Source organism: Cricetulus griseus, chromosome 8 (assembly GCF_003668045.3).
Source record: "Cricetulus griseus strain 17A/GY chromosome 8, alternate assembly CriGri-PICRH-1.0, whole genome shotgun sequence".
Lineage (NCBI taxonomy): Eukaryota > Metazoa > Chordata > Mammalia > Rodentia > Cricetidae > Cricetulus > Cricetulus griseus.
In genome coordinates this window covers 4,550,203-4,694,381 of record NC_048601.1, presented here as the reverse complement: position 1 = coordinate 4,694,381, position 144,179 = coordinate 4,550,203, and the positions used below count along the sequence as shown (strand labels likewise).

Genomic DNA, 144,179 nt, shown 5'->3' with positions numbered 1-144,179 from the left:
AGGAGATGGTCCTGTGCCACAACCCCCACCCCTTTCCTGGCTATACCTGTCTGAAATTTCCAGCTGAGTGGGACAAAAATGAATGCAGAAATTACTGAGTTTAGATAAAGATGTGCTTCTGTGGAAGGAAAACAGACCCAGACTCAGGGACCATTTGACAGCTTCCTTTCCCCTCACCACTGAAAGTCCTGGAAAACACTGAGAACCCAGAGCCAAGGGAAGACTCTTACCTCTTATTTTGTACTGTTTTTCTCCTTATGAACATTTTTTGAGACAGGGTCACACACTGTAGCCCTGGCTTACCTAGAACTCACTACATAGACCAGGCTGGCCTCAAACTCACAAGAATTGGCCTACCTCTGCCTTCCAAGTGCTAGGATTAAAGGTGTGTGTCCATACACTTCTTACTATTGCAGCAAACCTTAGGAGTGGGGGGAAAAAACTTGTTTAGTAGAAAGCTTGCCTATGATGCCAGAGCCCTGGATTTGACCCCTCGACATAAACCAGGCGTGGTGGTGCATGCCTGTGATCCAGCATCTGGGAGGAAAGGGCAGGAGAAGCAAAAGTTCGAGGTTCTCCTCAGCTACAGAGCAACTTGGAAACTGGTCTGCTCTACGTGAGACCTCGTGTCAAATAAATACGTGAAACAGAGAAAAGTAAAAGAAATGACAGTGACACAGATACGTGACGTCATTACATCTGGTTTTTACAAGAGTCTTTAAGAAGAAAATCCCGTCAGTAAACCAAAGGAAAAGGTTAGTAAACAGATCACTTCCATTTGGCCCGAATGATGGCCACACACACCCATGTACACATTTGCTTAAAACATAAAAGCAATAAACTTTAGGAAGGAAAAAGATTCATCACACTAAATTCAGTAACAGGAATTGAACATACCACAATTTAAGCTTGAGTGAGTATCTTTAAATACTTTTATTGCATTATTATTTTATCAAAAAATAATAGTCTCAGCACAAATTCCTCTTTTCCAAGCTTGCACGGCCCCTGCACGAAGGTTATGTTGCTTGGCAGGAGAATAGCTCATGTCTACATTAAAGCCGGGATCTTAGAAGTGACATAAACAGGCCTATTTCTATAAAGATAAAAGGCTAAGCTTTAAAGGGCTTTATATTTATAGATAAATGTTTCCATAGTAATCAGTAAGATAAAACTTGCTGGTGTCAGCACTCCTTTGCATACAAAAAAACTGGCTTATTAAAATGAGCCCAACTGAATGAGTCAAATTTAAATTCATCTACCTTAAAAAAATGTTTTGACTGTGAGAAAACCAGAAATCTTTGAGTTTTGTTAGAAAGTACAACACTTTTGGTCACAGGCACCACGTACTCCCAGGAGCAGCAATAGACAAACGGTCTGACCTTGGCAGGCTGTGAGGACCCTGGGGAAAACAGCAATATCAGCACAGTCTATAGCATGCCCTCTGCCCCTGAGACTAGACCTCTGGATGTCAGACAATCCTCCTTAAGTCAGCTTGGCTTTGGGAAGAAAGTTGAGTAAATGGAAAAAGAACATTCAGAAGAAACCAAGAATGAACAGAAAGCAGGGCACGTCTGTAGCTCTCATAACAGAGTCGCCCCATTTATTACAATAAACGAGTGAGAAATCTGTTTATACCCATGGCTATCTAGCACACACGGGTCTCCGCTAGAAGCAAGGGCAGAAATGTCTAGCAATCCCCACTGAAAGCCACATGGGAGTCCATCAGTAACAAAGGGGCCATCAGATGAGACCCATTTACGAGACAAAACATGACAAAATGAAAGCAAAGAAACTACAGTCCTCTGCAAACACACAGACATGGTGTTGAGACAAAGCAGACACACAAGTCAGACAGCTTGTGACTGGGTGCAAAGGCTGAAGCCAAGGGGATGATAACCTGGGGTACAGACAGCAATGAGGGGGTGAAGAGAGACATGTGAGAGTCCTGGGCCCTCCCGATGCTTCTTCATTCATCTGCTGGGTCCAGGAGTGTCTAAATTTTGTGGCAAGTTTTCAAGTTGACTCTCTATGCTTGTTGTAGGCTTCTGCATCTGTCGCACTTTAATAACCATGGAAAAGTACAATTCCGAAGCTGCGTGACCCCCCCTTCCCAGTCCACAGGCATAAATGTCCCCACTGGACGCAGTTCAGCTGTCTGTGACACCTCCTCCTCTCAGCCTGTTGGGTAGTGACCATCCGACATTTGTAAGAGACGCTGACATACCAGGAGGTGCGTTGGGGTGTGTATGCCCACTCCCAGCCCAGGTGCCCACACTTTTTATATTTCTGGAGACATCTGTTCAGTTGTTTGGCTGCCCAAAGTCTGCAGATTCTTCTGGGGGGGGGAAGCAATAAAAAGTGTGTGTGTGAGATGTGTGTGTGTGTGTGTGTGAGGTGTGATGTGTGTGACGTGTGTTTGATGTACATGTTCACGTGGGTGTGGGCATGTACTCGTGTGCACACACATGTGTGGAGGACCAAGGTTGACATCAGATGTCTTCCTTAATCACCTTCCATCTTGGCTTTTGAGACAGGGTCTCTCTCTCACTCAAACTGGAGCTCACTGATTCTGCAGACTGGCTGACCACTGAGCCCTGGTGATCCTGCTGTCTGCCTTCCCAGGGGTCCATCTGCAGACACAAGCTGCCACATCCAACTCTTACTGTAGGTGCCAGCGATCTGAAGTCAGGTCTTCAGGTTTGCACAGCATGACACCAACTGAACCACCTTCTCAGCCTGAAAACAACAGTTATTTTGTTGTTGTTTTGTTTTTTGTTTTTTGTTTGGTTTTTCAAGACGGGGTTTCTCTGTGGCTTTGGAGCCTGTCCTGGAACTAGCTCTTGTAGACCAGGCTGGTCTCGAACTCAGAGATCCACCTGCCTCTGCCTCCCGAGTGTTGGGATTAAAGGTGTGTGTCACCACCGCCTGACTATAACAGTTCTTAAATGAATAAGGGAACTTTCTAGACTCCATGGCGCTTCTGCTAACACTTTACAAGGGGTCAAGTACAGACAAGCGCGGTCACTACAGCTGCAAAACTAGAAACTCTCGCACAGGCTACGAAGGGGAACACGACAGGCTCTGAGGGGCCAGCAAGGAGAAATGTGCAGCACCCTTGCCCCGACCCCGCCTAGTCTTACTTAGTTTGACCTTCTCATGGCCTCCCATGTGACCCTTCAGTGTTTGATAAATGGAAAATTAAACAAAGTGTTCAAAACATTTAATTCCAGCCAGTTCTACTGCTCCGTCTGTTTGCTTGTTTGTTTTCGCATCCTTCAGAGTGAGAAGCAGCTGGGTGTGAGGAGGATGCGGGGAGGCTGCTAAGGCTCAGGAGCAAAGCTCCCCGAGAGCCCCCAGCGAGCCGAGCAAGCCTCTGGCGCAATCCTTCAGCTCCGCCTCCCAGACGCATCCTTAGCTCCCTCATGGTGAAGCAGGGACCACCCTGAGGTGTTCTCGAGGACCAGGGTGAGGGTTACCCGATGTGAGGGGACAGTGAGAGGGTCACTCCATGCACACACTGCCTCACTGCTCACCCAGTATAGGTCTGTTCAGCAGAAAGCAGGCTTGAAGTGGGGCTGCAATGGAGGGCGGTGACTGGCAAGAACCGGCTCACTCACAGAAGGCCTCTTGGCGGTCTCCAGAGGTGGGCTGCATGGCAATTTGCCGCCTGTATTCAAATCTATTCAATAGTTCTCGTTGTCTTCCTAATCACGCCGCTCATAAGGGAATTCCCATCCTGAGATGTGACGGAGGCTCAGCTCAGCAAACACGAGGAATAAAAAACAACCAAAAATCAGAGAGAAAGAGGCTTCACCCACAACACTTTTTACTAAAGTAAAAAGGGAAATGAAAGCCAGGACACAGCCAAGTGTTTCCTAAGGACCCAAGAAAATATTCTTCTGACTGGCGCTTGGTCTTGGATGTCTTTCCCCGTTTTCTTCCTCTTTCTTCCTCAAGCACACGAACAAAGAGCCCGCTGGACAGACAGTTGCTTCTTCATTCTGTTAGCTCCCTATGCATGGTCACTGGAACTCAAGGACCAGGTACATGGTACACTGACCAAGACCTGGGCTCTTCAGCTTTAAGTCATCAAGAATTCTGGGTAAGGGTAAGTTCCCGAAGAGCATCATGGGAGAAACAGAGTGGAATGAGTGGCAGTTTCCATGGCCCCTCTGCACCACACTCAGGCCAACCAAGGTGTCACACGGTAATAAATCATATTTTTCTTTACAGTCCTGGAGATTGTAGCCAGGACTTTGCACATGTGAGACACATTGCTCTGTGACTAACCTTGTAGCACCATAAGTTCTAATTGGTCTTAATAACGAAAACCTGGAGTCAGATACTGGGGGAGGGGTCAAAGCTGAAAGACCCGAGAGACAAAGGAGGAAGCCACAGCCACCTCTCACCTCGCCAACCTCTCAGCTGAAAAGAGAGTGAGCTCCTGTCCCCTCCCTCCCTATATTCCTCTCTCTGCCCAGCCATATCATTTCCTGTCTGTCTGTACAGACCTCCAGACCTCTATGATTAACTAGTGACTAGCCCCACCCTCTGATCTTCAGGCAAGCTTCATTTGTTAAAGTTCAAACAAGACCGACATATTTCCCCTTTTTTATATAAAATAGAAAATGTTGGGGCTGGAGAGATGGCTCAGAGGTTAAGAGCACGGACTGTTCTTCCAGAGGTCCTGAGTTCAATTCCCAGCAACCACATGGTGGCTCACAACCATCTATAATGAGACCTGGTGCCCTCTTCCGACCAGCAGGCATACATGTAGGCAGAACACTGGATACATAATAAATAAATAAATAAATAAAAAGAAAAGGTTATAACTGATAGAAGAAAAACTATATAAAATAAACACAATAACTATATACAATATATACAGGCATAAATATATCAACAGCACGCCTTTAATCCCAGCACTCAGGAGGTAGAGGCAGGCAGATCTCTGTGAGTTTGAGGCCAGCCTGGTCTCCAGAGCGAGTGCCAGGATAGGCTCCAAAGCTACACAGAGAAACCCTGTCTCGAAAAACCAAAATATGTTTGGTTTTCCAAACCAAAAACCAAACAATGTCTATCCCATTAGCAATTGACAAATTCAGAGAAAATACTCCATATCTATACTATCTTGGTGAGTCTGAAAGGTTGTACCTAATTTACTATTCTAACTAGCATTATCCAAACTATCTTTTTATGTCTCTCAACCTTATACACTTTATATTTCTTTGGTGAATTTCTTCAGATTTCTCTCATATGAGAATATAGATTTAATTATACATATAATTATATACATATATATGGTTACATACACACACATATATATGACATGTCAGCATAGGAGGAGTATGGAAGAAGCAAGGTGAACAGCAAGCAGAAAACAAGAGAGGGATATAAGGGTGAAAATATAAACAAAATATAATGATATACATGTAGGAACTTTTTCATAATGCAATCCATTATTTTGTAGACTAACTGAAAACTAATTCAAAAAACTTTAGGACTGGAGAGATGGCCCAGAGAATCCAATGCCCTCTTCTGGTTTCCATGGGGTCCTGCACATGAATGCACGCTTAGTCAGGATCCAACTAAGCACTGAATTGTTTAGCAAGCACAGCCGCCATGCCACAATGCTAGACATAACTTCCAAGTACATGTACCAAGTCCACGAGCCGTTGTGTTATGCATAATATAGTGTAGCAGGCTGGTTTTTACAAAGGGTGGAGAGGGAATTCTGCCATCCATGCCTCTTGAGGCAGGTCAACAGACATCCCACGCTCAAAAGGGAGAGCCAAGAGATTAAAAGGACACTGACATTTTCCTTTAAGCAACACTGTGGTTTGAATTACTTGCTCAGTAAAGACCTCTCCCTCCCTATAAGGTTATCCCCTCCTTCCCCCGTGATTTTAAGCACCTCACGGGTTGAAGTATTCCATTAAACATTGACCAATGCCCTCAGACTGGCTGAGATTCAAAGAGGAAAATGTATCAAGATGCTCGTCACCAGCTTTTCCATGAGTCATACCGTAAACCGCCTTGCAGGGCAACCATGTGGATTCCCACTCCAATTTCTCTTCTAGCTTGAGAATTACTGGTTGGGTTGGTGAAATAGTTCAGTGGGTGAAGGTTCCTGCCACTGAGCCTGACAACCTAAATTCCATCCCTGGAGCCCACCTCATGGGAAGATAGGACTGACTCCTGTGGGTTGTCCCATGACGGTCCCACATACACACATACACACACAGGCTGGGGCATGGATACACACACACACACACACACACACACACACACACACACACACACACACACACACACGTGTGTGTGTGTGTAAATAAATCTAAAAAAACTTAATAACAAACTTTTTGTTGAGGCCAAGTGTGATCGCACAATTAGTAAAAGTACTTGCCTTGTAAGATGAAGACCTGAGTTCAATCCCCAGAACCTAATTTAAAAAAAAAAAAAAAAATCAGGTATGGCAACTGGGTCCCTGGGGCTCACTGACTGGCCAGCTTGGCCTAGTGGATGATTTCCAGGACAGTGACAGGCCCTGTCTCAGAAAGCAAGGTAGGTAGTACCTAGGAATGACAGTTGCAGCTGTTCTCAGACTACACACACACACACTCCCTCTCTGTCTCACACACACACACACATACCACATACTCTTTCTGTCTCACACACACACACACACGCACACACACCAATGTCAGTTGCTGCTTTCTTATGCATCCAAACACAATGGTAGCAGAACTTGGTGTGTACTATTAAAAACAGTATCAATTCAGCTGTGGTGACATGTCTTTAATTCCAAAATTTGGGTGCCAGGGGCAAGCAAATCTCTGAGCTCAAGGCCAGCCTGATCTACATAACGAGTTTCAACCAGCGGGGAGTGCATAGTGAGGTCCTGGCACAAACAAAATCAAATCACAGATCTTCCCTACCATTACCCCCACATGTCTGCTATTCTTCGTACATGAATTGCTCCAGTGAAAACTATTCTTCGTGTATGAATTGATCCAGTGAAAACTTTTCTTCGTGTATGAATTGCTCCAGTGAAAACTATTCTTCATGTATGAATTGCTCCAATGAAAACTTTTCTTCATGTATGAATTGCTCCAGTGGAAACTTTGGGCACACTCCTCTCTGCTTTCTCACTTTCTGTTGGTGCACAGAGTTTCTGGCTTTGTTTATTTGTGTGGGATGTTCCACAAACATTTTAAACGTAAGGAATCTAAAGGGAAACACTGGGTCCACCCCTGGGACTTGTTCCCACATCCTAAGTAAGCCTTCTTTACAGCAGACATCCATCAACCTTCCGGTTGCTCAAGAGAGACATAGATGTCAGCCTCAGTTTTATACTTCCTTATGGCCCACATCTGCTCCATGGCAAGTCTTACCAAGGCTGTCGCCAAATAAATATTATTTAGATATGTTGGGTTGCATTGTATCTCTTTGTCTACCTCCTTAGACACTCCTCTCTTCCTCTCATGCCATGGACTGTCTTCACTTGAGTCCATCACCCCTGTTGTGACCCTGTACAAGCCATGTTCAGCCAGTGGTGTCATGACCTTATCCACGTATCACCTTTGTCTGACTGACATCATCCCACACTCACCGAACTGTCTTCTCGAAGACTGTTGAGAAAGACTCCGGAGTTCTTGTGGCCATTCCCAGGTCTCAAGTCATAGCACCCTGCCTTGTCTGTGTGGATACCTTGCAGTGTTCGCAGGGCACTGGAGGTCAGAAGATGGCATCAGATCCCTTGGAGCTGAAGCTGTGAGTGGTCCTAAGTTGCCCAATGTGGGTGCTAGGAACCAAATTTGGGTCCTCAGAAGAGCAGCGGGCACCCCTAAGTATGAGCTGTCTCTCCAGTGGTTTGATTTGTTTTGTTTTTAACGACCAAGTCCTGGTCCTAAGACACAAAGGGCTTCAGGTGGTTGTCTCCTCTGCCAGCATCCCTACTCTTAGGCTCTAAGGCTAAGTATCAACACTTCAGCAATTTCCTTTCTGAACTTTCTACTTAAAGTGTGACTCTGTGTTTTCTATCTTAAGCCCTTTGAGGCTACACAGAGAAACCCTGCCTCAAAGAGGGGGAGGGAAACAGAAGAAAACAAAAAATTACATATAAGATAAAGCATGACCGCTATGAAAGCTGTGATAGTCCTAGAAACCATCACAAAGCTTGGTACATAGAAACTATATTAAACACACACATTTACATATTATGTACATGTTTATATGTAGTGTGTGTGTGTGTGTGTAGGTGGGGATGGAGAGATAGCTCATGGATTAAGAGCAAGTTTGCTTCCCAGTACCCATGTTGGGTGGCTCACAACTACCTGTATCTCCAGCTCCAGGGGATCTGGGACCCAATTCTTGCATTGGAGGGCACTTGGCATCAACTGACACAGACAGGCACACAAACATGTAAATAAAAATACAACTAAGAACTATCTATTGATGGCGTCAGATCACACCCTTGTGCGTTCTATGCACATGTAAGGGAGAGAGAGAAAGTCATTGGCTGCAGCTAGTCTCACTCATGCCAAGTAAGACAGTGGCCATAGCCTCTGACTCTTCTCGTGTCTAAACTATCCAGAGGGAACTCACACACAGAGGGAACTCTCCACCTGTGGACTTGTGGAGAGGATAATCCCCACTTTTAGTTTCTGTCTATCCTACAAAGAAAGCATTCAAAACTCCACCCAGCTCACCAAGGGGAATAACTAACCGGGAGTGGTAATGGGCTCCATGGCAGTAGGAGCTAAATAGGTTTTGTTTGTTTGCTTGCTTGCTTGCTTGGGGGCTTTGAGTATTTTTGTTTTTTGAGATGAGTCTCACTTAGCCCAGGCTGGCATTGAACTTGCTATATGACCCAAGATGACCCCTAGGCCCCTGATCCTTCTAGCTCTACCTCCTGAGTGGTTGTAAACACTTTTATAAAGACCATATTTTGAGTGTTTATTTGAATTTTTCATGCAACTGGCCCCATTTGGAAATGGTTTACTTACTTCAAATGTTGAGCCAGTACTTGGTGGACTCATAGACATGTTTACATGCTATACAATAATAGATGGATGGACATCTCCTGATATAAATTTCCAGCCTGCCTGCCTTCTTCCCATGACATTGTTTTCTTTGGGGTACAAAATCTATTCTAAGTGGCTTTCAGACAACGTCTCATTACCAGTAAAAGGGGACAAGACGTGTTTCCCCAGATCCTGTGGCTGTTTGAGTGTCCCATCACTCAGCATCCCTGGGGAATCACCCACCCCAACTCTTACCCTGTTTTTAGTCACCACACAATGATTGTTTTAAGTTTTAATTTGACAGGACCACAGTGTCTAGATATTGGGTCAAACACCCTTCTAGAAGTTTCTATGAAGCGTTTTTAGTTAACTCACTAGATCCTAAAGAAAGCAATTCACAGTCAGGCGGTGGTGGCGCACACCTTTAATCCCAGCACTCAGGAGGCAGAGGCAGGAGGATCTCTGTGAGTTCGAGACCAGCCTGGTCTATAGAGTGAGTTCCAGGGCAGGCTTCAAAGTTACAGAGAAACCCTGTCTCAAAAAGAAAGAAAGAAAGAAAGAAAGAAAGAAAGAAAGAAAGAAAGAAAGAAGAGGGAGGGAGGGAGGGAGGGAGGGAGGGAGGAGGGAGGGAGGGAGGGAGGGAGGGAGGGAGGGAGGAAATAATTCACCATCCATTATGTGAGTAATTCATTTTTGTTCCATTGAAAGCACTGATCACAAAAAAAAAAAAAAAAAGGCGAAGGACGTCACTCAGCTGGTAAAGAGTTTGCTGTGCAAGCAGGAGAACATGGGTTTGGTCCCCAGGCACATTAAAAATCTGTTATGGAATGCTCTTGTAATTCCAGTGCTAGGGAGGTGGGGACAGGCAGATGGATTTCTGGGGTTCACTTTCCAGCCAGCATAGGCAAAGTGATGAGTTGAAGGCCACTGAGTGGTCCTGTCTCAAAAAGAAGGAAGATGTCAACTGAGGCAGCTGCTAAGCCAAGAAGGCAGAAAGCTGACTTCTAGCCTCACAGACACACTGATACAAACACCAGCACACGCACATGCACGTGCATACACACACACACACACACACACACACACACACACACACACACACACACGCACGCACGCACGCACGCACGCACGCACGCACGCACGCACACACGCACATACATATATGCTCCATACTATTGACCTCCCCTAAATAAGAAGGAATTGTGCCCACAGGCTTCCTGCTGGCTTATATAACATCATCTGCTAGTTGTTCCTGGGTCTCCAGCCTCATGCTCAACACTGTGGATTCAGGGATTATTAACTCGGGGTGGGGGGGGGGAGTGAGGGGAGAGAGGAAGAGAGGGCAAGGGAGAGGGGGAAAGAGACAGAGAACAAAACAAAGCCAGGTGGGAGAAGGCAGAAAGAGCAGGAGAGAGAGAGAGAGACAGAAAAGGGAAGAGAAAACAGAGGAAATGAGAGAAAGACAGGGAGAGAGAACCTAGTTTTCATTATTGACCTATTTTCAATCGAATTCCCCGTTTAGGGGAGGCATAGAGGGACTAGGGAGGTAGCTCAATGGTTGTGAGTACATCTCCACCCACAACACATGCCCACACACAGACACACAACTAGAAATAAAGCTAGATCTTTAACAGGAAAAGAGGGCAAGAACCCACAGAGAGACCGCTAGTAAGATGCAGTCTCCTTTCTGTTGGAAGCACTCACAGAACGTAAGAGCAGCTGCAATTCAGAGACATGGAGGGCTTCCTTCTCTGCAGAACATTCATGTCTGTAAGCACAAGACTCACCCTGACACCCTCCCCAGCAGGCAGCTCAATCCACAGGATCACTACTGTCACTGCAACAGACTGCATGGCAGTGCGAGCCCTCTGTTCTCTGCTCCTTGACCAGGCTGACAGACTTTGTCAAGCGTCAAGTACTGGTTGCTGAGAGTCCTCGCTTGTTTGTGTAGTGCTTATTTCCCTGATACTCTGAACACCAACTATAAGCAGGTGCCCCAGAAGAGCAAGCTATCAATCTGCCACTCACCCCCCAAGAAAGGCTCTGAGTGACATGCCTGAGCCCAGGACTCTGCTTTGGACGAGAAGGTGATGTAAGGATTCAGGCATTATGCTGGCCCGCCCCTGTCACCTGGCAGAATGCACTCAGGCAGTGCCCTGGTCAGCCCAGGGTTCCATGGGTACTAAGTCTGCAGACAGGTACAAAGGACCCCTTTAAAAGACAGACACCACCACCACCACCACCACCACCACCACCCTACCCAGCCACTTATGCTCTCTTACCTGCTATTTCCCTGAGGCAGACAGGATTTTTCCTGTCTCCCTCTTCTCTTCTGTCCTCTCTGTGTCTCTCTACCTTATTTTCTTACCTCCCCGTCAATAAAACGTTCAACATGAGTCATGTCTCTAGGTCTCTGTTTCCCCATCCACCCACTGCCCAACACCTGCCCTAGGATGGAGATCCTCACAGTCCCAGCTCCGACCTGCTACACGTGGTCCCAACCCATGCTGCATTATCCCTAACAGACACTCTATAGCCACAAATATTCATAAAACACCCTGGAGTCACAAAGGAGGGCCTTTGCGCTATAAATTGATCTTTACTGGCCCTGAAGAATGTGTTTTTCTCAAGCTCACAAAAGTAGGCTGGGTTTGTTCTGTTTCAGCAACAGATTAGGGGTTTCAAAGAAATACTGGCAATGTAGGTCATTGTTTTATTCCTTTTTAACAGGCTTTGAAGCCTTGCTGCAATCTTATCAGTGTGTCAAGATTTAAAGTCTCCCCCCCTGCGCCCCGCTCGTCCCTCTCCCTTTGGAACAGTTGCTGCTCCTCCTTAGATGAGCGAATCCGCACTGCTCTAGGCATCAGAAGCCTCTGCCAGCCATTTCTCCGTCCTTACTGCCTATCTGGTAGGCAGATTCAAAGCAAACGTGGATTCCCAGGGATCGATTAGAAGACATATTATGTGATTAAATTGTGCTGGTTCACCTGCAATACATTTGCACTCAGCCTCTCTCAGACCCTCTATTTTTCCGGCCGTAATCGTCCCAGAGGGAAGGTTTACTCACTGGGCTCTTTTTAAAAGGAGTGCAAAATCTCAACACTGCGACCATTGAGCGCCACAAATGTGATTGTAAAGAGAGCACAACAGAATGAAAATACCGTACTTTCACATTTGTCAACAGGAGGCTCCCAGGTAATGTACCCTCTGCAGGCAGGTTGGTGTGCCTGTTCCTCTGTTTGGAAAATGAACACATGAAGCCACCTCATGGGAGAAGCTGTACAAAGGTCAGCTGTACAAAAGCAGCTGAAAGTAAGTTCTGCATACTCCTAGTCTTGCCTTCCGGGTTCTTTTAACCACAACACTGTCCCCAGAAGATGATGGCTCTGTAAACCAACCCTAGTTCCTACAAGACAAGCGCCCAAGCTCTCATGACCACGGAGTAGGCTCTCCCAGCTAACTTCAGTCACTCTTCTGAAAGAATGGAGTTCCTCCTGTCTCAGATTGCACCCTCTCCAAACTTCAGCCTACCCTGGATGTCATCATGACACCACACCTACACCCAACGCTCCGACCCAGCAGGAGGTAGACGGCAGACAGAGGGCTGGTAGACAGAGTGCTCAAAGCATGCCTCTGGTCTAGCTCAACAGTTACATACACATATTTTCAAAAGAAAAGGCTCAGAGCAAGCAGGGTGTGGAATTTATATCCCAGGCCACATGGTAATATTTCCCTTTCACCCTCCTGGAAAGCTGGAGAAAACTTTTTATCAAATAACACCCAAGAAGAACTTGCCCCAGAAGTGTGATTTTCCCAGCTCAGTGTTGCAATTATTTAGCGTGTTGAGCACGATATGTCTTTGAATTTCCCATAATCCCTACTCTTGATATAATGTGGAATTCTATTAATTCTATTTTCATAGGGATGAAGTCATCCAGGGTGGAAACTATGACCTAATTGAGAAGATTGAAACACTGCTGTGTCTCAGCCTGGGCTCTGGCACACAGAAGTATGAACTAAAGTCTTCTGCAGGCATCGATCTCTCGCTATGAAAAGCAGATATTGTGTTTCCTCTGCCTAACAGTGTTCTCTGTCTACTGTGGAAAGATGTCTGCTTGGTTTAAAAACTGTGGCATGTTTTCCACTCCTGGTATCAGGGAAGATGAAATCAAGTTCTCATTGAGTGGAATTGCCATCACCTATGTGAACCATCCACCTATCAAAGAGGCCAAGATTGAAATTATGGACTCTAGATGTGAGATGTATGGATTAATAATAGGTGCTAAGACTAGCAGACTTTCCATTTGTAGGCAACCCTATACAGAGCCTTCCAATTCAGCTCCATCTTCCCGCCCTCAGAGGTGGCCAACATGCCAAGAGTCCTCTGATGACAGGGACTTATTCTGAAAGTCACATCCAGCTGTGAACCTTTCATGTGTGTCTAGCATGTGTTCCAGCACTGCATGGAACTGCCATCTTTGGGGGAAACGACTGCAAAGGTTTTTCTATATTGTTGGAGAATTTTGTACATTCATACAACACTGTGTTTTGGCTAAGTCCACCCCCCATTTAGGATAGTTTGCTGCTCTAGAGGCAGTGGGACCTGGGAGAATGGGCCCTAAACACAAGTGGCCTGAAGTCTCTTGGAATGGCCAACTTTATTCAGAACACCAAACGATTTATTCCCTGAGGGTTAAGAGAGGTCACCTGAGTAAAATCCTCATGTGTTCAAGCTGTATGTAATCACAAGGACAAGCTGCACATGGCCAAACAAGTTTTTCCACAGAGGCATATAAACAAATAACAGCCAGCTGTAATGACTAATCTAAAGTAAACTCACTGGTACCCACTACTCCTGGGAGGGGCAGGAAAGCGCATTCAAGAAACCGTTGACTCTTGTTTTCTTGGAGTTTCCTCACAAATGCTCAGAATTCCCTTCCTATGACTCGATTCTTAGACCGTGTTCTGACACAGGATCATTGCCCAGGCTAGCCAACTTGTTTATGCTCATTCTGTTTCTAGCAGTACCAAAGCACGGTCCCTCGGGTACAAGCTCTTTGGGATTCTGAGGTCTTGCCCTGGCATCTCCTATCCCGGGGAGGCTGGTAACTTAGGGGTCAGGAATCAGTACTAGTCAGAGCTTAGGAAACCCTCCTCCTCGTCCTCTTACCCCAGGACACATCTGCTTCTAACTGGGGCTTTCAGAGCTGGAACACAGCTCGGTAGTTAAGAGCATGTGTGGCTCTTGCAGAGGACGTAGGTTCAGTTCCCAGCACCCATATGGTGGCTCACAAACATCTGTAACTCCAGTTCCAGGAGATATGATGATCTCTCTGACCCCCAAGAGCACCGCACACATGTGGTGCACATGTGTGCTTTCAATCAAAATACCCATACAATAATAATAGTAATAGTAGTGATAAAAATAGGGCTTTAGGGAAGCCCAGTGAACTGCTGCTGCAAATTAGTACTAAAATCACTGATGGGAAATCATTTTTTAAAGATTCATGTTTAACTTTGTGTATGTGTCTGCATGGGTGGGTAGGTGTGTTCGCGTCAGTACTGGTGTCCTTTGAGAACAGAGTTTGGCATCTCCTGGAGCTGAAGTTACAGGCGGTTAGGAGTCTGCGATGGAGGAATTAAGAACGGAACTCTGCAAGAGCAGTGTACAGGCTCTCCACCACTGGGCCATCGCTCCGGCCCCAGAAAAACGTGTTTTTATACCTCACAGGAGTTTCAATTTTTAGTGTCTTATGTGGAAAAATGACATAGATCAGATTGCATGGCACATGCAACAAACCCAGATAATCACCTTCCTGCCACGAGCAAGGAATAAAGTATATTCGGAAGAAACAGTGGGTTTTTCTTCTGTTAAGAATTAAGGCCAGATTTATTTTACCTTATGAAAGGTAAATATTAGAACTAGCCCACAAGTTTTTCTACCACTACGTACGGCCAGTGCTTATGTTCACATGGGGATGTGGAGGGCAAATTCACAATTCCAGTGTGCCTACTCTTTAAAAATGTTTTTGGCTGAAAAAAAAAATCATGTATTTTCCTCATGTTTTCCCTTCCCACAATTCCTCCCAGATGTACCCCAGCTCCCTACCCACCCAACTTTCTGTTCTCTCTCTGTCTCCCGAAAAAAAAACAAAACAACAAGAAACACACACAAAACTGCCCACAGAAACAGAAAGCAAACACCTTTACCAGCTGAACCATCTTGCCAGCCCCTGGCTACTTTTTCTACTGTTCTTACTCCTCATGCTAAAGTGGCTTGGAAAATGTTAGAAAGTGTGAGTGCAAATGGTCCGTCATTTGTCAATGTGCAGTGGGTCACAGTGCTGTTTGTGTTTAATAATGAGCAGTGAGATGGAGAGAGCTATGTCCTCAGACTGTGTCAACACAGTTCAGAATGACCCAGGGTGCCTGAGGAGCAGAAACACTGGAACATTAGCACAAACAGGACAGGTTTCAGGGCCCCAAACAGACGCCATGACCAGGATCTCTAAGGGACATGGAGGTTCTCCAGCACTCACAGACACTTGGATGGCTCTTTTCCTCCTGGCTTTTTAAAAAGAAGGACAGAGACTAATTAATAAAGTTCAGGCTCACCGAATCTACCAGCTTCCCGCTCTACGCCACTGTGATTGTCCCACTGAATAGCCATCTGGCTGGAAAGCTGCAAGTGTGGGGTTAGAGGCACATTCTGGTTCTGCCGCACCCAGAGGCCAAGGAAAGGGGGTTGTGGGTTTGAAGGCCAGTGGAGATCTTGCCTCCAGAAATTAAAACAAAGCAAAAGATAGCTTGGAGTCCTGGAGAGCCAGCTACCAGACTAGAGGCTGCCACCAGTCTGAGGATCAGAAGTGACATGATCAGCTTTTCTGGCATGCGCAACTGTAAGAGCTCCTGCCTTGTGCGAATGTCTCCCTTGAGGTCACTCAGACGGGAGGCAGCCCAAGGAGGAGGCTGAAGCACTTACCTCATTTTGCAAACTCTCACTGTGTAACTTTTCACAGCGCCCACCAACCTTGGAGGATGTTCTTGGGTGTAAACTCCAAGGCCACTGTTCTCCAGATACCCAGGGGATGAGGCTGTCACATAAGTCACCCTTTGAAAACTCCTATGTTACAATTGGTTTGTGTCTGTGTAGATGACAAATGACTTCTCTCAACAAATGACACACTGAGCTTCCCAGAAAAGGTGAACTCTGGAGGGTATTTCTGCTGAATTCAAACAGAATGGCTGATAAACTGAGGAAAGGTTAAAGAAAAGTGTGTACTCAGAGACTTGCTCAGGGACTCTGAATGCAGAGCTGACCTGCCAGTCACTGGGCAGTGAGGTGTGTGTGCAGACTAGGTCCTGTTTAACTGACCTCCAGCCCCTCGGGTGCCTTCAAAGTTTACAGTTCAAGGATTACGGGGTGGAAAGCAAACGTTTAGCCTGGTACAGGAGCAGCACCAGGGAGGCAGCCGCTTCCTTCCTTCTTGTCTTATTTCAGCCCAAACCTACCCTAGCTGGCTCAAGGACTGGCACTTCCTGCAGGGGGTAGGAGTGGAGAAAAGGGGCTGTTTCCCAACTTTTTGTTTGTAGAATCACTGTGGCTGGAATTCCTGCCCCAGCCCCTGTCTTTGAAGAGTCAACTCAAGAATCATCTTCCCAAGAAACTGTCCTTTTTCCTCCTCCATGTGGCCACTGAAACCATCAATGCCCAGACAGCACCCAGCCTCTAAAGCACAAGCTGTTGGAGAGAGGGAGGTAGCTAGATCAGTAAAGACTTGCAAGTGTGAGGACCTGGGATAGGTCTTAGTTGTCTGGGGAGGAAAAGATTTATTTGGCTTAAGCTTTCACTGATCAACAAAGGAAGTCCAGACAGGAACTCACACGGAGTAGGAACCTGGAGACAGGAGCTGAGGCAGAGGCCATGGAGGGGAAGCTGCTCCCCGTGGCTTGCTCAGCCTGCTTTCTTATAGAACCCAGGACCTCCAGGTCAGGGATGGTGGCTCACCCACAATGGGTGGGGGTGGGGCCCTCCCACATCAGTTACTAATTACGAAAATGCCCTACAGGCTTGTCTACAACCTGACCTCATGGAGGCCTTTTCTCAACTAGGTTCGTTCCCTCCTCTCAAATAACTGTAGCTCCTGTCATGGTTGACACAAAAAAATTATCCAGAGCAGGTTCTGTATTCGGGGCCCACTTTTCTAAAAGCCGGGCAAGGCGGCACATAACTTGTGGTAGCACCAACAGATGATTGCTGGTGCTCACTGGCTGGCCGGCCTAGCCTGCTTGGCAAGCTCTGGGCTGGCGAGAGACTTTGTCTCCAAAAACAAACAAACAAACAAACAACAACAACAAAAAAGATGGATAGCCCCTGACAAATGACACCTGAGGCTGTCCCCTGGCCTCTACAGACACACAGACATGAATGTGCTCGAGCGCGCGCGCACACTCACACACACACACACACACACACACACACACACACACACTGGTTAATTATTGATTTTGAAATGTAAACTATAATAGTAACAAGTGGATTGTGGGACGTTCTGATGTCGGTGTCCCAGTGGAGGCCAGCCTATGAGGAATCTCAAAACAATGCTCATTGACTCAGAACACGGGCATCTAATCTGATGGGTGTTTGCAGAGAGTTAGGGTGATGAGACCAGACAATCCATGGCACGACGTTGCTTTCCTTTTGTCTGACATCCTTCAGAAATGACCACAGTCATTTTTCACTTGATCCCTGGAAAGAAGGCTGCAGTACCAAAAAAACCGTAGGTAGAACCCTACTCCTCGAGGTGTTGATGGAATATGTTTGGTGTGCAGTGAGATTTCGTGGGTGCCTGTTCCATGTACACTTTAAAAAAAAGATCTGCACCTTTCAGATGAAGGTGCTTGGTAACCATGGTGCTTTGGATACAAAGGCCCGCGGAGCAATGCCCAGTGCCCTGTGAATAGGGCCTTTGTTCTCAGCACTGTTTTGGTAGGAAATGGTTGCTATTTAGGTCTCCAAGAGGGAATATAAATTACGCTCACCTAATCAAACAGACCAGTAAATACAGCAGTTAATCTGACAGCCTCAAATTCCTGAGTTGCATTCTGAGGCACAATTTAACGCCAGCAGTCCTTTAGAGCCTGGGTGCACTGTGAGCCTCTGGTTACTACAAGCTCTGTTGTCTTCTATTTCATTTCATCTTATTAACTACCACAAATGCCCAGCTCTAAATCACAGTGCAACATGAAGACTTACTTGGTGGCAGAAAAGGAAAGAGATGGCCTTAGAAGACACCGGCATTCAACCTAAAAGTAAATAAATAAAGCATGCTCCTTGGATGTCAAAGAGAGGAAGGAAAGCCTGTGGTGACTATTTGAAAGCAGACCACCTCAGCAAGTGGGTTTGCTTAGGACTGCAAGGGTGTGTCTGTCATGTCCATTGTTCTGCTTCCAACAGTTTCTTCCAACTCATCAGCCCTGTGGCTGGGAATACAAAAGCAATGCCTGTTTATCCGGGTATTGGACACTCTTGCTATCCTACCTGAGACTCCATCCCCCCACTACAGGGATGAAGGTTCTGAAACATGGGCAAAAGAAAAAAAAAAAAAAAACTAAATTCAGCTTGCTCTGAAATGCAACATAGAAGGGCACTTTAAAGCCAAGCCACCCAAAATGTGTTTATTTAGTAACAGTGAATAAATACCTACTATCGGATTCCATTTGCTGGCAACTGCAAGACTCTTAAAACTTTTGTCCTTGGAGTGTTTTGGGGAAGCAGGGTCCAATGTACACACAGCAAGCACTAAAGGCGTTATCTGAACCATCCCTGCTCTTTTGAAGGGGTGGGGGGGGGCAGTTTCTGGTTTTGAAAGGAGCCACTGCCATTTGTGGTTGGATGTTTATTTTACTGTCTCCTGGGTGGTGGGGAGCAGTTCACCTATAAAGCCTGATTGCAGCTCGCTGGGACAACCTGAATACGCTAATCAATGCTACTTAAACCAGGAATAAATAAACTTATGGCACCAGAGTCCCTAGCCTCCATGGAAATTATTGTTAATTCATTTGATCAATAATCTCAAAACAATAAATTATGATGTCCTTTGTTTTACTAAGTCCTTCTCTCAGTGTGTTGAAAAGCAAGGGCTTTGTAACTATCACAACATGCTAGGAGGGGGGTTTTGAAGCTGACTTTCTTTTGTGGTCTGTTAAGAAAGAGGCTAGAGATATTTCTGAAAAGCGTACTGGGGAACGGTGAGCTTGAACATGGCAGGGGTGAGATTGGACATGGGCAGGGGTGAGCTTGGACATGGGCAGACACCAACAAAACAGTAACAGCTATACTTCCGTTTACTACTAAAAGTGGAGAGAGGGAGCTTGGAGTCTCCCCATTAACTGTCACTACTCATGACAACTTGGTTTTATCTGTTAATTGTTTGAGAATTACTATGTGTTCGTGTGTGGGGGGGGGTTCTCTCCTTCCAGCTTCCAGGGGTCAAAACTCAGATTGTTGGGCTATACCCAACAAGCCATCTAGATGTCCCAGCTGCCTTATGTTTTGAGACTGGATCTCACTCTGAACCTGGAGCCCACTAACCCTCTAGGTTGCTAGGACAGTGAGCTTCAAGCGTCTGCCTGTCCCTGCCTCCCAGCACTGTTATAGACATGTGTTCCCTGCTTTGTACAGGGGTGCTGGGGACCCACCGCCAGGTCCTCGTGCCGACGGACAAACACTTTACCCACTAAGCCATCGTCCAGGTCCCCACATTATTACTTATTGAGGGAGTATTTATTAAAAATCGGGATGAGATGGTTTTATCTGCTTGGCTGGCTAACATGCTTGCCCTTACTATTATTTCTCTGAGCTGCAGTCTCATGTTTAATCTGTTCTCCACCAAAATCCTTGGGGAAGATGAAACTCCCAGCCTTATTTTGGATGTTGGGCCTGCTACTGCCCTGACTTACTGAGGGTAAGATGAAGGAGTTAAAACAGTGTCTGGCCCCATGATTGGGGCTAAACAAAACATAACAGCCCCCTCTCTGGGGCCATCAGGCTGTTGCCTCTCCACCACACACAAGTTTAACAGGCCATGAGAATCATACCCTGGAAATCTTAAGCAGTTTTCTCATTATGTTTTTACCTTTCATGACTATCAAAGTATCTTTTGGGTGCCTATTCATCCTGTTGTAAAATCGTACCCAAATGCGAGCTTCCCCAGATATATATATATATATATATATATATATATATATATATATATATATGGGAAAAGCACTCATATGGGGTAATATCTGCAGATGAGACATTACTGTAGAAGTGGCATCCCAGAAGCCCCTAATATCCCAAGCTTTCTGTAGATGAAGCTGTCCTAACGGCCCTGCAGCTCCTCTACCCGCAATTATCTGCTCACTTACGGAGCCCTTAAAGCTGACGAGAGGGAGCTTCCAAGCCTAGATCTGCATACCTTAATTACGGAACCAATTTGGGACACTGTTCCAATGTTTTTTAAAGGCCTTCCCTAGATTATAAGAACACGTCTAATTCACGATTGTTTTCTTGTGTGCTTGGAGAGTCACAGACTTGAAAGTGGCCGCTGCAATGGTTCCCAGGAGTGCCCGGTCACCAGCATAGTCTGCTGGGGGCTTGTGGGGTTTGTCACAGACTGACCTAAAACCAGAAATATTAGTCCCCGGAGCTGAACTTGTGACAGTAGTGTGCCCTCTTTGAGTCCCCACTCTGATGATGGGACTGTAATGATTTAGCAGCGGGGAGCTGAAAAACCAATCCTTGGTGGAATACCCATCAATCAATCTCGGACACAGTGCCTTAAAGAGATGCAGGTGGGTTCCGAAAAACCACCTCGGGATTCCACGGGACTCAACCGACATCCCTGGGAAATTGAGGGGAGGGAGACTCACCTGTATAGATCATGCACTCCAGGTCACAGGTGACACAAAGATTATCGAGTCCCCCTGGGTTCCAGCCTTGGCAGAGGCCTTAGTCTGATTCAGTTGTAAAAGATTGTCCCAGGCAAGACAATATTGCTTTCCCGAGGAGGCCGTGGCTGAGTTAAGAATCTGCTCTGTGTCCTGGAACATCCCTGCGGCAGGTCTAGTGCCCTGGTGACCTGGCTGCAGATGAGGGAGAACACAGACCTGGCCGTCTTCTTAACGTAGCAACTGCTACGTGAGGCCCATCAGTGTTCTGGGAGTCAGTAGTGTCTGGCTGTATTATCTGTAAAAAGACTGGCTTCCGTGTACAGGGAGCCTTGCCAAACCCCGCCACGAGAGACAGGATTGTGCTTGATAGTCACAGCACTGCTTTGGGTAAAGTACCCTGTCTCGACTTCACGAGCAAAGGATGCAGATTCACAGTGGGTGAGGGACTTGCCTAAGGCCACAGGGTGATGGAGCCACGAAGTGACAGACATCACAAAGGGACCTCCCAGGCTCCAAGTGCCCATCCTCCCACCTGTAGAAAAGTGGACGGACTTACAAGAGGTTAGTCTGTCTCCTCGGTCTATGTCTCCAAGGTCTCCGTTAACTTCTTTTCCATACATAGAAATTAATCAAAATCTTGCTTCGGCACTCCGACGCTTCCATAGGAAAAAGATTCAAGCTGAGCATGGTGGCTGTGTCAGCCAGGGCTTGCCGAAGGAGCAGTACCAATGGGACGAGGGTACAGCCCGAGGGAATCCACTAGGTTGCCTTACACATTGGCTGGGTACGACCATGGCTGGCTGTCCTCCTCATACTGGTGAGGCTGAGAACGCAGCGGCTATTCAGTCCACAAAACAAGCGGCCTCAACCATCCCAGCCTGAGGCTGAAGGCCTGCAGGATTCCCAGGGAACCACGGATTTTCAGACCTTGCCAGAAGCTGGAAGAAGCTGGGTTCTGCTCTCAGGGATGTGGTACCGTGGTGGAGACAGCAACATAGCAAAGGAACTTACCAGAGAAACGCTGAAGAAACCAGGCAAGAAGCGAGGCTTTTTGCTCCTCAACCTCCGTCTGGCTGGCCCTGGAAGCTGCTGCCCACATTTAGGGTGGGTTTTTCCCATTTCAAATACCTTCCCAGGTGATCCGGCCTCTGCTGTCTTAGTTAATCAAATGTCCAGCCCGGTGGAGAGCCAAGAACCATCGTCACAGTGGCTCACACCTGTTACTCTAGCACTGGGGAGGCTGAGGCAGAATTGCTGTGAGTTCAAGGCTGGGCCTGAGCTACTTAATAGCATGTACCAGATGAACTATACAGCGAGAGCAAGCACATGAATAAAACCAGTATCTACGACGCCAGCCCTGCATGTCTGTGAATTCATTCATACAATTCTGACTTCACATCGCTCTTTCACACTGGGCAGGTATCAACTGCTTTCTTACAGCGGAAGTCACAGTGTATAGATGATACCCCTTGGTGCCCTTTAGAATGAACTCTCTTCTGTGATAGGTCAGACACTCATGTGACCTTTAAAAGTGGGAGAAGGGGCTGGAGAGTGGGCTCAGCCAGTAAGAGCGGCGGCGGCTCCTGCAGGGGACCTGGCTTTTATTCCCAGCGCCCGCATGGAGCCTCCCAACTGTCTGCTACTCCAGTCTCGGGGGCCCCACACACTCTTCCTGTAAGAGGCCTCAGATGGGCACAGAACACACCCAGACACCAAATTCTCAGCACAGAGGACATTTATTACCCCAGAGGGACAAGCAATGGCATGGGGGGGGGAAAGCCTTTGAATCTGGAACAGCAGAGGACAGGTGGTTTTTGCAGGTGTAGGTTTTTAGGAGGAAAAAGGGCAACTGGGCGTGGTCAGCATCTCCTGTGTCCAGTCCCCAAGTGGGTGTGGTCAGCGTTTCCTGTGTCCAGCCCCCCAAGTGGGCGTGGTCGTCAGTTCCCCCCTTCGCTGCTGGAACTTGTTTTGATAGTTGGACCTTGAAGGTTTAGTCAAACATAAAGGAGTGGCCAAAAAAGGAACTGATCCTGGGATCTAGCTTCAGGAGTGCAATCTAAAGGTTTAGCAAGGGAAGAGGAAGGGAGAAGGGCAAGACCTGCCTGTGCCATGTTTGTCTCGCTTGGTCTTGTTAGAGAGCCCTTCAATTCTGACCCAAGCGCACTGAACACGCATGATGCACCTACACACAAACAGACAAAACACGCATACACATTAGACAGTATTTAGAAATAGGGGAAAATAAATAAACAAATAAAAATGGAGAAAAAGTAAATAAAAAAAGAAATAGGGAAACACATCTTCTTAGTGGATCTTGACTCCAACAAACCAACTATAAAAATCTTTTTGTGTTTAACAATCGGACAGGTTCGTTTTATTGATGTGATGTAGCCCATTTATTGATTCGAACCCAATGAACCGACAGCGAATCCCTGGGGTGATCTTATTCCATGAAGAATTTGTTAATGCCCTATTGGATTTGATTTTCTGGTGTTTCATTGGAGATTTTAATGTCAACTTCCAGCAAGTACACTGACCTGTCATTTTCTACTTATGCTGTGTTCTTAACCTTTTTTTGGCACGAAGGTGACAGTGGCCATCTTGTTGTTTAGAGGAATTTCATTGTCTTTCATTGTTCAGAAGAAAATATGGAAAATTGGCATTAGCTGCTCTTAGGGTTTTAGGTAGAATTCCACACTGACGCCACCTGGTCCTAAACTTTACTTGACGGGAAATTTTTTGTTACTTTTTCAACTTCATAACCTACAGTAAGAGTTTTCTAAATCCTAAGGTGTATGTGTCTGCAAATTTTCCATTTCTCTCTAATTATGAAACTTTCATGCAGATGTTTCTAGAAATCACTAACAGCCTTGCGGGTTTCTGTGGTGTGTGGTAATGTCTCCACTCATCTCTAATTCTATTTGAGTGACAGTTGTCTCTCTTCAAGTTCCACTAGCTAAAGGGAGTCTCTGTGTCTGTTTTGTTTTCTTTTTTCACCTCTCTGAAGAGCCAACCCTTTGTCTTGATGAGGGTTTTGCACCATAGTCCTCATTTCACTGCTTTATGTGATTTTATTTTTCCCTCTACTGATTTTTGAATTCAGTTTGTTCTACTGGCAGCTTACTTGCTTCAAATCTATTTTTTTATATAGCCACTGATTTGTATAAACTTTTTTAGCACTGCCTTAGCTGTATCCTATATGCATTGGTATGTTGAGTATTTTCATGAAAATGCTGATTCTTTTTTATTTCTTCCTTGATCCATTGAGTGTCCAAAAACTGGTGGTTTTGTTACAGTCTTTTCCTCATTGCTGACTTCTAGCTGAATTGCATTCTAAGTGAAAAAGATATTTGACATGGTCTCAGCTTTTTAAAGTTTTGTCAGGCTTGTTTTGTGCCCTATAGAGAATGTATCCTGTACGATGTCCCTGTAATGATGTGGGGAACGTGGGTTCGACAACTCTGAATGGAATGTTCTGTAGATGTGTTGGGTTTATTTTATGCAAAATGAAATCTCCCTGCCCTGCTTCTTTGTGGCTTTTCTGCTTGGATAACCTCCCATTGCTGGAAGCCTGTGTTAAGACCCTCAGCTGTTCCACTAGTTGGTGTATCTATCTCTTTGGGTCTATTGTTACTTTGCCTTACATATTTAGCTCCTCAAATACTGGGTTCCTATAAGTTTAGCATTCCTAAACTGGTGAGTTTGTTATTATATAACAACCTCTTTTACCCATTTTTACTTTTTAGGTATAAGGTCTGCTTCATTGATATTAATGTGGACAATCCTGCCCTCTTTACATTCATGTTATGTATATCTTTAAAGGTCCAGGAAGCTTTTGTAACATATAGTTGGGTGTTACTGTTTATCCACTCAGTCATTCTGTGCCTTTAAGTAGAAGAATTTGATCCATTTATGTGTAAGGTAATTATTGATACAAAGGTCTTACAAACACCTTATGGAACTTGGTTGTCTAATAATGTTTCTCTCCCTCTCCTACAGTTTTCCTTAGTGGACATTTGTCCTTTCCATAGCTTCCCAGGCTGTCCCCTTACTTATCAATGTCTCCGCTTTCTACTTCAGGATCTTCTTTTAGCATTGCTTGTACAGCAGACTGAATGGAGGCACTCTCTCAGCTTTCATTTTTTTCTGGGAAAAAAATCTGTCTCTCTTTCATATCTAAGGGATTGTTTTGCTGAATACAATGCCCTTGGCTGATTTTTGCAGTTTTTTGCAGTGGAAATAAACTCTGGTGCTTCTCTCTCCTGGCCCATGAAATTTCTCCTGAGGGGTGTGGTTATGTGAACCTGGCTGCCCAAATGCTCTTTCTTTTCTGTTGAAACATTGAAACATTTCTCTTTATCTTTCATCCATGACTTAACTGAATTAAATCTGACTGCTGATCTTGACCACCCTCTCCCTGATATTTGTAACCTTCTGTGTGTTTTGCTATCACTTCTTGGGAAATGCTTTCTAGTCCTTGGCACCCTCAAGTCAATTCTGAATCCTGGTATCCTCAGTATTTGTTTCTCTGATAACACTCCCGCCTTTCCACAGCTCCCTTCGCTCCCTTCAGTGCTCCCCCTCCACGTGTGCAGTTTCACTGTCTGCACTCCTTCTCTCTGACGTTTGATTTCTATTTCTCTTGCCTCACGTGCAGGCAAAGCACTCTTAAATTCACTGAGAGCACTGTTCAGCTCAAGGATTTCTGTCGCATTGTTTCATTGCTTTCGTTTTTCTGCTACAGTCACAAAATGTTTCTACTTTCTCCAAGCTAACTGAGTTCCCTTAAAACAGCTGTTTCACACTCTCAATGTGCCTCCCGTACGACTGGCAGATACTCAGAGTCTGGGACCTCTCTATCAGCCCTAGGTGAGGTCAATGTTTCCCAAAAGCTCCAGGTACCTTGGCATATGACAGCTCTGGGCACTGAAAGATCGGCTATTCATTCCAACCTTCTGTACTGGCTGCGCTCAAGAAGTTCCGCTTTTTCCCCCCGGAGCCTGCATCTTCCTACGTCACCAGCATCTATGTATAACTGTCAGGAGTCTGCTCGTGGTGTGTGGTCACTGTTTGGGTACTAGAGGCTACCCCAAGACCAGATCTATCCATGATACACTGCTGGTTGGTATTCTTGTCAATTTAGCATAAGCTAGAGTCATCTGTGACAAGATAATGTCAATTAAGCAATTGTTTTCATCAGATTGGCCTGTAGGCAAATCTGTGGGGCATTTTCTTGATTCATGACTGATGTGAGTGGGTCCAGCCCACTATGGGTGGGACCATCCCTGGGCAGAAAGTCATGGGTTGTATAAGAAAACAGGTTGAGCCAGTAAATAGCACTCTTCCATGACCTCTGTTTCAGTCCCTGCATCTGGGTTCCCACCATGGCTTTCCTTAATGGCCCGCTGTGGTCATTTGAATGAGAATAGTCCTCATAGGCTCACATATTTGCATGCTTAGTCTCCAGTTGATGAAATGTTTAGGAAGGATTAGGAGGTGTGCCCTTGTTGGAGGGGGTGTGGCCTCATTGGAGGAGGTGTGGTCTTGTTGGAGGAGCGTGTCACTGAGGGTGTGGGCTTTGAGGTTTCCAAGCCCCAAAGCAGGCCCAGTGTCTCTCTCTCTCTCTGCCTGCTGCCTGTGAATCAGTATGTAAAGCTCTCAGCTTCTGCTCCAGCATTGCATTGCGCCTGCCTGCTTCTCACCATGGGATCATGGACTACCCCGCTAAAACTGTGGGTGAGCCCCCAGTTAAATCTTTCTTTTATGAGAGTTGCCATGGTCATGGTGGTCTCACAGCAACAGCACAGTAATTGAGGCATGACATACAATGTCCAGCCCATTGGTATTTGGCAAATTTGGAGAAAGTACTATATTATCTATCCTATCTTAGTGAGTCCCAAAGTTTTATACCTAATTTACTTTCTACCCTAACTTGTAGTACCATCCTAAAACTGTATTTTTGGAACTTAAAAACATCTTCTTAGGTAAACAACTTAAGCTTTTATGTTTCTCAACCTTATAAACTTTACATCTCTTATGTCAGTTTCTTTTCTGAATTGGATAACAAGGAAAACTATAACTATAAATATCTTGTCTTCAAGTCCATCAGAGACCTGAGAAAGATATAATATTACCTGAGTAAATAGAAAGTGCAGAGCAAACAACTTCTGAAACTGTAGAAACACCAGAGACAGCTGGCTGCCTGGACAGTCACCCAGAGACAGCTGGACAGTCACCCAAGGTTCCTCTACAAAGGCGGGGCATCCATCTTTAACCTACAGAGTTTTCAGGGAAGCAGGAATTTTGAAGGACTGTCCTACCTTTTTTTGGTAAAGTTTGGCCATCACTTTCTTTTGTGTCCTGATTGTCCAGTCGGGACAGCACACTGTCAGCACTTAAGGCCAGGGCAGTTTCTTGCCCAAGTGTCTAGCTTTGCCGTTTTGGAAGCAAACTCTTTATGGAGGTTCTTCAGTGCCCATCATCCTTTATTTGAAGTAAACTGGTGCTGCCAGGGGCAGATCTTCTCACTGTCATGAAAAGCCTTGTGTTATTAAAACATTTTAAATGCCATATTCTGTCTGTCTCGGAAGTGTTTGAAGACCATATATCTATTGAAAATATATCTCTGTGTGACCTTGAAAGTGTAAGTAACATGACAGTAAGTTTTGTTTTTATAGATTACTATTAGCCATTTCTATTATCCTAAATAGCTTTCATAGACTAACATTTCACATTACTTTTTTTTTTTTTGGTTTTTTGAGACAGGGTTTGTCTATGTAGCTTTGGAGCCTATCCTGGCACTCGCTCTGTAGACCAGGCTGGCCTCGAACTCACAGAGATCCGCCTGCCCCTGCCTCCCGAGTGCTGGGATTAAAGGCGTGCACCACCAACGCCCAGCAAGTTTTTAAAGTGAGCTGTATAGGTGCAATAACTTAAATAAGAAATAGAAACATATAATACAGTATAACAAAAATAACCTTAAATTTGTACCAATATACAAAAGTCCATACCAATGTAAAGCATTTGAGACTAAGGCTGTTCAAAAGTAGACTCAAAAGTCCACCCTTTTCTCCTATCATTTTTATTCTATATCCCCAGATCCCTGAATCTAATTTCCTTTGTTTAGCTCTTTTCTGACCATTACCAATAATAACTTGTAACCAACCCCCTAAACAATGACAAACATCCATAACCCATCAAATGACCAAAAACCATCCACCCCACCTCTTGGGAATGTGGCTGTTGTGTTCTCTAGACTGCTTCCTGTTGTCTGGGAGCACCAGCATCTTTAGGGAACACTGAGAAAGCTGGGATTATAGTCAAGTCCTGGGAGAGCTAGCTGTATCATTTGTCATCCAGTCTCTGTATGATGGGAAAGTGTGGGGCTTATCTGAAGTCCTGGCTGGAGCAGTCTGTGAGGCTGGACCATCTCAGCTAGCAGCTTTAAGTTGTTCTGATGTAGATTTTTGAGGAAACTGCAACAGAGGCATTCTGAGAGGCTGGATCACCTGGGCTACTTGTCTTCATTGGTGTCTGGTCCATTTTGTCTGAAAACACACAAACTTTTAAAGGTAACATATGCATGTACATTAACCCAAGTGTGGAATATACAGTGTGCACAAGTCAGTTAAAGTTGTCTTATGTTTGAGCGGGTGAAAGACAGCTGTTAACTATGTAAGTTTGCTTGAAAAAATATAACCAAACCTCTATCCATGCCATATGAAAGGATGGCATGTAATAATAAGTCATGAGGACTCTGTAGCCAACATGATTTACCAAGTCTCATCCAGTCTCAGAGCTGCTCCCACATTGATGGACCAGTATAAACACCACCTGCTCTGTAGTCTTTCTTGGCTTTTTCCCCTCATGTCTGCAGCCAAGATCCCCCTTAAACAAATCTGATCTTTATTAATTTGAAAAGAACCATAACTTTTTGTTTCCTGTGTAAATGAAGGCAAAACCTCTCCCCCAATACGATATGTTTTCTGACTTCCATTCTGAAGTTAATACATTCTTAAAATACATAAGTTGGTTTTATTTAGCCATTTCCATAATTTAATGTCTCTCAGCAGGTATTGTCTTTGTTCATTAGCGTTTTAAAAATTCAAAGTCAACCAAGCACCAGACAGGATCTAGACACCCTATGTATTTTCTATCTTTACATGGCTTATTAGTTTCATATTACTTTATTTTTATCCAAAAACTTTATTATTTTTAAGCTTTCTTTCTATGACTATCTATGCCCATTTTCTTCCTCTTTTTTTTTTTCAGCACCTAAGCCTACTCAAGCATATTGTATTTGTTTAGAGGTTTCTTTCTCAGTCTAGACCTGACTTTACTAAGTGCCTGCAGTGTTCTCTTACTGTGTGAGACAAATCTTAGACTATTTGGCTAGGCCCTCTGCCACATGGCTTTGACTTATGGCACTGTGGCTGGACCAGCCCCCTTCAGGTCTGCCTAACTGTCCCAGCTGTACCTGGCCATCCCAGTTCTGGGAAGCTCCTGTGTCCCTGTGCAGTGGCAAGTGTGTCTGTCTAGTCCCCTGCTGCGGAGTAGTGCATCATAGCTGCTACTCATAGCAGGGCCTCTTAAATGAGCCTGGCCTCTGGATGCTGCAAATAGTTGACTCTGTTTATGTGCCACATGTTGGACACCAAATATAGGAAGTTTTTTGCTCTCCCACCATAACCCTAACCCAAATAATAACCTGGGGAACTATTATTAGTTATGTAAGCTTGTTCTTTAGCTCAGGCTTGTCTCAACCAGCACTTATAACTTAAATTAACCCATATTTTTCATCTATGCTCTGCTGTGTGGTGTTAACTCCTTTTCCACCTTGTACTTCCTGTCTCCTCTCCATGTTTGACTGATGACTTTGCCTTTCTTCATCCCGTACTCCTCTCTGTCTCCAGAAGTCCTGCCTAACCTTTCCCTGCCTGTCTATTGGCCATTCAGCTCTTTATTACACCAATCACAGAAATACACCCTTCACACAGTGTACAGATATCCACAGCACCTGTGCAAACCAGTGATATCAAGTTGTGTCACACCCTGAGCTGACAAGCCACTAGCACCAGTACAAAACAGGGCTATGGCCATGCCCTGCGTGTCTACTGTCTACCTACATGTGACTGGTTGTACCCAGTGACAGTTGATACTCATTAGGACAGGAGTTGACAGTCTGTAGCCAGGTGTCAGTACTAGAGCAACGTCAACAGGCAGGCTTGGCAATGGAGGGCATTATAGTCTTTCCACCGCTAGCTTTTGCTGCTCCAACACCAAATTTCATGGGCAAGCTGACACTTACTTTTCTGTCCCAACCCTGGTTATCCCCCTAGTGAGAGCTGTGTTGGCACAGGTGGTTGCTAAGTAGGTTACACCTAAGTCTCCTAGCTTCAAGAACCTACACTGTCTTAGAAAGGCACTCCAGTCCCACACAGCAGGGGATGATGTGGTCCAAGGCATTCATCTGTCCCACTGGAGCTCAGGTGGTATCTCAACTAAGAGCCCTGGCTTGACAGAGCTATGCTGTCCAAGGTAGAGAGATGGATGCTGGAAACGGTCCTTTGGCTGCCAACCCTGTATTAAAATGGGTCACACCTGAGTCTCATGAAGGCCTACATGCTCTCAGATGGAGGAAGGCTGTGACCCAGACCCATTCCAAGGTTGGAGTTGATATGGTCAGAAATTGGCTCTGTCTCCCAGGGCACAGGTCTTTGTCAGACGCCAGAGTGGTCTAAAGGCTCCCTGTGAGCTTCTATCTGCATGTGGAGTGTTTGGTTTTTAGTGAGGGCTTTGTCTCACCTCAGCAGGCCTGTCCCTAGGTCCCCAGACTGTCTTGTGTTAGCTTCTGTGCCCTAATCCTCAGCAAATGAAGCCTTGCCTCCCTCTCTGACACCTGAGGGGAAAGACGAGAAGGAGACTGGCAGCTCCTGGTATGCAATGTAATTATAGTCTCAGTCTCTGTGTGTGTGTGTGTGTGTGTGTGTGTGTGTGTGTGTGTGTGTGTGTGTCTGTGTGTGTGTGTGTGTGTGTGTGTGTGTGTGTGTGTGTGTGTGTGTGTGTGTGTGTTGTGTGTGTGTGTGTGTGTGTGTGTGTGTGTGTGTGTGTGTGTGTGTGTGTGTGTGTGTGTGTGTGTGTGTGTGTGTGTGTGTGTGTGTGTGTGTGTGTGTGTGTGTGTGTGTGTGTGTGTGTGTGTGTGTGTGTGTGATTGTGAAGAATCAATAATTTCAATAGGTCAAAAAAGAAAAACCAAAGAATAAATTAAAATAAAATGGAAGAAAAGAGATAGGGAAGGGGAGGAGAAGGAAGGAAGGAAGGGAGGGAGAGAGGGAGGGAGGGAGGGAGGGAATGAGGGGGGAGGGAGGGAGTTGGATGCTGTTTTTTAACTCCTCTTTGCAACACATGATAAAGTGTGTGTATTCACCATGGACAACATAATGTGTGGAAATACATGTACAAGTGTTAGTGATATGACTAAGCCAGCTAATTAGCATAGGCATCACCTCACACAGTTCTCATTTTATGGTATGAACACTGAGAACTATGGTCACCACATTGCACAATAAGTCTTTGCAACTCCTATGTTTAGCTTTTACCATGTGATGGAAAGTCACCCCACACCTATGGGCCAGACTCCAACCGCCATTCTCCCTCGAGTCCTGTAGTCTGCATTTGTAAATGAAGGCCTCCTCCAAGTTACAGGGGACAGACATGAACACTTGACAGGCACGAGGATGAAGTTCCCACCCCTACAGAAACTGAAGAACAGCTGTGCTACTGAGACAGCGTTCCCACACTCATCTTCACTGGCTCAGATTTTGTTTTGTTTGGGGATGGGCGATGAGGAAGTCACAGTTTACAGTGTATTTTCTCTAAAGATTTAAGGTCATCACTTTTATCCCTTATATGGCCTGCAGGGCCTGCACTGCCCAGGTCCTCTGAGCATGGACTATGACGAGTTAGATCCATTTTTTTTATGCTGGGAATAACACAGCAGGGACAGGAACAGTTGATGAGCACATGGCATGTGCTCTGTGACTCTGTGGTAAACTAGTGCTGGAGGGTTTTACCACTCCCGTGGACCCAAATACTGTGATGCCATGACAAGAAAAAAATCTACACAAACAAACATGACCTTATAGGCATACTCACCCGTGCTTTTCTCCTAGCTGTCCCTGGCTTTTCTGGAAGAGAAGTAGGAACACGGGAAATGCTACTGAATCCCACACTGCTTTACAGTCTACTGCTTTTAGATACTACATAAAAACATAAAAATTATTTGTATTGATGTAGAACCAGGAAATATTTTGAAATGTACATACCTAGTCTCCTCTCTATTGTGTGACCAATGTCCTGAGGAAAGCAATGTAAGGGAGGAAGGGATTCTCCTTCCAGAATTGTAATTCTGGGTTACAATTCATCATTTCAGAAAACATCGAGGCAAGCTCACAGGCAGCCAGTCGCATCCTGTCCACAGTCAAGAACAGCAGGAAAGGAGAATGCACCATGCTGCCTGTTGAGCATCATTTAGCTTTCTCCTGCCCTATATAGCTCAGGACCCAGTCCTGGTCCAGGAAATGGAGCTGTGCACAACAGCCTGGATTTCCCTGTATCAATTACCAGTCAGGACTAGCCTCTACAGGTATGCCACGGGCCCGGCTGAGCTGATCCAGGCAGTCCCCCATTCAGGCTGTTCCTAGGTGCTCCAAGTTAGTACCTGTCCCAACCCCTTGCCTGCCTTCCCTTCCCCTCCAGTTTCTGGTGACCACTAGTCCACTCCCAGTGTCTGTGAAAGCAGCCTCTTCAGATTCCACAAGTCACATCATATGGAACAGACCTATATTATTCTTTGCTTCGAGTTTTTTCATTAATCATGAACATGGCAGAACAGTATTCAGACCTACACACACACACACACACTCACACATGTGCACACACACACACACACACACACACTCACACATGTGCACATACACACACACACACACACACTCACACATGTGCACATACACACACACACACACACACACACACACACACACGCAAATGCACGCACACGCACATGCGCACACACACATTCTAGAGATGTTAATCCACTGAGGGACACTTGAATACTTTCCATTTCTTTGCTCTGTTCATCATGCTAGATGGCGATTCAGGCAGTTGTATTTTATAGAGATCTGTGAGAAAATTATTTTCATACATGTTCTCAATCAAATTTTTTTTAAACATTAAGATTTTCTACCTTTCCACACTCCTATAGCTGGGATAGAGAAATGATGGGTTTTTGCTGGCCCTCACGGCTACATGATGGCCTTCATCATGACCAAAATCAAGTTCACAGCTCAAAAAGTAGTATGTTTATCTCTGTGGCTGCTCACTGGCTCTGGATGTGCACACAGGAAAGCTGCAGCGATGGGAATCGTCCAATAAGAAATGTAGGAAAGGGGAGGGGAAGGGAGGGAGGGAGAGAAGAGGAGGAGGCAGTCAGGGAGGAGAAGGACAGGAAGGGAGGGAGGGAGGGAGGGAGGGAGGGAGGGAAGAAAAAGGAAAGAGGAAGGACAGAAGGGAGAAATGGAAAGAAGGAAGTCTGTGATTGCTGTAATAGGAAAATTCCATTTCCTGCTGTGAAAATTGTTTACCCCACTTAACGCAGAAAGTAATGTGGAGCGAGCGCTAGCCCACAGACCTTCCATGGAGCGAGCGCTAGCCCACAGACCTTCCATGGAGAGAGCGCTAGCCCACAGACCTTCCATGGAGAGAGCGCTAGCCCACAGACCTTCCATGGAGAGAGCGCTAGCCCGCAGACCTTCCATGGAGAGAGGCTAGCCCACAGACCTTCCATGGAGCGAGCGCTAGCCCACAGACCTTCCATAAGTCTTTGACCTTTGCAGTAGCCTATGAGGCACAGTTCTTACTTTGCCTTCCTGGATACCCATTAACAAAGGCTAAAGGTTGATTTTTTTTCCCTGACAAATTCTGGTGTGTGGAGCAGTCTAATGCCATGGATGAATGTCTGTGTGCCCCAGAGGATGTGCCAACACCACCAAAACTCAGACCACACAAGTCCAACTTGGCGAGCCAATGAATGTGTCAGGCCTAGGAACAGGAGCAAGGTTGAAGGAGGCTCACAGGTGTATGGCTGATGCCAAAATCTCTCACCTTTAAAGACCCTGCCCTGTAACAAGTCTTTCTCTACCCTGCCAGCCAGCTCCCAAATAACAGCATGGAGACTTGTTGTTGATGTCGAGCGCTCAGCCCACTAGCCCATATAACGTCACCCATTTACAGGAATGTGCATTTTGCCTTTTGGCTTTTTACCTCTCTTCACCTTGTGCTTCCTGTTTCCTCTCTGTGTCCCCTGGCATCTCTCTCTTACCCTCTAATTTCTCTTCCCGAAGTACCATCTGTACCCCCAGCCTAGCTATTGGCAAGCCTGTAGGGCATTTTCTTGATTTATGATTGATGTGGGTGGTACCATCCTTGGGCTGATGGTCCTGGGAGGTATAAGAAAGACACCTCACCAGCTATGGGGAGTAAGCCAGTAAGCAGCACTCCTCCATGGTCCCTGTTTCACTTCCTGACTCCAGGTTCCTGCCTTGAGTTCCTGCCCTGACTTCCCATCATGATGAACTGTGATCAGGACACCTAAAATAAACCCTTTTCTTGCTAATTTATTTTTGGTCACAGTGTTTTTTCAAAGCAATAGAAACTCTGAGACACTTGGCAAGAACAAATGTGGCCCAAATGGTGAAAGAGCATGAAACTGTGTCTCGGGCTTAGACTTAGAAACTGTCTCTTAATACACATTCTCTTAAATCAGGCAAGACCAAGAAAGGGGGGGTGAGAAAAGAGGGAGGAAGGAGAGGGAGTTTCGCATGCTCTAAGAAGGGCTGTATGAGCCTGATAAGAGACCAGACTCCTTTCTTGATGTTTCTTGATTCCTTAAAACATGAACCTATGGCAAGTCTCTTGTTGTCACAACGATGAATGTATACAATCACTACAGTTTCTTTCCTGGAAACCATGAGGGAAGAGCTTTGATAGAAAACAATTGAAGGGGCTTAACACTGACTTAGAAGTATTCAAACTTGCCATACACCACTAAATGACAAAAATGGAAATAATAATTTTTCAGTAAATCTTTAAAATTGAGGTGTTGTTTTGAAGTATTTTTCCAATGAGAATAATGATGATATTCAATTGCCCACTCAACAGATTTTATCGATGACTGACTATGTACAAGGTGCTGTTCAAAGCTGGAGAGGGAACTGAGCAGAGCAGAGTCCCTCCTCTCCTCTAAAGAACATGCAGTTTTGCACAGAATGACTGTGACTGTATACAACACCCACGTGGTCAAGGAAGAGTTCAAACATACATGAGTATCAAAATAACAATAATAATACAGTCATGGAAGGGGGGGTATGTCTGTCAATGTTGAAAGTTGGGGGAAGGGGTTTGCATGGTCAAAAGTAGTTCTCAGAGCCAAGACAAAAGTATGGAGATGGGTCTATTGTGGAGGCAAGCTTGCTTATGACATCAGATGTTCTAAAAGAAGGTGGAATACTGCATGTAGGAGGGAAGTTTGGTAATCTCAGGAAGTAAACAACTCGGGGCTTCAGGAAGTCCCTGAAACTAACAGGATGCACTGGGAGCTTCCCACCTTAGACAAACATAAGCAGTGGGGACTGCTGTGAGACAATCTAAGATCAACCAAACTGCCTGGAAGAGGCTGCCTGACATGGACACCCTCCAACCTGTTGAGCTGCCTGCAGATCGCACAGTCTAGGTTTCTGGTTTCTGTGGGTTTGCCACTAATGCTAGGGCGTCTTTGGTGACACGCCTGTCTCTGAGTCATTTCTGCTTCAGTAAGGAAGCCCAGAGAGACTCCCTGGTTCCACCAAGTTGAATTTGGGAGGGATCCTTACTTTGGGTTGCCATTGGTTCTCTATCTGGGGTGATTAGATGTTTGTTTATATCTCCCACAAAATAATGTCCCCCAACAGCACTGCAGGATCGCAATGCCCCCTTTGATAGTGCAGGTGGCCACTAAATGACCAGTGAGCAACTAGCACATGCAGTGTGGACAAAACCTGGCTCCTGTCTGAGAAACGGTGATGAGCTCACATGAGACTTCATCACACTACTTAGAATGGCACCTCATTTAAAACTTACAACTTGGAGCTGGTAAGATGGCTCAGTGGTTAAGAGCACAGAGCACCGGCTGCTCTTCCAGAGGACCCAGGTTCAATTCCCAGCACCCACATAGCAGCTCACACCCATCTGTAACTGTAGTCCCAGACCCCATCTGATGCCTTCTTCTGGTCGCTGCAGACACCAGGCACACACATACAGGCAGGACAACAAATGCATACAGTAAAAATAAGGAAATCTTTAAAAAAAAAATAAAAAAACTTAGAAACTGCATGTGTCTAGAATTTTTCATTTAATATTTTCAGATAGCCATTGACCACAGACAACAGAAACTATGGAAACTGAAACCACAGATGGAGGAGTGTTAGTGACTGAGAAAAACACAGAGAGAGGGTTATTTTTGGCTCACTGTACCAGAGATTTCAGTCCATGGTCCCAGCTCAATGATGAGGCAGTGTCATGGTGGCAGCATGCAGAGGTAAGACTGTTCATCTCATGGCAGACAAGAAGTCGGGACCAGTCTGGTTATATTTGCAATGGCCCTACTTTTTCCTACTAGACTCCCCCAAGGGCACAGAACCTCCCCCAACACTCCTGAAGTACCCAGAGTCTCCCCAAATGACACCACTGGAGACATAGATGAACACTTCACATTCAAACTACAAGGGATGCCAATGCACTGGTTCTTTGGATCTTCCAGACAATCCTAAGGTAAGGGCATGCCTCGGGCATGGACAGTTGTTTATCCATGTGGTCACCAGCCCCTTCCTTCATGTTCCCAATCCTCACCCCTGATCAGGATGAAGCTCTTGGGTTATCCTCAACTGTCTCTGTCCCGTGACCTACTCTGGCAAGAAGCCTACTTGATTCTGCCCAAACACTTCCTACCATCTCTCCACCTAGGATTGCAAGCCAGTGTCACAGCTGAATTACTAAGTGGCCTTCCACTGGCCTTTCTGTGGTTTCATTGAAGACACTCAACACAAAAGCAAGAGTGGTCCCTTTCAAAAGCAATCAGATGGCACCTGTCCTCTGATCAGAGCCACCTTGCAGCTCTCATTTTGTGGACATTCACGCTCCCTTCAGGTTCCATGAGGACCACACTGTCTGTCCTGCTCACACCCCTTCCGTCTCCTTTCCACTTCTCCCCACCACCCCCTACCCACACTCTCGCCATGGACTTCTATCCAGACCCTCACCCTGCTGCTGGAACACAAGATCCACAGAGGCAGGGGACTGCTTTTGGCTCCCTGCAGATCCCAAAGGCCTGAAACAACATGCTGCACACAGTTAGCATTGAACATGCACTTGCTGAACAAAAGCACTAAACTTGTGACCATAAAGATAACTCTGGCATGCTTTCTCACAAATGGAATTAAGCTTCTGTTGAATTTCTCTTTGTCAGTCCTAAACAGGATGTCTGTTCAACTCCTCCAAGACCCAGGGAATATGACAGAAGAAGGGACAAAGGACCACAAGAATCAGAAGATGGGTGTCTTACCGTTTCAGTTACTATGAAGAGACACCATGGCCACAGCTCTTATAAAGTGAAACATTTAATTGGGGTTATATTTCCAGAAGTTTAGTCCGTTATCATCATGGTGTGACATGGTGGTGTGCAGGCAGACATGGTGCTGGAGAAGGAGCTGAGAGTCCTACATCTTGACTTGCAGGAAACAGGAAGTGGTCTGTCTCACTGGGCATGGCTTAAGCATATAGGAGACCCTCAAAGCCTGTCTCCACAGTGACACACTTCACCTAATCCAACAAGGCCACACCTCCTAATAGTGCCACTCCCTCTGGGGAGCATTGTCTTTCAAACCACCATGATGGCGAAGAATGCTGCCGTCTTGTGAATATGGCTGTTAGAATAATGAACACACAGCAGCTATGGCTACCTGCACAGGATGGAGAATGAGAGAGAGGGGGAAGAGAAAGAGAGAGGAGAGAGAGAGAGAGAGAGAGAGAGAGAGAGAGAGAGAGAGGAGGAGGAAGAAGAAGAGAGGCTGGCTCTTTTTTTTTTTTTTTTTTTTTTTTTCGAGACAGGATTTCTCGGTGGCTCAATTTTTAAGAACACATCCTGCTCCCCAGACACACACACACACACACACACACATACAATGGGGAATGTCTTTCTGTACATGTTTATCTTATTGATTGTTGAATAAAGTACTGTTTGGATGAGGCAACAACTTAGGCGGGACTAGGAGTCAAGGAGGATTCTGGGAAATGTAGTAAAAAGAAGTCTTGTGATACAGGCAGGAAGTGACATAGCAGGCAGACTCATATATAAGCAGGGACAAACAGGAAGTCGTCCTCTCTCTCTCTCTTGCTCTTCCTCCTGCTCTCTGCTCTGGAGACGATGCCATGTGAACCCCGGAAGAGGACACCGGCGTGCTCCATAAGATAAGTCTTATGATTATGGTTGATAATTAAGACTGAGCTAGCAGACGAGAAATCCTAGTCTTTGGCCAAGCAGCATTTGTACCTAATATTAAGTCTCTGTGTATTATTTGGGACCTTAACATGGTAGTGGGCAGAACTGTGGCGGCCTGGGGGAAAGCGCCCACATGGCGGCAGGGCTGGGGCGATTGGAGTAAAGATTTATTGTTACACACACACACACGTAAAAGAAGTATTTTTAAAGATATGAAAGAGTTATTTTGAGTCAGTGGAAGCTGTCATCAGATTAAATACTAGTTTCTAACTATATATCAGAGAACGTGTTTGTTTATGAAACATATACAAATTTCCTTTTGAAATGTTTTGTGATTTAGTCATTGGATCAGCGATTTCTGGATGAATCAGGAATCTCTACATACACATCAGAAATGGTGACAAGAAAATGTATATACACACTGAGCCATGAGGTATATGATAAAACAAAGAAAGAAGAATGTTTTAAAATAGACTGGACATGTTAGCACACACCACTAGTCACGGTACTTTGGAGGTAGAGGCAGGTGGATCTCTGAGTTAGAGAACAGCCTGGTCTACAGAGTGAGTTCCAGGACAGCCAGGGCTACACAGAAGACCTGCCTCAGAAAGGAAGAGAGAGAGAGAGAGAGAGAGAGAGAGAGAGAGAGAGAGAGAGAGAGGAAGGAAAGAAAAAGAAAGAAAGGAAGGAAGGAAGGAAGGAAGGAAGGAAGGAAGGAAGGAAGGAAGGTAGCCAAGTGTAGACAGGCCAAACCATCACAAGATTATGACTTCAAGGCCCCAGCTCCATAGTGATTTTAGTATCAGCCCTCAAGACACACAAACAAAAGAACAAATTGCTTCTCTGACTTTGATTTGAAAAACTATGTTGCACTAAAGTCTCATAAAAATTCTAAACTGATTATGGCAAATTTCCCCCTTTACTTACATAACTAAAAGTCAAATACACATATTCTCAGAAGGCGTCTTATATTCCCCGTCTCCCCAAAACCATGAGGAAGAAGTCTGCTTGGCAGGGTACCTCCCTCTATTCATCCTCCCTGGAAGAAGAAACTCCAAGGGAGGTTCCCGACCTACTCCACGCCCCCTCACCTCCTCTGCTGCCATTTTATCACCATCACAGGATCCAACAGGGCGGACAGCACTTCCTCAGTCAGCCCAGCCCTGCAGAGCATGGCTTGCTTTCTCACAAGGAGCTGGAGGCTCGATTTTCCACAGAGCCTGGCAAAATGTCTATGATCTGCGACTGAAGGAAATACCTGAGACCTAACTGATACCCCCACCCAGCTTTCTGACATGACTATGCCTCTAGTCAAACAGAGGAAGTCCCATTCGGGCTCTGGAACAAAGGAGGTATTCTAGAACGTTCCTCAGGAAAAGCTTGATAAACCCAAACACACCAGGTCAATATCTCTCTTTATCTGTCTTTCTCCTCTCTGTTTCTCTCTGTCTGTTTCTCCCCCCCCACCACTCTTTTTATTTGTTTTAAAGACAGAATCTCATGTAGTCCAGGCTGGTCCTGAACTTCTGATCCTCCTGCTAAGATCCTTCCTCATGCTGAGAAAATCATCGTGAGCTAACACACCTAGGAAAATCTAGTGATAAAAGGGCACCCACAATTTCCACCTATCTACCTTCACCCATTTCCTTTAAAAAATGCGAAGGCAGAGGGTTGGTGTCTAGGATGTAAAAGGGGGCAGGATTACCTGGGCCCCTTAGTTAATGCCTGGGTAGTTTGTAAGTAAATTTGGGGTAAGCTGCAATCCCATACTGAAAATGTTTGATGCCGTTTATTTCCTGGGGTAGAAAAATCTTCACTTAAAAATAAAAAGTTTCCCTGGTCTAAGTTTTGAAAGTAAAATGAGTAATTCTGAATACAATTACATTTCAGCTCAGTTTAAAGGCGCTCTTTTTATAATCGGTTTAACATTTTGAGTGATGGCGTGACATCTTTAAGAGAAGTATTTGTTTGAGTGTTGTTTGCCACCATCAGAAGAAATCCCAACTTTCTGAAAACGAGGCCCGCACTCCAGCTCCGATCCTTTGTTAGTCCCTGCAGCTCCCTGCACTCTTCCCATAACATATGGGATTTTATACAGTAAAGCAAAGCTGTGTTTGTTAAAAATAAAAATAAAAGTCTGCCGATTTGAAGTTCTAGTTTTTATTCCATGTACGCTACACCCTGTTAGGAAAGGAAAGTTACAGATCATTCTATGCTGCCCCAGAGTCACAGTGCAGAAGCCTCTGTGTGGAGGAAGGCGAGTTAATGAGAATCAGGCTGCTGTTTACACGGCCGCAAGCATCAGAAGGCAATATGCCGTGTTTACATTTAGCTGAACTATTTATAGAGGGTACATGCTACAGCGAAGCCCTCTTCTCCCCTCATAATGGGTTATCTTTGTGCCTGGCTTCTCATACAGACACAGCTGACATCTTTATCCCCGACACCGGTTACTTCTGCTTTATTTTGTTCTCTGTGGCTCACTGTATTAGAGCAGCACCTTCTGGCTAGACGGAGATGTGGAAAGGCTGTAAGAACAGAACAGCATCCCACCACAGGCCTGTCCCCAGCTTCGAAGGCAGACACGAGGAGCTGAGCCTTTTCTTCTGTCCCCAGGGGACTGTGGAGAGCGCTCTGTGTTCAGTGAGTTTCTTTCTCTACAGCAATGGCTGACACCTGTGTCTCTAGTTTATCTCTGTCTTCACTAATTAGCATCTTCTAAGTATGCTAAGGCTGTCCTTGTAACAAGGGTGGTACTAGAGACTGAACTTGAGAGTCCTCTAGTAGTCGTGGGCATCGCTTTCTGCATGGCGTGGCCCTTACTGGCTGCTATATCTTTCTTGTCTGTCTTAACCATTCAATTACACTAATTCACGAAAATGGAAAACTATTAATTATGCTAGGCTAGGCATTCTGACTCATACCTATAATTCCAGCACTCGGGAGGCTGGGGTGGGCAGATTGCTAAGCATTCTAGGCTGGCCTGGGCTACACAGTAAAACAGGGTGGGAAGAAAAGAAAAGTTATGGTCAGGACCAAGTATCTTAGGGTGATGGCTGCAAAGTTAGCCATTTGACCTTGGTTTCTTCTTCCCCACACAGGAGAAAGTCTCCCTAGAGTTGGACCTTGAGGGACAGAGAAGACTTTCAAGTAAGCCTTAAGTTGTGCTTAGAGGAGACAAGTTCTTTACCTGAAACAGGAGTGTTTCCAGCCCATGCTTTCAGAATCAAGCTTTCAACATTCACAGAGTCCTGAGAGTCTGCAGTTTCTCTGAGTGATGTGTTTTCTGCCTTCATGTTCAGGAGACATATGTGCATCCTTTAGGTGTGTTCTTTTTACTCAGGACACAGAACATACTCAGACACAGCACACACCCAGGATACAGGACATACTCAGGACACAGGACATACTCAGGACACAGGACATACTCAGGAGACAGCACATACTCAGACACAGCACATACTCAGGACACAGAACATACTCAGGACACAGAAAATTCTCAGGACACAGAACATACTCAGGACACAGGACATACTCAGGACACAGGACATACTCAGGACACAGGACATACTCAGGACACAGGACATACTCAGGACACAGAACATACTCAGGACACAGAAAATTCTCAGGACACAGAACATACTCAGGACACAGAACATACTCAGGACATAGCACACACCCAGGATACAAGACAGACTCAGGATACAAGACAGACTCAGGATACAACACACACTTGAGACACAGAACATACTCAAGACACAGGACATGGGGCTGGAGAGATGGCTCTCTGCTTAAGAACGTGTACTGTTCTTGTAGAAGACCAGAGTTCAGTTCCCAGCACCCATAGGCACACTTGCGTGGGCACACACACACACAAACACACACAAACACACACACACATTTTCAAAATAAAATAAGTATGTGAAATGTTCTTTGTTCTGGGAATATTTGTACATTGTGTGAAGATTTGTTATTGTGGTTTGTTTAATAGAAAGCTGAATGGCCAACAGCTAGAGAGGAGAGGGACTTCCAGGCAGAGAGAACTCAGGGGATGAGTCTAGGTGTGCAGCATTAGCTCATGAGACATGTGGGCAGTGGGACTTAGAGAATGGAGGAGAGGTGAAGAGCCACATGGCAGAATGTAGATGAATAGAAACGGGTTAATTTAAGTTAACCCTTTTAATTAAGAGCTAGTGGAACAAACCTAAGCTAAAGCCAAGCTGTCATAATTAATAATAAGTTTTCGTGTCATTACTTGAAGGCTGACAGTCCAAAGAAAGTCCAACAAGAAAGACCTGCTACAGTTCTTTCTGAAAAGGAAGCGAGCAAAGATAGCCATGAGGCCGACGTTTACATCTCCAGGACGCTCCTCTCTCCCTGGTCACCTTCCCCTCTGTGCCAGAGTGGTAAAGTGCTGTATTATACACCACAGACCTGAGCTATCAGCAACATGCTCTGCTCAACTCAACAAAGAGAATTGAGTATGCACGTATGGTTAGAAATGTGTGACACACAGTTCTTGTTCTTAAATGGCAAACATAAAAACCTTAGGCACAAATTCTAAAACATAATCAAAGCTGTGGCGGTGCTGCACTCTTTAATCCCCGCACTCTGGAGGCAAAGGAGGCGGGTCTCTGTGAGTTCAAGGCCAGCTTGTCTGCACAGTGAGTTACAGACCAGCCCGGGTTTCCTGGTGAGATGCTGTCTCAGAACAACAGCAACATCAACAAGGATCTACAACCCACCAGGCTCTTACCAGAGATGCCGCCATTGTTGCTATTCAACACTAACAGGAATAGAGTGAATAATTTTTCAAGAAAAAGACAGGAAGGCAGCATAAACACTGAAACACACCGTGCTTCCCCTGGAACACCAATTTCCAATCACTTTTTTCACTTTTTTTTTTTTTTTTTTGTGCTCTGTGATTCCATGGTGCTTGGGGATTCTGAAGGGATGCTATTCTTCACATTTTTGTATTTTGAGGGGATGTAGACAACTCTACACAGCAGTCAGAATTTACCCTCTGAGTTTTTCATCGGTAGAGACTGTTTGGTCTCCAACGTTCTGTCAATCACCGCTCCTCTCGGGCAGGTTTTCTGAGTCTCTAACAGTGGGATTTACACTTTCCCAAACAAATATTTCAACGATTATCTAATTATTTCAAATGAGAAGAGCTGGCTAGCAGTTCCGGAAACATGGATGCTTAGCACCATCTAATGTTCAAGAATAAAACAACTACATGGTCAACACCAGGAAAATGCATCCTAGAGCAGGGAGTGAGTGTGTGTGTGTGTGTGTGTGTGTGTGTGTGTGTGTGTGTGTGTGTGTGTGTTAGCATGTGTGTGCAGTGCCCATAGAGACTAAAAGATGGTGTTTGAACCCCTGGAACTGACATTACAGACAGTTGTGAGCCCCCATGTGGGTGCTGGGAATCAAACTTTGGTCTACAGGTGTTTGGTTGGTTGGTTGGTTGGTTGGTTGTTTTTTTTTTTTTTTTAAAGGAGAGGGCTTGTATTAGTTTCCTATTGCAGCTACAACAAAGTGCCATACATTTTGTGGCTAAAACAAAACAAATTCATTCTCTGGGTTCTGTGGCTTATAAGTCTCAATGGGCCTCTCTGGGCATGACATTCCTCCTGGGGGAGGTCTCAATCCTGAGGTCAGCCACATTCCTCTTCCTTTACCTTCTCAGAGCTCACGTGACTAGACCGAGCTGATCCACCCAGCTGGCCTGAAAGCCTCCTCATCAAGGTCCTAATTACATTGCCAAAGTTTCCCTCTCCCAAGGGAAATAACTTAGACCCGGGTCCCGGGGCTTAGAGCACAATGGGGGCAAGAGAGAAGCATTGTTCCACCTGGCACAAGACACAAAAGCTAAAGCAGTAACGCAAATCTGAGCTAGGGAGACGTCATCCCAAACTTGAGCCCCTGACTTTTTGTGGGTCCACACACTAGCACTGGCAGCTCTTAGGTTGGTGCGGCTGGGGAAGCAGATGGCTACATTTATGTTTGGGGGTGAGTAAGAAGGCTGCACCTTGCAATTGCAACCTTTATCATTTTGCTCATTTTAGTGCTTATGAACCTAGGCTACAATTTGCTTCCTGCGCCTGGAATTGCATATTGAACACCTGTCATTTAAATGGCCTCTTAAGACTCACTCGGTTCAGTGAAACAGTCCAAGGGGACAGTCAGGTCTTATTGTGTCTTTGGTCACCCAACCTCTGCTTCTCATCTCATCCATCCTTTGACCATCACACAAGCATGCGCACACACACTCTCTCTCCCTCCTTCCTCCCCCTCTCTCTCTCTCTCTCTCTTTCTCTTCATACATGCATACACACACATGAACACATAGTCACAATTTAATGCCATTTCTTCCATTTCTTCTCTACAGAGATATCTCTTTACAACCAGAAGATAACTGTCCTGCCTGCCTCCCATACAGAAAGCACACACCTACTAAGTTACTGTCTTTTCTTGAGTGACACTATTTGTATGTTAGCAATAGACAATCTTGATGAGCAATACTAATTTGTAGCGTTGGTAACAGAATATTCATGAGGTGCTAGCTCTGAGCCGCTGCTGGCACTAACTGACCACACTAGCAAAGGACAAGGACAGGGCTTGCTCCATCCCACACCTGCTCTGTCTTCCAGCCAGCAGCTCCTGGCTGACAACATTGCCAGTGGAATTATAACCAGCGCTCATTGCTGAGAAGTAACTGGAGGAGAGAGAGCCCCCTGGAGAAGGTATTCCTTCTCCACACTGTCTCTGGGATAGATTTGATGTGTATCAATGAGCAATGGGAAAAGAAAAACCTCTTTCTATATTTTCTCAAAAACTTTATAAAAAATAAAGTTTTGAAAATACTTAAAAATAAATGTCAGGCATTCAAGGTTTTTCCAGACTTCCTCCTCAATGATGATGAAGGCCAGCCGGATGCTTTAGCAGGTAACAGTTACCGTTTGAGCCTGACAACCTGAGTCCCATCCCTAGGACCCAGGGGTTGTGGTTTCCTGTCTTGTTTGTGGCAACACTGCAAACAAAATTGACTCTGGAGGAAAGGGCTAGTTTCAGCTCACAGATCACAGTCCATCATGAGTGCCATTGGAGCAGGAACTTGAAGCAGAAACCATGAAGGAACACTGCTTGCTGGCTTACTCTCATGTTTGTTCTTAGCTGGATTCTTATAAAGCCCAGGATCGCATTCTGGGGGAATGGTGCCACCCACAGTGGCTAGGGCCGTCCACATCAGTCAACAATCAAGACAATCCTCCACAGACCACAGATGTATGCATAGGACAATCTGATCCGGGCACTCCCTCCTCAGGTGGCTTTAGGCTGACCAGGACATGACATAATGGGTGGAAAAAGAGAATACAACTCCACAAGTTATCCTCTGGCTTCCACATTGGGAACCATGGCACATACATGCCCACAAACAGACATCATACACACTCAATAATAATAAATAAAAATGCAAATAGCAATAATAATAGGATATATAGAAACACTGTCACTTATGAAATTACATTCCCAACCATGGAGTCAGCTAACACCCAGTTAAGGTGTGGCTTAACTGACCAGGAGTCTTGTTGACAGGGATGGGGCAAGTGGGCTGAAGAGGTGGCTCATTGGTTAAGAGAAGTTGCTGCTCTTCCAGAGGACTCAAGTTCTGTGCCCTGCACCAACACCAGGTGACTCACAATCACTTGTAACTCCAGCTCCAGGGGATATGACGGCTCTTTCTGGCTTCCACAGGCACCAGGCACACATAAGGCACAGATATACAAGCAGGCAAAATACCCATATGCATAAAATATTTTTTTAATTTAAAAGGACATAGAGAAATGATCACAGTTATATTAACAGTGGCAGAATGACTTGCTTGTTCCCCAGCAAAAGCAATATCACCAAGTTCAGTCTTTGACCCTAAGTCATGTGTCCTAAGGAAAACAGTGTGAACCAAGACTGAAATAAAGTAGTATTCATCTCAGAGTATTTTTTATCATAGCAATAAGTTGGAAATCATATATGGTATAAACTTCTACTGTTCTGAGAAATGACCCCTCCGTGTGCTGACACTCCCCGGCCTTTCTGGGATTGGATTTGATTTAATTGGAATGACACCAGCAGGTTTGAGTTCTAATCCACCCATACGGCTGAACCAGGCTCTGCAATGTCTTGTACTGATGACAGTGAAGTGCAGAGGGTCAGATAAACAAACCTGAAGCCTACACTGCATTTATCAAAACTAGTAGGAAGAAGCCTGCCATCCCTGGACCGACCATCTGCAAAATGCCGCCTGTGTGAGCAACAGATGAGGTTTTGCCAGAGTAAGCCACCATTACAGCTGCTAATGTAAACCCTAAGACGGACTTTCAATATCCATGATGGAGGAATCAGCCCAGTAAACTTAAGTGATTTTCTTGCAACTCGGATTCTCTTTGAATGAATTATTGATCGGAATCTGGGCAGTGGCCAAGCCAGAAGGGAGATCAAAGCCATGCTTCCGTCCTGCTGGACCGTCAGCGTTGACTGCAGCTCCAGATGAATGCAAAGCATGCCGTCGCTGCCAGCCTTGTGCGGCTGAGTCAGGGCCGCTCTGCTTCACATCTTCAGTCTCTCTCAGTATCAGAGGCATTGGAAAACAAACAAACGACGATTTAAATAGGTTCATGGAAACTCACCTCTGGTTAGATCATTTTAAAGCTTCTCCTTTCTTTACATTTATTTGGGGGGAGAGGGTGGCACACCTCCCTGACATCATATGGAGGTCCGAGGACAACTCACAGAAGTCTGTTCTCTCTCTCCACCATGTGGATCCCAGAAATCAGATGTAGGTGGTCAAGTTTGAAAGGAAGCGCCTCTACCCACTGAGCCATCTCACCAGCGCTGAAAATGGCCCATTGTCGTGATTTTGCCATGAAATCATAGAAGAGTATTAAGGATTGGCTAAACCAGTTGCTCCACTGCCTCCCGTCTCACCCACATCATTCAGAGGCCATTGTTCCACTAAGAACGTCAGATTGTGAGCGCTCCATGAATCTAGAATTAAAAGTAGCTTAGAGTCCTCCTGCCTTCTTTTTATTTTGTGTGGCTTGTGACTGGTATGGAAGGCAAGCTGGCAGGCAGACGGACTGATAGGTACAGCCTGCCTGTTGGGCACAGCACATCAATGACTAGTTCTGTCACGACAGCCCCACAGGGTGAATTTGTCAGAAGACCTCAAGTTCAGAGAGCTGCAATGCACACCCCGCTTACCAGATGGTGGGGATCGAACAGAGTGCACCCTAGTCAAGCATTCTACCCAATGACCTGTGTCCCCAAAAAGCACCTGTCTTGTTAGGGCTTTGTTTTGGTTTTAGTTTTGCTTTTGGGAATTCCATGAGTTAAATTGCTACCAGGCATAGAAAAAGCTCTCTACACACTCAGCTAACTATGTCTACATGGGCTGCGTTATGTGCTGGAGACTCTGCAACCTTACATTAGCTTGTAAAACCAGGGAGAGGCCCTGGTGGCCCCAGCTCTTCTCCATAAAATGGGCTAAAACTGGGCATGACCACGCACACCCGAAATCCCAGCATTTGGGAGGTGGAGGCAGGAGAATAGGGAGTTGGAGGCCAACGTGGGATATATGAGGACCTACCTCAGAAATGAAACAAAATAAGTGCTAATGTACCCTCCAGAATGATATCACATGCATTCCTCAGTAAACTTACCTACTATGTGTGTGCATATTGGAAAATGATTCTGCATTTTTCTTGTGTAAAGAAAAGATAAAAATAGCAGTGTCATTCTACAAAAGGAGAGATTTGCCTCCATTAAGTTTGAGTAGTTGTTGGTAAATATGAGCCATGATTAGATGACAGTGTGCACGGTTGCAAATGTCACTAAGTCGTATATAGCTGCCCATGCTGAGCATATCAGGCTGTTTCCATCATTGCAACAAAATCCCTGAAGCTGGGCAATTTACAAAAAGGAAAAAGGTTTACTTGTCAAAAGATTTGGCAGTTGACATCCTCCATAATCATGGTGTGGGCTCGTCTGAGAAGTCTTCCCACGAGGGGCCGAATGCCATCAAGGCAGCCAAGGAAAATCAAAATCCCAGAGATAGGCTCTGTTGCTCAGATCTTGTGCAAAATTTTGCATTTGAACTACAAGAAGTGAAGTTTCCAGAAAAAGTTCCCACCTCTGTTAGAGGAGATTAACCAATTGTGAAGACCTAGATGGTTGCGTGTTATGAGCCAGCATTGTCTTTTGTTTACTGCCCATTTGTGTGTGGGATTCTCCTTGTGACTATTAGGTAAATTCTTTAGTGGACAGATTTCAAGATTTCACAAACCCCAAGACTGGCAGAATCTCATCAAGGGGTCCCTGAAAGCTGCAGCAGAGATCTGCCCACTTTGCTGTACCCTGCCTGCCTAAGGTTTCTGCCAATGCATCCCAAAAATGTCTTCAGAAGCTGGGGACATGGTTCTGTGGCTAAGAGCTTGCACTGCTCCTAGAGTTCCGTTCCCAGGAATACACACACACACACACACACAAACACACACACAGAGGCACATACACACTACACACACACACACAGAGAGAGAGAGAGAGAGAGAGAGAGAGAGAGAGAGGCACACACATACAATATAAGAAATCTTTTTTAAAAAGATGAAAAGTGTCTTAGCTTGTGTATTTCTTTGTTAATACAATATAACCTAATGAAACTGTTACCACATTGGACGGAACAGACTTATCTGAATCTGAGTTCTGGGCCATGGTCACTTGCGTTTGACTCCAATCTCCTATTCCCTTTGAGGTGCAAGCTGTGTTTTTTGTGTCAACAACTACAAAGAGCATATATACATGACAGCCACCTTCAGAATCACACCTACCTTTTGAGAACAGACCACCCTCTTCCTGGAACAACCCTAGAAAGAGCCTGGGTTACTAGGGTTCTACTGTTTCTATCCAGTGCAGGACTTGTCTTTGGGGGTTACCTTGGCTCCAGAGCATCCCTCTGTGGGAAATGCTGCACGTCCAGTTTCAACCCCCCCCCACAGGGATCGTATCCCCTGGTAAAACACACATCTCCCTAAATCCAGTTCAGCACCCACTTCCTGGAAAAGGCACATAAATCACTTTGCCGCCTCTTAGGTCGGGGGCTGTTTATTAAATTAGTTGCTTATAAAAATGAAATTTAACAATTCAATGTGACAATGTGCCTTCCTCAAACGTTAAATGTAAGTGATCGCCCTGCAGATAATTCCTTATTTCTCTGCTCAGGCAGATACTACAATTGGCACACGAACATACACAGTGTTCCGGGACTTGCTAAAAATGTCCGCATGGGAGGTGCGCGGTTCACGTCCACAGCCTTAACTGAAATGGATGGCAGTGAAGCCCGTCCATCAGCTTCAACCACTGGTTCTCATCAGTGATCTCCAGGTCGACTCAGTTATAAAGATGGGCAACTTTGGGCGTGGAGGGGTGGCTCAGTGGTTACAGAGGGCCTCAGTTCCCTTCCCAGCACCCAAGCTGAGCTCACAACCGCCTGTAACTCTAGATCCAGGTGAGCTGGTATCCTCTTCTGGTCTCTGAACATACTGCACTCATAACCACAGACATACATAATTTTTTTTTTAAATCAGGGGCTGGAAATATGGCCCAGAGGTTGAGGTTCCAGAGTTCAGTTCCCAGCATCCATATAAAGTGACTCACAACCACCTGTAACCCCAGTTCCGAGGGATTTGATGCTGGTGGTCTCTGGTACCCATCTGCACCTACATACACATAGCCACACATAGCCACACACAGCCATACATAGACACACACACACACACACACACACACACACACACACACCCCTAATCATAAGTTAAAATAATAAAAATACTTTTAAAAAACAATTTACAAAGGATCAGCAGCTTCCTTGAACATAGAACGAAGGCCACAGGGATGCAGAAGCAAAAGTTGGTCTGTCCATTGTAGTTGTCACGACTTAACCAAGGATATTAGGGCTGGAGAGATGCTCGGTGATTAAGAGCACTGGCTGCTCTTCCAGAGGTCCTGAGTTTGAGTCCCAGCATCCACATGATGGCTCACAACCACATGTGATGGGATCTGATGCCCTCTTCTGGTGTGCATGAAGACAGAGACACAAACGCAAAAAAAAATGCGCAGATAAGTACATTGGAACCGCTCACATTGTCTCAGACAGAAAGGTGTAGTTGACTTCACTCAGAGCTTCCAATACCCACAGGAGTCAAAAGAGCAAAGACAACCACTCTAGGATGGTGTCCACAGTGGCTGCCAGCCAGCTGCTGTACCACATGCCAACAGAAGCCACCACGAGTTACCTCAGCTGCCACCAGAGAACCCTGGCTCTCCCTGAGGACATTCTAAAGATCCTGGAAATGAATGCAGATAATTTGTGAGAATCAGACCAAGAAAAAGGCTGTATTCCTTCCTCACACATGGTGGGGAGATGCTGAATTGTTAACAGATAATCCAGTTGTGGGCTTCATGGCTTTGTGTGGAAGCCAAAGGAGAGCATCAGATCTGCTAGAGCTGGGGTTTCAGGTGGTTGTGAGTCACCCAAAATGAGACTGTGGTCAGAAAATGGATCCTTTGCAAACAGTGAGTATGCTTACGAGCTCAGCCAGCTCTCAAAAACTCTTCCTTTTTTTTTTTTTTTTTTTTTGGTTTTTTGAGACGGTTTCTCTGTATTGCTTTGGAGCCTGTCCTGGAACTCACTCTGTAGACCAGGCTGGCCTTGAACTCACAGAGATCCGCCTGCCTCTGTCTCCCCAGTGCTGGGATTAAAGGCGTGTGCCGCCACCGCCCGACTCCTCCAAAACTCTTAATTTTTCAAATTTCACAACAACTTGAAAAACCACTTAACACAACAATAAAAATGTGCACAACTCATCCTGAAAATGAACTTCTTGTTTGGGGGTCAAAGAATATAATTCTTATCAGCGGTGGGAAGTGTGTGCTAGTTTTGAAACGGTTACCCTCCCGAACGAGAGAAACTGCAGTGTCTTGGAGAACACTTGAGAGACACAGCTCCTCTGCATTGCTTCTTTGAAAGCACAGGGTAATGCTATTCCCTTCTGTCAAGTGGCCCTTGTTTCCAGTCTCAATATTACGTGTAGGTGAATCATGTGTGTATGTGCTCAGCAGGCAACTCTACAGGAAAACATGCCTAGAAATGCTGTGACTTCAAGACACACGACACACCCAAAGCCTGTTAAAGGACTGGAGAGAGTGACATGTAATAGGGTAAAAGCCCCTCCCACACACACCAGGTTCTCACGGCTAAGCCCGACTTCCTGAATTCCAATTTAGTGCTGCAACTATTTTCCCCTTTTCTTTCTTTTTTTTTCTCGAATTGACCTAATTTCTGGTCAATCAAACCTCTTGAGAGACACAGACACGATGTATACATTAGTTCTTTTGAGGTCTTTATAGACCAGTCCAATAGGTGACAGGGCATGTACTCCCTATGCTTTCATACTTAGAAATCCACCCATCATTTAAAAGAGCTAGAAGGCTGGGGGATCCGGGTATCTCCAACACAGAACCGCATACATGGGCCAACTGTTTCACAAACCGGGTCATTTGACGCCTCTGCTGAAGCAAGTGGAAAAGAAGGCAGCCTCCAAACCCGGTTAGCAGTCATTAGTTTCCCAGCTTTAGCCACTCTGCTTCCTTGCTGGGAATCCATCAGAGGCCTTTAAATCCAAGGATGCCCATCCTCCATGGAGCCTGGTGCTCTGCTTCGTATCTGGGTCATTCCTTTAGAAAGAGAGCCCACACATGATGTATGGTTAAACGGATCTCTTGTTGGCAGTTTGTCTGTCACTCTTGCAGGCAGACTTCTGGTATGTTCTGTCTAAAGGCTTGTGTCTTGGGCTTATGGAGCCTCTCCTGCAGATGTTTCGAGCAGGTCTTGAGTGTGGCCTTATGGTTAGACGTCTTACTCCACTTGATGGGTGGAGATGAGAGCATCCGCAGCCACAGGGCAGGGGAGAAAGACGGGAGAAGGTAAAGAGGTCCCTGCCTGGAATCCCATTCAGGCCTCAGTGAGCCTCAAAGCAAAGACTCCAGCACAATTAACACCACTCAAGGCCTCTCCCCTCCCACTATAACCATGCAGTTTTCTGGAATCTCACCAGGAACCCATTACAGGGAAAGGAAGTGTACAACCCGAGCGGCCTCTTTCGCCTTATCAGACTACTGCTCTATCCCAGGCAGGTCCGTACAAGAGAGAAAGGGGGAGGGAGTTTCTTAGCAACTCTTGAGGTGTCAACTTAAGAATCACCAAAATGTTACACATGGCTCCAGCTAAGACGCTGACTGCTTCCGTTCTCTCAGACTGGAGACGTCTGTGCCCACACCCCCACTGGAGCACGCTTGCCTTCCTTCTGAGCGCCGCTCTTCCCCCTTAACCCTCACTCTTAAACCCACAGTCAAACCTCTGTGACCAGACCTCCCACCCTGCTTTGTCACAAACTGGCTAGCCCAGAAATTATTTTCCTCCTCGAAGCTGGGAGTCCTGATTTGTCCTGAGTCAGTGTCCCTAAGAGTCCCAGGGGAAGGGGGACAGACTCCTCGGGCTACGGAGGGTGCCAGTGGAGAGCTGTCCCCTCATCTCTGAAAATAATGCTTGTAGTAACCAACAACGAAAAGCAGAAATTAAGCCCCCAAGACCACTAAATTCCCACCCCAGTTTCCCAAAATCTGTCCCCAAAGGTAGTGACATGAAATTTCTATTCCAGCACTGGTGTGGAGGAGGCTGTCACACTGAGGCTGTTGTCTTTACTCATCCTTGTAACTCCCAAACAGACTCTCCGAGAGAGGGCCCACCAAGCCTTTCTGACTCCTACAGACCCCTTCTCACGTTGATATCCGTACCAACTACTACTTTGAGTTGCAGTTTGACTCATATTTTTAGCGGTGCAGGTCTATACCTACATTTTTAGGGGTGTGAGTCTGCACCTATATGTTTTTTGAGAAGATGCAGATGCGATCTCACTTTCTATCACTCATAAGAGGCATGGTGGCTCACAGCTGTGATCCCAGCACTCGGGAGGTAAAGACAGAAGTTCAAGGCCATCCTTCTTTCAAACATCAAACAAACAGGAAACACCACAAGGCTCAACATGGAAACTGAGTCCTGGCATCCGTGTGCTGTGCTTAACAACTTTAGTAGCAATACACACCAATACTGGTTCATCAATAATATGACAGGGTTGTATTAGTGCATTCCAATAGCAAGGATCCAGAGGGCAGGGGAGGTAATAAAATTAGCATACACCTTCTGCCTATTATTTTTTAATACCTAGAACATCTTTGAAGATAAAATTATAGCCATTTAAAATGCTTAGACCAATGGCTCCTTCAGCTGGACCCAGCACTGAGCAGCCAATACTGTCACCTTGGGAAATCTGTGAATTTTGGTGGCAGTGTTTGTCACCCAGCTGTGTGGTGTCCTATGAAGTGTAGAACCACCACAGAGAGCAAGGCATTCAGAAGGGCTTGGAGATGTGTGCTTCCCCCTGCATCTTTTCCGGCTGGCCCACAGCCTGGACAGAATCAGGACCGAGAAAGTGAAACGTCCACCATTCTGGTCAGCCCCCAGGCCCTGGTAGAATGAGCACATATATTCACTGGCTGTCGCTTAGACACGAAACCTATAAACGTCAAAACACTCTTCAAGGCATAAAAAGGAATTCAACAGGACTTTTTTTTCTATGTCAGTTTTGGTGGCTCTGAAAGAAAATTTTGTCCCTGGTTTTTAAAAATGTATATATGCGACCCTGTGTGTGTGTGTGCTCGCTACTGTGAGAAAGTCACAAAGACAATGCCGTGCTTCATTTTTTCCCACAAGCAGCAATAATTACTTCTGGTGGAAGCACTAGGCGTGAGCAGCCATGAAAAACAAGGAAAATGTTGTGTAAACTTTGATACTGTGCAAAAAAAAAAAAAAATCCTCGGGAACTTAGGAATATTATACAGCTCGAGAAATCACAGTGGTCTCCAAGAGGAATGCTCTCTCAAAGTGGTACATTACCAAACTTGCTACTCTCCGAGGCAAACAGAACCACATTGCATTCCCATATAAAACCTGAGACAAATGAGTCTGTGCAACTAGCTATTAGTGAATCGTGATCCTTAACCCAGGTGAACCTTTTCCACCTTCCTTGTTAACAGAATGTCTCCTTTGAAGATGCTCTATTGTAAAGGGAGTTCTTAACTGGTCTTGTTAATAAAGGACCAGAGTCAGATATAGAGGGAAATGCTGAGAGATCAGAAAGAAGGAGCAAGCCAGAGCACACCTTACCTCCTAAGCGTCTCGGCAGAGAAGAGAGCGATTTCGTGTTTCTCCCTGCTTATATCCTGTTACTGTCCAGCTGCGTCACTTCCTGTCTGTCTATACAGACCTCCAGACCTCTGTGGTTAGCTAGTGGACAGCTCCATTCTCTGGACCCCCAGACAGGCTTTATTTATGCAAGAAAGGTATCACCACACTCTATGGATATGCTTTGGCCTTTAGGCACTCCAACTGTCCCACTGTCTGGTTAACAGGCAATTAGGAAGACAGGTACACGTACCTTTCTCCCTTGTCTTCCTCACCGGAGCGAGGTGAGGTAAGAAGGAAAGGCACACTGGTAATTGACTAATCTTCAGAGAATGGGCCATCCCCAGTTTCATCAGTGCACGCTTCTGCTAGTTAACTGGCCCTGACTGGTTTGTCCTGAGATGCCCCCAGAGTTCTGCTGTCAGATGCTCAGTGCATATGCAGAATCATGGGTGGATTATTGTTTTTTTTAGCACAACCAAGAACCCAATCCCGCTTACTGCTAACTTTGAAGGAAGATCCATTTACAGATTCTCTGATCTACAGTTTCCAGTTGTAACTCCAGTTCCAGAGGACCTGGCGCCCTCTCCTGGCCTCCTTAGGCACTGCGTGCCTGTGATGCTCTAAGATGCAGACAACACATTCATACACACGAAATAAAACAAATAAAAGGGCTGGGGTGTATCTAGCCCAGCACGTGCAAGGCCCCAGATCCCATTCCAATAGAAAAAGAAAAAGATTCAAAGAGTTTTCGTGATGTGTTGGGGTTGTGTATAACTCTTAAAAGAGTCTTCTAAAAATTTGGCAATGTACACTGGGTATTGGTGGCAGTGGCGCACGCCTTTAGTCCCAGCTCTTGGGAGGCAGAGACAGGTGGATCTCTGTGAGTTTGAGGCCAGCCAGGTCTACAGAAAGAGTTCAGGACAGCCAGGGCTACACAGAGAAACCCTGTCTCAAAACAAAAAAACAAACAACAAACTAGGCAATGTATTAGTTACTTATCTGTTACTTGATAAAACTCCATGGCCAAGGCAACTTAAAGAAGAGTTTATTGGGCTTACCGTTTGTAGGGGAAGCTGTAGCCACGCCTACTTAGAGGCTGGCTACAGGTGTGTCTGACCACGCCCTCACAACTGACCACGCCCTCAACCGTTCCTGAGGGTTAGAGCCCATGACGTCAGAGCGGAGGTGGCACGTAGCTACCTCCTTTTCTCTCCTCCCCTCCCCTCCTCTCTCTCTGAAATTTAGACAATTCCAAGTACCTTGGACAAAAGCAAAAGCAGGCAGGCAGCTACTGGAGAGAAGGCTCAGGGGTTAAAAGCATTTGCTGCTCGTCCAGAGGCCTAGTTTCAATTTCCAGCACCCAGATGGCGGCTCACCCAGAGGATCCAAGTCCCTCTTCTGGCCTCCTTGGGGACAGATACACCAGTGGCATTCAGACTCACGTGCTGGCAAAGCACACACACACGTACAACAATCGCCCTGGCTCAAGAGAAAAGACACACGGTAATCAGCCAAGCATAAGCAACCCCCAAACCGTGCAGACGAGCCAGGGGTGTAAGGGGAGCACAGCCTGGAGGGCCTGTGTCTCTGAAGAAACCAGCTTCCTTTTGGCAGCCATAACAGCCGAACACGTGCTTGCCATAAACCTGCCTTGGTCACGTAGAGGTCAGATGCCTGTCTCGTGACAAGGAACCAATCGGAAGTTAGCTGGTGGCGCTATGCTTTACGACCCTGGGTGTGCTTTACGGACAAGCGCACAGCAATGACGTAGAGAGCATAGCAACCACCCTGGGAGGGCCTATGGGCCATAACAACCAGTTGACCAATCAACACAGGGCAAGCCCTCCAAGCCTGGAAGCACACCAATCCTGAGCCTGTGCGTACCCCTAGACACTCCCCTTACGCTGCCCTATAAGATCTTTGGGGAGACCTTAGGAGCCGTCTTTTTCTAGCCGTCTGCCATGGCGGGTGGGTGAAAGACCCGAGCTAACATGGGGTTAGCTCGTTAAATTACAATAAAGCCTCATGCAGTTTGCATCAAGCTTTCGCCTCCATTCTGTGTTTGGGGTGGCCGCCGTCCTGGGCTAAGATTCTGGAAGCCTCAGCTTTCTGAGGGTCTAACATCTCCTCCACTCCGTCAGCACCCACGTCCACTGTGGAGGTCCCCAACCGAAGAGAAGCTGCTCTGCTTTGATTTTCTGTTTCTGTGACAAACACCAACCAAAAGCAACTTGCAGGGGGCAGGGGGAGTTCTTGCATGTTCTCATCAGAGTCCATCTCTGAGTGAAGTCAGAGAGGAACCTCAAGCAAGAGCAGAGGCAGGAACCATGGTGGAGTCATTCTTTGGCTCTCTCACCTTGCTTCCATACACAACCCAGAAGCATCTGCCTGGAGCTGGCACTGGCCACACCATCCATCAATCACGACAAATGCCAGACAGACATGCCTAACAACTAATCCAATGTCTCAACTGAGGGTCCCCCCTCCCAGATGACTCCAGCTTGTGTCAAGTCGACATAAAAACTAACCAGGACAGGAGCAGAGCACTCTGAGAGGCTTAAGACAGGAGACAAAACCTAAAGAGGAAAATGAGGCTGGAGACCTGGGGATTTCACCCCAGGGCAAAAAGTGGCAACGGAGTAATGACAGAAGGAAGTCACCTAAGGGAGGTTTGGTGTCTCCCGGTTTGAAGATGTCCGGCCATAGCTGGATTTAGGGCTATGTCATTGGAGAGTGGGAAGGAAGCTTGCAAACTTTAAACATGAGCATGGTGTCCTGAGCTCCTGATTGCACCTCTTGCTCTGGTGATAGTGGAAAGGGAAGGGTGGAGGTCCTCCTGCCTGCTGCCTCAGATGCAGCCCAGCCTACTATGGGGCCGGAGGGATGGCTCGGAGGATAATAGCAGGTACTGCTCTTTCAGTTCCCAACTTCTGTCTTAGGCAGCTCACAGTTACCTGTAACTCTAAAGCCAAAATGACCTGATGTCTCTGGACTCTGGTGTCTCTGGCCCATGTGGACATCTGAACTCATATGTAAATACCCTCACATAACACACATAATTTTAAAATCAGGCATGGTGGCACATTCTTATAACACTAGCACCGAGTAGACAGATTCCAGGGACTCAGTGGTGATCCAGCCTAGCCTGAACATTGAGTTCCAGGTCCCTGTGAGAGACCCTGTAACACGAATAATAAAAACCCAGAGACAGATACTGGGTTTCAAGCTGAAGGTAAGAGAAGCAAAGTGGCTAAGCCACAAGAGAGCTCTCACTTTTACTAATGCTCAGACAGAAGTGGAGATCCACTAAACCTCAGGCTGCACAGCTCCTCACCAAATCTCAGACCGCTCCTGAGACTGCACTGAGCTCCTTATATTCTCTCTGGGGCTGGGATTAAAGGTGTGAGCTCTGTTTCTCTTTTAGAGTGATTCACTCTCATGTGGCCCAGGGTGGCCTCCAACTCACAGATCCATCTGCCTCTGTCTCCTGACTCCTGAGATTAAAGGTGTGGCCACCACTGCCCAGCTTCTATGGCTGTGGTTGTCTTTGCATTCTGATCTCCAGGCAAGCTTTATTAGATCATAAACAATATATCACCACAGACCCTGCCTAACAAAACAGGTAGATACCTAGTGTTGTTCTCTGGTTTCCATATGCACAAGTACACATGTGCCCCCTCATCCACACATGGTCCTCACCCCCCATACACACTCTTACACACACACACACACACACACACACACACACACACACACTCTTACATACACACACGCGCGCACACACACACACACACACACACACACACACACACACACACACACACCTGCCCTTACTCTCGGCCCCAGTTTAGGTTCTAAGAAAGGTGCAACCCTGTAACTGGAGAAAGACGGCTCTTGGGGCTGTGCTGCCCCTTGGAGGGCTCCAGTCCCTTGCCATGTTCTCAGCCAGCCAGCAACCATAGGCAGAACACTTGCAAGACTACAAGGCTATGAGAGGAAGCACTCAAGAGGGATGCTTTCCAAAGACAGCCCAGCCAAAGCTTGGCTGTGAGTCTTGTTGATCTTTCTAATTGTGTAGCTATGCCCTGAGGCCTACAGTGGCAAAAGAAAAAAAAAAAGTAAATAATGTGTAGGAATTCACTAATTAAGGGCTCCTGAAATTTCCTGTGTGGTAATTTTTATGGACCACCATGATGCCTTCCTCACAGGAGACCCAAACAGAAAGGGAGTACCAGGAAAATGCTTGGGAAGAAAGACTAGATATTTAGGGAAAACATTTCACAACCCAAACCCAAGGTGCTCTGAGCGCCGTAATGTAAGTCCCTTAACACCAGAACTGATTATTTTATTAGTACCATGTGTGCTGTATACATTTGTGCCTATCTGTGTGCATTTGAAACCCAGATGCGGACATTTGATGTCTCCCTGATCACGCTCCACTGTATTTTTGAGGCAGGGTATCTCACTGAACCTGGTGTTCATGGATTGGCTAACCTGGCTGGATCTTCCTGTTTCCTCTGCCCAGCACTGGCCCTACAGACATGTGTGCTGTAGTTGATGTTCACATGGATGCTAGGGATTTGAACTCAGGTCTTCATGCTTGTGTAATGAGCACTTTATCCACAGAGCCATTTGCCCCTGTACCCACAGTTCTGTATAAGGCCATTTCTGCTTTGCAGATGATCTGGTTGCTAGGCAATACTGCTTCAGATCTGTGATGCTGAGCAGGTTTAATATCAGTGTTTTGGACTGAATGTACACAGAAGTCATCTTGCTACAATGAGGGTTCTGATTGGGGAGGTGTGACAAGGGTCTTAGAGACTATATTTATTTCCAAAAAGCACATGGGGGGTTTCTATTGCTACTGGTCTGCTAGCAAAGCTGCACATGGCAAGGTTTTAAATCTCTTCAAAACTAATCCAGCAGGTGCAATTTTAGATTGTAAAAGATACTCTCTAAAAAAAAATTAAATTAAATTAAACCCACACACCAGGAAGCTAGTATGATTTTCAGAGCTAAATGGTTATGTCTTTTTGGGCCAAGTAGGAGAGCTCTTGCAAGCTGAGGCTTCAAGAGGAAATTGGCAGGACAAAACAGTGAAGACCAGAGCCAGACCAGCCCTGAGGAAGCAGGAGGCAGCCCAAATCACCGTGGGCAAAGTGCTGTGGCAAAGCCAGGTCGAATCAAAGCCACTTTCAGAATCTGAGTTAAAGACTGGCTGGTGGGGTCCAAGGCAATCATAATCAGGCAAGAAGCAGTGATCTTGTTCCAAAAGTGTTGATCTAGAGAGAAACTGGACCCATAATATCTGTGCCGGAATAGAGAAGTCCAGACTTGAAAAGGTGGTGGGTCCTAGCCAAACAAGCTGTGGTTCTGGGCACGGTATCCATTACAAAGAACTGTACCAGGGTGGAAATCCTGTCCATGAGCGTGGATGAGGCCACACATGGAGGGCAGGGAGGAAGCCCATTCAGTGAAATCCAGGGATTTATCCAGGAGGCGCCCAGATGCTAGGATTAGAGCCTCACAGCTACTTTCACGCTCCTGACCCTTCAGCTGTCACTTTCCTATCAGCCCTATTTCCAGAGAACTCTCCAAGAGGACACAATAGAACCTGCAAGCCAGGCTGCAACACTTGGCCCAAGTAGTTCCAAGAGAAGGAAGGCATGCAGCTGCCAAATGCCCTATTAGATGCTAGGCATTGTGCTGAGCGCTTAAAGGAACACTTGTCTGTGATTGAAGATGCAGACGGCCTCCATTGGCTCATAGGGGCTGGCCTTGTTGGAGGAAGTGTGTCACTGGGGTGGGTCTTGAGGCTTGAGACGCTCAAGCCAGGCCCAGTGTCTCTCCCTGCTGCCCGAGGACCCTAACTAAGACAGAAGAATTTTGTTTTTGGAAACTAGATTAGACAAATTCTTTTGAGAAAGTTCTAGTCTAGTGGGAATGACAAAAAGTGACATAAACAATTGCCAGTGTGCATTGTGGTGGCTGCAGAAAATCCCCAGAAAGAGAAAGGACAGGAGTAGAAGAGAAATAGAGAAGCAAAACCCACCTGCTGACTTTGCGCGCCTGACTCTAGACTTTAAATAGATGGTTAACAAGAAGGAAAGGGATGGAATGTGGCTCGTTTAGTCAAGTCCTCCTCTAGTTCCTCAGAGAACCGTAGACAAGGTGTGACAGTTCACGCCTGCGATCCTAGTTCACACCTGCAATCCTAGCACTTGGATGGTGGAGGCAGGAAGATCAGGACTTTAAGGTCACCATCAGCTAAATGTGTGAGTCCAGCCAGCTTGGGCTACATGAGACTCTACCTCAAAACAACAGCAACGTTTGTTAAGAAGGGAAGGGTTCAGAAAGATGGTTCAGAGGTCAAGAGCACTGGCTCTTGACCAAGTTCAGTTCCCAGCACCTACATGGCAGCTAACAACCATCAGCTCTTATTTCCAGGAGGATCTGATGCTCTCTTCTGGCCTCCACAGTCACTGTTTGCACATGGTGCACATGAAAAATAAAAAACGAGAGACAGATTTGGGGTTCAAGCTTCAAGCTGAAGATCAGAAAAGCAAAGCAGCCAGCCAGTAGCTCTCACCTCTACCTCAGACTGAAAGGGCTGGTCCTGTCTCCACGAGCTCTCACCAAGCCTCAGACTGCTGCCTCTCCTCTGCTGGCTGGAGAATGAAAGCCTGAGACTGACTACTGAAGACCCTGCTCCTATCTTTTATACCTCTCCAGTCCTGGGATTAAAAGCATGAGCTCTGTTACTCTTTTAAACTGATTCAATCTCCTGTAGCCCTGGTTGGCCTTGAACTTGGAGAGATTCATCTGCCTTTGTCTCCTAGGTCCTGGGATTGAAGGTGTGTGTATCACCACTGCCTGGCTTCTATAGCTAACTAGTTTGCTATTTTGATCTCCAGTGGCTTTAATAAATCATAAACAACATATCACCACACACACGCATGTAAGCAAAATGCCCGTCCACATAGAATATATTACATACATACATACATACATACATACATACATACATACATACCTACATACTCATATGTAAATACCCTCACATACATACATACATACTCATCTGAGCAAATGGGCAACACAAGGAAAGGCAAGTCCAATGATGGTGTGGGCTGCTGAAGTGGACCCTGACAAAAACAGCACTGCTAAGCAGGGCGTTGGTGGCACACGCCTTTAGTCCCAACACTCGGGAGGCAGAGGCAGGAGGATCTCTGTGAGTTCAAGGCCAGGCTGGTCTCCAGAGCGAGTGCCAGGATAGGCTCCAAAGCTACACAGAGAAACCCTGTCTCGAAAAACAAAAAACAAAAAACAAAAAACAAACAAACAAACAAACAAAAACCAGCACTACTGTGAGCATGCAGTACATGTGAACTCAGCAGGTTCCAGAGAACACCATAATGGTCAGTGTGTCATGGGTGGATTTAGTTAAAGCATGAGCTGAGCTTTTATTAGGAAGGTGGCTGCTTACTTGATAGTCATCCTACCTCTCAGTTATACACACACACACACACACACACACACACACACACACACACACACACACTACAACCTTTCCATCTAACTTTAAACTAGCTGAGGAACCTTAGCTGGCCAGTTCTCTCAACTGCCTGACATGAATCAGGAGAAAATACTCAACAAGTTTCTTCCTGAGTGAAAACCCTCAACACAGGTGACGGTGTCGTCTGTCACTGGGTTAGCTTGGGTTCTTAAGAGGAAGTTGAGAGGGGACACAGTCTGTGACATGCTTGTCTATCAGTGTAGCCACTGAGTTTAAGGAATTCAGTTAGCTCACGATTTGGGAATTAAGAGAGGCAGGCCAATCCGATACCCACAGTGTTTCAATTCCCAGGGTCTCATGGGGATGACCTCGAACTTGCTATGTAGCCAAGGATGACTTCTGATCCTCCTGCCTCCACCCCCCTCAGTGGCTGAACCAAAGACATTCCCAAAGGTGAGCCTGTTGTAGTTTGCTTTCGGTTATTGTGATAAATACCGTGACCAAAAACAATTTGGGGAGGAAAGGGTTTATTTCATCTTAGAGGTTTCATACAGTGCTTCATCAAGAGGAACTCAAAGGAGTTAGAAACCATAGAGGATTGTTGCCTATAGGCTTGCTCCCAGGCCCATCTTCATCTGTTCTTCTTATACAGTCCAGGTCCACCCGCCTGGGGATAGACAGTGGGCTGGGCCTTCCTACATCTATTAGAAATGACCATAGCCATGCCCAAAGGCCAATCTGCTGCAGTCAATTCTTCAATTGAGGCACCCTCTTCACAGGTGTCACGTTCACAGCTAAAACTATGACACAAATCCACAATCAAAATTAACCTCCAGCTAGTGGATGTTAACAGGTGGGAAATGCTGACATTTGATAGTGTTGACTTGATCTTCAACCAGCAGAGGAAGCCAAACAGGCTGCAAATTTCAGGCAGGATTTCTGTTACAATCTACAGGCCAAGTTCCCAGGAACTTTAGCTGTGTTCTTAGGGCTTCAACTGATAGGGTGAGGGACACCTCACAGAGGGCCATCTGCTGTCTTCAGAGCTCACTGATCCAAATGTTCGTCACATCTGAAAGTGCCTTGACTTTATGGCCCCTCAGACACACACACCACCATTGAGGTTCTGTTCACATGGAGTGTGGAACCCACTCCTACAATGGGTTCCCGCTCTGATTTCTATCTCCTCTCCTCGACAATCAAGGAGTGAACTCATAACAACAAGATCAGCCAAGAGCTCTTAACCATTCTCTCATGATTAGCTGTCTGCCCATTAGAGTATTTCCTTCTAGCTCAGTAGATGCCAGAGATTAAAGCAGGGATCACCTGTGCCCAGAGTGAAGGAATCTTTAATGAGAAATGTTTACAAGATTATATAACTAACTACCTTTAAACAAATGCAATTCAGTTTTGTTTTAAACAGTTCAGCTCTGAAAACTGGAGACTAGGTCTGTCTAGGATGGCATGGCAGGGGGCTGGAGAGAGACTCAATGGCTAAGAGCACAGCTGCCCCTGCAGCCGTCCCAGGGGCACTTCCACTACCCAAATTACTGCTCACAAACGTCTGTAATCCAGGACCAGGGGACCCAATACTCTCTCCTGGCCTCGCAGTGCAAAGACATGCATGCAGGCAAAACACCCAGACACAATGAAAATAAGCATTTAAAATAATAAAAATGGAAAATTTTTTTCATTGCATTTTAAAATCCCCTGGTGCTCCTGACTTTGGTAGAAATAGCCAGGGGTTTCCTAGACAAGAGCTAAAAAGCCAGCTTTATGGATCAACATCTACACCTACATGACAATAAGGCTCCTGGCTTCAGGACGCCAATCTGACTCCTGTCAACATTCTAAATGAAATACGTTCTCATGACAGGAGACATAGGTCACATGTCATTTGTGGAATCAGACCCTTGATTAGGAGAATGTGCTCAAGGTCATGTTAGATCAACCTCACAGGAAAATCATTACCAATATTGGAAACCCCTTCTTGCTCCCTGTATTCCCTAAGTCAACACAAAGGGACACTTCCAGCCCTGAAGGGGATGCCTGTCTTTTCTCATCTGTCCCATTAGTGCCTGCAAGTGTGTCATCACCCCCAGCAATGTCATGTCTCCCTTGTCATTCACGTGGGAGTGAGCACTGACGGCTGTCAGAAGGGGCGACATCTTTCCCAATTCCATGTGGTTTTTTTCTCCCTTTTTTCTTCAGGCCTTCAGTTCTGGGGCATTCTAGGCTATGCTCTGAACACTTACATGTAACTCCCTGTTAGAGATCTTAGCAGCGGACAAGATTTTCACAGGTTAACAATGTGTGCCAAGGTCATTTAACACATGACACTTTTCAATTTATGGAAATTCTTAAAAAAAAAAAAAAAAAAAGAAAAGAAAAAAGATCTTTGGTTTTAGCTACACTTCCATTAATTTGAATATGTTTTTCACAGCGGGAAGGCTTTGTGGCCGCGTGGATGGGTTCGGCAGCTAAGTGGCAAGGACTCCAGTAGGTCAGCAGGGACATGGAGATGCCTTCACTCAACAGGCCCCTTTCCTCCTTGTTTCTGAGACCCCAGCCCATGAGGTCTTGCCACCCAAACTCCGGGCAGATCCTTCTGCCTTCAGAATAACCCTCTGAAAAGCCCTGACACATTCAAGTTGATGTTTGACAGTGACCATCACAGCTATTGTCTTTCTGTGCAACACTGAAGACAGGAACAAAACGCCGTAGCCAGGGGAGATGGATTGTTTCATTTCCTTATGTGTGCCTGTGTTAGGGGGTGGTGAGAGCATTCTATGGCACACACGGCGAGGTCAAAGGAAAATTTGGGGGAGTCAGTTCTGGGGATCCAATTTAGGTCATCAGGCTGGGTGGCCAGGACCGTTAGTCCCTGAGCCATCTCACCAGCCCATTTTATTTCTTGCTCAGACATTCTCTCTGGTAGTGTGGTTTCAGGTCTCATCCTCATCTTCTCGGTGCTGCCGTGGTCCACAGATGCACTCCATTTACTACAGCCGCTGACCTTGGGACATAATAGAACTTCGCACATGCAACCTTGCCAGTTTCACGACAGGAGGCAAACAATGTTTTTTTTTCAGTTGTTTTATTGGTGGCAGAGAAGTGTGCCAACAGCGAAGACTTTATCTATTGCCAGCAGAATACAACGGCCTTGGGACCTTAACACAAACACAGAGTGCTTGACAAGAGATGGCCATGGTGCAACAAAGCCACTTTCAAGTCCTTAATTGTGCTTCTACAAACCCTTCCAAGAATGAGGTAGGTTCCCTTACCCGGTATCCTCCACATCACATCTTTAAATCCTTTCAAGACCAATTCGGTCTTAGTATCTAGACCGTATTAATTACTTTAGAAAGATGGCATCACCCTGTAGTCCAGGCTATACTAGAACTCAATTCTTAGCTCAGGCTGGCCTAGAACTCACAGAAATCCTCCTGCATCATCTGCCCAAGTCTTTTTGAGACCTGATATTTTAATCTGGGGAAAACTGAAAGAAGCCCTGTATTCCCTGGAAAGGTACCAGAGCCACGGGGACTGAAGAGCTATCTCCATCCCGTTTCCCAACCCTAAGGATGACTTCCAGGCCCTCAAGAAACCAGCTAGAGGGAATAGCAGCATGGTGGCTTATCCGAACTGTAAGGTACATAACTTCCAGATCTGTTGCCAATCACCAAGAAACAGGAGTAGTGGTTACAGGACTTCGAAGGAAGGAAGGAAGGAAGGAAGGAAGTCTGTTCATCGCTGATTATTGGCTTTAGGGCTTCTGCATCTGAAGATGCAATGACAAAGACCAGACACAAGAGAGCTTACACACTGGTGCTTATCCAATTGGACATCAGTAGTAAAGGGTTTCCAACAACAGGACCCCTAGGTCACAAACACAAAGCTCAGTCCTAGCATCAGCTGGAGTGGCCCCCTGGTGACACTAACTGTACTTGGCACAGACCTGGAAGGCGGAAGATTCTGGAGCCTGGCAGAATAAGGAGGCTGCTGCCATGAACAGCATGAAAATAGTTTGCACCCCCAGATAGCCCTTCCCTTTTCTCCTAACCACCTCCATTTGTCCTTCTCTTGTTGTTCTCACTCAGTGACTGCTGCATAGTGTCATCACCACGTGGCAATGACCTGCAGATAGCCAGCACAGTAGACTAACTCTCCAACTCCACAGCGTCCATGAACTCTCAGGATCTCGGTGCATGACTTAACATTGTACCAAGGTATCCAAGCTCCCACATCAAGTCCGTCATGAAAAGGACCCTCCAGGTGGATGGCCTGGAATCTCAAAAGACACCCAGTAGGTTCTAAAGCACACTTTGGTTTCTATGCCTGAATTTTATGCTTTCCTTCTTATACCCCCCCACCCCAGATTTCATTCTGTTGATCAGGCTGGCCTCAAATTCAGAGACGTCCTGAGTGCTGGGATTAAAGGTATGTGTATGTACCAGCACACCCGGCCTGATTTTCATGTTTTTGTCACTGATTAAAGCAAGTATGGCCCAATGGAGTTATTACCCACAAACACTACGACCATCTCCTAAGTTTCAGGACCAACCTCTCCAAAGTGAACAGCCCAGAAGTCTTTACTATGGAACACACGCTTAGAGTTAAAGGTCCTTGATTCTATCCGGGACTTTGAAAGGAGCTTTTCAACAATAATTTAAAGAGAAATAAAATAAAAAAAAAAAACCCTCTTTGTAATGTTTTAAATGGCTTTTGTTTTTATATTCAAATCCTTAAACTGAAACTGGGCCAGGTGTCATTCAACTGAGGCAAGAAAACTGCAATCTAAGGCTGGCTGAGGTTAGAGCCTGCATCAGAAGTGAGATGATGCAGTAAATGAAGACAGGGAGAGCCAGCTCGATGGCAGAGTTCTCGCCTAGAGTGTCAGAGGCCTACGTTCACCCCCAGCACCAAAGTAAACAAGGACCCTCAACTGAAAATCATGGTCATGTAAAAAATCACTCTGACCGGCTGCCCCCTTTTAGAAAGCATCTCAATAGCTTTCCCCACTGAAGGGACCACAGTAGAAATGCTTCTCTGTGGTCATTTTCTTTGCTTTGAGTTTATTGAGAGGTGCAAAGATGCAGACATGGATGGTCTGTTGGATGCACGGACAACACTGCTTCAGAAGAATGCAGATGACAGATGCCCTGGGTGGGTGACATGAGCCTGGTGGAAACCCACCAACCTGAGGATGAAAAGCCCTCAGCTCTAACTTCTCCAAGGAACAGAAAATATTTCCTTACAAAGAATAAGACAAAACATGTCTGTGTGGACAGCTGTGCTCAGAGGTCGCCCCTCCCCCTCCCCCCGCCCCCGTTATCTATAAAGTATCATGTTTATATCTAAAGTTAGTTCCAGTTATCAGCCCACACACTCCATGAGGTAATGTTTCCATGCTATTTATTTTCTATGTGAATTTCCTATCGTATTGCTGGCTGTGTGAGGTGTACATTGTGGGCATGCCTCTGTCCAGTAACACGTAATACAAAAAAAAAAAAAAAATCTGAACCCTTTGCTGCTTTGGGGGCAGAAATATGAAGAGCATAGAAAGAGGAACAAATTCTGCCCTTATCAAAACAAAGTGACAGTTGCTATGATGACGGGTCCATGAAACCACTTCCTGGGCCCATTGCCTGTGACTGCAGCGTTTGCATATTCCTAAGAAACCCACTCAGCAAGGAAGAGTTCCTATACCTTATTTAGGTCAGGACATGAAAGATTGGCGAAGGCCTTGGACTTGATGTGACCAAAAAGTATCTATTGCTCTAAATAGCTTAGAAAGCAACTGCTGTCTTCGGAGAGGCCACTGGCCTTGGTCGCAATTTTGAAGAAAGGACACTGGACTCTGTAGAACACAGAGCTAGGAAGGCAAAGAAAAGAATTTACAGGGGCAGCTTTGTACTTTTAATTCCCTTAAAGCAAACTGAAAGTGGAGCTGACATGAAGTCCTTCTACCCTTTTGCCTAGTCTGTTCTCAAAGCTGTCTCCACAGCCCAGGAACGCTCAGCAGAGGGAGGGTTTCTTGTTCCGATGTGTTATTATCAAGCAACAACTGATACAACAAGGGTTCTATCCCAGAGTGACCGAGGTAGGCTCTCCACCTCTTCACAGAGCTGACGCTGCACCGCCACATAGCTTGTTTCTTTTAAGATTATTTTATGTTTATGTGGGCCTGACAGACTTATCTGTGTACCATGTGCATGCAGCTACCCCCGAAGGCCAGAAGAGGGCATCAAATCCCCTGGAACTGGGGATTTGTGTGCTGCCAGATAGGTACTGTGAACTGAACCCTGGTGGCTGCAAGAGCAGTAAGCTCTCCTAACCAGTGAACCATCACCCTACACCCACCGTAGCATGTTTCTTCCAGCAGGAAAACCACAGCTCCCAAACAGTATTTCTCGGCCACTTCCTCTTGTGCTAGTGAAGCACAGGCTTCCAGAAACCACCCATTTATGTAGTCCCGCCTGCTTCGCTGCAACAGCTCCAAGCACTCCTCAGGACCCGTGGCCTCTGCTTAAGCACCCTTAGTGGAATCTTCGGATTCCAACAACTACATTTCCATCAGCCAACCAGATTAGCCAAGGCTCAGATTCTCTGCCTTTCAAACTCCCAATTGTCACATGTGTTCTCGGGAAAGCTGACAAACCAAGACACTCAAATTAAGCTAACCATCATCTTAGCTACCGGCTGCGTTTAGTTACGTCTACGCCCGCTCACATGTGACTGGCTGAATCTCATTTGATCAACCCGATTAAACAGGAAATAATTGCAGTCGGTTATGCAGATATCAGCAATAGTATTAACTTGTGGACTGCGCCCAGCAGATTAGCCTAACATGTTCTTAATGCTACACTGTCTCTTGCCTTAAATGATCAATTAATGTTGGGATAAGTGAGTCTGGAAGACGGGCTAAGTGCCTGGTTGCTGCGTTACGCCCCTGCAATTAAACAAATAATGCACAAGGAAAAGAGAATTCCAGACGTCCCTTTCATGTCTACGAAAGAAGTCATTTCAAAGGTTGGCTTCCTGTCCTGTTACTTCAGTAAGAACGGCAGGCTGCCCTCTGTATCAGACCTCCAGGGTTTGTTTGTTTGTTTGTTTGTTTGTTTTTAAATGTGTGTCCTGCCTTCCTTTAACAAAGTCTGATGAAAAACTCAACAGGTGTTTATGGAAGAGGTCATGACATATGTTCTCTAATGGTCACACAAGCCACTCTTTATGTAAGAGGTCATGACACATGCTCTCTATCGGTCACACAGGCCACTCTTTATGTAAGAGGTCATGACACATGCTCTCTAACGGTCACACGGGCCACTCTCATTTAGAAATGTAGAGTCTTAAGTGGACTCAGGGCAGACAAGTCATCTCCCTCCTCAGAGGACTCGGTCTGGCCACTCTGGGCTACTTGACAGCTAATACACCTGCAAGTCTCTCCTAGACATAGACTATGAGGTCAAAGGGTGTGGGAAGCCAGAAGCATCTCTTAGGATGCTACCTCATGAACATGTGCAGGACAAGGGTGGGGAGCAGCAGGGCACCCTCACCCAAGACCTATGATCGCCAAGGGAAAGGCCCCCTAAGACCTATTTTTACCATCTCCTTCCACGTTCTCCTTCCCCAATGGAACCAAAGTGCTATGTGTGGTCAAATGTCTTAAGGGATGTCTCTAATGTCTCTGAAGAGACCCAAGTTCCATCAGCAAGATGAAAGCCACTGTGACCAAGAAGCCATGGTACCATGGTTGAGCACCAACTCTCCAAGGGTGAGTGTTTTCTATCAGGACCCAACTTTCTCCTGACAAACTGGGAAATAAAAGAATTTCTCGCTCACAGTTTCCTAAACAAGGAAAACACTGTCTGGAATTATTCTGTTACCCAGCTAGCCAGGTGTTCATTACTGCTCACCCAAGAGAATGGTACACAGTGTAGATTAATATCAAAACCCAGAGTGTATCTCCCTATCTGCCCCTCTCTTTGGCATTCAACACTTAATGTACATTCATGAATTCTGTCCGGGGTGGTCATTTCAGCTCCAAGATAATCTTAAAATATAAGATGATCCTTCTAGTGATGTAGGAGTCCATAGACAAGAGAGACAGCATGAGTAATACTGCTACATGCTGCCGGAGTCAGGCATGACTTCCAAAAGTGTTTCTGCATGGAGAGACAGAAAGTCCACTCCTATGTTCATTTTTATAGTAAACACGTACTGAATACCTACTGTGTGCTGGGCTTTGAGGATACAAAGATCTAGAAGACATAGGACCCCTAGTCTCATAGCAGCACAATGAGCATCCAGTTATAATACTAGGTAAAAAAGACAGTGGGGACAATGAGCTTGAGCCTCACAGATACCCAATTTGAGACTGGGTCAGACCATGACACCGAGAAGGAACAGAGCCCCCTTAGCTTGGACATAAGAACCTGTAAACCCATGGGGGAAAGAAATCCAGGTAACCAGATTTTTGATTAAAAGACAGAAACAAATCAAAGCATGACAGTGCACACCTGCCAATCAGAAGGCTGAGACAGGAGCCTGGGCAGACATTAGAGGTTACCATGACAGCCAGGGCTACCTAGGGAGTCCAACCCCCCCCCCCAAAAAAAAACCCAAACCTCACCAGCAACAATAACCAAAAGCCCTGCTTTGTGTTCTCGAGGATACCCTGAGCTGTCACCAATGGAATGTCCTCAGATCATTCTTCCATATATACAGATGTCTCATTGGCTGGGAACTCTACCTTCTATGAAGGAGCAGACTTTTGGATCTTGTGCAGGACAAGGGGAGGCATTCAACATTACCTTTTCCAGAGAAAGCTACAGTAGAGAAAGCTACAGTAAGCAATCACTACCACGTTTACAGGTGACATTTGGCGTTGACAATCACTACACGGTACAGGTGACATTTGGCATTGGCGATCACTACATGGTGCAGGTGACATTTGGCGTTGGCAATTTCCTGTGGCTCAAGGGAAAACCTCAACTTGGTAACACATGAACACTGCAACTACAATATGCAAAACTACTGACGGGCAGTCGCCGTTCAGGGCAGAGGTCTGTCTTCTGTGGCACACCATCAACACACTGAGTTTTTCCATCACGATAACAAGATTGTCCAGTCGCTCTCCTCCCTTCCATACTATGACAAAAGCAAAGAACACATGTTTCAGTGTGAAACCCTCACAAACCTGAGCAGACACAACTATATAATAGGCTCATTTACTACACCAGAGAGAGGGCTCAGACACTAAGACCACATACTGACTTTCAGAGGACCTGGGTGCCTGCTCACAAATTTCACTAATTCCAGCTCCGTGGGACCCAATGTCCTCTCTAGTCTCCATGTGCACCAGAACTTACAAGTACACATACCTCCACCACCCCATACACACATAGTTAAAAAGGAAAATAAATCAACAACAAAAAAAAAAATCTAGTAAATCAAGTGTGTCAATGCATACTTGTAATTCCAGCACTTGGGAGATGAAGGCAGGAGATCCACAAGAGTTTAAGGCTAGCGTGGGCTCTAGAGACCCTGTCTCAATCAATAAAATGAAAATGGTCTTAGTACGAACCCGTGGCTGTCTTTTCCCAGCCTATAAAACAAGAACTCATTGCTCACAATGCTTTTCGTGATGTATGAGGCCCAGGCTCCAACCGCCCTGAGGCAGGTGTACCAGTGTTAACATCTACCCACGTGAGGGAAACATGAAAGGTGACTTTGGAAAAAGAATGTGACACTTGTGAAGTCAGTGGGCTCTCCTTCAATGGTTCTGGCTTGAAGGCTTTTCCCCAGGGTGTGGTGCTACCGAATGGCAGCAGAACTTTAGGGTGTGCAGCTTGGTCGCCGGGGGCCATTCCCTATCCACTTAGGACCGTGGATCCACCTAAGCTTCAGGGGAGCTTGCCACCTGCCAATCTCAAAGACCAGACCAACACTGAATCTCTAAAACTGTGAGCTAGACAAGCCTTTTCTTTTTACATGGTTCCTAGCCTCGAGTATTTCGTTTTAACGCGGTGAAGCCGATCTTTCCCACATTGTTCAGGACACTTTTCCTGTCTCTTCTCAGAGTATGTGATTTGGTTTCAGAAGATCTATCTTGGCATCTCATCCCCTCTCTCAATGAAGGAACATTACTGGCTGTATTCTCCTACCCTAGACCCTGTGCTCAACCCCAGGGGACATACAGAGAAGTGAAGATCTCCAGCACTAAAACAGCTCTCAGAGGGGACAAATGTATGGCTGATTATAATGGAACTTCATTCAGGGCTTTGGGTGGCTCAAGAGGTGTTTGAAAGGTTCCCACAGGGGTTCAGGTCTACACTGTGAAACCCTGTCTCAAAAACAAACTCAGTGATAAAAAGTTCCTACAGGGGATGAGCACAGGGGTTCAACAGAGACAGGTGGCATCATGGAACAAAGCATTTGGAGACGAGAGACAACCTAAAGAATGGGGGCCAGGATGACTAGGGTCACCAGGGTGACAAGAGCAGACGCATGGCCAGCGTTGCCCAAGTTTACCTTGGCTTCTGTTGAACCCCTGTAGTGCTTTTGCTTGTTGATTATAAAAAGAAGTAAAGGGGGAGGGGAGAAGAAACAAAACAACCTTGTATTGAACTCTCCCCCTGCAGCAGGTATTTATAGGAACCTAGCACCCAGGACCAATGTAATAATCAGTCCAAGGGACAAGTACTTGGCCTAGCACTCGGGAGTACAGATATTAAGTCAGATCTGAGGTTTCAGAAGATTTCCCTGTGGGTCATACTGGCAAGAGCGTTGGTTTCTCTTTCCCTTGTTTTTTGTGGTTGTTACTCTTGTCTTCCATTCTGTGGAACACTTTGTAGGGAAACACCATGTTTCCGTGTAACACCCAAAGAGATCAAATGCCAAACATGATATAACACCATACTTTTTTTTTTTTCCCTCAGTAATTACTAAAATTATTTTCCTGGAAACAGACAAGCTAGTCGCTTGGCTAACAGCACCAATTTGCCATCTTGTAAGAGAGTAATTTGGAGACTTGAGGACACAAGGACAGAATAATTGAGGGGGAAAAGAAGATGAGGTTTTGATGACGGATGGCTTGTCCTGTTGCTTAACAAGCTGGGATACGGAGGGTACCGTGCTTCGCGCCAGACTCTAAGTCACTCTCCAATCTCCAGCGCCCGTGCTCCCCACCTCTGTCTCTGTTCAGAGTGGGTTCTGGGCGGACCTTTGGACTTTTCATTTGTTTTTAAAGATAGGCTCTCTTGTAGCCCAGGCTAGCCTCAAATTTGCAACATAGCTGATGGCCATGAACTTCTGACCCTCTCACCTCCAATCCCCAAGTGTTGAATTGTAGGTCCGCACCCAAAACCCCCGCTGGTTGTATGCAGTGCAACCCAGGGCTTCGTGTGCGTGTGTGTTAGATAGCCCAGGACCTGTCAAGCTACATCCCAGCCCATGTTGGATTCATGAAGTCAAGGGGAAAAGTTCTGGTTTTCTCAAATGTTCTACCCTGTGCATCTTGTTATTATTTCCTTTTTCTAGTGTGGGTGTGTGCATGTGTGTTGTACATGTACACGCATTTCTATGTTTGTAGACACAGGTCCATGTGGATACACACGCGTGGACATGCCTGGGCAGTACCAAGATCAACATTCTTCCGCCTTTTCCTAGAGGTAGGGTCTCTCAGTCAAACCCAGAGCTCACAGAGAGGGTCATCTGACAAACACTTGCTCTGGGGATCCTTGGCTCTCCTTCAAGAGCTAGAATTGCCTCCTGGGTTGCCATGTCCGTCCAGCATTTATATAGGACTCTGGAGACCAGAACACGATGGACAGCAAGCATTTTAATCACCTGTCCTCTCTATGCTTCTTTTCTATTTCAACATTTTCTTTGAAACAGGCCTCACTGTGTATTCCTGGTGGACCTGAACTCCCTATGTAGACCAGACTGGCCTTGAACTCACAGATTGTCCTGCCCATACCTCCCAAGCGATGGGACTCAAGGCATTCTCCACCTCACCAAGCTTCTTATGAACATGAGCCCTAAGGTGGGTTTGCTTGTAGTCTTTTTTTGTGTGTACCTGAGTGTTTTTCTGCATGAATGTATGTGTGCCATGTGTAGGGGGTACCCCAGGCACGCAGAAGAGGGCACTGGCTCTGGAACTGGGCTGTGAGCTAACTGTGGGCGCCGGGAAATGAACCCAGGTCCTCTTCAAGAGCAGTAAATGCTCTTATACTGAGCCCTCTCCCAACTGACCCCCAATGCCAGCTGGTAAAAATGTCTACCTGGATATCAGTCAGCTTGCCCAAGAGGCGGCTTGCCAGCTTCGGGCCATTCTCCATTGTTGGAATGTGCAGCATCTGTAGAAGAAGGGAGAGAGAGAGGGGTCTGAGGGTGTGAAGCACACAGAGTGGTGGCCGGGAGGCACCCAACATACCTATCACACGCGCTACCTCCAACCCCTGAGTCTTCTCTGCTCAGGATTTGAATAAAAACCAATCAGCCAATGACAGGGTGTTCATTTCCTACCAACTCAATCAAGGTCACAAAAGGTTGGACTGCCGTTCTTTGGGATGGTCAAAGGAATTCGGGAGACTAGAAAGGTCCGTAAACATGAAATCTACCCAGGATTCTAAGAATCTACAGGATGAAAAGTCACCCTCTGTTGAACCCTCTGGCAAGAAACCAGAACTCAAAGATATTTTGCAACAAATGAAAAAATGATTTCAAAGGGATAAATTAAAGCAAGTCTCGTCTCCATTCACAAAAGGGGTTTCTGAACCTGTGTCTGGGGCACGGCGTACCTCCAAGGGCTACAACTCCCATGGGAAGGCAAGGTTACATTCATAGCTGGAAGAGATTTCATGCCCTTAGTATGCATCTGAATCGTGCCTGTTCATGCCTTGCTGGCTGGCTGGCTTTTGATGCTTTGATTTTAGTAGATAGCTCATATTCTCAAACACTCTTCTTATTATGCCTTTTAGTATAATAGGATAATTACAAACCCTTTGGGCTCTGAATGTCTCCCAGAAGCATTTAGGAGAAGCATTAAAAATAAGTTAACCTTTGTAAACTTTTTATTCCTGGAGTGGAGTAACAATTGGATTTTAGTTACTAAAGTGCACCAATATCTATGTAGATATTGCCATAAAATACTCAAACTAGCCCCTTACAACCTTTCCCTCCTCTCTTTGCTTTACTCTAACCCTCTCGGGCACACATGCCTCCTTCCCGTGTCTGCCACCATGGACATAAAACCAGATAGTTCATCCACAGTGAAATAATCTGTAATAATAATAGTAACAATCCAATCAGCTGAGATTCTAATGCTGAATTCACAAACCAGAGGAATTTAAATTTAACAAGTCATCTGAAGCAGTTAGTCTTACAGGAAAAACAAGAATACACCTACAGAATAATGCCTACACAGTTATAAACTGCCTATACTCCTATAGAGTAATGTCTACACAGTCCCCAACTGCCCATATACCTACAGAATACTGCCTACACAGTTCCAGACTGCCTATATGCCCATTGAGTAACATTTACACATGTATGGAACGCCTGTAAAGTAACTCTATCTTTATATTAAAGATAGAGGAGACAGACGTGCGTGAGGGTTGGATTTGGCTATAAAAGGGAAAGCCCTCCAACAGGTGAGATAATACATATATGATACAAGTAAAATCCGATCAACGAAGGCTGGAGAGATAGCTCAATGGTTAAGAAAACTGCTGTTCTTGCAGAAGACTCAGGTTTGATTCCCAGCACCCACACAGTGGCTTACAACCAACTGTGATAGCAGTTTCAGGGGCTCCAACGCCCTTTTCTGGCCTCCGTAGACACTGTACGCGCATGGTACACAGACAGACTTGCAGACAAAATACTCATACACGTGAAATAAAGTAAATAAATCTGCTCTTTAAAAATTAGACAAATGTGGTAGAGAGGTAACTATTGTTTTCCTTACAACTAAGTCCTCGAGTTGCTTCAGAAGATCTGAGTAAGCACAGCGTGCCCCACTCTGTACAGTGGTCTACTCAGCGCCGACAGCAGTAATGACAGCGGCAGATGGAAAACGGACAATTCTGACGTGCATTTTGTTGTTATTGCCACTCCACTCCTAATGCAGCATCCTGGAACCAGAACCCTGAAACCCGGTTACCTGCTGTGCAACCTACCTCAGCGGGTGGGCAGAACCAGGTGAACGTGCAAGTCCCTCGGCTCAGGTCCACATTCACCGAGGACAAGGCTGACTGCTTTCATGTCTGAACTCTCACTAAACCACTGGGCAGATGAAGCCCTGTACCAATACAGGCCCAACCAGCTCGCATTTCCCTCTCACATTTTATGATTTCATTAAATTACAGGTAAATGTTTACTTTTTAAAGAATTCCACTCATGCACTTTCTTATCGTGAGTATCCGGCAGAGTGAGGGTCTGCCAAGCACACAAGGTCAGAGGTAAACTAAGCTCCCAGAGTCGCTTCCTCTCCTTCCACTGTGTGGGTCCCAAGAACCAAAACTCAGGTTTGCAGCCTGGATGACAGGTGTCTTCACCACTGTGCCATCTTTCCAACCCCAGGGCAAAAACTAACGTTAGGAATGACTAACATACGAAACGGTTTGTCTTACCTGGCCCTTGTACAGAATATCTGAAACTGGACAGACAACGCAGGCCGTCCCTGAGCCAAACATCTCCTTCACTCTGTTCCCCTCCAGGGCAGTGGTCAGGTCATCCATGGTGAGGTACCTCTCACACACCTTAAACTCACCCTGTTTGCAATATCACAAGTGAAAAAGAGGAGAAAAGGAGAGTCAGTGCTTGTCTTTGCATCTGGCTGAACTTAGATGGTGTCATAATGGTCCTCTGGGAGACGCAGAAAAGGACACCCTGTGTGATTGCCCCAACATGTTGAGTGGGAAGGGACACACTGTGTGATAGCCCTAACATTCTGAGTGGGAAGGGACCCACTGTGTGATTGTCCACTGAATTGAGCAACCTACTTCCAAATGACAGCTTTCACAAATGAAGTCATCAAGAAGTTCCCCATGGGTTCATGGCATGTTTTCACACATGCCCCTTTCACGAGTCACATGTTGTCATGAATAAGGTCTCACACACTGACTTGCTCTAAGCGCTACTTAATGCATTTTCCACATTTTTTATAATAAAGGAGAGTAAGTGATTGCATCATACATCAGTACAAGGACAGCTGCCATTGACCAAGTGCACGCCTCATGCCAACGGCGTCATCATTACTTCATAGCTGAGGACACTTGGCTTCTGGAAGTCGGAGGGGCTTCCTTCAGACCAAACGTCTAGTAAACAGTAGACACTAGACCTGATCTGATTGCCTTCAACAATGGCAAAAATCATAAACTGGGTTCCATAGAGCTGAAATTGTCACTTTCTGTTAGGAGCCAGTATTTTGACTTAATGAGAAATCAAACCAAGGGGTGTGTGATTGTCCAAAATTAAATAAATTACTATACAATTTGTGTTCCAGAAAATCAGCAAACATTACTGAAAACAGTTGAGATCTGTGTTATGGAGAGAAAAATAACCCATCTTGCAAATCAACAGAATCGTCCTCCCTATCTCTGGACGAGTTCCCCTGTCTGGCAAGTAGTGCCGACCCGAGCGCCTCTTGGCATTTTCTGTTTCAGCATAGCTTTAAGATAATCTGCAGTTAAAGAGTCAGGAAAGACCCCTCCATAATCACCTGTTTCCCAAGCTCAGGAATCAGAGGTGTGGGACACCCTCAGACTCACACCTTGTCATCAAACCCTCTACACTTGGTCTATTTGTTTTCTTAACAAAACAGAAATTGCTGAGTTTCGAAAAGCCATGTTTCCAAGTGCAGACATATTTGGGACAGGGCAAGCTGTCTGGAATTAAACCAACGGTTTACAAATGTCATGCCCAGTGTGCCAGCCAATAGGCAGCAGTTGGGTTTTGTCTACTCTGAACATGGTAGGGTGATTTGGCTCATTCCCTCTGCTTCCAGTCTTTTTCAGAGAAACGGCTGGTCTGCTTGGAGATAATGTGTGTGTCTAAACATTGTCTACTAGGACTGTCTGGCCGCAGTGCGCTCAAAGCCTCTTCCCGGTCTCTAGGGACCTTTAGAACATATGAGTCACAAGGGCCAGCCAAGAGCTCATGCCATCCAGCCAGCTCCCTCCACGTCTACCGGACAAACACTCCATCACTTCAAATAACAAACACCGGAATATTCCCGCCTCTTCTGCATGGATTCAAAAGCTTACTGAAAACAATTTTGTATTTGCTTTGAGTGTTTTTAATTTTAAAATAAGCATGTGTAGAAATCTAAGACAATGGGGAGGGGTCAGGCAGTAGAGGGAGAAAGACAAATCAAAATTCCGCTGATATTAATAAGTCAATGAAAATCTGTAGCTCCTATAATGGTCATGGGCACAAAAATGCAGGATGTGTCACCAATGCAAGAAGAAATAACTTACAGTTGAAGTTAAGGGCTGGGTGGAAACACCCAGTGTGGACCAGGTAGGCTAGTAGTAGAAGACACCCTGTACACAGACTGAGGCTAGTTAGAAGCCCTCCTCACTGAGACAGCCTGTTCAGCTGGTTCTCTGTGTGCCCTACAAAAAAAAATACTTACTGGCTGGTTTTGCCAACACAAACCTTCTAGAGAGATCTTCTGCTCAAGGTAAGATTTGAAGATTAGATAACACTGGTGGGAACCACAGGGTATGATATCATTGCAAAGGGGGGCTTGTTTTGATGATTCTGTATTGGGCTTAAGGAGGTTGTCTGGATCAAGGGCACCCACCCACTGTTGTGCCAGCTCTATGATGCTTTGCCTCGTCACTCCTGGGAGAATGATGCCATCTAGCGGAGGTGTCGCCAGCTCTTCCTCTGTTAATTAGAAACAGGCATGTTTGCAAAATTTCACTCATCAGACATGTCACAGCAAGAGCTATTTTTAAAGTCACTTCTCACAATTTGACAAATAGCAAACATTCGGATGATTCATTCCACCGTCCTGAGTCGTTAGGATTCTCAAACCTCTACCCACTTTTCAGCCAGACCCTTACTTTAATATAAGAGCAAGAGAGACAGCTCAGCGGGTAAGAACAGGTTTTGCCCTCGTAAGGACCAGAGTTCGGTTCGCAGCAGCCACAACTGCCTGGAGCTCATCTCCAGGGGACGAAGTCCTGTCCCGGAATCCATGGTCACTGCACGCATATGCACAAACAAATTTTCTTAAATAAGCAAAAACAAAAAGGACCCAGAGAGATGTCTCAGTGGGAAAAGGCATTAGGTCCCAAGTCTCCCCCGAAGACCAAACCCTCTGGAAACCCATAAAGGGAGTCCCTAATCTAATTGTCTTCCACGTATCCTTAAGCAGTGAACAATGAAACTCTTCTTAAGGGTGGGAAACAGAGGCTGGGGTGGCAGCTCAGCACTTAGGAGCAATGGCTATGCTTGTGGGCACCTGACAACTGTCCGTCTGTAACTCTAGTTCCCAGGGTTCCAACACCCACTTCTAGCTGCCAAGGGCAGCTGCACACATGGAAAGCACACACATACACTAAGGAACATGTGCATGTATGCGCACACACACACACACATGAAATAATAAATAAAATCTATTCTCAGAAGTGAGAATTAAGGAACTGTCTTCAAGATGAACATCCACATCAAAATAATTCCTTGTGGATAAAAGCTGGTTGGCTCTTAGCACAACAAACATAACAAACTCAGGATCCATGTCAGTGCCATACCCAGCACTTGTGAGGAGCTCATTACCTCAGAATTGGATGGCCTGAGCAGGGGGATGATCGGTAGCAAGCCCTTATCAGGACCTGAGTTCAGATCCCACCACCCATGTAAATGCTGCATGGGGTGGCTCATACTTTGGTGCTGTAGAGACAGGGACAAGCTTACTGGAAAACACCCTTCCTCAACCTCTGGCCTCTACAAGCAATGCGAGTGCACACACACAACACACACACGCACGCACGCACACACGCACGCATGCAGGTTATTCCTACTGGTGCTGCCTGCACACTGCACACTTCTAGAAGCCTACATCACCTGCCAAGCTACACAGTTGTCGGTTGGCATGAACGATGGAGGTTCAGACTTCCCCTGAACCTGAATGCAGTGTGAGCTCAGGCACCTGCTCTGCAAAAGAAGCAAAGAGAAAATCCAAGCACAATCTCAAGAGATGATGGCTGGTCTACTCCACGAAGACCAAGTAACCCCTCCACCAGGAAGACCAGGCAAAGTGATCCAACTGTAAGCAGTAGGTGGTCCTCCACTATACAAGCCCCTCTTAGAAGTCACTTTGGTGGATCAGAAGGTAGAGTGCTTTCGTGACTCGTGTGAAGGCCTGGGTTTGATCCCTGCACCACATGAACTGGGTGTGGATGATGTAGGGCTGTAATCCCAGCACTAGAGGTGGAGGAAGAATTGGGAATTCAAGGTCATCCTTTGATGGGATTTGAGACTAGGCTGGGCTACATGAAACCCTGTCTTAAAAAGCCGTCTTTGGTGATCAACAGCTCCCTTTCCTTCCCACCTCTGGCTTCCAGCCTTGTGGCCCAACAAGCCTCAGGTCAACACCTTACGAGGATGTGAACCTACAATCACCTGCTTGCAGGGGATTCACAAATCTGCTTCAAGGAACACCAAGTAGAAGCTGTGAGGAAATTGCCCTTAAATACAGTTAAAAACTTTAGAACTAACCCACTTTAATCCTTATGCTACAGGAGAAACAAATGTGCATTTTTCCAGGCTACTGACAATGAGAAAAAGCCATGACCACACGTCACCTAGCTCTGGGACCACTATTCTATGTCTCAGGGTGGAGTGGATCCAAGTTTTTAACGGTTACCAGAATAGAGATCTCTCCATCTTTGTATGCCCCAGTCCCTGCGTCATGCCTGGCCTAGCATCATCTATAAGGTTTTTTGTTTTGTTTTGATGTGTATGGGTATTTCACCTACCACTTATGTATACCTGGTGCATGCAGTACCCATGGGAGCCAGGAGAGGGCACAAGATCCCCCAGAACTGGAGTTACAAGTTATAGGGGCCACAAGTTAAATGCTGAGAACTGAATCTGGAGCCTTTGAAAGAGCAGAGCTCTGAACCACTGGGGCATGCCCCAAGCCCCTATAGTAAGTATTTTTTTTAATTTTACAAAATGAATGAATTGTCTTTGCTAGGCTATAGCAGTTTGATTTGGAGGGATTATTTATTTTCTGAAAATTGCTTTTTAGGAAGAAGAAATTGGTTCTGGCAATGTTCCTGAGGCTATTTGTCATTTTACAAGTGTTAATGATCTCAAAATAAACGTATTTTGTGATAACTCGTTAGCTAGACACAGAAGTGTGTGTGTGTGTGTGTGTGTGTGTGTGTGTGTGTGTGTGTGTATGTGTGGGAACGCGCAGTTTTCACACACACACAGACCTCTCCTACAGTTAGCTCAACTCTAAGACAACACCGAGTTAAATGCAAACAGCAGCCTTCATATGTGCTGTTGTGTGAAGTGAATTTAGCATCCAACTGTAACCACCAGCCTGAGGTCAAGAAGCAGAACATCTGTTCCCCTGGTTCCCAGACAGAGCCGATGACATGAGGACATCTGGGTGAGAAGTATTGGCTTTCCTCTGCAACCACAAACACACTCGCAGAGCCAGACATGGGAGGGAAACAGCCGTACGGAGGCAGCCTGTTACTCAGCGCACTCTGGGGGTTGGTTACTGCCCCAAGTTCTGTGAGCCACTGTTGGCTCTCCCTCCTAACCCTCCAAGCAGAGACATGTAAGGACTGTGTTAGATGGCGTTAGATCATGGCTGACACAGAAAAGAGGACTAAAGAGGCCCAGGGAGAGGACGCTTTTTATGTTTTATTATTGGATGTGTGTGTGTGTGTATGTGTGTGTGTGTCTATGTATGTGTGTCTCTGTGTGTGTGTGTCTGTGTCTCTGTGTGTGTCTGTGTCTCTGTGTGTGTCTGTGTACACCCTCGGGGCTCCTGGAGCTGGAATTACAGGCAGCTGTGCGCTGCCAGACACAGGTGCTGAGAACTGAACGTGGCCCTTTGGAAGCACAGCACTCACCTTGGCCCCCTCAGTCACCCACCCCCTCTTACACGGTGGGGAAACCCCAGCTGAGGAAGCCTGTGCAAACTGCAAAGCCTGACTCTTATTAAGTACTTGTGTGTTTTGCAAGAGATGGAAGACAAACCTATTCACTCTGATCTCTACCCATAGCCATGCCAGAGTGCTCTGTGATGTCTAAGGAACAATTTGTGACCAGGACAGTTTCCACAGCTGTGATGCATACAGGTGGCGCTTAAGTCCTTGATGTCTACCATAAATAATAGCATTGCCTTTTCTGAATGCCCTCCCAGTTTGTACTTGTGATGGCTTGTGATGCTGGATGGGTGGGGACAGGAATGGGCAGGGAGGAAGACACCTCCTTAGCACAGAGACCAGCAACAGCCACCTCTCTAGCATCACTGCAGAGGTGTGTTTATGAGAAGTCACAGTTTGAAGACCCTCAAATTCCAGCATAAATATTGTTTTCTTACATTTCCAAGTATAAACGGCAGGAGAAAAGTGTGAGCATATGTACGTGTTTGTGTGTATGAGGGGTGAACGTGTGTGTGTGTATGTGTGTGTGTGTGTGTGTGTGTGTGTACATGCAGAAACCAGAGGGCAACACTGAGTCTCTACCTCTCTCTCTCTCCATCTTATTTTTGAGTTGGGGTCTTTCATTGGTCACTGAGTCCTAGGATCTGCCTGTCCCCACACCCTAATGGTGGTGCGAATAAATGAGCAGCCAGCAACACCCTGCCTTCATTTCACATTTTCAGTGTCTATAATGACTTTCTGTGAAACAAACACTTTGTTTCTTGCTTGGGGTTGGTTAGCTCAATACCATATAAACTGTAAACATTTCACTGACTCCATATCATATCAAAGGCAGACACTGAGCATTCGGAGTGCTAGAGACAGCCCCGAATTTCAAGCCTCATATAAACACATGCTTATAATTTCAGCATTCCACAGCCTGTGGCAGGAGGGTTCCTATTTGGCACAGACTACAGAGTGGGACCCTACAGAAATAAAAAACAAAACAAAACAAAACAAAAAACCCTGAAGGCAGGTATGCTACAATCCCCCACACTCAGGCCAGCCTTGGCTGCATAGTAAGTTCCAGGCTATCCTGGGCTATATACACAGGACCTTGTCTTAAAAAAAATAAAAGAACAGAATGTCTGTGATTTACATGGAGTGGGCAGCAGGAGTCAATGAACACATATCTACTGGCAACCTCAGGACAGACACTGAGTTATATTTAAGAGTGCGGTTTATTTTGTGTGGGAATTCGGTGGAGGTTCGAGGACAACTTGGTTGGAGATGGGTTCTCTTTTTCCACCTTGTGGGTGGCAAGTGTTGAACTCAGGTCATCAGGCTTGGTGGTGGCCCTAAGAGTGTAGGATAATCAAATGGAGATGCAAAGAAAACCTACAGGGCTTCTAAGATATTATCAAAATGTATAGAAAAGACACCAATTCTGAGGCAAACTCTAGTCAGAGAGAGGCATGGCGCAGTGGTGAAGCCCTGGCAACAGGCAAGAGGGTCTTGGCTTACATCTTCAGCACCACAAAGTCAAAAGCTAGTCAAAGGGGCATCCCAGCCAAGCCTAGAGGAGCATGCCTGTAACCTCACCATATAGGGGACTCAGACAAGATGGCAAGCTCAGGGTCAGCATGGGGTGCACAGCGAGTTAAAGCTAACCCACACAACCACAGCGAGTTAAAACTAACCCACACAACCACAGAGAGTTAAAGCTAGCCCACACAACCACAGAGAGTTAAAGCTAGCCCACACAACCACAGAGAGTTAAAGCTAGCCACACAACCACAGAGGTTTTTTTTGTTTGTTTTGTTTTGTTGAGACAGGGTTTCTCTGTGTAGCTTTGGAGCCTGTCCTGGCTCTCGATCTGGACACCAGGCTGGCCTCGAACTCACAGAAATCCGCCTGCCTCTGGCTCCCGAGTGCTGGGATTAAAGGCGTGTGCCACCAATGTCCAGCTCAACCACAGAGAGTTAAAGCTAGCCCACACTACCACAGAGAGTTAAAGCTAGCCCATACAACCACAGAGAGTCAAAGCTAGCCCACACAAGCCGGGCATTGGTGGTGCACGCCTTTAATCCCAGCACTGAGGAGGCAGAGGCAGGCGGATCTCTGTGAGTTCGAGACCAGCCTGGTCTACAAGAGCTAGTTCCAGAATAGCCTCTAAAGCCACAGAGAAGCCCTGTGTCGAAAAATCAAAAAAAAAAAAAAGCTACCCATACAACCACAGAGAGTTAAAGCTAGCTCACACAACTACAGAGAATTAAAGCTAGCCACACAACTACAGAGGACCTCAAAATAAACGGTAAAATGGGGGCCATGAGTGTAGTTCTAGGGAGAGTTTGCCTAGGAGTTTGTAGTTTGATTCCTAGTTCTGCAAAAAAGGAGGGATACACTCATCGCCCCCATAGCCAATACAGGTTTCACTAGCACATATGCTATGGTACAGATTGAACAACCGACCACTGAACCAACCAAGACTCATCACTAAAGACAGAATGTTGTGAGAGGGCAAACAGAAGGAAAAAAATACCTTTTTTTTTTTTTTAAGAAAAAAAAGCTTATTTTATGGATACGGGCATTTTGTCTGGATGTCTGTCCATTGCATATGTGCAGTGCCCATGGAGGCTGGAAGAGGCATTGGACCCCCTGAAACTAGAGCACAGACAGTTGTGAGCCACCACATTTTGGCTGCTCAGGACCAAGCCCAGGCCCTCTGTAAGGGCAGCCACTGCTCTTGTATGCTGAGCCATTTCTCCAGCACCTGAGATTTAAGTTGCAGTCTCAAACCAAACAGCAGGAAAACAGAACGTAAAATAAAAGCAACCCTGATACAGGCTCCACAGCAGCCCCTGCACGCTGGCTGTCACCAAATGTCACCTCACAGGACAGCAATTACCTCCATCTTCGTTTATCCAGTAGAGGAACAGATTCATCGTGCCCACTTCCGTTATCTGGTTGTCCTGGCCATACAGCCAGAGGACCTGCTGACAGCCATTCTCCATTGCCTCGCACTGCGCCAAAAGGGACGCGCCATAATTGCTAGTGAGGAAAACAAAACCAGTTGATGACAAACATGTCACCTCATGCCTGTATTCAACTCTAACGGTCTCAAGTTTTTATTCATTCATTTGATTGTGTGTGTGTGTGTGTATGTGTGGTGTGTGTATGTGTGCGTGCGTGCGTGCGTGTGTGTGTGTGGTGTATGTGTATGTGTGTGTGCGTGTGTGTGTGTGTGCGCGTGCGTGTATGTGTATGTGTGTGCGTGTGCGTGTGCGTGTGCCTGTGTGTGTGTGTATGTGTATGTGTATGTGTGTGTGCGTGTGTGCGCGTGCGTGTGTGTGTGTATGTGTGTGTGTGTGCGCGTGTGTGTGTGCGCGTGTGTGTGTCTGTGTGTGTGTGTGCGCGCGCGTGCGTGCGTGCGTGTGTGTGTGTGTGGTGTGTGTATGTGTGTGTGCGTATGTGTAGTGTGTGTATGTGTGGTGTGTGTATGTGTGTATGTGTGTGTATGTGTGCGTGTGTGCGTGCGTGCGTGTGTGTGTGCGCACGGCGTATGTGTGTGTGTGTATGTGTGGTGTGTGTATGTGTGTATGTGTGTGTATGTGTGTGTATGTGTGCGTGTGTGTGTGTGTGCGTGTGTGTGTGTGTGTGTGTATGTGTGTGTGCGCGCGCGCGTATGTGTGTGTGTGTTGTGTGTGTGTGCATGCGCGCGCGGTGTGTGTGTGTGTGTAGTGTATGTGTGTGCGTGTGTGTGTGTGTGTGCGCGCGCGTATGTGTGTGTATGTGTGTGTATGTGTGCGTGTGTGTGTGTGTGTGTATGTGTGTGTGCGCGCGCGTATGTGTGTGTGTATGTGTGTGTGCGTGTGTGTGTGTGTGCGTGTGTGCGTGCGTGCGTGTGTGTGTGTGTGCGCGCGCGCGTATGTGTGTGTGTAGTGTATGTGTGTGTGCGTGTGTGTGTGTGTGCGCGCGCGCGTATGTGTGTGTGTGTAGTGTATGTGTGTGTGCGTGTGTGTGTGTGTGTGTGTAGTGTATGTGTGTGTGCGTGTGTGTGTGCGTGTGCGTGTATGTGTGTGTGTGTGTGTGCGCGCGCGCGCGCCACATGCACCCTCAGTGTATGGAGGTCAGAGGACAAATCATGGGAGTTGGTTCACTCCTGACACAGCGTGAGACCTGATGATGGAATGTTAGTAGACCTTCTAACCAAGTGATCTGCTGTGCCCACCCTTAAGTCTTAATTAAAGACACACACACACACACACACACACACACACACACACACACACACCATACACCCACACATAGACACAGATACCCACAGCCACACACCCGTACATTTCAAGCGGAGACTGAGGCCAAGTATGGAAAGCATGAAGGAAGGGGGTTAGATTAACAAGGAGACTGGAGGGATGGCTCAGTGGTTGAGAGCAGCACTGGCTGCTGGTGCAAAGGACCAGGGTTCAGTTCCCAGCACTCATGTGGCAGCTCACCATCACCTAGAAGTATGAAGGATCCAAGGCCCTCTTCAGAGCTCCACAGACACTAGGCAAGAACATGGTTCACAGACTTTCATGCAGGCAAAATAAATTTTAAAACAGGAGAGACAAAGACACCACGGGTCTCAGAAAACTGCCCTGACATCGGCTGGGCTCCGATGACTGGCTGCCTTGTGCCTAACTCTACCACCCTCCACAATGTTGGGGGATGAGAATGGAGTGAGATGAGATACTGAGATGTTATTCTGGCTTCTCAGATCTCATACTGTGAATAAACCACATCTTAATTAAACCTTCAGTCTGGTCCCGTCCTCTGCTCACTGGCACTTATGGTGAAAGACAGCAGGAAGGCTGGCATTCCAGTAACTCAAATAGACACTCGCCACAAGTGTCTCTGTTTGTTTGCCTGTGCGTGTGTGGCTGCTCTTGGCCACTAAGTCCGAGTATTGGGCGAAAGCCTGGAGATTTGGATGAACCACAAGACTCCTGGTCCTTTTCTGAGAGAATGTCTCCCACCTTGTACAAACTTACAAAAACCGCAGGTCAAAGGGTTCACAACAGGATATTGATCCCAGTGGGGTGAGGTCAGAAAAATAGGAGGTGCCTATGGTTATGCTGGAAAACAACTCTTAGAGACCCCGTGGGGGCTGGGTGCCAACATGCGTGTGTACATGTGCACGTGTCTGTAGGTGTGTGTATGCGTGTGCGTGTGTTGTGTGTTGTGTGCAGGTGCCTACAAAGGCCAAAAGAAAGCATCAGATCCCAGGGAGGTGGAGTTACAGGTTGCTTCGAGCCTCCTGACAGAGAGAACCTAACTCGGCTTCTCTAACTCGGCTGAGTGGTCTCCCCAGCCCCCACTTTCTCTTTTAAAGGGAGGCTCTGATTCTAAGCCTTTCGTTCCTCTGCAGCAGATATGATTCAATTTAGATGTAACAAGTCACACATCCTAAGGCTGAAGGGATAGACCGGAAGCACCAAATCTGCAGAGGCGCTTGCTGGTCATGCCAGAGCAGCCAGTGAGTGGAGTTCCAGCTGTCTGGCCAGCAGAAGGGAACCCTCTGATGGGCCAACCTCGGTTAGGCAAGGCCATGGTACTGCAGACCCCGGAACGTCTTTTCCCTCTGCTGTGCCGTTACAGGCTGCTGCATCTCTCTTTCTCTGGTATCTAGCATGGCGTGAGTGGATGTGAGGAGATCTCCACTGCCCGTAAGTAATACAGTGTGTTTATCTCTTGGAAACATCCCATTCTACTTGGCATTTTTACCTGTGGATTGCCAAGAAGATGACCCCTCCCTAAACTTTACTGTCTAATTTGATAATAATAATAATAGCTATACGGAGTTTTAATGAATGAAAATCAATACAGGGATATGTTTCGCAGCTAAGGCCTATGCGTTCCACCCCAGGAGTCACTCAGGTTAATGATTAAAGGGAAAGAACCAGAGTCCAGGAGCCAGGCTGGCTCTGATTCTCTTGATGCTGAAAAGATGCAGTCAGGTACCATTAGCTAAAACAAAGCTTCAGAATAACTTCAGGTTATAACAGATGCCTTGCTAATAGTTTAAGATAAATAACCCCAGAAAACAAGTAAAAGTTCACAGGAATACCTAGCCAAGCTGTCTGACTCATTAGGCTAGAGTAGAAAATACAAAAACGGCCTGATGGTTGCTAACTCCCCTTGCTAGCTCTGGTTGATGACCAAAGGTGATGATTAATTCCTTATACCCATTTTTGCCCTCAATCTCCTGATATAAATAATATATATGTATATTGATAAGTATGTATGTATCCTAACGATTTAAAGTAGAGCTGACTGTTTTTCCTGTATAAAAGTTTAGGTTTGTGATCCCTTTAAGATTGCTTATAAGATTACCTTTCAAGATAAGCAATAAAGTGATTGCCCTTTCTTTGTAACTGTAAAAAAGCAGCCTGCCAGTAAAGGACAAGAACAGCTAGCTTGCCCACACAGTTAATCTATAACAAGTTGCTTGGGTATGTGTGTGGGTTCTTGAATTTGTTTTTCACCTATAGTACTTAAAATGTTTAATCATGTAAGGGATATGGAAAACAGGCTGTTTCTTTTTTTTTTTCTGTTTGTTTTTTATTCACTGTGATCATTCACTTGAAAAACAGAATGCAACCACATTGTAATTCCTATATTGCCTGAAAAACTTTGTTGGGATATATAAGCTGTAGAGAAAAAGGTATACAGAAGTAAGAAAAGAACAGAGAAAGAACACAAGGGAACAGAGAATAAGGAAGGAAGCCATCAAGAGAGTGTGAGCGTGTTCCTTTTCCCATAACCCCCTCAGATACAAAAGTCTCGCTTTGAAAACTCTGTTGGATTCCTTTCAAAGCCCTGTGCTGCTGAACACTGGCCCCCAGCCGCCAGTGAGTGCTGCAGTTGTTGTGGAATAGAGTATTTGTTTAACTATGCAAAGATGTGTTACATTTGTTTCACCTTGCCTGCTTAAGGCACATGATGGGTCTAATAAAAAGCTGAATGGCCATTAACCAGGCTGTAGAGGGATAGGCAGGACGGACAAACAGAATAAGTAGGAGGAGGAATCTAGGCATGAGACAGAATCAATCAGAGAGAAAGAGAGGGAGATGCCTGGGCCAGCCAGCCAGGCAGCAGACAGACAGACGGACACAGGGGAAGCAGAAAAGTAGGGCATACAGAGGAAAAGAAAGGTAAAAAGCCCCAAGGATGGAGAGAAGCCAGTTAAATTAAGTTATAAGCGCTACCTAGAAACGAGCATAAGCTAAGGCACAGCTTTCACAACTCATTTGGGAGCTGGCGGTCCAAAAAAGCCGCTACATACAGTTTTCTAGAGAAGGCCATCTTCTAGAGGTGCTCTGAGGTGGGAAAGTTTGTCCCTGTGAGAGGAGAGCACCCGGGGCTGTGGGGCACCTTTCACACCCAGCTGCCGTCATCTCCCATATCGCAGAGGCCTGCCACTGGGCTCCGACATTCCTAAACCTCCCAGGACATCATCAAAAGTCACTTCCCAGGAGTGTCTCTGCCCTGGCTGTGACATGTATGACCTGGGAAGAGCCCAGCATGCTTACACCTTCTATCCTACACAGAGGGGCATTCTGAACTCAGGGCCAAGTCCACCGGAAATGGCACATCTCAAATGCTCTTTCATTTCTTGCCAGCTATGCATGGTCTATGAGAACGGCCAGGCATCACCAAAGCAGGACTTTCCTCCGGCCCTCAGGCAGGTGTGCCGCCATCCATGGCAGCCGAGAGCATCAACCCCAGGTCCAGCCTGTAGCTGGAAAGAAGCAGAGCTCAGGGACACTGGTTCAAAGCACTGTCTCACTCCCATGTCATCACTGTCACTGCTGCTATGGGGGGGAGGGAGGCAAGTAACACCAAAAACTAGCACATTTACAAAGCCAAATCTTAAACCACAAACAGCTTCTCACACTTGCACACTTCCCTGCACACCACCATTTGCACACACAACCATCACTAAGTCAGGACAGACACCAGACTGACTTACCCGCCCATCTTGCAGTCCCCAGTCCCACCTTCCCAGGCTCTGACATATTTCGGATTGGCCCACAGTGACACTGGCTTGAAGGTTCCGCTAGAAAAGTAAGGTCCCACAGGGCTCAGGACCACAAAGAGCAGGGCTTTGGAAGGCTTCTTGACTCCAAGGGATGGCTGTAATGAAGAGAAAAAACACACCTCTGTAAACTTGACAATGGAACATCCTGTTTAAAGTCTGCAATAGACCCATGTTCTCCTTCCAGAAGGGGTACCCAAACAAAGTCAGTCACACAAAGTCTTTTAAAGAAAACACGGGAAGTGGGTATTTAAGCTTGGGGGTGGGAAGGGCAGGGCAGGACAAGATGGCCCAATGGGTAAGGGCTCTGGCTGCCAAGCCTGAAAACTCAACAGACTTGAATCTGGTCCCTGAACATGGTGGAAAAAAGAGAAAAAAGAGAAGTGACCTCTCTGGGCAGTCCCCCGACCTCCACACACATGCTATAGCATGAACATTGCCCTCCCTCACCCTGCACACACATAAAATAAACAATCATTGTCATTTTAAAAAGTTTTGATTTGCTTTCCGAGTTATGATTTTAGACACACACACACACACACACACACACACACACACACACACACACTGTGTGTGGGTAACAATATCACCTAAACCCCCCACACACACCTCCATCAGAAAGACAAGCAGGGCTCTGAGAGCCTAGAACAAAGTGACAGTGAACTGTGATTGAGCAGGAGACTGGTCAGGACAGTAAGAGCTTTGCCTTTGGGCTGATTTGGGTTTGGTTTTGCTGTTGTTGTTTGATTTCATTTTGTTTGGTTTTGGGGGGCTGGGAGGAGCAGTCTCTCTACATAGCCCCAGCTATCCTGGAATTCACTATACAAACAAGGCTGTCCTTGAACTCACAAAGATCCACTACCCCTGACTCCTGAGCTCTGGAATTAAAGTTGTGTGCCACCATACCCAGCTAGAGTTTGCTCTTTAACAGGAACTTTATCGGAAAACAAGAATCCCCCCCCCCATACAGGTGAAGAGCTTGGAAACTCCACTATCCTCTCATCTTGGAGGGAGACTGCACAGACACACACTGTTCCTTCCCAGCTCTGAAGGAACCATCTTATCTCTGAGGCTGAGTGGGCAAGGAGTCAGATGGGAGGTAACCAAGGAAACCGCCACAGCATCTTGGCTATATCTCTGTGGTCAGAGTGTATCTTGTGGTTACGTGGCCATGGAGCTGAAGTTGGGATCTTTCTACTGTGCCAGAAGCGAAGGACCGGTTAGGACACAGATGCCGCACAACCACCAGTGGACCCTGGCTTCATTGTAACACTCTCCTCGTCCCTATGGGCTTTTCTAGAAACTGGTAGGAAGAAATACCCTAAAAATGGAAAACCTACCCACCATAACCCAGAAGGAAAAGGGGTCACCTTACCCAATACACACTGCCCACCTTATAAATATACATAAAAAACCTGGTAAAAACCCAGTACAAAAAAAAGAAAGAAAAGAAAAAGAAAAAGAAAAGCACTGCTTAATGAGGAAGACTTTTAAAAATAATTTGAAGAATAATTAGTTAAAGCAATATGAATCAGCTAAGCATAAGCAAGATAAAGACTTCTCAAAAAAATCATGTTGGGGTAAAACAGTAATGACTCTTAAATTTTCATGTTAGTGGAGATTTGAGGCAACAATGTAATTGAAAGATTCAGGAAACCTGTCTAGGAATTGTGTTTTTCTATTAATGTACTTTGAAAACTTCAAGTCCATGCTATAGAAAAATAAAAACAAAACTAAAATCAAATTGATACCCTCAATAAAACAAAACAAAACAAAACAAAAACCCAGTACAAAGTTAGCCGGGAAGAGGAAGTGGGGTAATGAGAGGGAAGAGAGCAAATGGAGCCAAATACATTCCAAGCGTGAGTGAAATTGTCACGACCCATTAGGTATAACATACACTGATGCAAAGTAAAATTTCAAAACCCACAATCCAGAAGCCACTAGGCCGTTCCGCCCTCTCCTCCCAATAACTAATGGGTCAGCCGGCTCCAGGTTCTCCATGGAACCCATGCTCTTGCCCACCCCAGGTTCTCTGTGGAACGCATGCTCTGCTTTGCTGGGTGAGCTTTGTCTCCGAATTCTTTCCTCAGAGGGTAAGAACCGCGGGAGGAACTTTCACCCAGTGCAGCGCCTTGCTCCCTGAGGCCTGGCGCCCTCATAGTTCACAGTCTGACTGCCTTTCTTACCTTAGTGGTTGAAGAAGTGATCTCTAACTTACTTCGAGTTTCTCCGCCATTAAGGACTCTCTCCCCCTGGAATTGCAGGCCCAAATATACCCTCCCTTCTGTTAGCTGCCTTGCCCACTGCTTTTATCACAACAGAAAAGTAACCAATCAAATGATAAGGAATCCAGAGAGGCCACTCAGAGTAAATTGCAGATACAATATGCTAACTGCTACCCAAAGATAGCTAACTGCTATCTAAATTCCAAATGAATTGTCTTTCTGGTGTACAAACCTAATAGTACTTTGTCACCTACCTACCACGTGAATCCTGGGACACTTCACAGTGTTTACATAGGCCAATGAAATTTGCATTATACAAAAACAAAAACAAAAAAACAGTAACTGAATTTTACCTCGTCCCAGCCAAGGAGGTAAGGTAGGTCTGTGGTGGAGCTCACAAAGCCCTCTAGGTTTCAACAGAAGTACCAAAGCAAAAGTGAATTTCCCTTTGTAAATGTGACTTGTTTGCGTTTGTCCCACCAGGTGGAGACAGAGAGCACAGACAGAGGGAGGAGAACGGCAGGGTTTCAGGGCCTCCATCAAATCTGCCTCTAGAAAAAGCATCCTGATGAATCCATCCAGTCACATCTGTCTCCTTAGCAACAGTAGCTAAGTTATACGTCAGCATTTTCCAACAGTATCCTTAGCAACAGCTAAGTTACACGTCAGCGTTTTCCAACGCTGGCCAAGACTGTGTGTAAGAATGTAACTTTGTATCTTCTAAAACTTAAACCAGCTCTGCTCACATCAGCAAGTTCCTCTGTGGACTAGAGCTTCACTCATTCTTTCCCTGAAAAGAATGCATGGGGGGGGGCCATTAAGAGCACTTGTTGCTCTTGCAGAGGACCCAGGTTCAATTCCCAGCACCCACGAGGAGGCTCCCAACAGGCTGTAATTCCCATTCTAGGAGGTCCGATGCCCTCTCCTGGCTTCAAATGGGCTCAGTACCCATGTACACAGATATACACACAATGCTCATACACATAAAATAAAGTAACTAAATCTTCCAAGAACCCACTGGCTCTCCTGGAGGAGCAGGTAGGGAGGAAGTCTCAATGCCACTTCCATACTGAGCATGAGTCAATTGTCATTCCAGGCTCTGCTAAGAAGCTTGGTGACAGGCACCCCCACCCACCCACCCCCCCCACCCCCGCCTCAGTATCCCTAACTGAGGCTTTCTCACTTCAATCTTGAAAAGCAATTGAGACCCTGCGTTCCTGCTAGAAGAGCTTTATTGAGTGTTGCCAGTCATTGGATGACAGTCAACAGAACCCTGGGATGATAAAGTTGTGTTTCTGATTAACTAAAGCAAAGTCACACAACACAGATGTCAACAATTTTTGGGGGGGGGGCTTTAAGCAACAGTCTGACCCTCTCAGGAACATTTTAAGGTGCTTTGTGTTGGCTTTGGGGGACAGGGTGTCACTATGCTGCCCAGGCTGGCCTCAAACTCAGAACAATCCTGCTTCAGCCTCCCAAGGACTGTGATAACAGGCATACACCACCACACCTAGCTCCTTCTTGGTGTGGGGTGTTTCTGGGGAGATGTTGGGAGTGTAACATAAACCCTAGTTAGGTGCAGGGGCAGCAGGACCTCTGAGCTACACCCCTGCTCAGGAGCAGCTAGAGTTTGTATCCTCAGATAATCTGAATAAAGATGGAAAAGGCTGTAGCATATTGGATATGAAATATGGCTTCAAGAGACCACATAGAGGATGAAACACTAGTGTCTTTATATATTTATATGTGTATCTGTACACATGGGGAGACAGAGACAGAGACAGGGACAGGGACAGGGACAGAGACAGAGACAGACACGGAGAGAGAGACAGAGACAGGGACAGGGACAGATAGAGACAGAGACAGGGACAGGGACAGGGACAGGGACAGAGACAGACAGGGAGAGAGACAGGGACAGGGACAGAGACAGGGACAGAGACAGAGACAGGGACAGATAGAGACAGAGACAGGGACAGGGAGAGAGACAGGGAGAGAGACAGGGACAGGGACAGAGACAGAGACAGGGAGAGAGACAGACAGGGAGAGAGACAGAGACAGGGACAGAGACAGAGACAGGGAGAGAGACAGACAGGGAGAGAGACAGAGACAGGGACAGAGACAGGGACAGAGACAGGGACAGGGACAGGGACAGATAGAGACAGAGACAGAGACAGGGACAGGGACAGAGACAGAGAGAGAGACAGAGACAGAGACAGAGACAGGGACAGATAGAGACAGAGACAGGGTCAGGGGCAGTGACAGGGACAGGGAGAGGGACAGGGGCAGGGGCAGGGGCAGGGACAGAGACAGAGACAGGGAGAGAGACAGGGACAGGGACAGAGACAGAGACAGGGAGAGAGACAGGGACAGGGACAGAGACAGAGACAGGGACAGATAGAGACAGAGACAGGGACAGAGACAGAGACAGAGACAGAGACAGGGACAGGGACAGGGACAGGGACAGAGACAGAGACAGGGACAGGGACAGGGACAGAGACAGAGACAGAGACAGGGAGAGAGACAGGGACAGGGACAGGGACAGAGACAGAGACAGGGACAGAGACAGGGACAGGGACAGAGACAGGGACAGGGACAGGGAGAGATCTTTCACTTCCCAAGCTGAGCTTCACAACAGTCAGACTCTTTTTGTACTGTCCTTAGATGAACAGGGCTTAGGTGTGATGAGAAACAAAGCCTACTTCACAGTGAGAATTATGGCTCCTTTCTGGGTCACCCAGAATCCCCTCACAGAAAGATGTCACGAGTTATTTGAGGGACGGCAGAAAAGAATCAGTGAGCTGAGAAATTCCATTAGAAACCGTGAGGCCTCAGAGGCCTCAGAGGCAGGAGCGAGGCAGGCGGGCTGAGCTGTAGGACAGACAGTTCTAACCAGAAAAACATCTCTCCAGCCCCATTATTCCAGGTTTTTATCAAATATTTGTAGAAAGAGAGCTGAACCTTAGTAAGACATTCTTTACAGAAAGTGGATATAGAGGCAGGCATGGTGGCGTGCAACTGTAATTTTAAACACTTGAGAGACTGGGGCAGGAGGATAACGTGACTGTGTAGTCAAGGCCAGCCTGAGCTACATAGTGAGTTCATTTCCATCTGATATATGTGAGACCCGGTCTCATACTAAATTCACTACGTTTGAAGGTCACTCAGGTGAGTGACCTTCTGAGGGCTTTGCTATAGACAATAGCTCTGCTCTGTGGTTCGGGTGATAATAGATAGCCTGACTTACATTCCAGGGACTCTGAAGATCGATTCTGAGAAAAATGACTCTACAAATGACCCACAGGGTGAGCAGAAAGGGACAAAGAAGCCTGGCATTTCTGTATAAGCATTGCATCCTTTTCCTCTTAACTGCTAAGCTGAAGACGCCTCACAGCCGCTGGGCCAACACAGCATGGAGTGCAAGGGTACAGCCCCAGAGTTCAGAAAGACCTCTGCCTCAACCCCCTTCTCCATCTCACTGTCCTCAATCTGACGGCAAAGCCGCCTCCTGCATTCCTGACACTGAATGAAGGTGTCATCCCCACCCATCCAGGTCACATGGAAATGAAGCCAACAATGACATAAATGTCAGGGGATATGGTCCCAGCACTGGACACTCTGTGTTCAAACTGTGAAAATGAGCACTTAGGAGAAGACAGATCATGATGTAAGGACCTGAGACACACGGGTTGGTAAATTTAAAAATCAGTCCTAAGCAGAAATGTCCATGTGGTCAAGTACACGGGAACTCTGGGAAATAGTCAAGAGGAGGAGAACACATGTCACCACAGAAAATGTCACTCACACCCTGACACAGCTATAACCAGGCACACCTGTAGCCAGCCCCTAAGAAGGCGTGGCTATAGCTTCCCCTACACACAGCTGTCAGCCTGCTCCTTCCTTTCCAGTGGGATGGGATGTGTTTGTTCGTTTTCCTCTGACAGGGCAGAGCTTAGTGGCTGAGTGGCCCGCAAAACCAAAGATATTTTCTGTCTGCCTGTTACAGAGAGAGCTGCTGGGGTCTGCTCTGAGCTACAGGGCGGCACAGCACCAGATGGCTCATGGCACTAAGAGTCTCCTCAGGCAGCTCTCACCTTGCCATCCCACACACTGGCTCCAGCACTGTGCTGTGGGAAGAACAGAAAGCAAACAAGGAGCAGGATGTGAGCATGGATGATGCATGCTTGCAACCCCACTCACAGAAAGAGGTTGGCCAGGGAGAGAGGGTGACACCCTGACCCTCAAAAAGAAAACAACAACAACAAAAAGGCAAGCAATGTGACTCAAGCCTGCACCCAGCACTGAGGAAGCTGACCCAATAGGATCATGGTAATTTTGAGGCCAAGCTGGTCTACTAAAGGTAAATTCTAGACTAGTGGGAATACATGAGGCCTTGTCTCAAGGTAAATATAATAAAGAACAAATAAGGTATTTGTAACAGTTTCCTCCAAGATTGAAACATTCTATCCTTCAAGGAAGCTCCTTTAGCAATAAGTAAACAACTCAAAATAGCTCAGGAAGTCCCTAAAGCTGACTAGATTCACTAGGCTGGTCCCTGCCAGAGTAAGCAATAAAAGCTAAGCTACAAAGACAACAGGCAGACAAGACAGACTGCAGTGTAAACTCAGACCAGACCAGCTGCCTGGGGGAAATGTAGACCAACTAAATCATGTGGAAGAGACACTGCCTGCAGACCGCGCTGCGTCCCAGGCTCCCTGCTTCCTGTGAGCTGTCACCTGTGCTGGATGGGATTTAGTAACACATCTGTCTTTGAGTCATTTCTGCCCTGGTAAGTAACCCTCACCCATATACTTGGAAAGAATGACAATAAAACTCATTAGTTCACCAAGTTGTATTTCTGTGGTCTCTGTACTTCAGTCTGTCATGGGTTCCCCATCGGGGCTAAGTAGACTTCTCCCAGGAAAAGTTTTATCAACAAAAGGACAAGCCCCATACTAACTTCTACAGTTAAGAGTCTTCAAAGAGGCCAATAACCAGAGCTAAGTGTGTGTGTGTGTGTGTGTGTGTGTGTGTGTGTGTGTGTGTGAGAGAGAGAGAGAGAGAGAGAGAGAGAGAGAGGGCAAGGACACTGAGTCAGGTAAACAAGGCACAGCACCGAAAGGAAGGCTGGTAGCAATGCACAAGTGTCAAGAAACCACACTCAGGATTTTGAGGAGCAGACATGGGTAGAAAGCCCATTGACTTTCTCAATGAAAACCTGATGTGTTGTGAGCAGGCACGGAAATCAGTGTGGAAAACCAGGCCAGCCAGTACCTGGGGATCGATTGGACAACTTGGTGTCTACATGGAGGAAAATGAGTTCTTCAACACAAAGTCCACATCCATATGGATGGTGTTTAAATGAAAAAACACTTTAAAATAGAAGAAGTACCAAGTGAGGAAACCTTCAAAACATAAAAAACAAAACCCACAGAATGAAAACAATAACTTTATACTAAAATAAAATGCTTGAGTAAGGTGGGTTCCCCATGCCTGCTACCCCAGCAACTGCAGGAAGATTAAGAATCCAAGCTATAGGAGACGTGTGGTGGTACATGCTTTTTTTAATCCCAGCACTCGGGAGGCAGAGGCAGGAGAACTCTGAGTTCAAGGCCAACCTGGTCTCCAGAGCAAGTGCCAGGACAGCCAGGCTACACAGAGAAACCCTGTCTCAAAGGACCTACATTTGGCTCCCAGAACCAATAAATATAGTGGTTTACACCCACCCAGTTCCAGAAGATCCAAAGTCCTCTTCTGACCTCATGGAGAACCAAGCACACACGTGGTACACACACATACATACAGGTAAACACACCTATGATAAAAGGAATGAATCTGAAAACAATTAAATGCTTGTTTCTCAAAGATGCCCGGAACAGATAGGGAAACCATCTGCAATACATTTATCTTCTTTAAAAATGTGGGACTGTTTGGGTGTTGGTGATGCATGCCTTTAATCCCAGCACTCGGGAGGTGGGTGTATCTCTTTGAGTTCTTGAGGCTAGCCTGATCTACAAAACCAAAAATGTGGGACTGGCACCAGGAGGTGGTGGCACACACCTTTAATCCCCGGCATTTGGGAGACAGAGGCAGGTGGATATCAGTGAGTTCAAGGCCAGCCTGGTCTACAATGTGAGTTCCAGGCCAGCCAGAGAAACCTTGTCTTGAAAAACAAATCAATCAATAAATAAGGGGGGAGAAAGGGAGGAGAAAGAGGAGGGGAGAGGAGGACATGAGGCGTCAGGAAGACTGAGTTGGGGGAAGTCTGCCACAAGGGAGGCACACAACCTCAGGCTCCAGACCAGTAATCAGTCTTCACTGAGGGAGGGCAGGCATCCCCATGCCTTTCCTTCTGTTAATCCTGAGTGAGCTGCCTACAGTTACCATTCGATGGTGACAAACTGTCACCCAAACCAAACCAAAACTATCTGCTATCTCATGTTTCACAGGAGAGATGGCCTTGACAATTGGGAGGGTGAAGAGAGCCAGGAATGACACTGGGACTGGGGGGAGGGGATAGGGATGGGGTCAGGGTAAATGGGGGGGGGCAGCAGGGGGATTGTCATTCAAACTACTTACTAAAAGCTTTAAGAAAGAAACAGGCTGGAGGCTAAGCTGAGCAACACTGCTCAGCCAAATATGCAAGACCCCAGCTTCAGTCTCCAGCAGTGTGAAATGACATTTGGGGAGACACAAGATGGCTCAGTGAGAAGGAAGGCACTTGCTGCCAAGCATAAGCACCCACATTACAGCCCCAGAACCCACATAGTAGAAGAAAAGAACCTGAGGTAACTAGCTGGCTGGAGTGCAGCAAACATGGCTCTGGTAGGCCTTGCCCTTCTCCTCCATCCCCTCCCTTGCTAAAAACCATTAGATTACATTCCTAAAACTAGCCACCAAGGTCTATTCCCTCATTTGGCACTTCCTCCTCCTGAGGCTGGCCACCAAGGTCCAGTTACCCAAGTATTGAAGTCCAGCAATCAAAAGCTCCCTTTTGGCTCACCTAATTAACATACCCAATTAAAATTAAACATCTCATCCTAACACATGGCTTCCCATTTCACCTTATAAACTATCATTTGCCTATAGGTTGAAGGGACCAGCTCCCCATTTCGGCAGCCATAACAGTAACACAAGCTTGCCATGACCTTGTCCTAGTCACTAGAAGTCAGATGCCTGCCTCGTGGCAAGGAACCAATCAGAAGTTAGCTGGTGGTGCTATGCTTTACAGCTCTGGGTGTGCTTTACGGACAAGAGCACAGCAATGACGAGCAGAGAATAGCAACCACCCTGGGAGGGCCTATGGGACATAACAACCAGTTGGCCAATCAACACAGGGCAAGCCCTCCAAGCCTGGAGGCACACCAATCCTGAGCCTGTGCGTACCCCTAGACACTCCCCTTACGCTGCCCTACAAGATCTCTATGCAGCCCCTTCTAGCTGTCTTTCCTAGCCATCCGCCATGGCGGGTGGGTGAAAGACCCGAGCTAACATGGGGTTAGCTCATTAAACAACAATAAAGCCTCATGCAGTTTGCAGCAAGTTTTCGAATCCGCCTGGTTGGGGTGACCACGGTCCTGGGCTGGGACCCCAGAGGCCTGAGTTTTCCGGGGGTCTAACAGGGTCATGTCTGTCTCCTCTCTATCCAAATGCAGTCCTTTGCGTCCCCATACCAGCCCAGGACAAATGTTCCTCTTCCTTTCCCCCTCATACACCTGCCCTTTGCCCTTCTGGGGCAAATAAATCCCCTTTGTGCTGAGAACTTGGTCTTGAAGTGTCTTGTGCTCATAAGGGTCCCTTCAGAACCAGCTCCCAAGACGGTCTCTGACCTACACACACACTGTGCCACACACTTGCCCACTCATGTACACATGTACACACACAAAATAAATAACACAATTTTTAAAAGGCTTTTTAAATCATAAAAACCTTCCCCCAAATAGAGCCAGGCTTACCTCAGTTCCAATAAACGTGGGGCGGATATACAGACTGGCAGAGGTGGAGTACGGAACCCACTCTTGGTCTATCTGTATAAGCTGCCGAATGCATTCTAGAAGCTCCTCCTGGTCAAACACCTGAAGAGACAGAGTCCCTAATGAATGCCAACAAAGGACACAAATGTGCACTTTCCAATAGAGAACTGACAGGAACTCAGTTGTTCCCATATTAGTCTCAACTGGCTCCTTAAACAACAAGAAACTTTCATTCATTTCCCCCCCAACATGAGACGTATCTGTAATAAACGCAAAAAAAAAAAAAAAAAAAAAAATCTGTGAATCCTTTCAGCAAAATAAATAAAAAATTATGCAAGTATGAGTTATTCATACAAAAATCAAAAATTAGGTCCCCTGGTAGGGCATTGGTGGTGCACACCTTTAATCCCAGCACTTGGGAGGCAGAGGCAGGTGGATCTCTGTGAGATTAAGGCCAGCCTGGTCTACAGAGCGAGTTGCCTCCAAAGCAATACAGAGAAACCATGTCTCAAAAAAAAAAAAAAAAAAAAATGGGTCCCCTAAGGCTTCAAGATGGCTCAGCATGTAAAGGCATGTGTCACCAAGCCTGATCATCCAATTTATCCCCAGAACCCACAGGATAGAGAGAAAGCAAAGTTGTCTTCTGAATTCCATACCTGCCTCCCTCCCCCCAAAGAAACAAATAAGTGAGATTTTTGATAAAGAAATTAGATCCCTATTTACCACACCCCCACATCAGTTATGATTAGGTTTTATACTCAAATGTAACAAATTATGATTTTATTTTAAAATGGATATCTGTGATCCCTTATCAAACCCCTAAATCAATTATAACTGGATTTTAAAGTAAAATATAACAAAATATTATGACTTCTATTTAAAAATTGGCACCTGTGACCTCTTACAGTCTTGACTATAACTGGATATTATGAACAAGTATAACAAAACATCATGACTTCTGTTTTTTAAAATAGATGATATCTGCAACCTCAAGGTTCAAAGCAACTTATTACCCGGGAAACATAAAACACAAACCCTGAAGGCAAATTTTGCCTGTTTGAAACTTAAGGACTCCTGGTTTTTCAAGACCATAAGCTGCTAGCCAGACACCAGTGAGGACGGCACCAGTGCATGTTACAACATCCTCAGGGGATGCCTTCCTGTCCCACAGGTGACAAACATGCTTTGTAAAATGGCAAGCAATTTCCTCGCAGAGAGAGACACTTGCAGAGATATGACGATTTGCACAAGGAGGAACAGCACCACACAGTAGCTGAAGAGTGACCTTTATCCCTGATCATAGCGAAAGGATGCCAGAAACTAGGATGACCAGCTACGCTGCTAACTCATGTCAACAAGTCAGGTCTTGGGTGCAGCTGGCCAGAGATGGAAGTTTAAACAATTCCATGAATACTTGGGCTGGGAAATCAAAGGAACCTCCGCCCACTTTCTTGCCCTCCTGGGTGAACTTCAATAAATGATTTACTCTCCCCGGGATGCTTTTAATTTTCTTCTCTATTCAAAGGCACTGAAATTTACAATAAAAGTCTTAAGATGGCTCAGCAGGTTAAGACACTTGCCATCAACCCATGTGGTCAAGAGAACCGACTCTTGCAAGGTGTCCTCTGACCTTTAATTGAAGGGTATTTCACAGATAAAGTTGGCATTCGTACAGTTTATTAAAAACCTGATGCAATTATTCAGGAAAGATTTTTGTTGTCTTCTGTTGATGAAAGATCGGAATAACTCATGAAATTGAAGGGCACACAAACATGCATACCGGCAAAGTGGTCCTCACAGCAGATCGGCACATCCTCCTCATGTTGAGGTCAGGTCGAAACAATCGGATCTTATTATCAACTCCTCGAAAAGCCTTCAAGCCTTCAAACAGCTGAGGAAAAGAGAAAGGTGTCAGAAGGCGGCTGGAGACAATCTTAGTGGTGAAATTGCTGCCCTCGGCCTCACTTGAGATGAATCATTTGACAAAACATGCAAAGTAACTGCAATCAAGGTGGGAGGGAGAGGCAATGGTTCCTTTCCGTACTCGACCCGATGCTATCAGGAAGGGAAGATCCAAAACAAACTGATACTACTCCCACCCGCTTGTGGCCAGAAGCTGAGTGTGCACCTTAGGCAGGCTGAGGAAGGGAGAGGTGGAAGGGGAGAAGAAGAGAGGGGGAGGTGGGGGGAGGGGAAACCAACTGTGGTCTAGTTTTTAGAGACAGTCCTTTCTCACGGTCCCACTCATGAAAGACTGCTCTGCCCACCTTACCACCTGATGGGGACTTAAATCACACACATGCCAAGCATTGCCTGAATGGTTGAAGGTGTGCTCCCACAACAGGGTGACCACTGCCTCCCACTGCTGTCCAGGCTCACAGTAGGACAACCTGGAAGTCCCATCTCACCTGAAGGAAATGAAGAAAGAAGGCCAGAGGCTTGTTCAGGTTAATCCAGAACACTGAGACACCCTCAGAGGAGACTTCACCCTTAAAAATATCTTTATCCATGTAGCAATCTAATGTTCAGTGATTTGGGAAACGTAGGAGAGCCAGCCTCCAAAGACTGACATCAACAGCCTGCTAAGAGCTCAAAGTGATCAAGCTGACAGAAAATTCTAGTTAATTTCTTCCATCCACCTCCTTTTCTCAATTTATTTAATGTATGTGAGTGTTGTCCACACGTACGTGTGCACACTGTGTGTATGCCTACTATGTTCAGAGGCCAGAAGAGGGTAACTGGTCTCCTGGAACAAAGTTATAGGTGGTTGTGAACCATTAAGAACCTGGGTCCTCTCCCAGGCAGGAAGTATATTTAACCACTGGGCCATCTCTCTGGTCCCTCTTTCTTAGTACCAAATACTGATCCCAGGGCGCTGGGCATGCAAGCAAGCATCTATGCTACCAATTGGCTACATTCTTAGCCCTCAAAACCCCAGTAATCCCTTCAGCAAGAATGTAACTGCTGGTAACAAATGCTCCCTTCAGCAACAATGTAACCACTGGTAACAAATGTTCCCTTTCACTTTACTTGGAATGATAGAGCCATTTAATTTCTTCTTCAAAGTAACATCTGCGCCGGGCGATGGTGGCACATGCCTTTAGTCCCAGCACTTGGGAGGCAGAGGCAGGCGGATCTCTGTGAGTTCGAGACCAGCCTGGTCTACAAGAACTAGTTCCAGGACAGCCTTCAAAGCCACAGAGAAACCCTGTCTCGAAAAACCAAAAAAAAAAAAAAAAAAAAAAAAAGTAACATCTGCTAAATGCCCAAATCAGTGAAATTATATCATTTTCCTTTCAAGTAAAAACAGTGTCCCTGAAAAAACGTGACCAGTTTGGTTCACAAATTCCCAGCCAAGGCAAGACTGCTTTCCCCAAAGGCTACAGTACTACAGCACAACAAAGTAAGGGGTGAAGTAGCTGCTTCATCATACAGAATAGAATATCAAAATGATGTTTACTGGAGAATTGGTATTCAAAAAATAATAGTAAGTGGACAAGATGGCTCAACAGCTAAAGATGATTGCCTCCAAGCCCAACAACCCTGAGTTCATACCCGGAACCTATGTGAAGAGAAGACTCCTGGGGGCTGTCCTCTGACCTCCACAGGGACACCATGGCAATCTCACCCCCCCCACACACACACACACATGTTCACATAGATACACACAAACATGATAACCTGAGTTCAAGTCCTAGAATCCACATAAATCAAAGCTAGGCATGGTGATTAAGACTGGTAATGGCAGCTGGAGGGACAGACAGATCCCTAGGGTTTGCAGGATGGCCAGCCAAGCCTACTTAGTCCCAAGTCAATGAGTCCCTATAATAGAGAGCAAGGTGGACAGTGCCTACCTAACAAGTGACAGATTCTCTCTGTCTCTCTGTTTCTCTGTCTCTCTGTCTCTCTCTCTCTCTCTCTCTCTCTCTCTCTCTCTCTCTCTCTCTCTCACACACACACACACACACACACACGGGGGGGGGGCAGGTTGAGGGGGACTGAAGTTCTCTGAAAAGGGGACATTAGACTGAAGGTTCCACAGAATGAAGGGACCAGATCCTCACCAAGCCGCCTGCTTTGGCAGCCATAACAGGCTGCAGAAAAGACTTAGCAAGACAAAGGTCCCTGACTCAGCAATATGTGGTTAGTTTCCAGCCTTCTGACCTTTCAGGATTTGCCCTAGGTCAGATACCCTCCACATGGCAAGGAACCAATCAGAAGTTAGCTGGCGGACTCTGGATGTGCTTTATGGTAAAAGTGGCATAACAGTGATGTGCAGAGCATAGCAACCACCCTGGGAGGGCATATAGGCCATAACTACCAGCTAACCAATCAACACAGGACAGGTCATCCAAGCCCGGAAGCACAGCAGTCCTGAGACTGTTGTGGACCCCTAGACACTCCCCAAGCTTGCGCCTCACAATAAATTCCCTGCTTCGAACCCCCTTGAGATCCTTCTCATGCCAACCGCTGTGTTGGACTGACAAAGGGCCTGCGTTAATGCAGTTAACTCATTAATAATAAAAGACTCTTTGCTTTTGCATCGGAATGGGTATCTTGGTGATTTGGGGGTTCAGAATTTGAGCACAACAAGAACATTCCTTAACTGTGAAGAATTGAAATATTGCAGACCCAGAGCCCAAATCATCCTGAGTTATCTTTAATCTCCATAGTGATGAATTATTCACATTCTTCTGACCATCAAGTAGATCAAGAACCAGAAGCTAAAAGAACATTGTCAGACAGCAGGACTTACTGCTTGACTTAACCTGCTCCCTGATGTCACAATCAGTACACTTCACATACGCACTGACTAACACCCCCAGCAGTACATTCCCTAAGTGCGTTGACTGATGACTTATTCTGTGACTATAAAATTTTTATGTGACCACTGCCCCAGTGGGCCATGTCATTCAGGGCAACCTGACTCCATGTGTCCAGGCCATGGCCACTGTTTGGCTCAGAATAGACCACCTCTTGCTGCCTTTGGACCACAGCTGGGTTTCACACCTCACAAGCCTGCCTCCATGCACAAGGACATCCCCAGGAGAAGAAAAAAGAGTCACCTGGAAGCCCTGACAAGGACGTGTAATGGAAAACTACTGCTTCAGGGACTTGTAAATGAACCACTGAAGCCCTCAGACCCTAGTAACCACACCCCACAGCTATGACCTTCCTGGGCAAGCAGGCAAAAGGCCAAGAGCCATGCTACACCTGGGCCACAAGCTTCCTTTCTAGGTTGAATTCCAAGTATGTACTTCCCCAACACTCCCTGCCCAAGTGACCCTGCGTCATTGTCTGCTTCAGTGGGCTCCCTCACCAGGTCTCCATCAAGGCTGGTCACAGGTCACAGTATGGGTATTTACACAAGAGTGTGATGCTACAAGCCAGAGCTTCCCGTGTGCTGGAGGAGAAGCCTACAGGCTGAGCTGCATCCCCCCCCCAATATAGCTCTTTTTTTTTTTTCTTTTATTGAAAATAGATTTTTTTCTCACATAATATATCCTGATCTACAATTTTTCTTTCCTCTGCTCCTCCCAGTTCCCCTCACCTCACCTTCCTTTCTGTCTCTCATTAGAAAACAGGCTTCCAACTGATAACAAACTATAGCAAGATAAAACAAATAACACCACATTGGAACTGGACAAAAGCAACAGCAGGGCCCACATGAAGGCACAAGAATCAGGGACCCACTTGTGCACACACCCAGGAATTTCATAAAAAACACTAAACTGGGAGCCACCATATAAGCACAGACGACCTGGTTGCAGACCCGTGCAGGCACTGTGCACACTGCTCAGCCTCTGTGAGTTCATATGAGATCCACTCATGTTGAGTTTAGGGTCTTTTTCTCCCAAGTGCTGGGATTACAGGCGTGCGCCACTAATGCCCGGCCCTCTTATACTCTTTGTGCCTGCTTTTCAGCGAGCATAAGGGTGTAAGGCGGGTGTTGCCTGAGCTCCAGAGGGGATGTGATGGAGGCATTCCATTCAGGGCTGAGTGTTCCAAGGTCTCTCACTCTCTGCACAATGTCTGCTGTGGGTCTTTGCTCCCATCTGCTGCGAGAGGAAGCTTCTCTGAGAGGATGAGTCACTTCATTGCCACATTTTTTTTTTAGAACAGTAGTATTTGGTTTTACCCTAAGCTACGAGCCCCACAGCCTGATGAGCATGCTTGCTCTGTCTGCTGAGCCTTTGTAGTTGCTACTTGCTATTCATTCTTTTACCTTGTGTTTGCTGTATTCCTAAGTCACTCACTCCAAAGAGAGCGCATGGGCCGTTCTTTGGACTGTAGAATAGGTCATTACACACAGTCTCCTTGGCATCAGGCATGGCTCTATATCAGTGCTTCTCAAACTGTGGGTGGAGACCCTCTGGGGGTGAATGACCCTTTCACAGGGGTCACACAACACATAACCCATATATCAGATATTTACATTATGATTAGTTATGGAATAGCAACAAAATAATTTTGTTTTGTTTTGTTGGGGGGGGTCACCACAACATGAGGAACTGTGTTAAAGGGTTACAGCATTAGGAAGGGTGAGAAAGCACAGATCTGCTCTACAGGTGGGTGGGCAGGCTTATTAAGTGAAGTGAGGGTCTTACTGCAGAGCCTGACGCTCCCAGCACAAGCACAGACGCCCACTTAGGAAAGGACAGCGAGTTGTCCTCTGGTGTCCACATGTAGACGAGTAATGCCCCCCGCCACACAAAATAAACAAATAATTAAAGGCAATATCACTATCCATCTTAAACAAAAGGATTAAATCATAACTGACTTTACTTCCCAAGCTCCACAAACCTCCAGGAGCACCTGAGCTAGAACGCAGCCCTGTCCCTGTCTGCCTCTAGACCCTGAATTTTAACTTCAATTTGAAACATTTACCCTTTTTCTTTAAGGTTATTTTATTTGTTTTGTTTTTTGTTTTTCGAGACAGGGTTTCTCCGAGTAGCTTTGGAGGCTGTCCTGCCACTCACTCTGGAGACCAGGCTGGCCTCGAACTCACAGAGATCCGATTGCCTCTGCCTCCCGAGTGCTGGGATTAAAGGCGTGAGCCACCAATGCCGGGCAGGATATTTTATTTGTATACACGTGTACATGTCTGTCCATGTCTGTGTGCTTGAGGGTGTGTGACTTCCTTGGAGCTTGAGCTGTGAGCTGCCTGACCTAAGTGCTGAGACCAAAGCCAGGTCCTCTGCTAGAGCAGCCAGGGTTCCTAACCAGGGAGCCGGCTCTCCAGCCCTGAACACTGATGTACACGCTTCTTACTTCAGATCGTTAAGTGAGTGAATTCCAAGTTAAGGTGGAAAATCTAAACTCTAAACACAAATTTAAAAAAAAAAAATCTATATAAAGTACAAGATCTCTAAAAAAAAGTACAGCACTAGAATTCAATATTCAGAAATGGTTCTTTTATCATGACTATTGATATTTTTCTCTCGGGTCATTTTTCAAGCCCTTGGTAGATCAGTGTTTATCCCTAGCTCCTTCAATATTCTGGAAGAAGATATCCTATAAAATGAAATGTAGGCCCAAGGGAATGAGGCAGTGCTCTGCACACCTGGCTAACTATGTATCTGCACAGGACCAGGAAAGGGATTCTCTAAACACTCAAGCATGAAGGAACTCATTCAATTCCACCCCTTAATGGGCAAACCCGCAGGCTGGTTATAACACAGCAGTTAGCATGGGCGTCTGTCTCGTCCTATGACCTTTCTCAGTTACTCAAAGATCTGAGAAAAAGAGGGAACTTAAGAAAATAGCAATGCGAGCTCTTTTTTTTTTTTTTGGTTTTTCGAGACAGGGTTTCTCTGTGGCTTTGGAGGCTGTCCTGGAACTAGCTCTTGTAGACCAGGCTGATCTCGAACTCAGAGATCCGCCTGCCTCTGCCTCCCAAGTGCTGGGATTAAAGGCATGCGCCACCACCGGCCGGCTAAGAGCATGATAAATATGGTTGATAACAATATGCTATATTTTAAAAGTTGTGAGATAGTATACTTTAAGTGTTCTCAAAACAAAAATGATATGTGTGATATAACATGTTAATTGGTTTAATTTAGCCATGCCATTGTGAACATACTGTATTCTGTATCATAATTGTGCATGACTTTATTTATGAACTAAATAAATGAATGAAAAAAAAAAAAAGAAAATAGCAATGCTCATGGCTTTGGGGCTCTCTGAGGTGTCATTCTGTGGCTGCCTGGGCTGGCCTGAAGCGAACTGCATAGTCTAGGCTAGCCCTGAACCTGCCGCCCACCACCCAGCTTAGCTGAGTGCTGAGATAACAGTCATGGCTACCACACCTGGCTTAGTGTAGGCTCTTGGACTTCTAATTTTCCTAACTATCCTTTCTATATATAGTTCTAAGTGTGTGTGTGTGTGTGTGTGTGTGTGTGTGTGTGTGTGTGTACAGATACTTTTCTTAAAATTTGCATCACAGACAAACCAAGGCAATCTGCAAAGCTAGTTCTTAGACTTATCCTCAATCCATGTGGTGCAGAAGAAACTTGAAGACATTTATGGCAACCTTCAGTAAAGACAGAAGAGCCTGTCCTAGCCCAGAGAGGATCGTAAGAAGGGGAATCCCAGCCCCCAGCAGCTCGGCAACACTCACTTCCACAGCATAGTGCAAAACTGAGGCAGCAGGATGTATAGACAAGTTTTCAAAGGGTTTAATGTGAGGCTTCTCCCATCCAGATGCTGAGGACCACTCTACAATCAACATGTGGTCAGTAAAGGAAGCTCCAAACACCAGGGTATCGGGGTCTGGCTTTTCCTTTAAGACAGTGGCTGGTGTGATGATGAGGTCTTTGGCCTGTAGAAAAAAAAAAAAAAAAAATGAACACCGTGAGGGAAAGGGACCAGAACCATACCACACAGGCTAGATGGTCCAAAGGTCCAAACATGAATGGCATCCCTTGCTGTTTGCGGCTAGCACAGAATTTAGCACTCGGGGCCCTGAGGACCTGCTTTAGCTGCTGGAATGCTCCCTGAGCATGCATGAGGTCCTGAGTTTAATCTCCCGGCACCTCTGAAAGAGGTGGAGACAGGAAGGTCAGAAGCTCACCAACAATCCCAGCACTCAGGAGGCAGAGGCAGGTGGATCTCTGTGAGTTCAAGACCAGTCTGGTCTACAAGACCAGCCTAGTTCCAGGACAGCCTCCAAAGCCACAGAGAAACCCTGTCTCAAAAAAACAAAAAACAAAACAAAAAAATAAATAAATAAGCAATCTTGTCTAAAAAAACAAAACAATAACAAGTCTCGAACAACAACAACCCAATTATAACAGCGAAACACCGTGAGAATCAAACAAACCAAACCTGTGCTCAGAGTTCGGTCACTTCTTTATAATATCTATCTGCATCAGAGCTGGCAAGATGGCTCAGAGAGTAAAGGGGCTTTCGGCCAAGCCTGATAACCTGAGCTTGATCCCTGGGACCCACATGATAAGAGGAGAGAACCAATTCCCACAAGTTGTCCTCTGACTCACACACAACCACCCTGGCACACGCATCACTCCCCCCATACAACACAACGCAATAAATTACTGCACTAAAGAAAATTTTAAAAAACAATGGTCTTAAAGCCGCCTTAAAGTTGGCTCGGTGGGAAAGAGCTCTTGTTGCTCTTTCGGAGAATACATGTTCAATTCTCAGCACCCACATTGTGGTTCACATTGTTGCACCCAAAAGTGAAGTCCAACTCTGGGGGACACACCCCACAAAGTCACTCACAGAACACAAGTTCAGTGCAAAAGCAAAAGGATTTTATTCCAACATATTAGGGTTGTTCCCTGGGAAAAGAACGGTCCCGAGTTTCCAAAACAGGCAATTTTTATGTCTTTTTGGTCACTAGGCAGGAGTATGACAACATATTGATTAGCTATAACATACATGAGTCATTTACTGATTGGTTGGGAACTGAACTTACAATTTTGCCCACGAGGGGTTTGGAATGTTAACTTAGTTTTTACACCTGCAAAGCCATGGGACAGCGAGTTGTTTTTCTGGGAACAGAGTGACTAATACTTATTTTCAAAACTTGGGTGCTCTGGAGCAGGGTAACCCATAACAATTTTTAGAAACCAGACAGTTGTTGAAGACAATAACATTCCTTGGAATCTAGTAATGATAACAATTTCCAGAGACTGGTCATCATGACCGACCATTTCATGTGTTCTTTGTCCCAGAGCTGTGTGTGCCCAGAGTGATTTTTAAATACATGCTGGGGGGTATCAGGCTAGGCTTGAGTTGGGGGTCTTTCAACATGTGTATGCGGTGCACATACACACATGTGAAGGAAAAACACACATAAAATAAATGAATAAATCTAAAAACATATTTTTTATAAAAATCAATAATCCCTGCAGTAGTGTGGTGGTGTGCACCTGTCATCCCAGCAATCAGAGGCCAAAGAGGAAGAGACACAAACGTGAAACCAGCCTGGGCTACATATACATAGCGAGGACCAGGCCACTGGAGGTTACACAGCAAGGCTAACTCACAAACACTGCAATGACTTTGACTTTCAAAGGGATGTGCCAACATGGTAGGTGTTAAGAGGCAGGAAGGGGAGGGTCTGCTCCCCACTCCCGCCAGACCCAAGTGGAACATTCCAGAAAGGAGGGGCATCCCCCAGGAAACACACAGCGGCAGGAGCATCTTTAAGGTGTGAGCCACCGCTCTCCACGCTGCATTCATCTCCCCAGAGCATCCCAGGAACAAGCCTCCAATTCCACCAGATGCACGGGGCAGCAAAGAAGCACTCTCCTCTTTGAAGATGACCAGCAAAGAATGGAGCCTCAGTTACAAGCCCTCGGGTTCTGGGAGGACAAGACAGTGAACAAAAGCCCTCCTATTCGGGGACACAGAAACAAGGGCGGTATGAAACAACCCCACTCTCCACAAAGCCAGTTTGACCATCACAAATGCCAATGTCACCACAGTTCTGATCCTTAACTCGAGAACATCTATAGAGCAGAAAAAAAAAAAAAATCTCAGGGAGGAGAAAACTTAGGGCTGGGGTGGGATAGGGAGGTGTCCTGTCAGACTCTCTTGTCACTCAGGCTGGCTTTAAAACTCTGCCTAGCTGAGGATCATCCTGCCACTGACTCCTGAGAGTTACAGGTGTGCACCATCACCCCAGGTCTAAGAGGTGCACCCTAGACAAGAACTCTACCAACCAGGCTACATGCCCAGCCCCACCGGGCTCTAGCAATAAGAGTATCGGCAGCCAGGGCTTCCCACAGGAAGACACAGGACAGCACAGGATGAAGATGGACAGACAGTGAGGGCTGAAGAGGTAGGCGAAACTGAATTGCAGACACACCTTAAACACTGCACAGCCAATGGGCCTTGGAGGTTTAAATTTTTATTATGCATATGATATGCACGAGTGTTTAGCACACAGAAACATCTGTGTGGCACTCAAAGGAAACTTTTGGGAGTTGGTTCTCTCCTTCCACCATGGGTTCCAGGGACCAAACATGGTGTCCGGTGTACACAGCAACCTTTTTTGCCACTAAGCCATCCATGGCCATGACTTTCTTTTTAAATGACAATCAGCAATGTGCATGGTTCTTCAGCCAGGCTTTCCCTCCTCCCCTTATCCACCCACCTCCTCCAGGCAGCTACCAAGATTTACAGCATCCCCAACCTGCTATTTTTCTCTAGAACTTTAATAAAGTTGCTCTCAAGTGTAAAAAGAAAAATTAACTTTACTTCCACTTTTCAATAATGATCTGAATTAGGATAATTTTAAAATTCTGTCCTTGCCTCACCAATATTGAAGGTGCCCATTTCTCCTTGTCCCTCTAGCTTTGCTCCTCACTGTCTCTTCTCTTAGAAGTTATTTATTTATAAGCATTAAGTGCAGAGGAATTGTGGCTCAGGGAGTGCACATAATGTATGGAGATTGTCTGAGGTCCAGCCCTTACTTCCTGGGCAATGCCACCATCGGCCAGCAACAGACACACAGGTTAGCACAGGGTTATCCACACATCCAACCCAGTAGCTTCGAGCTACTCTATCCATAATGCCGTGGGTCACCAGAAACATCAAGTCCTCATGCTGCTAGCAAAGGGAAGACGAATAAATAACCAGAATACTAGATCAAAGGGTGACAAACGCTATGAAGAATTAAAGTAACTCAGGAGAACCGGCAGGGAAGGGAACACTGGTCTTGGCTTGATAGGTCAGGCATGATGTCTACATACCTAGGATTAATTCATTTCAGGCAGATGGACCAAGCAGGGCATAGCAAAGACCCTGCAGCAGGAATACAAGGAGAAATGAGAGAAGGAAAGGGTCACAGAGGTCCTACAGCTGCAGTTGGGAAAACCAGGCAAGGGATGGAACAGGATAGATTGTTACACCCCTAGGCGCCAATCACAGGCCAGCTCTCAGAGACCCTGGCTCTGTTTTGCTGAGACCATGGCCTTTGCTGTCTCCTTCCCAGGAATGCAGTTTGCCATAATCTCAGCAGGCACAGGAAGCCTCACTCAGCACAGGCTACAAACACCAGCCTGTGGGAGGGACCATCACCAGGGATGCCTGCAGAGCAAGACTGTCCTCTATTTCCTGGTGGTTTATCAGCTGAGCATGCAAGCCAGCTGGAGAAGCACTTAAGGATATGTAGGTGAAAGAGACTGAGCAATGCCGAGTTTTGTCCTTCTCCTCTTCCCTGGCTGGGCTTCCCAACCTCCAGCCCAGTGATTTTCCAGGCCCCAGCCCTCAAGCCTGGGAGATCAGCGGGAGAGAATTTGTGGTTCATACTTTGACCAGCTAAAACTCACGTTGGAAACTTTGAACAAAATAAGACTGAGCTCCCCACCCACCCCCACCCCTGCCACCCTTGGTTCTAGGTCCATTTTGAAATGTGATCTAGTTTATAACTTTTAAATTTTTCCCCAGTTGGACAAGGGAGACAGCTCAGTGGGGGAAAAAAACAAAACAAAACAAAACAAACAAAAACACTTGCTGTGAAAGCAAGAAGATCTGAGCTCAAATCCCCATGTTAAGATGACCCTGGTCCAGTTTATATAATTGTATATTCTGAAACCTTTGCTTAAAATGTTTCCAGAGTAGGTCCTGTAGCTCAGGGTAGAGAACTCTGCCTACTGTGTAAAGTCCTGGGCTCAACACTCAGCATTGCAAAAAGTAGTAAAACAGAGGTAGGGCCACCAGGTCACCCCAGGCTAGACCAAAACACTAGAGCTACTTAATGGCCATGGTGAAAGACAGAGTACATTTATGACCAAGTTGGTGTTTCTTCTGGGCTCAGCAGGTAAGAGGGCTTGCTATTTATTGTTCAGAGTTCAGTTCCTAGCAAGGTCAAGCAGCTCAGAGGTAAGTATAAATAACTTCGGCTCCAAGACTTTCTAACACCTTCTTCTGGCCTCTGAAGACATTGCACACAAAGCAACATCCATACAAACACATAAGTAAATCAAAAAGAAATTAAAATCAATGTTCTAACTTTAAAATACTATTTGAAATTTCGAATGATAAAATTTCCAGGCATTCTATTTGTGAGAACCACAGTGTCTTCCCTGACTCCCTCCCCCCTTACCCAGATTTAAACAAAAAGAAAGCACTGGGCCGAGGATTTTCTAAGTAACACAAAATTCCGTGGTCTTCATAATTTCACCAAGACCTCAAAACTCCTTTGAGAAAATTTCTGCAATTCTGGAAATCAAGGCTTTTTTGAGACAGGGTCTCACTATACAGCCCTCGCTGGCCTTGAGCTCAGAAATGCATCGGGCATCTATCTCCTGAGTGCTGGGGTTAAAGGCAAAGATTGGGACACAGGCAGTGGAGTCTGAAGACATGGCCCAGCAGTTGAGACCACAGCTGCTCTTTCAGTGGACCTGGTTTAATTCCAGCACCCATGTGACGACTTACAATGATCCGTAAGGATGGCCCAAAAGATCCGACATCCTAGTCAGGGTTATGTGGATAGCAGACCTGCATGTGATACGCTTCCACACAGAGAGGAAAGCACTCATACACACAAAGTAAAAATAAACCTTAAAAAAAAAAGAAAGTGTCAGAGCCAGGAGGTGGTGGTATACACCTATAATCCCAGCACTCACTCAGGAGGCAGAGGCTGGTGGATCCCTGTGAGTTCAAGGCCAGCCAGGATAGCCAGAGCTACCCTGCTTGCAAAACAAACAAACAAAAAAGATGGGCTGGGCTGGTAAACACCTTTATTCCCAGCCTTTGAACAACCAAGGCAGGTGGATCCCTATGAGTTCAAGGCCAGCCTGGGCTACACACATGAAAATATTTTAATTTAAAAAAAGAGGAAAAAATTTTCTGATTTGATGTCCATGGTGAGGGAGCATTTGCACACTTTCCTTGCAGAGCCTGTCAGGGCTTTCTCTGCACTGGGAACAAAAATAAACGTGTCAGGAGCCCAGCCGGCACCAATCACATTGCAGGCATGGAATCCTACAGCTTTCTCCTACACTGAGAAAGAATGCCTGATCCGCTCAGGGCCTTTATGGACGGACCCTTTCTAAGAATCTGAGGCAATCTGAGGAAGAAAAGCCACAGCTTTGGGGTCAATCAGAGGATGGAGAGAGCTAATCTCTTTCGAAGAGGACCCTGGTATAAGACTCAGAGGTAATAAAAAAAAAAAAAAAAAAAAAAAAAAAAAAAAAAACAGAGCTCCTTAAAAGCATGAGCTAAGGGAGCTGGAGGATGGCTCACCGGCTAGAGTGCAGACTGCTCCTCCAGGACCCAGGTTCGATTCCCATCACCCATGTCAAGTGGCTCACAACCATCTGTAACTACAGCTCCAGGGAATGAAATGCATCTGGTCTCCAGGGGCACTCGCTTATTTTAGAAACAAAACAAAACAAGCTGCTCTCTGGGCCCACCTAGAAAACATTACCCTCAGGCTGGGCTGGTGGCGCACGCCTTTAATCCCAGCACTCAGGAGGCAGAGGCAAGCAGATCTCTGTGAGTTCCAGGCCAGATCCCTGTGAGTTCAAGGCCAGCCAGGATAGCCAGAGCTACCCTGCTTGCAAAACAAACAAACAAAAAAGATGGGCTGGGCTGGTAAACACCTTTATTCCCAGCCTTTGAACAACCAAGGCAGGTGGATCCCTATGAGTTCCAGGCCAGCCTGGTCTCCAGAGCGAGTGCCAGGATAGACTCCAAAGCTACACAGAGAAACCCTGTCTCAAAAAACCAAAAAGAAAAAGAAAACATTACCCTCACTTTAACCAAACCCCATCAATGGGAAAGGAACAGTAATAAGAAAGGGACCAAGGCAGAGAGGACAGACAGAAAACTCAGAAGCAAAGATCTAGGCTCAGAGCATGAGTCAGTAAAACAGAGGCTCTTGGCTTAGTGTATGCAAGGGCCCTGGGTTCAACAGCCAGCACTGGGCTTTCAATAAAACCCATAATTTTTATTCCTCAGATTATCAATACAGTCTCAAGCCCTGCCAAGAACACAAGCCAAGCAGGTGGGCATCAACACACACAACCAAATTTCAGTTAACAAACACATCAATTTCACTATGAACTTATCTCGAATTAAATACTTCATATAAAAGTATTAAGTCCCTTCAGTTGAAAACCAAAATAATTTCTTTTGAGAAACTGGCTTACTGAACCTTTATTTTGTAAAGGTTAGTAAGAGTCCAAGCCCAGCCTGGTTTGCACGGAGTTACAGGACAGCCAGGACCATCCCAAGCTTCTCATGTATTGTAGCTGAGTACTAGGGGTGGAATTCCGGGCAGGCCCTTCTGAAAGAACTGAACCCCACCTCCAATGACTACAGAGGGAGGTCTTCAAAGCTACCAAGCAGTCTATACGGATTAGCAGTTAAGCCTATTGCTTAGGGCTACGGGGGATTACTTTAGTGCACCAGAAATGACAGACAAAACCCATAGCAGCTCACTGTAGCATGTTTTACTATATTTTGGTTTAAAACAAAATGGTTGTAAGCATAAGGCTTAAGATCTTGAATTCAGCTTCCCCTTCTTGTCCCCAGCACTGTCCCCACACACTGAGCGTTTCCTGTGGTACAAAACTTATGAGTCCAAGTTTCAACCCCTCTCTGAGCTCTGCCAGGATGTGAGCTCACAGGGACATTCTGTACTATGGATGACAATTGGCAATGGGTATCAGAGCCAGCAAAGTGGCAGAGCCAAGCACCCATGAAGACCTGCAAACCCCTCCAGGCTGCCGGCTGGTGAATAAGGATGAAGTACTGTTAAGACCTGAGGAGATCTGTATCTTTGTCCCTTGAATAACTCCCCAGTGAGCATGAGGCCATGTCATACAAAAACCACACAATTCAGATGGAAAGAAAATGCAACACGGAACTGTATGCCTTTTTCTTGGACAAGCAGAGTGAAGGGTTAAGCTCACACACACACACACACACACACACACACACACACACACACACACACAAAACACTCATGTTCCCATTCATCAATTGACTCTTTTCCAATAAAACGTAGGATTAGTAAAATAAAACAAGCAGGTAATTTTTTTTCTGCTGACTGGTGATAATCTCGAATGACTTTTTTCCTTCCCGGCTGTAATTTAAAATTCAAGAACTGTGTGTTAAAATGCCTCACCCCCAACCTCAACCTGAAACCCATTACCCCCAATTTACCCTCCTGCAGATGCCTTACCCTAAAAGTCTCAGCCACTTCTGATCCTCTGTCTGCAGCAAAGGGCGCCGAGCATCCATTACTGCAGTCCTAGAAAATAAAAATAATTAAACCTCCATTAAGCAAAGTCAAGTGGGCCATCGCGGGAACCTTATCAAGGGACTCACCATCACAGAAGACAGAAAAGCTAAGCCTGGACCTTCCAACACCCCGGGTCAGCTCCAGCCAGATTGATGTCCCAGCTTCCCAAACGTCTCCCTCCAGGTCTGGCTTATCTTCTAGTAGTTTAGGGAGGGGCTCCTTAAATTCCTGGTCAACCCAGGAGTCAGGGTTCACCCGAAATGAACAAGAAAGCAATTGTCTCCCGAATGTCCCAGTGAGTCGTCTAGAACAAGGTTTAAGCCTTTTATAGAGGGGGAAGAAAAAAAAAAATCTCCCGAGCACGCTCTGCCTCGTGGTCTTGTCAATCACAGGCGCACAATAGGCAGGCTGCCTCAAGTGCGAGGGGGCGCGGACTGGCTGGAACCATTTTCTCCACCCGCAGGGTCCCTGGTGCTTCTGCGCGGCCAAAACCTCACACTTGAAGAACAAAACCTCTTGATACTGGTGGCAATTAAATAAATAAGATACCGTAGTTCGGAGGCAGGCATGCAAAAAGAGCTGGATCCTAATTTGCTAAATAATTGGGAAGGAGGGAAGGAACCGGTCCAAGCGTGCAGAGGCTGAGGTGGGATATTTTGGGGTGGGGAAGGCTTTCCCTCAGCCTCCACTTTTCCAGGTTGTGACACCCGCACCCCTGGTGACATCCCTGCTATCCCTGGTGGTGCCCAAGTCCCTGTAGCGACCCTCAAGTTCTCCGCGTCCCTGATAGTGACCCCAACATCCCTGACGACGACTCCTGTGTCCCCGGTGAAAAACCATGAGTTTCCCCAAGTCCCATTGGCTTTCCCAGTGGCGACCCCTGAGTTCCCACAGTGACGCCTCAGTCCCCAGTAATGTCCTCAGTGGACACCCCCGCATGCCCGGTGTAGACCCCCAGGACGAACCCAGAATTCCCTGCAGACACTAGCAACCCCTGAATCCCCGGTGGCGACCCGCAAGCACCCATGAATCATCTCCACCCCTGAGTCCCCTCGTGGCGACCCCCGCCGCGACCCTGAGCCTCCCAGTCCCTACTTCCTCCGTGGCGACCCCCGAGCCTCCCGTGGCATCCCCTCATCCCCTCGTGACCCGTGGCGCCCTGCGGTGATCCCCAGAACTTCGTGGCACCCTCCGGCTGTAACCCCCCCGAGTGAGTCCCTCGCGGGATGCTGGTCCTGGCGCACCCTCGCCCTTCGCCATGCGGGTACCTGGCGGGCCAGGGCTGCAGTTGCCCGGGGCAAGCAGGCCATGACGAAGCTGAGGGTGCGTGGGAGTGCGTGGCGCACGGCGAATCCCGCGAGCCCGGAGCTGCTGCTCCGCGTGACCCGCACTGCAGGTCGGAATGGAGAGGCACCGGCGAGCACCCGGCACAGGGAGGACCGCAGACGCTGCAGCATCTCCGTGTCGCGGGTGCGTGCAGTCACGCCGGGCTGAGCACCGGCGTTTTACTCAAGAACTCTGCAGACTCGGGAGTCCTCTGAGACACATTTACATCACAATGGCTTTCTCTGGGACTCCCGGGGGGGTAAAGGAACAGGGTTTGCAGCGGGGGACCTGCATTTGTGCCTGTGTTTTGGCCTGACACCGACTAACCTCAGAACATGAATCTGGCTTTCCAGGGCTCTGCGTCGCAACGCCTGTGACAGCCTCGGAAGCAACCTCCTTGAGGTTTATCTTGTTCAGGCCAAACAGCGTCCCTGCTAGCGTGCTAGCTGTCGCTTTTAACCCTAGCACTTGACAGGCTGATGAAAGATGACTGCTGCCAGTTCGGGACCAACCTGAGCTAGAGTGAGACCCGGTCTCCGAGACAAACCAGAGTTAGGGGCTGGAAATGATGGCTCGAGTTAAGAGTTTGATTCCTAGCACCCATGTCCACCACCAACCACCCTCAGGTCCAGGGATCCCATACCGCTGGCCTCTTGAGTGGCACTCAGGACACATTAATTAAAAACTACCAAGCATACTGCTTTGGCATTTTTCTGACAGTGGGTTACCACTGTCAGAAATGTTAGATAGAGGGCCTAAAGAGGCTTAGAAATATTTCCAGGTTTGGTAAAGAAACGGGGAGAGTAGGACAGCGTTCGTCCCCTCCACCCGCTCTCCACGCCAAGTTGGAAACCCTGCCTTTTCCAACATCCCAAAGAATTTCTCTTACATGTATTTTTCCTTAACTTTTTTTTTTTAAATATTGAGGCATATTTGTTCATTGTTACTAAGGTACACCATGGTCCCAGGGATTCTTGGTCAGTGTCAGCCTGAAGGCAGCGTGTCCTGGTTCTGAAATTAACAGTGGGCACCGGGTTGACCTAGCTGGTCTTGAAATGGGGAGCTGGCCTTGCATTGTGGGGAGAAGGCAGCTAAAATCCACCTGGTTTCAAAGTCGTGCCATTAAGTAGCTGGGCAGAGAGCAGCAGCTATAGAGGGTGGGTGCCAACCCCCCTGGCCAGCTTTGAACCCCACCTGCTGTTTCCCAAGTAAAACTAGAAAGGAAGCTTCACAGCTGTCCCGATTGAGGGTTTGCAGTTCTGTATGCAAAGGCAGAGGCATCAGAACTCCGTTGAGGTCTTTTAAAGGAGAACTACTTCCTCCTGATCAACAATAGAAGGGAATCTAAATTCAGCCTTCAGCCAGGGAGGAGAAGGGAATTCTGATCCGCCCTGATCAACAATAGAAGGGAATCTAAATTCAGCCTTCAGCCAGGGAGGAGAAGGGAATTCTGATCCGCCCTAAAGATGAGAACTTTAAATACTACTCTCTCCTCCCTAAAGACTTCACTAGTTGGGCCTGTGAGTCACCTGGCCAGGATATGCCTATCACAGGCGACTCTTCAAAAAGCTCAAAGTTGGTTTACCTAAAGACCCAGCTCCAGCCCTCTTGGGGACACACCCAAAGGCCCGATATCTTATCCACGCTCCTGGCCACTCTATTCATTATAGCCAGCAACTGGAAACAGCCTAGATGCCCATCAAGTAAGTGATGAGTAGATAATAAAATGTGGTACGTTTACACAAAGAAAATTATTCACTCGTTAAGGAAAATGAAATGTGCAGATGAATGGATGGATCAAGAAACAGCCATCTTGAGGTAACCAAGACACCAAACGACAGATATCGAATGTTTTGTGTGTGGATATCAGCTTTTAAGCTTTCAATATTTGTTTCAGTGAATAATCACAGATGGGAAGCTTGTAAAGGACCAGGGAGAAAAAGCGGGTCTTCCAGGGAAGAAGAAACAGAAGAGTATGGTATCATAAAGAGTGGCCATGGGTAGGGACACATCACACTAAAGGCCATTTGAAAAGCCACATGGAAACCTACGACTATGGAAACTTCCTAAAACAAATACACATATCAGGAGAAATTAAATGGAATCACCATATAATGGGAGAGACAATGCCCAGCTAAACATCTTATGCCACCAAGTAAAACCTCCAGTGCCAGGAATAGGTTCTATCTTGTTGAGTTTTTGGCCAAAGAGACCCCATGGATTCCTAAATATCACTCACATGCTATTGCTAAGGCTATTGGTTTCTCTCCATAACCCAACAGTAGTAGGGTCATATTGCTGAAGACACAACTTACTTATTTCATCAAACATGGTGAAATCCAGCCAGTATCCAGCTGATGTTTCATCCCTACAGACTAGCATTCATGGTGCTGACCGTTCGCCACACCATCAGAGGAGAAAGGTGATTGCCAGTAACTCCCAGCAACGGACCTGCGGCTACAATAGGAACCTGACTGCAAGATCCAAAGTGGAGCCCCCAAAATGGCAGCACTGGTGATAATGTCCTAAGGAGAATGACTCTGACGTGACCAAGGAAAGGATTGTTTGGGGGTAAAAGGTATGGTAAACTCAGCATTCGGAGGGGTTGTGTCTACCAGGAAAGCCACTACTTCCCCGGCCCATCTGGCAAGGGCATCTGGCTCCTGAATAAACTCACACTAATTCCCAGACTTTTCTGGCCCACACCTCTCCCTCCCTGTCTCCATAAAACTGACAAGGCTTTTCCTGCTCCATCCACACACTGCCCTCCTGCCCAGACAGCCCAACAGTTTGATTCCTCAGATAAACTTATCTTTCCACAGCCACATTTTTTTAATTAGATTTAAAGGCCCACTGTATGAGATGGAACCCATACATAACACTACTTAAGCAGCCCAAAACCCGAGACTAAGTAGGTCATGGGTCTAGAGGAAAATTTACTACTGTCATTCTGCTAAAGGACCACAGCAATAAAATGACTCCTAATGACATATTGCCATGGCCATAGAGCAGGGCGTCATTCCACCCTCACCAGAGAGTTTCTTCTTGTAGTAAATGGGAATTAACAGAGACCCACAACTGGACAGTATGCAGAGTAATTCTGTCAAGCCCCTCCCCTGGCTCAGGGCTCTATGCAGAGGAGGAGGTAGAAAGATTTAAGAGGCAGAGGTGGTGGTGATTCACAGGAAGCAGAGTCAGCCAGAGAAAACAGGACAGATGCACACAGGGACTCACAGGGACTGTGACAGCATTCATAAAACCTGCATAGGCTCAAAGCAGACAAATCCCTGGCACCGCCATGGGGAAAGGGACACAAAGATCCATCCCAACCAAGAAACTATGAGAAACTAATGGGAGCTGGGAGGGGACCTCTGTTAGCTCCAGCGGACTGGTCACGGTTTATCAACCACACACGCCAGCGCAGGGCCCTTCCCCAGGCACAGTCGGCCAACACGAGACGGACTCTGTTTTTATTTTGTTCATTTTTTTTAGTTCTTTTTGATTTTCCCTTTTGTTGTTTTTCCTGTTTTGTTTTGATTTGGTTTTATGAGTTTTTTTTTTCCTTGCTGCTTTGTTTTTGGAGAGAAAGAATATGAAGTTGGTGAGTAAGGAGGTGGGAAGGGTCTGGAGAGCAGAAAGAATAGGAACAAGATATGCTCTTTAAAAATTCAGTAAAATTAATAAAAATAATAAAATAGAGATCAAGCAGACCATCACCACTCACTCTGCCTCCTCGAGTGGGAGCAATGTGACCAGCGACTCAGGCTTTTGCTTCCAAGACTTTCCCCCATGATGGGCTGCGACCTCCAACTATGAGCTGAGTTGCTCAAGTCCCCTAAAATTGCTTTCCACAATAATAATAAGCCATGAGAAGGTATGTGTGTATCCATGCATGTGAGTGCAGGTATCCTTGGAGGCCAGGATTGGGCATCAGATCTCCTGAAGCTAGAGTTACGGGCAATTATGAACTACCCAACACGGGTGATGGGAACCAACCTCAGGTCCTTGGTGACAGCAGGGCATGCTCTTAGCCACTCACTGAACCCTCTCTCCAGCACCTGTAAGTAGTCTTTGTCAGGGCATTCTGTCATGGCTACAAGACACGCGTGGCTGCACTCACGTGGACTGGAAAAAAGCTGACCTCACAGAAGCTGGGAGCAGTGTTGACAGAGACTGAGAATATTGGATAAAAGGGGGAAATGTGCAAGATTGGGTTTTTTTGTTTTGTTTTTTTTGTTTGTTTGTTTTGGATGTCAAACCCTGGACGCTGCACATGCTAAGCTGTCTGTCCAGCACACAGATGGAGGAACACTAAGTGCTAAGCTACTCATAATTCAGACAGGAGCAGGGACTTCTGGTACACGGTTGTACAATGGGGTGGCTGATGATAACATCATGTACCAAACAGCTCAGAAGCCTAGAAGAAAGGGTACTGACGTCTCCACATGGAGCAGCTAATGCTTGAAGAATGAATTCAGCCTCACGTGAATATCATGCAATGCATTGTGGGTGGAAACCTCACCTGGAACCCCATTATGTGCACCCTGGAGGCTTCAATTTAAAACGAGGTTTTAAAAAGATAACATTTTTGTATTTACATCATTTAACTGTGTTGTTTAAAATGTGAATGAAGATGCAATGGAAAGGATCGTGGATTTAAAAAACAGATCATGCTGTAGACACTTTTATAAATGTGCTGGGTGGTTTAACATCAGCTTGACACAGCCTGGGGTCAAAGAGGAGGGAGTCTCAGCTGAGAGAAACCTCCAAAAGATGGGACTGTAGGCAAGCCTGCAGGGCATTTTCTAATTAGTGACTGATGTGGGAAGGCCCAGGCCATGGTGGGTGGTGTTATCCCTGGGCTGGTGGTCCTAAGGTCTTTAAGAAAGCAAGCTCAGCAAGCCACAGGGAGCAAGCCAGTGAGTAGCATCCCTTCATGGCCCCTGCAGCAGCTGCTCCAGGTTCCTGCCCCATTTGACTTCCTGTCCTGGCTTCCTTCAATGATGGGTAACAATGTAGGAGTCTAAGCCTTTCCTTCCTAACTTGCTTTCGGTCCTGGTGCTTCATCATAGCAATAGTGACCATGGCTAGGACAGTAAATAAGTCACAGTCAGTCGTATTTCACTGGGGAAATAATTTTTCACCACAGGGGGCAATGTCCTTGCTCTTATTGACTATTAATTAGCCATAACTAGGATGAAGCAGAGATGTTAGGTTAAGATGTTAGATATTAGGTCACTCTGTTTCATGTCATATTAAGAAGAGATTTTGTGTGTGTGTGTGTGTGTGTGTGTGTGTGTGTGTGTGTGTGTGTGTGTCAGAGATAGAGAGAGAGAAAGTGAGAGAGCGAGAGAGAGAGAGAGAGAGAGAGAGAGAGAGAGAGAGAGCACACCTCAGGGTCTCATGTATCTCAGGCTGGCCTCAATTCCATGATGCCAAGACAGACCTTGAAGTTATAACTCTCTCACCTCCACCTCTTAAGTCCTGGGGTTAGAAGCATGCAACATAAGACCCAGCCTATTTAGGGCTAGAATCTTACCCAGGGCCTTGTGTGTGCGAGGCAACCTGAGCTGCATCCACAGCCCACAGAAAAAGCCTTTTCATTGATTTTAACCTACAGGCAAGTAAAACCACAGCAAGGTTTAGAATTGAGAACAAGGGTTCTCAATGACAGCACCGATGTCTGAGCTCCAGTTTGAAGAGTGGAGGAAGGTTGAACAGAATGGGTACTGAGGCAGCTCTTGGCAAATGTCCAGGGCAGATGATCCTGTTAATAAACTGAGCCAGGCTGCAGTAGGAAGTAAGGACTGCAGAGTTTACTGTGTACCTAATTCCTCAAACAGAAACAGGCCGGGCTACAAGGAGACTCCTTAAGACAGGAAAATAAATACAACTCAAGAGGCTCAGGAAGTTCCTAAAACTCACAAAATCCCAAAGGTCTGGGACTAGAGAGATGGCTCAGATGTTGAATGTGCACTGCTCTTGCAGAGGACCCTAGCCAATGCTGGGCGGCTTGCAATTGTCTGTAGCTCCATTTTCCAATTTCAGAGCATCCTTTACTGGCCTACGCAGGCATGTGCGCTCAACCCCACCCCCCCAACACACACACACACACACACACACACACACACACACACACACTAAATAAATAAATACAAAATAATTATAATGCCGGGTGTTGGTGGCGCACACCTCTAATCCCAGCACTCAGGAGGCAGAAGCAGGCAGATCTCTGAGTTTGAGGCCAGCCTGGTCTACAGAGCAAGTTCCAGGATAACCTCCAAAGCAATACAGAGAAACCCTGTCTGAAAAAACCAATAAAATAAAGTAAAATAAAACATAAATCATTTTTTAAGGGTTCAAAAGATGACCAGATGAGCAGTCTAGATGGAGACTCTTTCTAGTCGTGTTGCCAGTAAGTTCTGCAGGGGGCTGGGTAAGCCAGACTTTTCAGTGATACAACTGCCTAGGAGTTGCCCATACGCCTGTAAGCAAACCCAATAAACTCAATGGTCCACCAAGCTAGACATAGGTAGAACATGTCTGCTGCTCTATATGGGATGAAAAGAAGTCAGACAGCAGAAGGACATAGCCAGACTTCATCAAGTTTCACACAGTGGACAGAAGGGAGGACAGGGGAGAGTGGGGGAAATCAGAGGAAGGAGACCCAGGAGAGCTCAATGGAGACATTCACTGAGAACCATGGAACCCTGCAGTCAGATGCTGTGGTCTGGAGGGATGGACAGTCAGATGCTGTGGTCTGGAGGATTGGACAGTCTGGTGAGGTACTAAGGAACCTCCCAGACAGGCTATGGTCAGATGACTGGCCCAGCTGCTGCAGGTGAACTTAGACATGGCAATGGATACAGTATCAACTGAAGCAATGAGTAACAATGAGGAAATTTGGTGCTTTTCCACTGGCCACCTCTCATCAAACAGACATTTCCTCCATGACTTTAGAGAACATTTTGTGTTACACACTGACACTTGAATATGGACTCATGCATTTGTGTGTGTGTGTGTGTGTGTGTGTGTGTGTGTGTGTGTGTGTGTGTGTGTCTCACCGTGTAGTCCCAAACTCACTCTGTAGACCAGGCTGGCCTTGAACTCACAGAAATCTGTCTGCCTCTGCTTCCTGAGTGCTGGCACCACCACACTAAGTGGTACTCTGCTTTTAAAATTCATGTCATGGAGCTGGAGAGATGGCTCAGTGTTTAAGAGTGCCTGCTGCTGTTGCAGATGTTGTGGAATATTACTTTAATAGGCAAATATGTGTTCCATTTGTTTATGTTGCAGAATATTACTTTGACTGGGTAAAGGTGTGTTACATTTGTTTCTGCTGCATTTGTTTAATTTTGTAAAGAGTTTACTGTTTCACCTTGCCTGCCTAAGGCAGCTGATTGATCTAATAAAAAGCTGAATGGCCAATAGCCAAGCAGAAGAGGGATAGGCAAGGCTGGTAGGCAGAGAGAATAAAGAAGATGAGGAATCTAGGCTCAGGGAATAAGAGAGGAGAGAATGAGGGAGAAAGAGAGGGAGACACTCAGGGCCAGACAGACAGACACAAAGCAAGCAGGAAAGTAGGACACACAGAATGAAAGAAAGGTAAAAAGCCCAAGAGAAACAGGCTAAATTAAGTTATAAGAGCTGGTGGGACAAGCATAAAGCTAAGGCCCAGCACTCATAACTAATAAGTCTCCGAATCATGATTTCAGAGCTCACTGGTGGCCTAAAAGAAAGCCTGTTTCATTCAGAGGACTGGAGTCTGGCTCCCAACAGCCCCAGGGGATCCAACATCTTCTGCTCTCCACCCATACTGCACTCACAGGCACAAAACCATACACAGACACAGAAGGGGTAGTCCGGGGCCTCTGATGACTGCCACATGAAGATAAGGGCACAGCTCAAATCTGGTTCTGATTAGATGCCAGCAAACACTGGCTTTCCTTGATGGTCTTGTAGGCCAGCAACCCTCGGCTTGTGCTGCCCAAAGCTCCACTTGTGTCACTATTAATGGTCACCAGGAGCTTTACAGCCAACCTCTGCATCCATGGACATGTATCACTGTGCTTTCTGATGCTGTGATAAACGCCATGCCCAGAAGCAACCCGGGGAGTTAGGATTTATTTGGCTCACATGTTGGGGATCACAGTCCATCAGGAAGGAAATTTAGGGAATGTACCTTCCCGGGGAGCCAAAGTCTACAGTGGGCTGAGCCTTCCCATGTCAATCAGCAATCAAAAAGATGCCCCCAGAGCCTTGCCTCTAGGACAATCCGAATGGAGGCGTTGTTCTCAATTGAGGTTCCTTCCTTCCAGATGATTCTAGTTGATGACAAAAAACTCACTAGGACAGCAAAGTGTGAGGTCTCTGGCCACTGGGCTAGCAGTGTCCTGAGACACTGAAAAAGGAGGCAGCGTCCACATCTAGGCCATGCACGCCCCCTCCTGTATTTTTTCTTTCTTCCCTCATATTTTACATTATACCTGAGAGACCAGTGACACTCGCCACAATGTGAGCCCTGTACATACTAGTTACTTTCTGCTTGCTCTGAGGAAATACCTAACAGAAAGCAATGTTAGAAAGGAATGGCTCACGCTGGCTCTCCAGTGGAGAGGACAGTCCAGCTGTGGCAGGAAGGCGGGAGCAGGGACGGCAAGCTGCCTGTTCACACCTGAGCAGATCTGAAGCAGACACTGGCTTTGTTCCTTTTTCCCATTTAATCAGTCTAGGACTCCAGCCCGTGGTATGGGTGTTCACATTCAAGGTAGGTCTTCTCCTTCACCCCGAGTTAACACCCTGAGAGACATGCCCAGGTATCTACTGTTCTGGGTGGTTCTCCACGTAATGAAGTATACAGTCAAAAGTTAGCCATTGCATGGCAGCATCTTGTTTAGGGGATGAAGACCAGGAGTATGTGTTGTCTCCCCCAGGGGGATCCTAGCTTCTGATTGTTAAATATTTGTAGCTAGGAAGTCAAGTCACGGAAACTAGCCAGGGGCTCATGAGATGGGAAGACATGGGACTGAGCCGGGGTGGGGTGGGGGTGGGAAAGGAAACAGCAAAGAAGTGAGGGGAGAATATTGGGGGCAAAGGTTGCAGTGGGGAAGGTGAGGGGAGAGAGATGGAAAGAGGACCGTGAGGGAGAAGGAGGGGAAGCAACCAGGACAGAGTGTTAGGAAAATGCATAAGGGAGCCTATTACTCTGTAAGTAATTTAATGGGGGGGAGGGAAAGAGGGAGGGAGGGAGGGAGGGAGGGAGGAGGGAGGGAGGGAGGGAGGGAGGGAGGGAGGGAGGGAGGAAGACTGGCTCATAGGCCTGCATCACAGAGTCCTACTTTCAGTTAGCGCCCCCACTGCTTCATGGACTCCAGCTTCTCACAAGTTGGAGGTGGGCAGGAGGGAGTTAGTAACAGCTAGACTCCCAGCTGAGAGTCCCATTGTGGAATAGTATCTTAACTGTGTAAAGGTGTGTTACATTTGTTTCTGCTGCTTTTGTTAAAGACATGTTACATTTGTTTGACTGAATAAATGAACCAGGGGTCAGGAGGCTGAGTCAGCAGCTAGCTGACCTGAAGTGGCGGGGGGGGGGGGGGGGGGGGGGGGGGGGCGAAGGGCAGAGGGTTTAGTGGGAGCCCAGCAGGAGGAGCCTCCCTTTTCCAGGAGACAGGAGCAAGGAGAGGTTAGCTACTTGCTGTTCAGCCTCTCTGAGCTAGGAGGATTTCACCTCCACCTTTGAATCCTGAGTTCTATAGAAGGACTGAGATCTAGATAAAGTTTCCTTTAGCGGCTGTGATAGAGCCCGTACCTGGGGAAGAGAATTCCTGCCTAGGAGCAGCCCTTGCGGCCAAACTGCTGTTGGTAGCTGCAGAGTTGCCCTTGCCGATGGGACTGCAGTTACTGAAGGTGCAGCCACTGTATTGAATTGAATGAAAAACAACAGGATCCTGTGACCCTTCTGGGCCAAATTCTGTTCGGAAGTGTCAAGAGTTCCACTGCTGCAGGCCTGGCTATCACTGTTGTTCACTGCCTGGGCAAGTTCATCTCTATTCCAAACTGTGCATGGTCCTGGGGGGAAAAGGCCTACAGCACCCCTCACCCATGCTCTCAGAACCCCAGCAGAGTTCCTCCAATAAACTCATTGGTTCACAAAACTGGATTGGACTGGATGCAGATGCAGAGACCATAAACATGGAAGCCTCGACCCTTGTCCACTGAGTGGAGTAATTTCTTCATCTGCCATCACTCTGGCTACCCTTTCACTCTACAAACTACTGTGTCCTGTCGGAAATGAAGAAACCTGGCACCCAGCCTTCCTCGGGAAATCATTAAGCCCACAACAAAAACCAGCTGGCTCAGCGGGCCCATCAAGCTCCATGGGGTGATAGTGCCAAGGGCATGCCTGGCCCTGGTGTGCTCTTTATAACCATAAATGCCATTACCAGTTTGGCCAGGCAACTGTCAATCACAGCATCCCCAGGAACTCTGTACATCTTGGAGGGACCTTGACTCTGGGTGAACTAGATACCTGGATTTTTTCAGAAACATATACACACACAGAAACACACACACACACACACACACACATGTTCTTTCTTAAAAATTATATTTTAAAGACCTTTAAAGGGCCTTTTTAATTTGATTTAAAGATCTGGCTTCATTTTCATTTTGCTTTGAGACAAGGTCTCACTATACAGCTCTGGTCTGGAACTCATTGTAGACCACACCAGCTTCACACTAGAGGAATCTGCCTGCCTCTGCCTCTGCCCCACACTGCTGTGACAGGCATGCTCTACCGCACCTGGCTTGGTTGATATTATTTTCCATTTCAGAATGAGAAAACACTTCATTCCACAAACTAGAGGACTTACTAGATGAACCAACTGACTGGTTAACGTCAGGGAACATCTGACAGGGGCTCAGACAGAGGAAATGTTTTGTGTTTGTTGAAACTAGAATAGCAGGTGACAAGGAACTTAGGCATGACATTTTGACTCTGAGCCTGGTCGGTATAAATTCGAAGTTCGAAACAGTGGCTTTGGCTGACTTTATATAAAAGGTTGGAGATGAAGAAACTGAGTGGCTCCCAGCCCTTTCTGTGTGCTGGTCCTCTTTGGAAAATTCTGCAGGTTGAAGACACCAGTTCAATCCCACATTTTGTAGGGCAGTTGTGACCCTGGATGGCTGCCCAACTATCTAGGACAGTGACTTCATTCTTTTCCAAATGTCTAGTGTCTGTGACATTGTTTGACAAATGCAAGAAATTTGATCGGTTATTCAACCTCCCAAGCTTCTGTTTAAAAGTGAGACCGACCAAGCATACTGGCACACACCTTTAATCCCAGCACTCGGGAGACAGAGGCAGTCCGGTCTCTGAGTTAGAGACCAGCCTAGTATACATAACTAGACCTCCTAGTCTACAAAGTTCCAGGCAGCCAAGGCTATATAGTGTGACACTGTCTCAAAAGATCAAGCAAAACAAAAACAGGTTTTAAATGTGACTTTTAAGGTGGCAACTTTAGGTTAGCCAATTTAATAAACTGTCTCTGCCTCTTCGAATGATATTTTGCCTTGACCCAACTTGCACAGACTGCTGGACACATAATTAAATGTCACTGGGTCTTTTGCTTTTTTGGGGAGTTGGGGCGAGGGGGTGGGGGATGTGAGTGTGCTAGCCAAGACCCTGCTCCTCCTGAGCTGTACCCATAAATGTGCTGAGATTCCAGCCATTATTGAACCCCCCCATTCCCATACAAGGGTCTGTCCTTTCCCCCATTCCCTCAGGACACAGCCACAAAGGATGCTCTTAACTCCTGACCCTCACTTATAATTTTTTATGATGAAGATTCACACTGGGTCTGAAACTCTCTTTTATTTTTATTTAATCTTATTTGTCTTTTTTCTTTTCTTTTCTTTTTTTTTTTTTTTTTTTTTTTGAGAGACAGTCTCACAGTCTCAGGTAGCTCAGGCTGACCTGCTGTGTAGAGCAAGATGGCCTGGACCATCGATAGTCTTCGTCCTTCAGAAGCAGTTGCACGGTGTGCTTCACCACACCCCTGAGTCAAGAGCTCCTTTGACATCCTGTGCCATTTGTGAAACCTGAGCTGTATTTAATTTTAGGGAGCAGAAAAGAGCCACAGAGCCCAGGCTCCGAAGGGCACAGTTGCAGCCTGGCTTAATGAGAGGCTCGAGCAGAACTGAGAAATAGCACTTGACCTTACATGACCCACAAGGGCTTTTGGCAAACTCACTATGCCATGTGGGTTTCTCATTTCCTGAGAACACTGGCTGGTTAGCTTCTCCTGAATGGCTGGTGCCACACACAGAAAAGCCAGTTTCCTTAAATGTTCAGATGCCATCTGGTCCTCCAGGCAGGCAGATCTCTGTGAGTTCTAGACCAGCCTGGTCGATAAGAGCTAGTTCCAGGGCAGCCTCCAAAGCTACAGAGAAACTTTGTCTCGAGGGAGAAAAAAAAAAAAATTGATATAGGGAGACCTCTTAAAAATCTTGGCTACATATAAAAAAAAAAAAAAAAGAAAAAAGACTACAGAACAGGTAATGTATGTGCTGATCCCTCCACATGGCAATGGCTCTGAGACTGAATGAGACGTGTAAATTTTACTGGCTAGAGTCTTCATGACTTATTATTACATGCCATCCTTTCATACGGATGGATAAAGACATATTACAGTTTGGTTACACAGTCCAATCAGGCTTACAAAATTAACAGATGTCTTTTACCTGCTCAAACATAAAAAAGAAAATCATCTTTAACTGACTTGTGCACAGTGTGTGTGTGTGTGTGTGTGTGTGTGTGTGTGTGTGTGTGTGAATCTTACCTTTAAAGGTTTGTGTATTTTCAGAGCAAAAGGACCAGCCAGACACCAACAAAGACAAGTAGCCCAGGTGATCCAGCCTCTCACAATGCCTCTGCTGCAGTTCTTCATAAAGCTACATCCAGAACAACTTCAGGTGAGTGGCCAGTAGGGCATTGACTGTGGGGTCATGGGCCACAGATGACAGATAATTAAAATATCAGTAGATCCCTGTGCAGTGACTAAGCCAACAGAAAAACAACTGCTCTTCTCCCTGTGGCCCTAAGACCTTCAGTAGGGTCAGAGGCTTACACTGAGAAATCTTCTTACGACTTCCACGTGGACATTACAGTAAGCAAAGGTCATCATTCTGGGGCACAAGAAAAGCAGGGGACATAAATCCCTCCTCTGTGTGATTAATCACACTGTCTGCCACTGTTCCAATGCAGAGTCTGGGGCAATCGATAGGATCTCTGTGCATGGCTGCCAAGAGCCAGTATGTCAATTATAGTCGAAAGGAAAACACAGCACAGGCCAATGAACAGCACGGAAGGGTAGTTAGTGAGTTACACAGCACAGAGGGGTAGTTAGTTACACAGAACAGCACAGGGGGTAGTTAGTTACACAGAACAGCACAGAGGGGTAGTTAAGTTACACAGAACAGCACAGGGGGTAGTTAGTTACACAGAACAGCACAGGGGGTAGTTAGTACACAGACAGCACAGAGGGGTAGTTAGTTACACAGAACAGCACAGAGGGGTAGTTAGTTACACAGACAGCACAGAGGGGTAGTTAAGTTACACAGAACAGCACAGGGGGTAGTTAGTTACACAGAACAGCACAGAGGGGTAGTTAAGTTACACAGAACAGCACAGGGGGTAGTTTGTTACACAGAACAGCACAGGGGGTAGTTAGTTACACAGAATAGCACAGAGGGGTAGTTAGTTACACAGAACAGCACAGGGGGTAGTTAGTTACACAGAATAGCACAGAGGGGTAGTTAGTTACACAGAACAGCACAGGGGGTAATTAGTTACACAGAACAGCACAGGGGGTAGTTAGTTAGTTACACAGAACAGCACAGGGGGTAGTTAGTTAGTTACACAGAACAGCACAGAGGGGTAGTTAGTTACACAGAACAGCACAGGGGGTAGTTAGTTACACAGAACAGCACAGGGGGTAGTTAGTTAGTTACACAGAACAGCACAGGGGGTAGTTAGTTAGTTACACAGAACAGCACAGAGGGGTAGTTAGTTACACAGAACAGCACAGGGGGTAGTTAGTTACACAGAACAGCACAGGGGGTAGTTAGTTACACAGAACAGCACAGAGGGGTAGTTAGTTACACAGAACAGCACAGGGGGTAGTTAGTTACACAGAATAGCACAGAGGGGTAGTTAGTTACACAGAACAGCACAGGGGGTAGTTAGTTACACAGAACAGCACAGGGGGTAGTTAGTTAGTTACACAGAACAGCACAGAGGGGTAGTTAGTTACACAGAACAGCACAGGGGGTAGTTAGTTACACAGAACAGCACAGAGGGGTAGTTAGTTACACAGAACAGCACAGGGGGTAGTTAGTTACACAAAACAGCACAGGGGGTAGTTAGTTACACAGAACAGCACTGGGTGGGGTGGCTGTAATCACCTGTTTCCAGCTTGAGGGAAGGGACCAGCCACCTGTGCCTTGCAGGCTGGCCCAGAATTGGCTTCTCTTGGGTCAGTGAGGAGCATCTGGGGTGGGTGGTGAGGACAGGAAACTACCATCAGGTTGCAGAAAGCATCAGGAACAGATTTCGGGGGACAATTCTGGAAAGTCTGACCTCAGGAATATGAGGTGGGTTGCAAGTGGACGATGCTCTAACTTCTCTGGTCATGTGATCAACCTTTCCCAGGGGACTCCAGGGCCCCACCTTCCTGAAAGCTTTTCTGATTCTGCACCGAATCTTTTTTGATACCACTGTACTTTGCACAGATGCTTATTGTAGAAGTCAACTCTATTATATTTGTGTTTGCCTCCCTCCTTCTCTCCCAACGTCTCTTCCCATCTCTGTCCATGAACACAGCTATTTCTCAAGACTAAGAATGATGTGGAGTCGCCAAAGAGATGGCTCAGTGGGAGAAGGCACTTGCTGCCAGGCCTGACGACCTGAGATCTGACGGGGGCGTCCTTCTCTACATCTGCTTCTCTGATTGGTTGATGGGGGATGTCCTTCTGTGTGTGTGCTTCCCTTATTGGTTAATGAATAAAACACGGTTTTGCCAATAGAGCCAGGAAGATAGGCGGGACTAGGAGACGAGGAGGACTCTGGGAAGGGTAGGCAGGGAGAGTCCGCCATAGAGAGACGCCCTGTAGTGGAGGAAGGAGTAACAGATACGGACCCTTCTCCAGTAAGATAAGACCACGTAGAAAACACTTAGATTAATAGAAATGGGTTAATAATTAAGACAGAGCTAGCCAGTAAGAAGCCCTAGCCATCAGCCATTAGTTTTATAACTAATATAGTGTCCGTGTGTTCATTTGGAGCTGAAGTAGCTCTTGGACCAAGCTGGAAAGAAAAATCTAGCAACAGAGTTCTGTCCTGGGGAACCACATGATGAATGGAGAGAACAGACCCCCCCCCCCCAAAGTTGCCCTCTCACCTCCAGGAGCCGTGGCGTGCACACAACCACACAAAAGTTTTTAAGTAAAAGAATAATTAGGTAATGCCTAACTCACACCGTATAAAATGTCTATTAGCACCAGAAATTTATGCCAAGGTTAAATTGTATGAAATTTAAATCAGCTTCTGTTTGTAGGCCATTACCGATCCGTATAACTAGTATGTTAAGGACACATTTATATACTCTTTTCTATTTTTATTTAGGGGGGAGGCTTGTTTTGGCTTGCTTGATTGCTTGTTTGTTTGTTCTTTTTTGAGATGGGAGCTCACAGTGTCCAGGCCGACCTCAAACTTGAGTAGTACTCCTTTGGCCACACACACACACACACACACACACACACACACACACATTCAGGGGTGCACAGAATTATATGAATAAATGCAAAAATAAATAAAAGCATTCATAAAACCCCTGGGCAAATCTGTCAGGAAAGGGAAGCATTAATCGTTGATGCGCAGAACAAAAGCAAAGCGAAAACAACCTCGGGGAGCTGGGATGGCACAATGGGTGTCGAAGTCTCCAGGAAAACTAGAGAAGCCCTGGCCTCCCCAGAACTAACAGCTAGAAAAACAAACCCCAAGGAACAGCTCTTCTTTGGCAGAAGGAAAGTCCAAAATTGCCTAATAGATTTTTTTTCTTTCTGAATCTGAGGGCTCGGTGAACATTGTCTAAGCATCTCTTTGTTGACTTTGTCTGTCCTGGTATGCCTTCATCAGTTTGCTTTAAAACCACATTGTCTGAAACAAAGGAAAACAAGCCAGCTGGATGGGAATGGTCAGCACTCTGGGCCGTGGGGACTCTGTTCTATACTCTAACCCTAGCCCCGTCCACTGAAAAGCAGGAACACTCAACCACGGAGCCGGTTCTCCCACCCAAGCTCCGCTTTCTTAATTCAGCTAGCATATCCTTCTTCAAGCCTGCTGTTTCTTCTGGAGTCATCAGCAAACACCCTCATATGCACAGAGCATCCACCAACCCCGACACCATGGAGTCTGCCATGCAGTACACCTCCCAACATTCTTTATGTCTGTAGTTATCTTTAAAGCCAAGTTTCACACAGCCCAGGCTGGCCTCAAACTTCCTACATACAAGAGAGACCTTGAATTTATGATCGTATCTCCATCTCAGGTCAAGTACCCAGATGGCAAGCACCTGTCGCCATGCTCGACTCCCTATTTTAACTCCCTATTTTAACTCTATCTTTTATCTCCAGAGTTCAAAGAAGTACTTACTATGATTTCACAATTTGCTGACCTAACATCCAAGACTATGATCACAAGAAATGGTACCTCAAACCAGCTAGTCAGAAATGAACATACTTGGCAGAATTCCCCCCTCCTGTGTGGTGATGGAATGCAAACAACTGCTCAATGACTGCCCTGTGCAAATCCACCATGACCTCATGCACGGTGGATGAAACTGTGTCTGTCCCAGCTGTGTTTCTTTGTCAGCAACCGTGACTTCTCCTGACTTCTCCGGGTGAGCACCCCAGCAGGCTGGCTACTTCTCTGGGTGAGCACCCCAGCAAATGTCCTTACGTTGGCACTCATAAATTCTCTGAATGTTTGGCCTCCAAAGCTGTGCCAGAGGCTTCCCATGCATGTCTCCAGCCCACATAGAGTCCGTGGTGAGTTACACCCTAGCCTGGCCTACGTGAGATTGTCTCAAAGAACCACAACCAAACAAGGCTTCCAAAGGCAGATATCCAGGCAAGGCCAAAACAGCAGAAGCACACACTACATATGAGACAATTGATGGAACATGCAGGTTTATACATAGGAAATAAAGAATAAGTGAGCTGGCTTTTTTTTTAAGTTAAGACTATTTTCAATGTAGAGCAAATTCACAGTTTTCCAATCACAAAGAACCATGGTTTTTAGTATAACTTCAAACTATTGTATAATTATGTCATTATGTAATTTCCTCTGTTTTTTTTTTCATTTCATTTTTCTTTTCTTTCTTTTTTTTTTTTCAGTGACAAATGCATTTCATTCTATTTAGATGTTGAAGCTCTTGCACTAAGTTTTTACAAGCTGGTGAACACTGACAAATTATTTCTCCCAACAGAACTATAACCACACATTCCCAGACAGAATAAATATATAGTTGAACTAACATTAATACACATCACCATTTTATCGATTACATAATCAAACAAATGATAAGTATCCAATTATTAAGTTACATAGCTGAAAAGGCATATAAAATATGTCTGCTCAGTTTGTCAGCAGATCCCACGTCTTCTTTTTTATTTTTATTTTTTCCGAAGTTGAGAAGAGAAGAGAAAGCCATAATTCAAGCAAGTTGGAAAACAACTTCTGATAGGTATGGAAAAAAACAAGAATTTCAGAAATTTTGATTAAGAATTGGTTAGCTACAACAATGTATCTCTACCTTTTAAAACTATTTACTAAATTAAAGAGCGTATTCTACATGTTCTGCACAAGACAAAGGCAATATTTTACTAAAAATATTTAATAGCCTCCTCCATTCTTTTATCAGACCTTCCCTGTTTAAGTTGCACCTTTGAGTGCAAACAATAACTATACGGCTTTTTGTCTGGAGACATTATTGAAGACATGTGCTTCTGTAACAAAGTTGATTTTCAAATGGAGGTTCCCCATAACAGCACAAAATAATATAAAGACATTAAATAATCCGCACAAGACTTCTTTCTTTTGTTTTTAAAAGAGAGAAGATCTTGCTATATGGCCCTGACTGGTCTTGTACTCAATATGCAGCCTGACTGGCCTCATATTTCTGGCAATCTTGTATTGGTTTCTACTGCAGGAATTACAGGCTTCTACCACATAGTTGGCTATTTTCTTCTTATACTTGTCTTTCTGTTTGATCCTTTTTCTATATTTCCACAATAGCTCTCAACCTTATTATTTAACATTTTTTTCTTTCTTGGAGTATGGCATCTCCAAAGGCTCAATGATAACCCTTCACCACGTGGCAATCCCACACTACATAGTAACCCCTAACTCAGTGGTAACCCCATACTCCGTGGCAATCCCACACTCCATGTAGTGGAATCTCAAGTTCAAGGTCATACAGGACTATCTGGTAAAATCTTCTTTATAAAAATAGGGCCTGGAGAGATGGCTCAGTGGGAAAGAATACTTCCTGCCCTGCCAGGGGACTTGAGTTCAGTCCCAGGACCCTATCAAGCTTCTCACAGCCACCTACAACTTTCATTCTAGGGGTCCCAAGGCCCTCTTCTGGCCTTTGATAGCACCCACACACAAAGAATAAAATAAATCTTTAAAAAATAAGACGTAACGTCTTTAAAAAAAAAAAAATCAGCAGGGAATGGTGACTTGCACTTTTAATCCCAGCACTCGGGAAGAAAAGGCTGGCAGATCTCTGTGAGTTCAAGACCAGCCTGGTCTACAGAGAGAATTCCAGGACTACACAGAGAAACCCTGTCTCAAAAAGCAAGATTCTGTGTGTGTGGTGTGTGTGTGTGTCTGTGTATGTGTCTGTGTGTGTGTCTGTGTGTGTGTCTGTGTCTGTGTGTGTGTGTCTGTGTGTGTGTGTCTGTGTCTGTGTGTGTGTCTCTTTCTCATTAACCACTGAAAACAAGAAAATATTCTGGGGAAACTACTTTCCACCAAAAAGTCACTGTATGATAGAAGAGTGTCTGTGAAACACACCATGCCATCGCGAGTAAGATGGTCTAATTTCTAAGCTATTTTAAGGATATAAACATCTGATTCTAGAGGTAATGTAACTCAGTGACTGACTCTGAAAAATTACTCAGAGCAGTGATGAAATGGACACTGGCACCTGACTGGTCTCCAAAGCTCTGCCTCGATGGCACATTCACACAGCACTGGGAACCCAACGCCTTAACATGCAACAGCTACAAATGCAGTCACACCTGTGGGCCAGCACACCCTAAGCCCTGACTTGGTGTGTATTTTATGTGTGCCTGTACATGGGAGTGTGCACCTCCTCTCAGGGGCTCATGGAGGGCAGAAGGCTGCAGACTCCCTGGAACTGCAGCTACAGGTGCTTGTGAGCTGGGAGCCGAACTCTAGGAACCTGTGAGAGCAGCAGGCAGCCATCTCTCCAACCCTTAAGATGGCTTTTAAAATTGGGCTGCAATTCTCATGTGTATCTCTGCTGATTTAAAAAGAGCCCAGTCTCATTGGGCATGGCCGAATGACCATTTCCTTCCCAGTTGTGCCTCAGAGACCCCGAAGAAGCGATGGTTATCATATGCTGTGTTAAACTCTGAACAAGAAATAAATGGCATTGCCAAGGCTGTCCATGGGTACAACTGAGAATGAGTGGGTTATCTAGATCCTCCCATGCTTGCTGGGAAAGCCATGTCCCACAGACAGTAGGAGATGGGAAGGGTGCCTGGGACAATGTGGGAGGTGGGGTAGCTCAGTGGGTAAGGCACAGCCCTAAAGACCTGAGTTCAAATTCCCAGAGCTCAGCAATGTCAAGTGAGGCGGTGCCTCTCACAGGCCAGCTTCCCTGACACACACAGTTGTTATGATAAATCTTTCTGCCAAAAGCCACCCGAGCCCCACCGCCATGTGGGCGGTCTCTGCCAGCCACCCGAATTCTGCCACTGCGTGGATGGACAAAATAATACAGAGACATATTAGGTACAATGCTGCTTGGCCAATGACTAGAATTCCCATCTGCTAGCTCAGTCTTAATTATCATAAATCTATGTATTTTATAAGACTTATCTTATCGGTCGCCTTCCACTGCTGTCCCTCCTTGCCAGTGGATGCTGAAGGAAGAGCGGAGGGGAAAGGGGGCACACTTCTGGTTTCTCTTTGCTTAAATATGAGTCTCCTTGCTATGTCACTTCCGGCCTGGATCACCACTTCTCTACTACATTTCCCAGAATCCTCTTTGACTCCTAGTCCCGCCTAACTTGCTGTCTCATTGGCCAAACAAGTACTTTATTCAATAATCAATAAGATGAACATACACAGTACATTCCCCATCACACAGTGGCTCACAACAAAGACTGTTTCAAATGAGAAAGGTAAGAAGCGCCAGAGGCTGCCCTCTGACCTCCCCACACACGGTAACATGTATGTACATGCCTGCACTCACGCATGTAAACAGGCAGGCACACACAAGCACACACAGTACACACACACACACAAGACAACGGGATCAGTGAAGCAGCTCCACGGGCAGAGGTGCTCACTACCAAGCCCTGTCTCTTAGGTTCTATCCTGGTCACTCTCCTGGTGGGCAGAGAGAACAGACTCTCAAACGTTGTGTGTTGAGCCTGGAGAGATGGCTCAGTGATCAAGAACACTGACTGGTCTTCTAGAAGATCTAGGTTCGATTCCCAGCACCTCTATGGTGATTCACAACCCTCTGGAACTCCATTTCCAGGGCATCTGACACCCTCTTCTGGCATGCACAGATACCCGTGCGGCCAGAACACCCACACGCATAAAAACGAATCTTTTGAATTAATAAAGAAGCATAGTTAGCAGACTTTGGAGGAATGGAGGAAACCCTTTAGGCAGGCATCCCATGCCATCTCCATAAAAGGCTCTCTATAAGACCCCTAAAGTCACAACCCAACGCCCAAGCAGCATCCTCACTTATATGGACTGAAATAAGGTCTGAATAGTCCTAGCTTTCTCTGGGTTGGTAACAGAGTTTCCTCATGGGCACACATGAGAAATAAGGAATAAAACTTACAATTGGGAAAATAACCAAGCAAGTCACAGATACTCTGGAAAGCCTCTCACTTAGGATCATAAGGCTGTTTTTAATTTCCTCCCAGAAGGTTGCAACCCATTCCCAATGAGTATCCAATGACCTGAGAATAGTCCTTACCTACAGACTTCCACCCCCCTTGATTTTGTTGTTCTTAGCCCAGAGTTGGTCTCCTGTAGCCCTAGTGGCTGCTACACAGCCAAGGATGGTCCTAAATTCCCGAGTCTTCTCTCTCCATGCCACAAGCACTGGGACTATTTACTCGTGGTGCCTCCAAGCCTGGCTCACAGTGACAATTTTTTAAAACTCCGTCCTTTGTCTCCATGGCTCAGAAAGTAAATTAAACTGAAATTTGCCCCTCCCCACTTCCCGACAAGGCAGTGCCACCCTAGGTTAGCCCTCGTCGTTAGCTTTGGGCCTTGCTAAAGGGTCCACAGCTGGGGAATGTGAACCCCTTTTCTCAGTGAGCTGTGGAGTACAGCACGTAGCTTTTCTCTGCACATAAACTGCCCACCCAGAGTTTGGGAACTTACATTTTAAGGTAGATTTACACAGAATGAGCAACTGAATCAGATAGTGAATACATTAAATGCATGTCTACCAAAATAGTACGCGTATGATTTAGTGAAACAAGGCAGAGAAGTAAAATACACATATATCTCCATGTCTGTAAGGGCTAGAGGCAAAGGGAGCCGCGGTATGAATGAAGTGATGAGGGGATTCCGTCCAGTCTCTAACTCCCTCCTCCACCTCCTCAGAAGCTGAAATGTGGCTGCGCTCCACTGCTCCCAAAAGCCCACGGTTTATTACTGGAAACTTCCTTCCCGGAAGCTAGAAAATGGCACAACCAACTGAGTACCATTTCCCTTAGAAAGGGGCGCCTTTCAGATCTGAGAGCCTAAAACGCCTCTGTCGGTGGCTGGGCTAGCTACCATCAGATTAGCACTAGAAGACAACGCCTGGACGCTCCTGTCCCTCAGGCTGCCCTAAAGCTCAAGTGACCTGTAACTCCCGGAGCTTCCACATGGAGCCTGGAACCGAAAAGATGCTAAGAAGGTCGTCTTCCCGCTTCCATTACACCCGCCCAAGAGAGCAACCCGAGCATCCTCCCCAAACCCCATCTCTGGGCAGCTCAGACGCAAGGTCTTTCTTCCCGCCTCGGGAGACTGTGGGACAGGTGTTGTGACATCCTCTGAAGCTGGGTACCGAACCCACAGACCCCGGGCACGAGCCCGAGTGGGAGCAACTGCGGACGGAGACCAGGCCGGGTCCCCAAGCCTGGTGGCCGAGGACCCGAAACAAAGCGGGTTTGTCCTTTCATCTCCTCTCTCCGTCCGAGATGTCCCCGGTGGGTGGCTGCATTCCAGCAGGAACTTCAGTCCCTTACCTTCATTGCTCGTGCGGATATCGGGGCTCCAGCTCCTGAGCGCAGGTCTGAGTCTCCTCCAGCTGCGGTGCGGCGGCGACACGTGGCGCTCAGGGTCGCGGAGCACGGAAGATGGAGAGCTGGGAGCGCTGGGCTGCGGATTGCATCAGCGACTGGCCCTGCAGGGAGCTGCAGCTGGGCCTCAGGCACACTCCAGGGTGGGGGACCATGTGATGCGGCACGTACTTCTCTTGCAGGAGGGGAGACAGCTCTGACAGGACCTTTGATTCACTTCCTCTCTGCTGGCTGCTGAGAAGCCTGGCTACCTCCCTCCCCTACCTCAGCCACACACTGCACCCGGTCAGAGCGCACAAGTTTTAAGATATATTTTGGGATAGTAAGGAACAGCTTGGATTTTTCCAGGGCTGTGGGTTCTCAATCTCTAACCTCAGTCTACTCTCAAATACAGCCGTTCTTGCCAATTCCTTCACCTTTTAATTTTTTAAAATTACATTTAGATAAATGTAATACATTTCGTGTAGGGGTATGTGGCTAGGTGGGCTCGCACAGTGGCGCCTGTGGAGGACAGCCGACAGGAATGGGTTCTCTCCTTCCACCATTGGAGCCCTGGGATGGGCTCTCAGGTTGGGTAGCCAGCTTTCTTAGTTCGCATCCTCTGATGTGCACACACAGAATTTTTCTGATGTGAGATTGGCGCGCCACTTGGCCACTTCCTCTCCCTCTCCACACACAAGTGTCCCAGTGGCTGGATCTCTGTATGTAGCCTCAGGCTAGACCCCAGCTGACAGTGTTCAGGGGCTTTTAGTGAGGAGAGCCGCTCCCATCTGAGGACCTCGCTAACTTTCTGTTCAGTAATCTAAGCAGATCTTTGTTGTGAAATTTTTATTCCTAACTCCTTGGAAGAGAATCAGCCTCGTCCAGGACTGTTTTTCCTGTATCCTCTAGAAATAAAAATGATTTTTCTTTTTTTTTTTTTTCCTTTCTGAAGCCTGGGATGAACTGGTGACCAGGCAAACGAATGACTGAGTTATCTTTGTACCCAGCACAATAGAAAGGTTCTTCCATCCATTCGACTTAGTCTAGATAGGCTTTTTAACTCTAGTAGCACTATGTACATCAACAGATGAATGCAGAAATACGTGAGTTATCATTCATAGGATGGAGCATTCATCCACAATAAGAAGGAATTCAGCCACCAGGCAGTGATGGCACACACTTTTAGTCCCAGTACTCAGGAGGCAGAAGCAGGCAGATCTCTGAGTTCCAGGACAGTCAGAGTTACAGAGAAACCCTATCTAGAGATGTTAGACCCCCGAAAAACTCAAGTACCCGGGGTCCCAGGCCATGTTCTCGGTCACCCCAATCACCAGGCGGATTCGAGAGCTTGCTGTAAACTGCACGAGGCTTTATTGTAATTTAACGAGCTAACAGGGTCTTTCACCCACCCGCCATGGCAGATGGCTAGTAAAAGACGGCTCCTAGGGCCTCCCAAGAGATCTTATAGGGCAGCATAAGGGGAGTGTCTAGGGGTACGCACAGGCTCATGATTGGTGTGCCTCCAGCCTTGGAGGGCTTGCCCTGTGTTGATTGGTCAACTGGTTGTTATGGCCCATAGGCCCTCCTAGAGTGGTTGCTATACTTTGTGCGTCATTGCTATGCACTTGTCCGTAAAGCACACCCAGGGTCATAAAGCATAGCGCCACCAGCTAACTTCTGATTGTTTCCTTGTCACGAGGCATCTGACTTTCTAGTTTCTAGGACAAGGTCACAGAAGCACCTGTTCGGCCATTATGGCTGCCAAAAGGGGAGCTGGTCCCTTCAGAGAGAGAGAGAGACAGAGAGAGAGAATTAAGCCAAGGTGCTGTGATGTCTATCTGTAGTCCTTGCTACTCTTAGGCTGAAGCAATATACACATACACACATGTACACACACACACACTCCCCAAAAGTCGTTATGCCTATACCATGGATAACTGTTGAAAACATTAAGCAATTTGAAAAGCAGCTGGACAAGAGAAGGCACACGGTAGGTTGTTGTGACCAATCTGGTCAATAGGCACAGAGTTTCTTTGGTGACTAAGATTTTCGAGGCCTGGGATATAACTCAAATGGTAGGGTGCTTGCCTACCTCCCAGCAACCCCTATGTCCAGTCACTAAGTGGCTGGTGGGGGTGGGGGAGAGAGGGGGATGAATGGGAGGAACCTAGGATAAGGGTGGAAGGAGGAGAAAGAAGAAAAACTTGATAGAATTAGGCGATAGCCATACACTAAAAACCATTGCATCACGTTTGTTTGTTTGTTTGTTTGGAGATGGGATCTCACTATGTGGGCCTAACTGGCTCAGGATGCTTCTGCCTCCCAAGCACTGAGGTTAAAGGTGTGTGCCACGCCCTGCCATTGCATCACGTTCTTTATCTGAGTTATATATGTGTTTGAGATCAGGCCTTGCCCTACTCCATACTGAATGAGACAGGGGATTTTCCAGGCTGCACATTGCCCTGGGAGACGATGTCTATAAGCAGCTTTGGGGTCCACTCTGAGCTGGGAGAAGGAGAACCGCACCGGGTGGGCGCAGAAACAAACAGCACCATCTGTCAGGAGCCACCCACCGGGCATGGACTGATACAAGACTTATTCCTAGGAGGGGAACATGGGCTACCTATGAGCTTATGAGGGCAAATCGAGATTCGGAGGGCACACAAACATACTAAAATCA

At 46.3% G+C, this 144,179-nt stretch overlaps 1 protein-coding gene and 1 long non-coding RNA gene across 2 annotated transcripts; both read right to left on the bottom strand.

The window, feature by feature from the left end:
• Positions 1 to 27,430: 27,430 nt before the first annotated feature.
• LOC113836379 lies at positions 27,431 to 28,467 on the bottom strand. The gene is made up of 2 exons (XR_003487826.2): positions 28,188 to 28,467; positions 27,431 to 27,490 (listed from the first exon to the last, which is right to left on the bottom strand). It is a non-coding gene; the product is annotated as an uncharacterized LOC113836379 (long non-coding RNA).
• A 37,043-nt stretch (positions 28,468 to 65,510) lies between these two features.
• On the bottom strand, positions 65,511 to 141,728 carry Bcat1 (branched chain amino acid transaminase 1). The gene is made up of 11 exons (XM_027430146.2): positions 141,464 to 141,728; positions 117,500 to 117,568; positions 109,457 to 109,657; positions 102,617 to 102,727; positions 100,819 to 100,938; positions 90,573 to 90,736; positions 85,467 to 85,609; positions 79,246 to 79,331; positions 77,069 to 77,209; positions 74,720 to 74,794; positions 65,511 to 71,585 (listed from the first exon to the last, which is right to left on the bottom strand). Exons 1-11 carry the CDS (start codon positions 141,467 to 141,469, stop codon positions 71,544 to 71,546), a joined length of 1,158 nt encoding a protein of 385 aa, XP_027285947.1. The 5' UTR covers positions 141,470 to 141,728; the 3' UTR covers positions 65,511 to 71,543.
• Between the last annotated feature and the right edge of the window lie 2,451 nt (positions 141,729 to 144,179).

What these genes read in the sequence shown, in the direction of transcription:
- Bcat1 (XM_027430146.2), bottom strand. An exon ending in TTTTGCACTATGCTGTGGAA is followed by an intron (nt 102,728 to 109,456) that starts GTGAGTGTTGCC and finishes TCTTTTCCTCAG; the next exon opens with CTGTTTGAAGGCTTGAAGGC. An exon ending in TAGAGCTGGCACAACAGTGG is followed by an intron (nt 77,210 to 79,245) that starts GTGGGTGCCCTT and finishes TATTGCAAACAG; the next exon opens with GGTGAGTTTAAGGTGTGTGA.